General features: G+C 36.9%; 4 protein-coding genes across 21 annotated transcripts; all 4 read right to left on the reverse strand.

The window, feature by feature from the left end:
* Positions 1–9,924: 9,924 nt before the first annotated feature.
* Positions 9,925–26,780, reverse strand: fam49ba (family with sequence similarity 49 member Ba). 2 transcript variants are annotated; one of them, XM_079876156.1, is made up of 11 exons: positions 26,644–26,780; positions 17,409–17,498; positions 16,086–16,207; positions 15,836–15,941; positions 14,314–14,450; positions 12,160–12,237; positions 11,262–11,378; positions 10,928–11,007; positions 10,696–10,822; positions 10,230–10,300; positions 9,925–10,079 (listed from the first exon to the last, which is right to left on the reverse strand). In XM_079876156.1, exons 2-11 carry the CDS (start codon positions 17,479–17,481, stop codon positions 10,013–10,015), a joined length of 978 nt encoding a protein of 325 aa, XP_079732282.1. In that variant the 5' UTR covers positions 17,482–17,498; positions 26,644–26,780; the 3' UTR covers positions 9,925–10,012. The 2 variants fall into 2 exon arrangements, with proteins under 2 accessions (XP_079732282.1, XP_079732283.1); XM_079876157.1 differs by having other exon boundaries at positions 26,556–26,780.
* Positions 26,781–27,791: 1,011 nt separating this feature from the next.
* Positions 27,792–74,485, reverse strand: asap1a (ArfGAP with SH3 domain, ankyrin repeat and PH domain 1a). Of its 3 annotated transcripts, XM_079876587.1 has the most exons (30): positions 74,369–74,485; positions 73,862–73,946; positions 72,178–72,304; positions 55,531–55,603; positions 50,797–50,942; positions 49,863–49,937; positions 47,422–47,471; positions 47,086–47,215; positions 46,053–46,138; positions 43,893–43,968; positions 43,403–43,489; positions 42,351–42,451; positions 41,053–41,122; positions 39,584–39,671; positions 39,338–39,386; positions 37,982–38,145; positions 37,655–37,788; positions 36,837–36,928; positions 36,508–36,694; positions 36,201–36,286; positions 35,988–36,103; positions 35,149–35,216; positions 34,842–34,949; positions 33,099–33,324; positions 32,483–32,644; positions 30,893–30,968; positions 30,618–30,682; positions 29,970–30,526; positions 29,568–29,690; positions 27,792–29,476 (listed from the first exon to the last, which is right to left on the reverse strand). In XM_079876587.1, the coding sequence occupies exons 2-30, from the start codon at positions 73,918–73,920 to the stop codon at positions 29,402–29,404; spliced, it is 3,456 nt and encodes a 1,151-aa protein (XP_079732713.1). In that variant the 5' UTR covers positions 73,921–73,946; positions 74,369–74,485; the 3' UTR covers positions 27,792–29,401. The 3 variants fall into 3 exon arrangements, with proteins under 3 accessions (XP_079732713.1, XP_079732715.1, XP_079732714.1); XM_079876589.1 differs by lacking the exon at positions 32,483–32,644; XM_079876588.1 differs by lacking the exon at positions 74,369–74,485 and having other exon boundaries at positions 73,862–73,980.
* Positions 74,486–75,338: 853 nt separating this feature from the next.
* Positions 75,339–87,117, reverse strand: ubtfl (upstream binding transcription factor, like). Of its 14 annotated transcripts, none has more exons than XM_079876594.1 (20): positions 86,977–87,117; positions 83,701–83,807; positions 83,392–83,573; positions 83,102–83,185; positions 82,817–82,972; positions 81,999–82,063; positions 81,784–81,904; positions 81,451–81,561; positions 81,221–81,348; positions 80,880–81,021; positions 80,074–80,115; positions 79,852–79,962; positions 79,586–79,744; positions 79,238–79,348; positions 78,670–78,755; positions 78,184–78,373; positions 76,964–77,011; positions 76,486–76,551; positions 76,104–76,217; positions 75,339–76,009 (listed from the first exon to the last, which is right to left on the reverse strand). In XM_079876594.1, the coding sequence occupies exons 2-20, from the start codon at positions 83,756–83,758 to the stop codon at positions 75,920–75,922; spliced, it is 2,064 nt and encodes a 687-aa protein (XP_079732720.1). In that variant the 5' UTR covers positions 83,759–83,807; positions 86,977–87,117; the 3' UTR covers positions 75,339–75,919. The 14 variants fall into 14 exon arrangements, with proteins under 14 accessions (XP_079732720.1, XP_079732719.1, XP_079732728.1 ...); XM_079876593.1 differs by having other exon boundaries at positions 76,104–76,220; XM_079876602.1 differs by having other exon boundaries at positions 76,420–76,551.
* A 1,499-nt stretch (positions 87,118–88,616) lies between these two features.
* Positions 88,617–121,508, reverse strand: slc4a2a (solute carrier family 4 member 2a). Of its 2 annotated transcripts, XM_079876606.1 has the most exons (24): positions 121,249–121,508; positions 114,229–114,387; positions 105,408–105,564; positions 104,690–104,946; positions 104,479–104,615; positions 104,170–104,402; positions 102,656–102,795; positions 101,689–101,745; positions 100,089–100,269; positions 98,978–99,113; positions 98,638–98,827; positions 98,438–98,543; positions 98,151–98,335; positions 97,062–97,278; positions 96,734–96,937; positions 96,485–96,633; positions 95,271–95,465; positions 94,772–94,984; positions 94,573–94,662; positions 92,931–93,097; positions 92,590–92,843; positions 91,022–91,191; positions 90,718–90,891; positions 88,617–90,292 (listed from the first exon to the last, which is right to left on the reverse strand). In XM_079876606.1, the coding sequence occupies exons 2-24, from the start codon at positions 114,286–114,288 to the stop codon at positions 90,212–90,214; spliced, it is 3,753 nt and encodes a 1,250-aa protein (XP_079732732.1). In that variant the 5' UTR covers positions 114,289–114,387; positions 121,249–121,508; the 3' UTR covers positions 88,617–90,211. The 2 variants fall into 2 exon arrangements, with proteins under 2 accessions (XP_079732732.1, XP_079732733.1); XM_079876607.1 differs by lacking the exon at positions 101,689–101,745.
* Positions 121,509–121,896: the final 388 nt, after the last annotated feature.

The following is a 121,896-nucleotide window of genomic DNA, read 5'->3' on the forward strand; positions in this document are numbered from 1 at the left end:
CCAGTCTGCACACACGTCACACACCAGGATGCGCGAGCGCCCTCAGATCACTTGGACGTGGCTGTGTATAAGAGGTAAAAACGAAATACTGTTCGTTTTCTCACACAAACCGCTCGTTTCGTGTCTTAGGCCATCAATGTGTACTTACGATGGGGAATTGTTTTAATTTGGACTCTGTGCATGCTTTTTGAGACAGTGACCACAGACCTGCATTATAGGACTGACAGACAAGAACGGTTTGACCTAAAACTATCAAAATTGAAACTACTGCGGAAAAAAAGACACCTACATCTTGGATGCCCTTGAGGTAAGCTAAAACATACCAAAATTTAATTTCAAAGTGAACTATCCCTTTAAGGCAGAAGATGAAGAAACACAAAGAGTCCAAACAAACGTGATTGTGACAGAACGCCCCCTCCTGGTAGGCACGACCTCACATGGGCATGTGGGCGACAGGGTCGAGGCAGAGCGTAGCACACCGAGGCTGGAGGCGGAGCCTCGGGCTCCTCATGCCCAGGAAGAGGTGGCTCCCGACAGGTGGTCCCACGCTACTGAGAGGAGGCAGAGGTGGTACAGAGGGACTGAAGGGAGACAGTGATAACTGGGTGGCACACACCTGGTCAGGCGCGCACTGCTCAGGCTCCGTGTCGATGTTAACCTACATTTGTTGCGTCAATGGGTGGTGACAAATGTCTGTCATCCACCCAACTGATTCATTCACAAACACAGATTCATGATGAAGGAGGAAAGTGAATCTTTATGAGTGAGTCATTGATTCATTCACTCAACCAATTTGTTCAAAAACAATGATTCACTCGGGGACGCTACAACTGTGTGTGTTGCTTGTTGACACGCTGATGTCACTGTCAAAATGATTTGTGTTGGCATAGGAAAAATAGACAATGTAACTACATGTAGGCCTACAGTATGCTACTGTTGTATCATGCTGTTATTGTGTTTAACATTAATTACTGTTGTATTGAGAATACATAAAAAGATGGAGGCAAAACAGGAGAAGTAGAAATATGACTGTTTTAATAATTCTAATCTAAGCACATAGAAAGTGCTGTGCAATCATAATCTCATGCTTTATGATAACATTTTGTCATTCGTATTTTAACAGGTTTTCCATCAATTTTTAGTGCCTTCTTACGGATAACTGGGAAGAAAATCCTAGTCTAGGTTAGGTAATGTGTAATTATTAGAGATAATTAGGGTTGGAATGACGCATTGATGGAAAGATGATCATTATAGATCATACTTATATGAGAATGACAGACCTGATCGTAGTTTAACCACATATAATCATGGAAGAAACTGTGATGGAGGATCTTAGTAATGCTTCATTATGAATTAACTGAATCACCAAAGTGGAACTAAATTCAAGTGCAGATGTTTGCACCAGAATGTTTCTCCACATATCGTGAGCTTAGAATTATAAGGTTCTATCTCCACTTTTGGTCGAAATTGAGTTTTTGACATAATCTGATCCATTAGGTGTTTATTAATGCCTGTGTGATGTTATTTTTGTAAAAAAAATATTTTGTTAGTAGTTATTAATCAAATAAAAAGGTTCCATCTCTCCATTGCCAGCTGGGATGTAAAAACTTTGATGCTCAATATCTCAGAACTACCCTAAATGGAGATAGAACCTTATAATTCTAACCTCACGATATGAATAAGAAGGCACTATTGTGAAAGAGTAAGCCCAGCATGTTCCCAGGGTTACTGAGATCTCCCGAGACAGTGGGCACAGGTCCAGCATTGCGCGCTATTTGTCGTGTAATGACCGATTGAGAGTTTGATGTTATGGAAACCCCATAAAAGCCTCTGTTGTGTTTGAACTCACCTCACTCAGAGGTGAAGAATGACCCCCGCTCGGCCTCTAACACATCCTGGGAAGTTGAAATTCAGTGCACGTGCCCCCATGGCACTATTTTCATTTCCAGTCATCTGGATAAAGACAGAAAGAGAAGGAAACAGAGCCACAGGTCTCTCTGAGCATCTGACTACCCCTTTATCTATGACTGTAGCCCTCTGTGATCCTCTCAACATAATACTGCCTTTGTTGCCAAAGCCGTCTGCGCAGTTCCTTGTTGCGCAAGAGTAACTTCAACTGTCACCGACTACAACTGGCTCCAGAAGGAGTGAGTGTCTGTTTATATATCAGCAGGCAAGTGTTGTTTATTTACCCTTGTGTAAAATCGGCAGCCCACTGAAGTCATGGACCGTAGCAGTGGGAGATCCCTGAGGACTCACTGTGGTACCTACAAGCTGTGCAAAAACTTTCCACCTAAACACATCTGATTTATGGCTCATATACTCACAAAGCAGACCTCTTACTGCCATGCAAAGGCAAAACGCACTAACTACTCTTTATTTTTCTGTGAAATTAAGTTCTGTGACATTTTATTAGTTTTAGTGATGGCTAATTTTCTGTGTTTTGTGTTTCTAAGGCATAGTGTTGTTAGATGCTGGAATTTCCAACTTTGAAATGACCTTGAAATATATCGATATTCGATACCATTTTCAATACCACAGGGGAAACTGCCATATATACCACCATACAGATAATGGTTGTTGTTATTATCTCATGATTTTTTTTACATTTGGGTCATTTTGTTGCAATAGCTTTCACACAGAACAGGGAGACTTTATTTGAATCGTTGCACTAAATTTACAAAAAAAAAAAAAAAAAAGACAGGCTGCTGCTTTATTAGGCTGCTGTCACTTTAAGAGCTGTACAGATCCAATATACTGTTACACAACATGTGTTTTCTCTCAACTATTTACATTCCAAAACTGACTGTATTTACATGAAAACTTGGCAAGATGGCATTTTGACACGGTTTTCTATGTATTTCCCCATTTAAGCACAATAAGTCCCGAAAAATTATTGAATTTGATAGTTTTGGAACCGATTCAGATATTTCAGTATCAATACATATCGTTAACGTTAAGTTAAATAAAGAGTCCTTTCACAGCAATGCCACAGAAGAACCATCTTTGGGTTCCCCAAATAACCATTCACTGAAGAGTTCTTAAAAGAACAATTTTTTTCTTAGTATGAAGAACATTTTTAAAAAAGAACCTTTTGTGGAATTTAAAGGTTCCATGGATGTTCATGGAACCATGGAAAGAACCTTTATTTTAAAGAGTGAACTGTTGAAAGGAAGAAGAAACACTCTTGCAGAAAAGCCCACCTAATCTCAAATTTATCAGCAAAGTTAATTAATCAAAGACTCAGGTTAATATTTAAAGGCAGTTTGGGTTGGAGTTGGGCATGAATTGGAATTGGGCTTGGTTGAAAATAAATTACTGTTAAGAAAACTATGAGCTTAATCATTTCTATAACATACCAGAAATAATGAGTCATTCCGACACAGCACTTGGTAATGTTGTGAAAATAACATCAAGAATCAAGGCTGTCTGATTTGATATGAGATTAAGGGCATGTGTGAGGAACCCGCATTTTATTTCCCACCTTTGTTGTAAAAATATAAACAGTTTGAGTATGCTGGTTCATCTTAATGGGATATAGTACCCAATATACCCAATGTAAATTCTGTTACTCACCCTCATGTTATTTTAAACCTGTATGACTTCTTCCATGGAGCACAAAAGAAGATATTTAGAAGAATGTCTAAGCATATAATGAGAGTGGATAAAGATCAGGGATAACTGGATGAAAAAGAACTTCAGGTTTTGAGCAACATGAGGATGAGATACTCACACATCTCAGCAGTCGTTTTAGTTTGTTGGACTGATGCTGAGGCCTGCGTGAAGGTGGAGAACAGAAAGTAAGAAAGAGCTGTTTGCACCTCTGAGACAGCAAGAGTTGATCACACATTCAGTCACATTTACCTCCTTATAGGGTTGAGAAGGGCGTAAGGGTTGAGAAGGGGTTGTGTGTGGGCATAATACTGTATGTTGTGATCATAGTGTGTGTGTGTGTGTGTGTGTGTGTGTGTGTGTGTGTGTGTGTGTGTGTGTGTGTGTGTGTGTGTGTGTGTGTGTGTGTGTGTGTGTGCCAGTGAGGGGCACTTCATGTGTGAAAGTATATGTTATATGCTCTGGAACAATGTCTGACGCTTTATGTTTGATATGTCATATATTCTTCAATAATGTTGATATTTTAATCTGTGCTGTATTTATTTGTACTTGGGGACTGCAGATGCAAATTAGCCTAAGGCTAACTCTGGTGTAATGCATCAAATGTTTACATTTATGTTTTTAATTACACATGGTCCCTTTTAAATAAAAAATCAATCAATCAATCCAGAGAGCAGGGTCATGGAGCCAGGCCAGTCACTGACAACAATGACAACCTCCAGGATTGAACTGTAATCGCTAGTCTCCAAATGTCTTTTGCACTTTGCCCCCCCCCCCCCCCCCCCCCCCATCTTTGAGTGAGCAAATAAAGGAAAGAAAGAGAGAAATACCAGAGGAAATCATATTAGAGGTAATGAGGCTGTTTGTTGACACAAGGGCTACCCACATGGCAGAGCGTTGCTCAGAGGGGAACTATTGTTTGTATTGTTATTCAAAGTTAAATCATTCATAGCAGACTGTTGCTGAATACATAAAGTGAAATGAAGATATTTCACCACACACGTTTTGTTTGTTTGTTTTTTACAACACAATATCTTAGCGGCTTTTACAAGAAATGAAATACAGAAAAAACAGGATTGTTGTGAATATTACATTTTAAAATAACTGTTTTCTCTTTAAATATATTTTATAATATACTGCTCAGAAATCATTTTAATATGCTGATTTGAAGCTCAAGAAACATTTATCATTATCATGTTGTTATATTATCATCGATGTTAAAAACAGTTGTGCTGCTTAATATTTTTCACAGTGGAAACTGATATTCTTTTTCAGGATTACATTGTAACATCATGTATTTACTGTCACTTTTGATCAGTTTAATGCATCCTTGCTAAAAAAAGTATTCATTTAATTTAAAAAACAAACAAACTTACATATTTAATTATATTTTTAGTAATATACACAACATAAAAGTGAACATTACTTCAGGCATTTTTATTGACAAAAGATACGAAGATGCAAATCAGGTTAGATTTGATGGACAGATGAGATAAAGATAAATGGCTCACATTTATTTTGATCTATAAGCAAAAATAGAAATTGCCGTGCAATCAAACTCGGCATCGGTTTTATCCAACCCCCTTCTTGAAGACAAGTGAAAAAAGAATTTCCGACTAGGTCATTTAATGTGAAATCATTGGAGATGATTGATCATTACTGATCATGACAGAGACTTGATATAAGATGAGACACCCAGTGATTTGACCACATCTTCCGTCACAAGGGCAGAGTTTGTCCTTTAGCTTCTTTGGCTGATTGAGTTTGCCTCTCTGAGAATCCATTATCACAAAAAACCAAGCCATACATTCATAGTGTCTGACATCTATAGGCTTTACCTATAGATAATGCTTAAGCTAGTGCTGCTGCTCCACCTGCAGGCCTCACACATAAACTCTAACCTCAGGGAACTTTGACACACCTATAGACATTCAGTCAAATACCCACCGATTGCATAGAAAAGGCAAGGATTTGATTTATTTGTGTTTCCTCCTTTTAATTTGTCTATTATTCAACCCACATAGTTTATGTATCACCCAGTCAAACTATTGGAAATACATCCACAGCTTCTACAATATTCATGGAGTCACATTAGCTGTCGTATGCTTATATGTACAACCAAAGAGTCATTTAAATTGGCAGACGCAAATAGCGTGGTACATGCACCTAAACTTTGAATTAACCCTTAGATGAATCCACAAACACAGCATTCATGAACTAGAGCTGCTGCAGAAGAGAATCTGCCTGTCTGTTGGTAATTGATGACTGTAAGACGCGAGTCAGACACAGGCCAGTGTTTTGACTGAAGTGGATTAGGGAGTACACTAGCTAATTACAGTAATACGATTACACAACGACAGCTGGACCTCTGCCATTGTCTTGCAGTCCGATCCCACCCACGGTGCAGTTCAGGGGGATCTCTGAACAGCTCCCTTAAAGAGACAGCTGACCCAAAAATGAAAAATCTGACCTTATCATTTTTTAACACCCAGTTTAATTTGATTATGCTTTCAGGTGTTGATTTCCAAATACAGAAAAAAGAGGGCTAAATCAAAAGGTTGTGGGATCAGATTAGCTGACTTCATACAGGGTCTAGTACTTTCATCCCCACTTTTATTGAACCATTTTAAATCTATTTTGTATTTTTGTTCCTGATTTTGCCTCAAAATCAGAGAGGAAATTGCAGAAAAATATAGATTTCATCTACCTGATCACAACCACAACTTTCACATTTTCCTTACCACTTCTGTTTTTTCTCTTTTCTTGTGTGGCCCTTTTTTCTTGCTGCTGAAATGTCTTTGAGTGGACCTCAGAGACATAAGAGCGGACGTCCCATCAGGAAGTGCTCCTTGTAAGCGGTCTTAACATGCTAAGGGGGCCTTCTGTTAACATTGATAGCATCTGCTGCGCTCAACAGTTCATTAAAACTGACGGACCTGTTGAATCAGATGATACATGAGTGTGACATTGAGTCCAAGATCAGATCTGTAAGCTTAAGATAGGAATGGTTTTGTTTTAATCTGGTGTATTCCAAGAGAATTCTTATGGGGTTCTTCCGCTGTCATCATCTGTATATTGGGTCACAATATGGATTTACACTGTTTCACAAGTTACTGCTGCCATCTGCAGATTCAAGGCTGCACTTATTAATGTCATCTGTTCCCCAATGAGAATCAGTACAGGCACAAATACACATACACACCACAGGAAAATAATAGAACATGTCAGAATGTGCGATACAGCCGCAGGGTCACAGCAGCAGAGGTAGACTCAACTTCCTTACTTGAGTGAAAGTACAAATATACTGGTCAAATATTACTCTGTTACAAGTAAAAGTTGTAAAGACCGATTTTTACTTAAGTAAAAGTACAGAAGTACTTAAGTATCAAAAGTAAAAAGTAAATGTCAATGCATCGTTTTATTATTAATACTTACAGTTAGTTTGGCAATCTCCAGACCAAGCTCAATCTGCAGGGCGAAATCAAATCGCAGGCAGATCGGGCTGGGTTTACCCAGTCTAACTTACAGTACCTTATGCCTCTGAATCTATGCCTGCCTACCCTCATATTAATATCAAATTTATTCCTAGAACACAGTTCCAGTAGTGGGATTGAATGTGAGATTGAATAAGTGCGCTCAATATCGCCCACAATGGTTTCGGACACCCAAAATGGCTGTTCCCTCAAATAGTGCCCTATTTAAAGTTGTTTGGCTTTTAGTATGAATATGTTAGCCTTACTGTTATCTATAAGCTAGTGTGCTACAAAACAATGACAAAATTCACATTTAGAAGACCAAACCCAGCGATGAAAATGAGAATCAGGTTGATGTCAGAATCCAACGTCACATTTGCGTTAATCTCCAGCGTTGGACAGACGTTGTATTGTGGTTGAAAATGACAAACGGGTTGACGTCAGAAACCAACATCAGTCGGGTTCTGACGTCAACCCGACTTTCATTTCCAAACAAAATCCAACGTCTGTCCGACGTCGGGTTCTGACGTCAGAACGACGTCAAAAATCTGACTTTCATTTCCAACCAAAATGCAACCCCTGCAACAAAAATCATCCCCTGACTGATCTTACAACTTACAACCTTGACAGAAATGTAGTGGAGTGAAAAGTATGTATTTGTCTTTCAAATGTTGTGAAGTTAAAGTAAAAAGTTTCCAGAAAACATAATACTCAAGTAAAGTACAGATACTCAAAAAGTGTACTTAAGTACAGTACTCAAGTAATGTACTTTGTTACTGTCTCTGCACAGCAGAGATAAGTCCAAAAAGAATGCTTCCGATAACAGGATGTAGGAGTGTATACACCAAATCCAGCAGTTCTTGTGTTCTTCAATCCGACGACTCACTCAGTCCAAACATTACAGCGGCATTAGTTTCCAGCATCATTTTTCCATTTCAGTTCCAACATTAGAATGTTTCACTTCTATGTAATACGATTCAGAATGAATCTCAGAGGTCAAACATTCCTCAGTTTCACCCTCTTTCGCCCATTTAAGGCCAGAAACCTTAGACATTAGAAATGTTTAATGGGAAATAATCTTAATACTTATTATTATTCATTTTTAATATAAACTTTTTGTTGTATTATATTGTTAAAATATGTATTACTAAATTATTAGATTGATTTACTTGTAGTATATTTATTGTATTATTATTTTAGAAAATAAAATAATGGATTACATTTTTTTTAATTGTTTTACTGTATATTACTTTTTTTTTTACAACTTTACTACTTTTACATGCACTTGATTATTAATATAACAGTTCATTTCCTTATACTGAAAAAAAAAAAGGTGTCGACAAGCTATCTTCATTATTATCAGTGTCATTTAAGTTCTGATTCAGTTCAGTTTTTTGTTAATGGAATAATTTAAATGGATATGCACTAATATTTAAGTGTTGACAGATAAGTGGGTGCAAGTTAGCAGGTTAAGCACAAGGTCCAGAAGTTGGATAAATCCTACGGATGTGCATTTATCAAAACCATCATATCATGTGACCTCTTAAACTAGCATTTACAGTACCATTCTTTGTCTTTTTGTGCTTGTCTTTAGTTACTTTACTTGTTGTGAAGACAGACTTTAGGCTGCAGTGGGAAATCTAATGAACATATGGTGTTTTCTCTACATTACAGCGCCCATGCGGTGAGGTAGTGCTCTGGAATTATGGGTCGCACACGCAGTGTTATTGGCAGGAAGTCATCAGACGTTGCCCTTCTCACAGAACACACAGAAGCAGGAGTGAATAGACAAGGATTTGGCCCCACACCAGCCTCCAGGGAAAAGTGTCCAAGCTCATCAGGAAAGCCATTTAAAAAAACAGTGTGTTTCCGACTAGGAGAGAGGACAGCGGGGGCAAGAATCACACACTCCGCAGTTGGGAAATGATGAGCCTGTTGATGACACACGCTGAGCAGCCAGACAAACAGGAGGAAACCATGTGCGCAAGTACATGAGTGAGAGAAAAACACGGCAGAGGTCAGATAGGATAGTAATACAAACTGGGAGGGGTATCCCGTGCAGATGGAGCGCGTTCCCAGAGGGGGCAATATCAAATACTCCGCAGAGTGTTAGAGCAGGGAATGTATTACTCATACTTCTGTTAAACAAACTCCCACTTCCTGGGCTGGATGATGTGGGAATCTCATTCTCCTTCCTCATTCTGATTAATCCAGCTGAGTCAGCTGACCATTAAATGGACAGCCTGGAATTTCAGAACATTCTGGTTTTGGTTTTTGGGAGAAAGTAAGAGATGCTTACTCATAACAAGGGCTGAATGTTAACCACATTTTCTCAAACGATCAAGAAAAAACAAAACAGGAATAAAGTCTGGACTGGATGTTATTAATATATAATGACGTGCTGGAGTAGACACTGTCAGGGGAGATGAATAATCCTGAACTCTGTTGGACAAAAGGATGTGGGTTTAGAGCTACTTATTTTGTACCTTGTAAAGTGGTGAGAGTACAGTGTGATTTCAATGTGCCGTTTCAAAGGAGCCCTGCTGTCAGGCATTCAAAGTTCATTTGGTTAAAATAGCTTTATTCAGTTCAAAAGAGTCATGTTAATAAAAATCACAGTAAATTATGTCGTTAAAAAAAGCAAAATGTCTGGGCACTCAGTCAACCGGAGGAAATATGGGAAGGGATTGAACTAAGCTCATCTTTGTTGGACGGGCACTCAACAAAGAAGCGTGTTTGAAATCTAAAGGCCACGCATGACTTTAAGTCTAACAGTAAAAGTAAACAAACAACAAAAAACTACAACAGTAAAATTAGACTGATAACAGTAGCTGCCACAAGATACATGGCTATTCTCATCGTATTACTCAAACTGCTGAAGCGTCTCATCCAATGTATTTGAGAGGTTATACTTTTGCCAGACACAGTCAAGCTTGTAACATGTTTTTGATTTGCTTGGAGGTAGTCTCATCGTTCAAATGTTTTGTTGTATACCTGTGGGAGTCAAGAGAGAACATTTAAATGCACTTAAAATCTTATCACATCACAATGTTTTCAGCAGAATCAAAGACTTCTATGGATGTCCATCAACACTTATGTAATGTTATAATGTTGTTGTTTTTTTAAAGAGTGAAGCTCACAGACCTGAGGGCATTGAGAAGCCCCTCCACACTGTTGGGCGGCTGATATCGCAGAACCTTAATGCATCCTTTCATCTGTATCATAAAAAAAAATAGACAATAACATTATGTACTTGCTTTTTTTTTTAAATCAGGTTTTGTATTTGTATATAGTTTATACTTTTAATTAGGGTGCTCTATTTAGCACGTTCATTTATTTGGTAACAATTTACAATAAGGTTTGTCCAAGTTAAATATAAGAATAAACAATACTTCTACAGCATTTATTAATCTTAGTTAATGTGCATTTCAACATTTACTAATACATTATTAAAATCAAAAGTTGTATATGTTAATATTAGTTAATGCACTGTGAACTAACATGAACAAATTTTGCATTTAATGAGAAAGTGAAAAAATTGGACTTAATAAATTAATCAGTATAATTAAATTAATATATTTAAATGAAACAAATTTGACTAAAATCATACATCGATTTTGGAGGACTTTACGAAAGCTCCAGCTGGATGGACATAGTCGTATAGGATGATCACCCCCACCATCACGCGCAGACAGAATAACACTGTGTCCTCACTGGCAAAACGAGTGCGGTACTCCCTGATCATTACACACACACACACACACAGAGGATGAATTACAAAGTTACAGCCTGCTACAGAAGAAACAAAAGCACAATGATTAAACAGAATTGTTTTAACTTACGGTGTCTCTAACATGACTTTACACACACTTGCCATCGTACTCAGGCAATCTGTTGTGTTCTCTACGGGTAGTTCTGCATGCTGATCAGATAGAGAGAGCAAAATGTGTTGGTTATGCTGGTTTGTATTGAGAAAACATTGATTTGTAAGTGAAAGTGAATGAGAAACATTCTTGTATAGATGTGTTACTGAAGTATATTATGCATTTTCTGAGACTAATCAAGTAGAATTTATTCATGAGCATCTGGACTTGTTTGTCTATTTGGTTTACATCCATTTGAGTGGTTGTGTAAGGCATGTTAAAATCAAACTTCAACAGTTTTACAACCACCTACCTTTGATACAAATTTAGTTGTGGCATCGCTTAACGTTTTCAGCATGGGCGTGGCATTGGCGTAGAAGAGAGACATGCGATTGGCCAGTTCATTGTCAACCTCATTATGCTCTTCTGCCTGCAGAAAGAACACACATGGTTTTTTTTTCAGCATCTAAATGTGAAAAATCCATACTTTTGAAGATTTAAACTAAAGGGGTCAGTTAAGGCAATGGGCTTTTTGGAGGTTATGGATGCGCTTTTCCTTGCTCAGCTTTACTTAAGTAGTTAATCATGGAAATGGTTGTGGAAATTGGGCATTCTGGTTTGCTGAAAAAGCATTTTAGCTGACTTGAAACATTTCATTCATTACTGTATGCTAAAAACTGAATGTAAATCCTGCTTAAATCCACAGACTGCAGACATGTCCAGAATTCCTAATACGTGCTCTTCCATAGCCGAGCTCATGTTTCATGAGATGAAAGCGGCTGTCGTAATTATTCCTCACAGAGAGTGCTTTTAATTGGCGAGGCAAGGTCAACGATCCTCTGTGTCAAACCCTGCTGAGCCGCTCCCTGATGATACAGCACACGCTAATGAGACTCAAGTCGTTAGCGCACGTTACCATCTCAACGTCAACCAAACGCACTGAAGCCTTGTGTCAGCTAAAAGATAAAAGCGGGCATACGGGAGGAAGACGGACAAAATAAAAACCAGGAAAAGATGGAAAGAACGAGATGAATGCGATATCTCATGTTCCCCTGAGTCAGGATCTTGTGCCGCTCTGCCATCTAATGATCCAGACCATTAGAGAACAGAAGAGCTCCCATTAACCCCTGGGACACGGGGGAACTGGGTATTACTAAAACATAAGTCGCCTGATAATGAGGCATATTTCCATACAGAGCAGGTTTACTCACTGTTTGGTTGATGATACGCATGCGGCTTAAGGTCCTTCTGTAGTAGCTGAAGTCATTCTGGATGGCGGGGTTGGTCATCTGGTGAGAGAGCAGATGAGCATTTAAATGCAGAACTGGCAGCTGAAAATTGTATTTCTGCTGAATATGGGAATGGGAAACATGTAAACATCGCATTCATGCATTTTTCATTTTACTGTGAATGTATGAATTCAAGTGAACAATTTCAAAATCCAATAAGCATATGGCCATTTCATTCACCGCTGGGTCTGGTGACAGACTTCATCAGTTCAATAATCTAGAATAACAGATTCTCTATGGCACCTTTGAAAGCAACTGCACATTGGTTTTTATTAATATGAGTCATTGGTTGCAACTGGACTTTCTGTTCCAATAGTTAAACTAATTAGCTGAATCACTTACGTGTAAATTAAGTTAACTAATTGGATACAAAATTCAGTGGCTTGCAAATCAATTCTGTCATACACGTTCTCTATAGCAATCGGATTATGTGTGATATAGTAGAAAACTGAGGGGATTTTTGTGGTTCAAAAAATAAAGCAGCTTTACGGTATGATACTTTAACATAACAGATGGCATGAAATGAAAATTCACCCAAAATGCACGTTATAGATTTTGCGAATGGTCATCCATGCATGTTTCATTTTTGTGAAAAACAATTAAAAATTGGCCGTGTCATCAAAATGTCATAACTCGATCTTCCGGAGAAACCGACAGACTTCACTCTGCTGACGTATGTCAGATTCTACAATCATTTAGTCCACTTAAACCCTGGCCTTGAAAGCATGTATTCATTCATGCCAATCAACAGCCGATGCATAGAACCAAGTCTCTACACCCTTTTTCTTAATAAATAATGGACCCTTTTCAAAGACTCTTAAGATGCGTTTCCATAGTTATCAACATTGTAAATCTAGTAAAGTTTTTCATATTTTCATTTTTAAAAAGGTAATATAATTTTTATTACACTATACTTTGTGTTATTTATTTGTACAAAAAAACAAATTTACACTTCTCCAAGGTGTTTCTAATACTATGGCAGACGGAGTGAGGAAAAATTTGACATTTTTCTCTCTTTTGAATGTTGTAATCAATCTTTCTATTTTTCCCCCTCATTTGAAAAGTGGTGGAAATTGATTATTTTTCTTTTGCTATTGGAGCAAATGGGAATACAAAAATTGTATTTGCTGTTGTCTCCCGTTCACCACTATAGAAGTTTACCCAACTATGAAGACTTCCGCTTCTGAGAACCATCGTATGTATTTCACAGTACCGAAGAAAACATTTGTCGTTACTTCCGTTTCATCTTTACTTTAAAGTCAGCGTGAAATTAAAATATTCAAAAAATGTTACATTTTTAAATACACATTGAGCTTAATGTGAACAATCATCTGTGCGTTTCATTTTTTTTTTAAATTTACCTCGTAATTCTTAATCAAAATGCCATAACACCATCTTCCAATGAAATGTCAGATTTCTCTATAATAACATGTGCCAGACTTCTCCAATCAACGTGTGAACATTTCGGATAAGAATTTCGGAGCCCGGAGTGTGCAAGGACCTTAACTCCGGAAGTAGTCGAAAGTGGACAAGCTCAAAACGTTTTAGACCCAGTTTACACCTGTATTCAGTGTTGTTCACTTGTGATCTGATTGACAAAAACATACCGGGTGTAAACAGGGCCACACAGTCGACTGTAAGCTCACATTTAGATCTGACTCCATCCAATGAACAACCGATATGTAGAACCAAGACCGCACCCTACATTTTTTGCTTTTCGATAATCCGTTGCATTTGGATGTACGTCATAATATGGAAGAAAACATTTGTTACTATTTCTGTTTGATCCGTTTTAAATGCTGCAGTTTGAAGAGAGATGGCATAATCACTGCTTTAAATATAATTTAAAGATTTCTAATGGTCAGCTAATTGCAGATTTTAGGGGGCTGAGAAGAGGCAGGATGCTGGGGTTTCAATAAAGAGGGTCTTTGCTCCACATCCTCTTATTATACCTACTTGTTGTGATTTCGCAGTCGTTTTCCGAACCAGGTTAGTAAGATAATTCGAGATAATTCCATGAAGGATTAGATTGGAAGAAAAGTGCAGAGTGGTTGTGACCAGAGGTTGCCTGGTTACCTTCAGCTCATCGAAGCGCAGGGTGAAATGCAAAATCTCAGCGAACTGCCGTGCGAGCGCCTGCTCCTGCTCCAGATGCTGAGTTGGGCTACAGCGTGAGCTCGTGAGGAACTCCAGCAGGCCCTGAAGAGAGTCTTCTACAAGAGACACAGAAGAAACAGAACTGCTAGTTCTTCATGCTGAATATAGGTATGCATACTGGGTTATGGTCTCCAAGATTTGAACAAGACCAGTCTGCCCTTTGATGTTTCACCAGAGCCTCTCCTCCAGAGAGCACTGCCATTGGCTGGTGTTAATGTTTGATTAAGGGCTATGTCAGGTTTAATTAGGTCATGACCTATTTCTAAACAACAGACCCTCCATCTGAATCACTCAAACCCACAGACAGACAGCTCAAAAAGTGAAAGCAATCACATTTATTCAAGGAGCATGGCAGATGCTTTGAGACATACAAGATTATAAATCAAAATATTTCTGTATAATACATCAGTGGCGTGTAATACTCAAAATTTCCAGATGAGTTGCGTTCACTTGCGAAACATTTGTGCCATCTCGCTAAAGCATTGAAATATTAGTTTTCTTCTCATCTAATCTTTTACTCTCCTTTTTCACCATCTCTTTAAGGACTCAATAGAAAATAGCAATTTTAAATTGTAATAGTATTTCACAATATTACCGTTTTTACTGCATTTCTGATCAAATAAAGTCTTGGTGAGCATAAGAGAAATCTCATCAACCCCAAACTTTTGAAGAGAATGTATTTCTTTCCAGGATAATGAATATGTCACTGATACAGTAGATGTGGGGTGTATACTGTCAGAGATGAGGAGAGCTGAGTTTTTGCTAGATGTGGTGAAAGAAACTGGCCTTGACCAAAGAGCATGATAATCCAATTGTGACGCACTGCTGCTCTGTTTACGGCTCGTTCCCTGGGAACATGCGTTGAGTCGGAACAGAAATCTCACAAGACTATTAAAATCTTTTAGAACTCAAAAACATATTCAGCAGTTAATGTAGCTGTGATTCAGCTGTGGGTACGAGTCCACAGACTGCTCATATTCTGTACAACATCAGTCTTGCTCACGTGACATTGCTTAATTATATCACACAATCCACATTTTTATTTTATTACTTATGTATAGCTATATGGCAGTAGGTGATTTTCTCTAATTAAGAAAGGCTTGTGAAGGAGCATATGAGCTGATGTAACAGTAAGGACAGTTTAATGCCTGGGCTTATATAATCTCACTATTGTCGGCTGCTGACGTGTGCACTGGTACATGTTTGATCATACTGATGAATCAAGTCTCACTGAAAATCGAAACACTCCAAAGCAGATGCAAATCTTACAGTACATGGTAAATGGGTCAGTGGACCATACACCTGTGAGGAATTGTGGCACATTAAAAATGACCTCTCATTTATCACCTGTGCCTCTAGGTAAACATAGCTGTACGTGTTATTATTATATATAGTTTTGTGTGCGGTGCACATTAAAGAAAAGAGAAAAAAAATGACATACCCAGTTTAAGTGAGAACTCATAAAACTTCTTTAGTTTGCCAACCAGCGGGACAACGGCGGCCCACGCTCCCTCCTGCACACGCTCATCACTTGGATGCTGTATGGCCTGAGGAGACAACACGCGCACACTTAAACACAGCTGGGGACGACATTGCTGACAACAGAAACAAAAGGAGTTTGTGTCATGAAAAGCAACACAGAGCACAGGCCGATGTCAGAAGGATCTGCAGTGCACTCTAGATGTACTCGCCTGTCTGATGGCTTCACCTGCTCCGCTGTATGACTGCAGTTCCTGTAGTACAATCACAGCCTCTGTTAGCACCCCGTTGACCTCCTCCCATACTCTCCTCTCGGCTTCTGTGGGCTTGGCATCTACAGAGGAGAGATCAGCTCAGAATCGCGGCTGGAACTGCAATCGTCATTATTATCATATTAATTCGTTATAGTAATTATTTTAAAATATATTTTATTTTTAATATAAATAATTATGTACAGCTATGGTAATAAGCAAATAGCAATAGTTAATAGTAACTAGAAATATTAATAATTATGAATAATCCATTATTACTATTAATCATTATAATAATTAAATAATAATTAATTATAATAAATATAATATTAATTATTTATAATAAATAATATATATATACACACACATATATAAACATATATAAATCATTATATATTAATAACATTATATATTAATACTGTTATTTATAATAGCAATTATTGTTATTACAATATTGACAGTTTGTTTAATTTTATACCAGCAAAATCACTGTGAATATATTGTCAGTGTATGATTTATCGCCCAGCCCTTGACTTCAGGTAATATAGAGGTTGTAACTTGTGACTATGGCTGCACGATATTTTACATTACGATATTTTGTCTTTCTGCGATATATATTGCAATATGATAACAGTTAAACCAGATGTCTCGAATAGCTCTATTTGGAAAGAATGAATCATTCTAGAATGATTGGGGTGATTTTGTAGGGAGTGAATCTGCTGAGCAAATAATAAACAATTTACAAGCATACTGTAAATAAATACAATAGAACAAAGATTCAAATTTAACAAACAATGCTGTTAGACTTGCCTGAAAAACATATAAGCACTAAGGTACAGAAACTGAATAATCAAATGTAAAATAATACTGCTTATTCATCACTGTATAAATTAAATATAATTCATCTTTGTTAATGCTACAAAAGTGATTTTCTTTTTGTATTTTGATGTTTGATTAACATTAATGAAGAACATAGAAAACAGTGCGCGAGTTCTCTTTCACGCCTTCTTGTGCTCATATGGTTTAAAATAGCTTTAATATTTAAACTGACAGGACCTAAAACACCTGTAAATTATAAACTTACGCTCTATGATAGTTAAACTTTGCAATTAATCCCAAAATCATGTGCATTTCGAACCGTGGTGCCTGGTCCGTGCGTATCAAACACAATCCCTATCATTGACATCACACATCCTGGGATGTGACAACAGCTGATGCACACAGAGACATCGATGCTAAAACGATATATGGTGCAGCCCTACTTGTGACGGTATATTCACTTACTTTCAAAGTCCAGGAAAAAGTTCCCTGTATTGTTCTCAATATCCCGCGTGAGAACCTTGATCAGATTCCCCATCCCGACCTGTCAGACACCTAAAAGACAAGGAGAAAAGGAAAAGTGACGCAAAACTACTTTCTGCATGACAATTTTTGCTCGTGGCACTTTGAATGCCAGTCAAGGTGTATACACCATTTTATTTGCCTTCAAATACAAGAACACATTCAGGTTGACTCAATTCGCATCAAGAACTGTGACACCTGTGCTTTCGACAGCAACATCTGGCCACACACATGTGAGCGTGACAGGGAACATCTGCTCGGGGCAGTGCAGAAATCAGGGGAGACCCAAATGCTGCTGCATTCCCCTCCTGAACACACACCCCAGTTCCTGCAGGTGAAAGGACACAAGCTGTTGAGAATGCAGTCAGACTGCAGCATGCATGGGTGGATCCTACTGCAGGATCATGTCGCCCTCTAGCAGTCAAAGGGTCTCTATAGTCCAAAATTGACACTCCGAAGTACCCCTCCCTTTGAGCTCAGGACTAAATCATTGTAAGAATCATATGTTCCCTGAAAAGAGCGCACTCTCATCCTTATTCATCCGCTCTGAGCTCAGCGCAGGAGTCAGCGCTCCCACAGCGAGTCACTGAGCATAACAGATTAAATAACATCACGAAAAACCAACAGAGGATCCTCAAGAGGAGCGGATAGACCTCAGAGTAAAACGGCATGTCAACACATTCAAAGCCCAAGGACAGACTTTTGTTTTCAAACCGAAAGGAAACTTTGTTTATTTCTTTGAAGGACTTTTCTTTCCCTCTAAACGAACTGCCTTGAAAATAGGTAAATGGGTTTCTAGAGTGTCTCACTGACCTACAGCGCATGCTGCAGTGTGAGCGGGGGTGTGCTGTCTTTATATCTTGGCATACCCGTGTTCACATGCCATTTCGGATTTAAGCAACCAAAGGGACTAAATAAGCACTGGTGTCTTGAACCTCCTAAGCCCGCCTGTCAGCTTTACACCCCTCAGATTGGGGAGGGATGGTACCATCTAAACTGAGGTTACTCATTTGACTACAACATACACAACCTGCAATCCTATTGGCTAAGGAGGGAGAGACCGAACATTCTGCTGTTTCCATGGAGCCTAAAATATTTTTCAACACAAAATGTGCCGACAGCCAATAGGAGCGGAGCACAGGAGTACTCGACAGGACTTAAAAACAACTTGAATGAATTAATCATGAGTGCGGCACTAGGAAAAGAGACACGTGACTCAAAAACTAATTTGGACACAAAAGTGGAACAGTTTGATAAAGTAAACCTCGCAAGCTTTCTTAAATGTTTACAAATGTCATTTAATTAAGTTCTAAGATACATTCAAGTTCAACAAACTATTAAAGCAAAACCTTTTTACTAAGAAGGGTAGGGTGTTCTAGGAAAGCTTTTAAAAACTGCTAGATGAAATGAATTGATGATCATATCATTATGTATAATAATTCATGGTTACATATTCATTTATAAATCATGAATGAAATTAGTTCATTACCAACATTACCAAAACTATTTACAAAATTAATTTGAACAGCATTAATAAGAGCAAAAAAAATTTTTTTTATTGTGACTACAAAACTTAAGAGGTATGTAAATAGTAAATTAGTAGGCCTACATCTGAAGTGGGGCGAAATACAATCATATACTTCCAAATTTAAATTAGGTGATGATCTGAGTGAGGAGGAGTAAAATCCCAAATCCTATTAGAAGAATGTGTAGCTATCTCAGTTTTTGCTGGTCTGAGAGAGAGAGAGAGAGAGAGAGAGAGAGAGAGAGAGAGAGAGAGAGAGAGAGAGAGAGAGAGAGAGAGAGAGAGAGATTTCGATTATAGGTGTGCTCACTGCATTAATGGGCTGCTTCCTCCCACTGCAGCATTCGCCTCCACGTGCTTTTGCCTCTACTACTACTACTACTATCACCCAACCAGAGAAGAATATGACCCCGCCCGTTTCCTCCCCTCTCCCTCTTTATACGACAGAGAGCGGGGAGGAAGTCACGTGTGTGAGGGGAGGCTCTGCAGTCTGAGGCGGTCTGCTGCGGCAGTGCAGAGAGCACAGATAGCGCTCCTCTTGACCCAGATTCCAGCCGTGCCACGTCACACTGGGTTAACATTAACCCTGGCATAGAAAGACACGGGCAGATACGCTGCGGGTTGCCCTCGGCAGACACGGCTAACACTCATACACACGCACGCCTTTGGCCACACAGAGTCTGTCCCTTTCATTATAAGCTTAATTACCTTACATTATATCAACTTAATTAATTAATAACACTTATTGTGATAATAATAAATGTAATATAATGTTATATATAATAAAATTCAATATTCTGTCAATTATTTATAATTTTCTAATTTAATTATATATTATATTAATATAAATAGCACATGAAATTTATAACACTAACACTATCTTTATTACCGTCACTAATTATAATGATAATAAATAAATAGGTAATTATAATAAATATATATTTGTGATATATTGTATATGAATTATATAGAAAAAAACATATAGAAAATATAATCATTATATTTATGATTAAATATATTGAATTTCTCACACACACACAAATACAAATTTCAAATGAAATTATTTACACTAACAGTCGTCATTACTGTCACTTATTAGGATGATAATAAATACATCATTCTATTTTTGTAATGAATTAAATTAAAAATGTTATATAGATGTATATATATATGTGTGAGCGTATTGAAATTATAAATTATATATTTTATTGTAAATAATAATACAATATTATTAATATATAAATGATAATATTATATAATATTACTAATACTATATCAATAGACTATATCCATTATTTGTTCAGAAAGGCACTGTTCTCTGATTAGGTGTCAGCCCACCGCCAGAGCTTGATTTCCTACCCTCACGAGGGAAAGAGAGACACAGGCGCGTGTGCTGGACAGACAGACAGACAGACAGATAGTCTACTACACATGGACACAAGCATGCATGGCTGGCCAGCTGTAACGGGGCTGGGGAGCGTCAGGCATGAGTCAGTGAGAAATAGCGATCACTCCTTCCGCCGCATGACGGAAATTCGGACATCTGCACTCTTCATTTAGACCCTCGAAATACCACAGGACACCCAGATTTGAACAAATAAACGTTTGGTATATTAGCTATGACACATTTCTTAAGAATCTGTCTGCTATGAAACAATATTTCTGACAATATTTTTTGGTGATTTTTCTGTTATTGCCCCATATTGCTGTAGAGCAGATGATGTTATTTAGATCTACAGCTGTACAAAATCTCTGATTAACTTGTGTTGGCAGCACAGCTGAACTTTACATGAACCTAAAAATGAAACCCACGTTGCCCGTGAATCTCCTCTTCCCCATCATTCTGAAACACACAGAGGTGTCAATGAACCGACAGAGAGAATTTTCACATCCACTACACTCATGACAACCTTTAAATGTAAAGCTAATATGACCCAACACATGATATTGTTTTCACTTTAAAAATGGGATTAAGATATGTGTCAAGCTGATTTGACCTTGAAAAAGCTACAGAAATTCTTTCCTTTCATATCTACTTCATAATAGGTAGGTTACAGTATCTGTGTACAGACACTAGAAATTGAAGGGTTTTATTGCCTCCTGGTGGACATTCGTAGCTATGACAGGTTTTGTCACCTTGCTAGCTTTAATTCAGGGTTATGCACCATTTTCAATTGAGAACGCACTGTAAATTCTAAATTAATTCAAATACACTGTAATTTTCAATTTCAAAAGGAACATTTGTCAAAACTTTAAATGCTGACTTAAATCCTCGTACAAAAGTTTTGGAAAAAGTTTAAAACGCCTTGAATTTTAAATGTTTATAGACTTCATACTTGTATTAGATTACCTTGTTTAGCCACTACTGTAAAAATTACTGGTGCAATTAGCTATCATCACAACTTAAAATGTTGATTTAACTTGAGACGAGTTAAATATTAAGTTGTCTCTTAATACAACTTCACAATTCATGTTGTCTAAACCTACAATTTTTCCTTTTTAGCAGGATCAAGAAATGACTGTTTGTGCCATTTTATTGACGGTATAAACAAATGTTAACATTATTTTTTAATCAAATATGTTATATATAAAATTGCTAAGCCACTAAGCCAAGGCTCTGACCAGACCAAGCATTTTATGAACATCCCTTTTTTTTTTTTTTAAATTCAATTTAAACGAGTGCCTTCCTCCTCTTTAGGGGTGATAATAAGATGCAGAAATTATGGTTTGACACCTCTGGTTTAAAAAACAACACCAAAGCAGCATTAAGTGACACTGATGCAGAAACAATGAATTCTCAACTGCCAGCCATTGACCATGAATTTTTGCACTTATACTGAGTTTTCAGCTTCAGGCTATTTTGCACCTTTACTATTTAGATTTACAGATTACATTTAGCATTAAATCTCACAGGGGAAGGCAGTTGCAATCCCTTGTCAACTCCAGGATGAGTCCCACCTGATCTCATGAGAAAACTTAACTATTTACGAGGTGGCAAGTTTGTGAGCCAGACAAAAATGTATGAAGAAAAAAGTAAGCATAAAGTCCCACCTCTCACCCCAACCTGAAATAGTAATGAATTGCTATGAGATTATGTTGGTGAATCAGAAGATTCATGTAGGGAATAATGTTTGAAACCGATATGTATCGAAACTCTGTGTATCATTTGCTTGTTATGTATATGTTCCTCCTGAACTAAGAGGGACAGTTTGCTGCATAATGTTGATTGCACAACATCATTCTCACATGCAAGACCGACTATTCACTGTTAGGATGTCATGATTGGGTCAGTTTAGTTTAAAGGGTTGGTATAATGCCCCTTTTTACAAGATGTAAAATAAGTCTCTGATGTCCTCAGAGTGTGTATGTGAAGTTTAAGCTCAAAATACCCCACAGATAAGTTTTTATATGTTAAAATTGTCCCTTTTGAGGGTGAGCAAAAACACGTCGTTTTGTGCTTGTCCCTTTAAATACAAATGAGCTGCTGCTCCCGGCCCCCTTTCAAGAAGAGGGCGGAGCTACAACAGCTCATGTCCTTAGCAGCTTGCAGACACGCACTAAAATGTCAGATACTGTTCTGTCTTTTATGTTCAGACAGGAGTCGGACAATGACGACAAACTAAAGAAGAAGTGACAACATGTAGAATGCAACAGGACGTTTCTGAATGGTTAGTTGATGAATTTATTTTAAGTCTTTGGCATATTCTGTCATGATAATCTATAAATCGCTTGTGTGGGAACTGTTGTAAGATGCCTACAGAGTGACATGCTATTGCATTTGTGTTACGTACTGTATTGTAATAAATGTGAAAAGACGGATGCGACAGCTTGAGCAGACTCACAAATGTGCTCTACTACAACAACTCTTCCTCTTCTCGTGGACTCACCCCCTTTGTTGAGTATTCCCGGGGTGGGTTATGTCAATTTTAGGGTTCATGATGTCAGTAACCCGGAAGGAAGCTTGTGTAGTCCCTATCAGTCGTTTGTTGTAGTCCTTAAAAAGCGATTTCTGTAAAATAAAATATCTCCCTTTGCTTTGAACTTTGAGCGTTGTAACTTTGCAGATGTTGTTTATGCTCAAACAGCAACATTACACACCAACTAAAGTTAAAAAAGTGAAATCATAATCAATCAACCACCCCTTTAACAATATAGAAGGGACAATTTCAAATTGAATCCAAGATTCATGAAATTGACACTATGGAAAGACAAATCTGAAACAAACCATTAAAAAAACATTCAAAAATAAATCCATAAATCCATAGTTAAGAAGGTCAAACATGCCATCATGAACAACTTCTTGCTCTCTCAAATGCTTTCTTGCGCTCACTAACATAACTTCTGCATGCTACTGAAATGCTGGATTCACTTCTCTATACCTCTTCCAAAAAAAAAAAAAAAAAAGAAAAAACAAGCAGCATGGAAAAATGCCACAGGCAGGAACACGAGAAACCTAATGTGAGCCGCAGCTATCGGGCCTGTAAGAACACGCTTCCTTAGGCATGACAGCACAGGTGTTTCTGTTCTCTCCTGTGCTTTTTGATTTTTTGCGCATGTACTGCTGAAAAATACGCATGCTGTTGTTCTCAGACAGTGTCTAAAGATCATTTTTGCACTTTTACCACAGCACGACCTGAGGGAACGGATACTATTTCAAATGTGATCCTGTGAGAAATAAAGTTGAAATTCCAAATAATACTTGAAACTGAAAAGAACAAGATCTATTTACTTCTAGCTTTTTTTCATCTTAGGACAGCAATGGAAATAAGCTGGCCATGTGAATGTATTTGCTGCAGCCATTACAGTACAGTGCAAAAATATGCTGAAGCATTTTTAAAGAGAGTTCGACCACAAAAAGGTGTCAACTTGCTGTTGATTTGTTTGACTGTGAAGACAGATAAAACGAGCCTGTCCTACCACAAAGCATAACCAGGAAATTGAACCAACATTCAAAAAGGGCAACCTCCTTCACAATAGGCTACATCTCAAACTGAAAGCTAGTTAGTATAAGCTCACAAGATAGTATAAGCTCACTGTAAACATGGAGCACATTATTTAACATACAGCTTCTGCATGTACTGCTTCAGTTAGTCACACATGCCTTAAGGGCATGTAAAGTGCCACTGCACAAACCCTGCAGTACAGGAATGCTCCGCTAATCCCCGAAAACCAATCACAGCGCGACATCTCACAGCACAATAGCATCACAAAGTAGCTGTTTGCAGAGAGCAGATGCGATTGGTCAGCATCTTACAGTGATTAGAGATGTGCAGGTGGCAACACTGCTATTTAAGCAGTCCATCAGTATTAGCCTTTAGTTAATAATTACAATGAACAAACACGTTTTTGATCTTTTCCCCTTTTACATAACACATAATGGCTCGGTTTCACAGATAGTGCTTAGACTAAGCCAGGGTTAGGCGGGCCTTGGTTCAATTAGGGCATTTAAGTAGCTTTTATAAACGTGCCTTACAAAAAAAAAAACATTACTGGTGTGCATCTTGAGACAAAACAATGGGCAGTGACATATTTTAAGATTTGCCAGTGCAAATTGCTTTCAGTTAAGACAGCTCAAACATGCATTTAAGTCTGAGACTAGCTTAAGCCTTGACTGTCGAATCGGGGGAATACATGCCAAGTTTAAATATTCACTTAAAACATGTAACAATATAGTTTATATTAAGCTTTTATAAATGATGTTATCTGCCATAACCTAGTCTGGACATCTGCACGTCTTGGTGTCTGGAATCTGAACCATTGCTGCTGTGTCAGTATTTATAGTTCATGTTCTTAATTAAAACCTGTGGCCTTTGCACATCACAAACACTTCCCGTGGAGGAGGACAATGACATTGAACAAATGAGCTAATGGATTCACACATGAACAACAAACAAACAAAAAAGAATTTGCTTATATGTAAAAAGTAGTTTCTGTGGATTTATTAAGGGTCCCTATGATACATTTTTATAGTTAATATATAATGTTTCTAGTAATGCTCTGCTCTAAAATAAAGTGAACGTCCACTATTGTTTTTTTTGTTTTTTTTAATTACGCTAATTTAGGGATGCACGATATATCGGCCACCATGTCGGTATTGGCCGATGGTACAGTATGTCCTTTTTAATGTTATTGTTATCGGCCCGATAAGAAAATTTGGCCGATATATTAAAGCTGATAAATAATGGATTATTTCCTTCAGCTGAGACACATCAATGCGCACTGTCCGCCATGATGGTTTTGACCTGCTTAAAATATGATTAGAATCACTTCAAAAAAGTAAAATACAGTTAAGTGCAACATGAGCAGAGCAAGTCTGTCATAGGCTACATAAAGTTTAAATGAGAACATTATAATTGTGTGCTTGGGACATGGCTTTTAATAGTAAACCGTTTGTTTTTGTAATCAGGCTCTCAACAATTTTTTAAAATTTGGATTTTGATTTATCAGCCATTATATTGGTTATCTGCTTTCAAATATAACAAATTATCGGTTATCGTATCGACATTTTTTTTTTATATCGGTGCATCCCTTCACTGATTATTATGTTTAATGTCTGATGACCAATATCCAGAAATGTCTTTTAATAATCTTTGCTTGTGACACAATAATAACGAGTAATGAATAAAAATAAATGTAGCCTATGCTTAACCTCTATCTAAATAGTGGTTAAGCATAAATTACATAAATTACATTAAACAAAACATTAAATAGATAAGTTACCTATGTGAACTTGTAGCCTACCTGTAAAAGAGAAAGGGGGGTTAAAACAATTATTGGCTTATCTACTAAATTATTACATCAGCTAGATATTTTTTTTCTGTAGCCTATAGCTTGCTTAGTAAAACGTGTAAAGTCACAAATATCTAAAACGGTCAATCACAAATATCTAGAAAGGTCATGTAAAGTTATGGGAATTTATTGGCCTAAAAGAGTGGGAACCCTTTTTATTGGTTATACTTTGAATGAACCGCGCAATTGTCATATTAACATTTTTATTATTGAACGTTACAAGGACTAACAATTGTTTCAATAAACAGCCATAAGCAATTGCAAAATAAATGGTTATCCGTAGGCTACATCGAATAATCTAGATTTGGACCTGTAGCTCTATGACAGTGAAAATGTAGGAACTTACTGTGCGTTGAAATGCGTGTTTTGAATAAACAAAATCAGGAAGTGGCATGATCTATTTGAACACAGAGGAAGTCTGAAAACTCGCACCATTGCTTTTGTTCACAAGAATAGTCTCGGTTTTTGTCATAAAATCCACTATTTTTTCTGCTCAGCAGCAGACAAATACGCACAATACACGTAAAACACAATACAGGCACAAAATTCAAAGCCATATCTGTAATCATCGTCCATTACAAAGAATACGTCAAGTCAAGTGAAATTAAAAGTGGTCAAACGCTTTGTTTCCCAACATACTTAGTAAAGTAATGTAAAAGCTTGATATGATTCATTTAAAATCTTTAAACTTGAATTTAAAGTATGATTGATCTTTCTTTGAGCTTAGTTTGAGTGATTTGTACACTCAGGTTGTCTTTAGTAGCCTCTCATCTCACCTGAGCGCTGAAGGAAACAAACGTTCTCTCGCGACTGGTGTCAGGTTGCATAGTGGAAAGGTAATGCATCTTAATCCATGATTCTTACCTCAATTTCCAGTCAATTCAGTGAAAAGTAAATATAGGGAAACGCTGAAGAACACCCTGCTCAGCGGATCATTGTGAAGATGTGGCGTGTGTCTACATTTTCCGGATTGGCCAATCAGAAGTGTTGGGTTTGACGCGCAGGTTGAGCTCGAGTAGACTATGGGAGCGCTGAAGAGGCTCAGCCTACATCTATAAAAGGAATTGATTTCGAGAGAGGAAGGAAGCAGACTAGTTTTGCTATGCCTGTTGCGTTCTCAATGTATTTGGACGATTTTGCTTTCACTTATAGGCTACGTTTTATTATTTTATACACTGAGGCACTCAGACATCTACAAGCGCGAGCAAAACGACAAATGAAGCAGCGAACGTTGATTGTAATGAAAATGCTCTAGTTCTTTTGCACTGTATTGTCACAAATTGGGTAAAGTTGTGTGTTAACACACAAATTGAGTAAAAACAATTAATACATTATTAGACCTTAGCCCGATCCACAACAGGCTGATTTTCCGCATGGAAAGAGGTAAATGAATAATATCAAAAATGAATACCACTTCCAAGCAAAGTTCAGAGGAAAAATAGGCTTTTCAAATGTTCAGTGTTTTCTACCACATTAAAAGTTGTTAATTAATACCATGAGCTTTTATCAGAGAGAAAATCAGTCAGAAAGTCAGCACTTTTCAAGACTGACCCTTAAGCATATAAAATAACCCAGTTTTAATAATAATAAAAAATTACATCGAGACTACATGGTTTCAACTTAAAGACTTTATTTGAAGACTTGATAGCCAAGTTTGATTTTCTTTCTGACTGAACTTACAGTGCAGCAAACAGACACAAAAAAAAGGAAGAGAGTGGCAAAAATTCATCCTAAATGTAACATTAGGACTGAATCCAGTTTAATCACGTAGATGTGACGTTGTCCTTTGGACTGTTTCCAGACTTCAGTGTGCTACAGTATTAGCAAACACAAGAATCCATCATATGGAGTTGTGCTGGATTGAACATCTAAACAGACAGACATTGTCCAACAGTGGGCTCATCATAGGGGTCTAAACAAAACAGTCCGGGAACGGTGCATCGGCAACTTTATACCACAATCTCGGAGTCGTTTTGTCTTGTTCGTTGAGCAGAGATGTTCTTTGTGCTGAATTCTTGTTTTTTTATCCTTTAGTTAAAATTATTTTAATGTAACATGACCTAAAACAGAGGAACAAAACCCATAATAAACTACACTTGAAGGGTCCATTCCTCTCCATGCTGAAACACTTTAGCCCTATAAATGTCAAATACTATCATCATCAAATATAGTACAGGTGGCATTCATTAATACATCGTCTATCATTAATACAACAACAGTTAAAAACCAAGAGTGAATGCTGGTCTCCCTGATAGGGTAACGAGAAAGAGGCAGCTTTAGTTCATTCTGAGTCATACCGAGTCAGTCACTCACTGCCGGGTCCCCTTGCAGTTTAATTCAACTTAAATGAACAAAACAAACCAAAACAAACCACATTCCACAGTCACTGTAAGCAAACAATAAAACTCACTCTAAGCAACCTTTAACAGATTGTGTTCTGCTCAACATATGTCCATTTTTATACAAAGCCAACAATGTTTGACCAGTCGTATCCATGTATGAGAGAAGCTTTATAATTTATGCATGAGACCAGATGGATAAGGTAGGTTATTGTATGATCTAATAAACAATATCGACAAGGACACTTTCCCAGAGCTGAGGCATTAGTTTTGTCAGATTTGGCGTTAAACAACAATGGGGAAGAAATGAAGCATTCCCACAGATGCGACCAAGGCCGTAACCACCATAGACACTGAAATATTTGATCGATATGAGCTTTTCAGCGATTTATTCTTAAATTATAACTGGTTATATGTAGTGACGTTCTTGGCTACAGCCACCATATGAACATACTGGCATGGAGAGAATATGGGTACAAAGTGGTAACATTACACCAGCAATTTTCAAGGGCTGTAAATTGGTCTCCTACTCATTGAAGCGTTCAGAATAAAGATTTCTGGCTTCTTTTTTGTGTGAGTAATGCAAACGGAATGAATGGCAATTTTGATCGTCTATGTATAGCAGATGAGATGTTTAAACCTTTACATTTTGGTTTTGATCCCTGACCAGCATGCCACTATGCTGGGACTTTAAACACTGGTATGTTATTGTATTCTCACTTATCACTTATGCCATCCAAAAATTTAAGAGATGATCTTTTTTTTTTCTTTTAAAACAGTACACTAAAATGTCTAGAGTCACTCTGGCTCCATAAGCAAGCAGGGTTAACATACATTTGCACACTTGTACATTATACATACGTACATAAATATACACTTACATCTGTGCATATGTATGTACAAAGACACACTTTAAATGGACTTACATAATTTCTATATGTGTACACATACACAAAGTTACAGCATACATGTTAAGTGCTAGATTTCCAAGTATAGCTACTGCAAACCCAGTATGGCATGCTGGGTCTGCCATGGCTACGATAATACTGGTAGGCAGGATAACACAGTTTATGAACAACACATAGTTTACACATTTCACCCTTGAGGATTAAGGGAGCATGGGTTTGATTCTTCATGTTACGTTTGTTTGGAGACCGTTTGGGTTTCAGCAGCTATGTACAGAGGCAATGCCCACAGTCCAGTGTGAGGCTAGAGAGAATGAGAGAGAGAGAGAGCGGAGCTTGTGCTAGTTAGAAAGCCTCTCGGCCACCGCTTATACGCTGTCAGTCTGAAAGAATGTGCACAAAGGACATTGGGAAGGCCCCTTTCCTTTCAGGCTGCCCCTCTATGTGCCCGATCTGTAAAAAAGGCAGGTTGATGAATGTGACAATATGCCCTAAAACTGTATTAACAATACTAGTAGCAAGCACACGGCACAGATTTACTCACCCACCACTCCTGGTCTTCCTCTCCTGTAACAATTATAACCTCCCCCTCCACAAAAGTCAACTCATCATCATTATCTGCTTGGCAATCATAGATGGTTTTCACACGCCTAATTTTGCTCTTTGCCTGCAGAGAGATGATCCTCAGTTATTTTAGTGTTACACCTATTGATATTTTCTAATGAGTGTTATAATTATAAATAAGTGTATTTTTTTTATTAATAATAAAATAATAAATAAACCAAGTGCACTTTTTAAGCTTAATATTTTCCCCAATTTTTTTTTTTGTTAGGTTTAAAATGATAAAACAATAGATATAGGTCATGAAATGAGGGGGAAAAATTATTTGTGCACTTTTGGGGTCCACTGTACATATATAACACTCTCTAAAATATCTTTCACTCACTACTGTGTTTATTTTCCGTGGCATCGGGACAGGCATCTCCACAGCTCCCGCAGGCGCACCATTAGTGTCCTCACTGGCCTGTCTGGGAGAGAGCTCCTCCTGCTGACTGGATGACTGCACCTCCGTCAGCTGGGGCTTCGGGCTGGTTTCCTCCTGTGTCGTTTGCCTCTGTGCGGTCTCAGCTGCTGGAGACATCGTAGGCTTGGATGGGAGGTCAGAGAGCTGCGGCTTAGGGGGAAGATCCTTAAGCTGTGGTTTCGGGGGCAGGTCAGAAAGCTGAGGTTTTGGGGGTAAATCCGACAATTGTGGTTTCGGGGGAAGATCAGACAGTTGCGGTTTAGGGGGAAGGTCTGAGATGTGAGGTTTCTGTGGCACCTCCAGGGGCTGGGAGCGTTCTGCAGGTTGTGGGATTTTAGGTGGAGGCTCAGTGGGTCTGGTTATTGTATCTGAAGCTCTGGTGTGAGGCGTGTCCTGGGCATGTGGGGGTTTCTGCAGCACATCAGGACCAGACTTGTCCATTGAGGGGAGGTGGATTGTGTCAATCTTTCGTAGTGCCACTGAAAGAGTAAGACATGGGGCAGGTCAACGTAAAGGTAAAAATTAGAAATTGAAGTAAATCCGTTGTATTTAATGCCATGTTAAAAGCACCTTTTTGAGGTAGTTTGGGAAGAACTCGTGGGCCAAATGCTGCTTTTGTGTTCATAGAAGTAGTGCTGAAATCAAAAAGGTCCTGTGATTAATTTCTCTATAACAGACTAGAAAAAAAAACTTCATGATGGATTTATGAAGATAACATGAACATTTTAACGGTATAAATGTTTTGTTTTCAGTTAAGATCTATTACACACACTGTAAAATGCACAAATGTTTTTTTTGTGCAATACAGGACTTTTCAATGTCTAAATGTCAGTGTGGTGCAACACCTTTGCTGCTGCTGAATTCCCTCAAACTTATTGGCCGGGGATGTCCGATTCGCAGAAGGAGGTGTAGACTCACTTCCTATGAGGTTCAAAATAAAAAGGGGGAAGAGGTTTAAAGCAGTTTTGAATTCCCCATATTTCATTAAGAGCTTTGGCTATGTCTTACACTCTTTGTTTTTATGTCCCAGGGACCTTCATTGATGTCACCAAGACATTTTTTTTATGTTAAAATATTTTCTCAAATCGCAGCTTAGTTCACCCAAAAATGTAAATTCTGTAATTTACTCACTCTCATGTCATTACAAACCTGTAAGACTTTTGTTCATCTTCAAAACACAAATGAAGAGATTTTAAATTAAATCTGAGAGATTCCGGGTCCCTCCATTGACAGTCCACGCAACCACCACTTTGACACTTCAAAATGTTCATGAAGAGAAAGTTCTGTTCATCATATAAAGCGATCGTGTCTCTTCATAAAATTTGGACTAAACCGCTCAATTCTTATGGATTAGATTTATGATCTCTTTATGGACTTTTTAAAGTGTCAAAGTGGTTGTTGCATGGGCTGTTAATGGATGGACCAATATCTCTCAGATTTCATTTAAAATATCTTCATTTGTACTTAAAAGATGAACGAAAGTCTTATGGGTTTGGAATGACATGAGGGTGAGTAAATGAAGACAATGTTTTTTTTTTTGCAATTTATTAAACTTTAATATGCCAAGGCAACTAAAAGAAGGTTGATTTCTCTGAAAAAATAATTCAAATAAAACTGTGGCTCTGTGGCACTATTAGATCTTCACCAGCCCAATTATCTCAACCAATGGCATGAGTTTGGGGCCAACTATTTGTTTATCCTACCAATGAAATAGTGTTTGGGGAAACCAGTTTGAAAATGGTCACTTTTTATAAATACAGTAGACTTTTGGTGTCCAGAGATTTAAAAAAAAAAAAGAATTAATGTTGATAAAACACTGTTATAATTTTGAACAATTCTTAAATTTATATTTTGTCTAATCGTAATAATTAACTAATTTTAATCACCATTTTTATTTGAGTTGTTCTGTTAGGTGAAGCTAATAGAACACATTACACATTTTACCTTTAACAATTTAATAGGATATTTTAATTTAAAACAATGCAACAACACAAACAAAATACATGATAATTATTAAATCGCAAAGCTCAGCTCACAAAAAGAAAGCTGCCATAAGCTAATTACTAAGAAAAAACGCTTTAACTCTCATTGGGGGGTGAGGAAAGAGAAGAATGCTGAAGAAAATGTAACATTAAGTGCTAGTTGTATTAATATTTTTGGGTGTTTGATATGTCAGGCATCCTCTCAGCAAGCTCTCGGTCTTTGATTATTAACACACTCAAGAACAAGATCTCTAAATCAATTATTCAGAATATCATTTTATTATGTAATGGCCATTTGAGGTCAGGCTGAGAATTCCTACCCACCCATTTCACACCAACACCACCACCACTATGAGCAACAAGACAAGAAAATTACAAGAATTTTTCAGAGGTGCTGGCAAAAAACTTTTGTTTCTGCAATCACAAAACAGAGGTGTTGCCACCTGGACGCACCTTTGCTCTGCGGGCCCTGCAGTACGGGGCTGGGGGGGTCTGAGTGGGTGCGCTTGTGTCCGGGAGGTGGAGGAGGCGCTCTCTTCTTAGACAGAGTGGAGCTGCCTCCTGCACTCGATTGCGATCCCAGCGGCAGGGAGGTGGGCGGTCCAGAGGACGGAGCTGAAAGAGTGACGAGATGACGTGATTGGTCGAGAAGCAAGTGAGGCCCGAACGCACCGGAGCACAAGGGCAAAGACAACACTCCCATCATGTCAGGAGTGATGAGTGTAAAGTGATTTCCAAAAGCACAACCAAAATAATCAAGAAAACGACAGCTAACATGGTCGCAGAATGCAGGTGCGGGCCGGCTGATAACTGATTAGATAAAACGACAGCCAAAGGTTCCACATTCCAGTTCAGTTTGCAAGCAAACAGTGGTTGTGGTGTGAGAGGATGTTTTACAATCACTAAGGGTCAGCCTCAACCGATTGCACATTATACCTCCCCCCGCAATTAGAGTTAATGTAAAGAACAGTACATGCAAACGATTCAATCTATCATCATGTTTTACCTTTCCTGCTACATGGGCTGCTCTTTTTTTTATCTGCAGCGTCATGCATAAAGGCATGTATACCTTTCCCAGTGGTCTTGCTGGCTATTGTGGGCCCCTCTGATACCGGAGATGCAGGTGTTTCGGTGGAGGTGCTGTAGACAGGGTTGGCAAAGGCTCCGTAGGAGAGTCTCTGTTTGTCCCTGTGTCCTAAATACCCCGGCAGAGACAGCTTCTCCTGAGGGGACACGCTTGAGGAATGACAGAAGCTCTGAGGTCGGGGAGAACGCTCCTTCTTTACCGGACTGGGCTGGAGATGGAAAAATATTACACATCACTTGATTTTGAGACTAGTCCACAGCCTCTCCAAAACCTTGCAATTACAAGTGAATGCATTAGGTGGCACTGTGTAAACGTGGCGTTGAGGTGGTGTGTGCTTTCAGGCACATCCAAGTGTGGTAATATTTTGATTTCGGTTCTCATTTCACGAGTCATGTATCTTTGCAGATAAGGGTTCCACTTTTATGATGGCATAAAATGCGCTATTTAAAGCGCTACAAGGAACTTGGTCACTTATCAAATCGTTTTGCTTCTGAGCGGCAAGAGAGTTTTGTTCGCACAGTGGACTAAGAGCATTTTCCTAATGTGACAACCATTATATAGATTCTTATATAGACTTCAGTTATCACAATTTTTATTTGTGCATTACCCTAATGGCAGTAATATACTTTTTGTTTTCTATGTAAACTCTGGGTAAGATTGGCTTTTTTTTAAATAGCATATTGTTTTTTTTAAGAAACCTGTACATTAGCTTAGTTTGATACAATTACAAAATATATAACTTTTGTGAATAAAACATAATACAATTTAGCAAATTTGTTCATCCCAAAATTAAAATTCTGTCATCATTTACTCACTCTCATATTGTTCCAAACCTGTAAGACTTCTATATTCGGAACACAAATTATGATCTTTTTGATGAAATCTGAGACCTTCTATCCTTCCGTTGACAGCTACACAACTTTGACACTTCAAAAAGTTCATAAAGAGTTCATAAAAATAATCCATTTGAATTGAGCAGTTTAGTAGTTTAGTTCAGTTTAGGTGTTGTTTAGTTTAGTTTAGAGACACGATCGCTTTATATGATGAACAGATTGAATTTAGGCTTGTATTCACATATAAACATTCATCAACTCACACATAAGTTGTGGTAAACGGAAGCTCAAGCATGTTCGCTTCACGTGTGAGAACCAATGAGGTTTGTTCTCGTGTTACACAGCACGTTTGAGCTTCCACAAGAACCAATGAGGTTTGTTCTCGCACGTCAAGCAGTTACGGGTGAGCTTCTGTTTATATTTAAATGTGAATAAAAGCCTAAAATAAATCTGTTAATCATATGAAGAGACTGAGTCTCTTCAGAAAATTTTATCTACACAGCTCAATTCATATGGATTAGTTTTACGATCTCTTTATGAACTTTTTGAAGCATCAAAGTGGTAGTTGCATAACTGTCAATTGAGAGAGCAGAAAACTCTCAGATTTCATCAAAAAGATCTTCATTTGTGTTCTGAAGATGAAAGAAAGTCTTACAGGTTTGGAACAACATGAGGATGAGTAAATGATGACAAGATTTACATTTTTGGGTGAACTAACCCTTTAAGTGTTGCACCATGTTCTAACCAGGTGTGAAGTTTCCAGCAACAAGTAATCAGTTACCTACAAAATTACTCATAATACATAAGCTTATTACAGGTGCATGAAGAGGGAGAGTTAGTGGATCTCTAGTATAGGGAGATTTTGGACAAAGCAAAAGGTGGGCGCACAAACCTTGTCATCTAGGTCATCGTCACTCTCGTCAATCTCCTCCAGCCGCAGATTCCACTCATACTCCACATGCACGTGAGGATTAAACCTCCCAGCTGCTGCCTCCATCAGCTGCACAACCAATCACAAAGCCATTAACATAATACACGTCTCCTCTCTGACATTAATGCCAGAAAATAAAGGTCATGTTTTGAACAATTACATGACTGTATAGTGAAATTGCAGGTGGTTGAATGGCAAAATTCTTCTGTAATTACCAAAGTGTCAGCAACACAGAAATTAAGCATCGAATATAAAGTATCACACTCACTAGCTCTTCACACTGTGCATTTTTCATTCGTCTGGCAATGTCCAAAGCTGTCTCCCCATTTTGATTAACTGAAATAAAACACATAAAGCACATAGGTACAGCCTTGCTACTACTATGGAAAAATGACATATTTTAAAACTAAGCAAGACGCAAAAATAAAAGCCTCCAGGTTAGGTGTGGTGACACCTGTGTATTATTCAGTAGAAATGAAAAGAATTTGAGGAATGAAACTCGTTGGAAGATGAGCCTCTAAGCATTCAGACCGGCATGTGGGTTCCAGAGGCCTGTATTTACAGAGGTTTTTAAACCTCTGTAAAATATCCAATAATCTCTTGCAATCATGTTATGACTTTATATGAAATGTTAGAGTGATTATACATAGGTTTGGTGTCAGTAAGATTTTTTTTTTTTTAAGAAACTAATACTTTCATTTAATTGCCATTACAGGATTTTTTTTTTTTTGTTAAATATTTTTAATAATTTACTGTATTTTTTTTTTATTAAATGAATACGGTCATGTGTCTTTATATATATTATGAATACTGCATTTAATCAACTTAATCTTAAAACTTAATCAACAAATTAATATAGAATCTAAATAAAGGAAGTATATGTTAATAAATTCACATAGCCATGCATTAAGGTTTAAACAACAAAGTATTATATTACAAATTATCAGACTTCTATCATTTATTAAAATGTTTATTTACAGCAATGTAATTGCTATTGTAGAATTTGAACTTTAGATAAATGTCAACAATCATCTGCCTTTATTTATTTTGAAATAACTCCAGATGTTGTCTCTGTTGAAACACCATTGCCACAGATAACCCACTTACCCAGGTCAATAGATGGTTTTCCCCTGAGCAGCAGTTTGAGACACTCTGACTTCTCATATGTGCAGCAGTAATGGAGCGCAGTGTTTCCACTCTCCGTCTGTCTGTCTGGAGTTCCACTGCACACACAGATCCATATTTAACATCTTGCAGCTTAATTCTCTCCTAATGAGCATCAGTGGACTAATACACACTACAGAATGTTCTGTCCGTTACCTGTTTTGGACAAGAAAGTCCACCAGGTGCAGCGAGGTCTGGTCTGACATCCGCACAGCAAAGTGCAGCGCTGTCTCTCCCGGGTCCTGTCGACAGTAATTCAGTACCAGAATCAGGACAACATTACTAAGAAATATTTGCATTCATTTAAATATTAATGAGTACTGACAAACCCTTGGGGACCACACTTCTCATCTGACCTGAGGTCAGTTCATATACACTCTGAGAAATAAATGACTATACTTCTCTAAAAAAGCAGCATATAAATCAGTTAATCTATGACAAACTATTAGTCAAAGATCAATACCCGTCCTGCTTCTGGAAATGGATCCATTAGCTCCACTCCATCTGCATAGAGCTGAATCAGAGCCATCAGGTCTCGAGTTCTCACGGCCTCGTACAAGTCGCCCTGTCTGGCTGTGGCTGTAGTGGCTGTCCGCCGAGCAAACCTGTGCTCCACGTACTTTGTGTTTATGTACTCCTTCCTCTCGGTCCTAAAATAGTTCATTTCAAAAAGCACATACTGCTTAACATATGAATTAGTGTATTAACTACTAAAGAAAGGGTCATTCCAATAGTTAAAGTCTGTAGTACTATCTACAGTTGTTAATGTATGCTAGGTAAGCCGGTACTCACATGTCACTTGATGGTGTTGGCTTTGGTGAAGGGCTCGGCAGATTCCCTTCTAAAATTTCATTAAAACTACTGTTACCCACATTCTTAGCCAGCTGTGGAAAGATTGCAATCGGCTGTGAGTAACTAGCATGTTAACAGATCATAGCATACCTATAATTTAGTAATACACTCACCAAAGAGATTATGTTAAAAAGTCAACACTTTTTAATTTATATATAACACAAACTACCGTGCAAAAATGTGGGGTCCGCAATAATAATAAAAAAAAAAGTCTTATCCTCACCAAGGCTGAATTTATCTGATCAAAAATACAGTAAAACCAGTAATATGCTGATTAAAAATACAGTAAAAACTGTAATATTGTGAAATATTAACTTTTGTATTTTAATATATTTAATTTGTTATTGTGATGGCAAAGCTGAATTTTCAGTATCATACTCCAGTCTTCAGTGTCACAAGATCCTTTAGAAATCATTCTAATATGCTGATTTGGTGCTCAAGAAACATTTATTATTATCAATGTTGAAAACAGTTGTGTTGCTTACTTTTTTGTGGAAACTGATAATTTTTTGTTAGAAAGTTGAATGGAAAGTAGAAAAAAAAAAAAACATTTTTATTATTGAATTAGATTTGAATTAGAAATGTTTTGTAACAGTTTACAATTACAGTTCTTTTTTCTAGAATTTTTAATCAATTTAATGCATCTTAGCTGAAAAAAAGTATAAATTTATTTAAAAATTATTATTTATTTTTTTTTAAATCGGACCCTTAAACTTCTAAAACGGTAGTGTAAATTACAAGATTTACATTCACATTACCAAGAGTTCAGAGGTGCCGAGTTTGTCTAGTTCCATGGACTGGATGCGTGAAATATGGACACCCATTTCCCTGTGGATCCCTGAACACTCGATGCATGTCAGGATGCCGAGGTTAGTGGATAACCATTTAGGCTCTAGAGCAGATAAAATGGGAGAAAATTGGGTTTATATTGTAGTCGATGAGCGCTGTGTCCTGCCACTCACCTCTATGCCACAAGGTGGCGCATGAATCTATGAAACTCTGTTTTGAAACCTCACTGCATTGATAAAATGGGGACTGTGTCAGATGCCACTGCTACAAAACTTTCACACACAAACTTGGCTAACCTGGTGCTCCACAGTCGCAGCAGACTTCATTTCCAGGCATGCGCAGCACATCCTCGATGATGGCTTTGGTCAAGTCTTCCAAACTGTCATCTCCAGCACTCTGCTCCCCACGAAACGCCATGTTCAGAGCCTCTTCCTTGCTGTTAGTCAGCACTGAAATCCATCTGCTCATCACACATGAACATATATATATGCATTAATCGTTTGCACACCACCACAGATGGGCATGCGCATGTGATAATGTGAAACAAGTTATGTGAAATACCACACACACACACACACACATAAAGACAGATTTGCACGCAAACACATATTTATGCATCAATATATGTGCTATACAGATATTTAAATATCAACAGACATACACAAGCTTATTAATCCACAGCAAAATATATAATATAATATAATATAATATAATATAATATAATATAATATAATATAATATAATATAATATAATATAATATAATATATAAGCAACATGAATCTCACAATGATTTACATGAGCTTTTTTTTTTTTTAGCTATTAAGCATACTAAAGACCAGAATTTAAACTTCAATAACAAAAACAGCATTAGAGTAATTAATTTCTGGGAATCAGCTCAACTATTTAAAAAAAAAAAAATCAACGATTAGTAGCAGCATCACTCAAAAATGTTCACAGAAGTTTCTGCATGTTTTTTTCTATATTAAAATGTTTTAGTAAAAATATATGAATACATAGGTTATGAAAAGTGTTACTTTTTTTGTTACCTTATTCATGTAGTGCAAAAACTGGTAATTAATTATTTTTTTTTACAGTTATTTCTTATTTTTTTGGAAGTCTCTTATGCTCACCAAGACTTCATTTATTTACTATTACAATTTAAAATAACCGATTTCTAATTTAATATATTTTAAAATGTAATTTATTCCTGTCATGGGGCAAAGCTGAATTTTCAGCATCATTACTCCAGTCTTCAGTGTCACATGATCCTTCAGAAATCATTCTAATATGATGATTTGGTGCTCAAGAAACATTTCTTAATGTTGACAACAGTTGTGCTGCTGAATATTTTGTGAAAACTGTGATGTATTGTTTTTAGGGTTCTTTAAGGAATAGACAGTTCAATAGAACAGGATTTATTTGAAATAGAAATAATTTGTAATATCATAAATGTCTTTATTGTGACTTTTGTGATGAATCCTTGATGGTAGTATATGTTTTCTGTCTTATATTTTTTGTTATATGTAGCACAGCCCTAGAATATTCTTCTCATTAACACAAAGAGGCACTGATACACTCACATCTTGTTCTCACTCATGAGCAGAGAAATAACAGATGGTATCAACTCTCGAACTAACACATTCACACTTACATCACAAACTCCTGTTCATCCTCTGCCTGGAAATGATATGTTCGATTATCTGCACAGGGAAAGAGGGAGAGAGATTATTAGGGGAAGAAGTGCATTATGTTAACTGCTCTTCAGCCTCTGAACACTGCACTTAGTAGTCTCTGCCTGTGTAATGGAGTTAGACTTCTGGAGGCCTTGCTGGCACTTGGCACGGATGGAAGTACTCTGAAGTTTGGCAGAGGACATAGGTTTTGTGTAGTTACTCACGGGAGATGAGGTCAAAGCACTTCTTATCCTCTCCGCTGGGTTTAACCTGACAGGTCAGCAGATTCAGTCTCACCGGTTGCCTGTTGGACTGGACAGAGTAATTACAGTCAGTTTTGGGGCCAGTTTATGGACTTCACTTGCCCTGTGAGGTCAAATATGTCACCAAGGTAAAGGCAATAACCTGGCTAACGTAGATGAGACTTTGTGAAAATTGGAAGAGTGACTTGGAAAATCATCAAATGACATGGTTTACCAGTTGTTTATGAATTTATAGTTTCCATTAAGTTAAGGATGTATTATTTTATTATTATATTATAATTTTAGTTTATCTATTATTTATTTATATAAAATATAAACAGATTTCTTGCTCACACATACAAATATGTTGCTAAAATAACATTTATATATATTTGTGTAGTGGGGTCAGTGAAAATTGCTAGGGCAGGTTAAAAAATAAGAGAGATAAGAGAAATAAGAAAACAAAATAATAATAGGGGCGGCTGGACTCAACTTGATTTATATATTAATTGATGCATGTAACTAAACACATGTCAGTATGAGAAGTCATAACAATATTTAATTATACAAATATTTTAGAAACACTTGTATAAATAATGTGTTTTTGCATACATTACTGTCTAACTCAAATCCCAGAGAGAATGTTTTGCTGAGAAAATAAAAAATAGAAAATCTACAAAAAAAACCTCTAGGGACAAAAGCCTTTGCTGGAAGTAATGTGGTAAAACAGATTGCTATAGCTCCATATTGGTAACAGTAACAGCCTTGATGAAATGCAGGACTGCCAACACAGTTCATGCGTGACATCTGGGCAGTATTGTAGAAATCATACTTCAGAAACATGTGAAAATATTTTTACAATAAAATTTAATTAGTTGCAATGGAGTATCCAACACAGGATCAATGGTTTCAGACTTAAGACAAACCTATGAGGTATGCAGACTGTTAGGTTAGGGTTTGGAGCATATTAAAATGCTATCAGACAGGAATATGAGCACATTGCCACAGAGACGAGAGAGCAAAATGCATTCGCTCCACACGGAGCGTCCTTACAGAAGATTACACCAGGAAACTCATCGACCACCTGGGGCCCAGAGCATGCTGGGTCTCGTTCGTGCTAATATCATTAGTGTATGAGTCAGATCGCACCGGGTGCATGTTTCTATGGTAACTGGGCAGCACTATCCCCCATGTTCACCTTTACACGGTGAGAGATAGTTTTGAATGAGTGCTAAAAAGATTTTTAAATTGTGGCAGCTGTGTTGCTTCACCGTTTATATACAACAGTTTAAAAGCTACAGCTATAATTAATAAAAAAAAAATCGAACTCAAAAATATTACATTCGATAGGTAAGTAGTAATTAAATGAGACCAAACATCCTTTTAGAGCAAATATCAGCATATTCTGTGAGTATATCTCGTAGTATTACTCTGGTTAGTAAAGTACTCACTGTGGCATGGGAGATGGTGAGGATGCCATTTTTCACTGAGCACTTCCTCCTCTGCCACACCTTACGGATCCTGTGAATGAAAATCATTACATCCGTCCTTAGAATCTCTAAGATGGCTTGATAATTGGAACAAAGGAGGAAAATGTTTGATTTATTTAATTTAAGAAGAATACCAATTCTGTTCTGTCACATTCTTTCAAAGTCAGAAGGTAGTTTTCCATGAGTAAGGTACTAAATAAGGTTTGAAATCAGTGCAACTCTGTTCACAATGTGTGAACTGAACAAAATTCATAAAATTTAAAAAAGGGTTGCAAATATAGCCTAAATTAAGATGTTCCTAAGTGGAAGTGATGCTTGTTCCTTAACAGGTGTTGGTTTATAGTTATTGATAAACTTATATTTCCCATAAACTACACAAAATATATTTATTTGATATCTTTTTCATACAATACATTTTTATTACAGGTTTAATTGGTTCAACACAGCCAGCACTACAATTTATGTAAAAAAAAACAAAAAAACGACCTAGTGTATACATTTAAAAAATATATACACAACCATTAAAAATTTGGAGGTTAGTAAGACCTTTTTTCTTCCAAGTCTCGCATACCAAGGCTGCATTTACATTAAAAAAAAAATACAATAAAAACAGTAATATTGTGAAATATTATTACAATTTAAAATAACCGATTTATATTTTAATATATTTTAAAATGTCATTTATTCCTGTGATAGCTATTAGCTAAGGTGAATTTTCAGCATCATTACTCCAGTTTTCAGTGTCAATGTCAAGAAACATTATTATTATCAGTGTTAAAAGACGTTTATTGTTTTTTTATTAAACAGTGTTTATTTGAAATTGAATTTTTTTTAACATTATAAAAATCTGTCACTTTTGCTCAATTCACTGCATCTTTGCTAAATAAATGTTTTTCTTTCTCTTTGAAAAACCTTACTATGCCCAACTTTTGGTACTGCATATGTTAGATAAACTCTTTTCTAAAAATAAATAAAAAAACACTAAACCATGGGATTTGTGCCATTAATGCTTTTAAAAGAGCTTTTTCAAGGGGAATGCCTAATGATACATCTTCTATGGTAAAGCATCGTGATGCCTGATGTTTATACTGTATATATTTAAGTGACTTGACACTTTAGAGCTGGAAGAAGCAGTGATCAGAAGCAATGTGGTGTTGAACCAATCAATTACAGTGTAGCCAATTCCATTAGACACAATCAAGAGACAATTAAGTCACATAACTCGTCTGACTACATTTCACATCAGTGTGTGAGCTCACCCATCACTCTTCTTGAAGAGATAGCCCTTCTTCTCACAGCCAAACTCCTTATTGCCCTGCAGCTGGTGCATACTGTAACCGCTCTGCTTGCTCTGAGAATCCTGCACATCACAACAAAAACATTCAAAATCTAACGAATAAACCGTACCGAGCAAATTACCATGCCATTATACGATCAGAAATTTAGTAAATGAAACCTTATCATAAAGGGGGGAAAAAAGTGTGATCAAAAGTCTGAGACTACATTGAAAATCTGTGATTTTTATGTTTCATTAAACAAAACTGAATAGAAACAAAACAAACAAAGAAACAATATGATGTAAAATGAAGAAGAAATATTCAGTATTTTATTCTAGTACCAAATGTAACCACAATATGAAAGTTTTTCGGTAGACATTTGCGCACACAGTATATATAATAAAATCAGACAAAAGAAAAAAGTCTGGCAAACACTAAACGTTACTTTTATGAACTTACTCTCCTAGACTTCAGTTGGAAGGCAGTGAAAGAGAAAGGAGGAAAGGAGTCAGAAATGCAGATGTCAGATTATTATTATTGCAGTGTGCGTTGAATAAAAATGAGAGCAAACCTAGCGTTGCAATGTTCACAGCAGTATCCGAGGATAATACAACGCAGGGCACTGTTATTCAATCGAGACCAGAAACGTCCGGTTCAAATGGACATCAACTCCAAACAAAACACATAAAAGATCAAACGCTGGGCTCTACAACAGAGCTTGTGTTGTCACTGTCTGACCCTCATGTCCATGTTTCCTCTCTCTCATGAGAACATGTACGCTCGCACACAAACACTGAAAACCTACTTCACAGTCTCTCAGAGGCAGTAAATGTCAGGACAAACTGGACATGAAAAGCATATTCACATCTGGACTCATTCATATCTTTAATGCTGAATACAGCATGTAAACCCATTGTTGCATGATATATATGGAAGTGATTGCACTAGTATAGATTACCCTCAGTGATCATTCAAAGACAAAAGGGTCATTGCAGATTAAAGGCAGAGCACACATCCTCTGCTGATCTACCTACCTCTTTCTGGTCCAGTTGTAAGGACGACTTGATGAGGTCTCTGAGAGCTGTAAGTTGTTTTTTCTCTTCGTCCTGGGTCTGTTTGATCTGACAGTAAAGATTTACAGTGTTACAATATGGGGAGAAATAAACAATATAAAACAAACAGTTTCCTCATTTCAAGATGTCTGCATAAGAGTAAACACTTTCTTGAGGAGGCACTGCTAGTTAACCTTTATTACTTTTTCAAAGAAACAGTTGGTTTGAGCTTTAATTTTTCCTGTCTGAATATGAGATAATATTTCACTCATAGACTCACATATTAATAATGCTTATGTTTTATGATATCATATTTAGATACAACCTATGTTGTGAAAAGCGCTATATAAATAAATTTAATTAAATCATAATGTTCTCATAAGCAGAGCTGCATGCATAGTAAAAGAACTAACAACATAACAGAAAACTATAAAACAGACCTAAAGAAGCACAAATGTAAAGGGTTACTAACATTATAGAGATCAGCTGCTAATTTCTCGATATACTGCTTCAACTTGTCAGCGGTTTTCAAGCCGTCCTGGAAAAAACTGAGAGAAAATACAAGCACAAATGAAAGGTTGTTATGCATTTGTTTAACACTACGTATACTGCTGTTTAAAAGTTTGGGGTCGTTAAGATTTTTTATGTTTTTGAAATAAGTCATTTACACTCATGGCTCATCAAGGCTGCATTATTTGATCAAAAATACAGTAAAACAGTAATATCATGAAATATTATTACATTGTAAAATAAGTGTTCATACATTTTAAAATGTACTTATGTGATGGCAAAACTTAATTTTCACTTCAGTGTCACATGATCCTTCAAGAAATCAATGTATATGTTGATTTGGTGCTCAAGAAACATCTCTTAATATTATCACAGCTAAAAACAGTTGAGCTGCTTAATATTTTTTTGTAAACTGTAAAATGTAATACATTTGTTTCAGGATTCTGATGCATGTATTTGAAATAGTTTTTTTTATACGTCTTTAAGGCTGGAATACTACACAAATTTTGCTCAGATTTTTGCCACGATTTACTGTCTGGATGAGTCGACAATAGTTGCCAAAAGTCTGCAGAATTTGGGCAGTCAGAGTTGGCAGATTTCACAGAATATCGCATAGTGTATGATAGGCACAGACTCCGATTTTTTAGCTTCAGACAATGATTCTATAGAGCCAGAGGATATCAAAACATGTTTGATATTTTGAGCTGATTTTAGAATACATATCGTAGTGTATGATGCGTCAATACTGAAACCAAAACTTCTCTTTAAAAATTTGACAGATAAAACAACCACCTCTGAAGCCCAAAGTATACTTCTTTTTTTACACATTCGCTAGCATAAGCGTACAGTCGAACCCGACGTCATTCAAAGTTTACTCCATTTGATAGTGTTATGTTGAGATATGTTGTGTATGGTGTGTGTCTCTGTCACTCCCGCAGGTTGCACCGCCCTAATTGAACGTGTTGGTAACGTGCCCCGTGGTTGGTCAAGATGGGACTGCACGTCTTTTAAAAAAAGGAAGAGACGTGGATCTGGAGGGGAGGGGAATGTTGTTCATAACGCTGTCGTTGAAACTGTTGTTGTTGTTGGAAAGAGAATTAACTCTGTGTATTAGTGACTTTTATAAATAGAAATACGGTGTTATTTATTTTCCTCTCACCTTACCCCCCTGGTTTGTTGTTCTTTTCTCATTTCTTTTTTAATGTTTTCTGTAAACGGTTTACTTTTAACACTCAACGTGGCTGAGTGTTTCACTTGTTATTGTAATTATTGTAAATGTCACTGCACTTCAGCACGGAAGCCGTAGGGGTTGGGGTGCCATTTTTTCTTTGTTGTGAACATTACGTTTTCTCTTGTTTTTGGTTAGTAAGGGAGTCAGTTTAGTATCTGTATTTTGTTTAAACGTCTTTTTCTTTGATAGGATAATACGTTTTCTCTGAAAAAAAGGTAGATTCAATTTTGTTTGTTATTTTGGCTTTGACCCAATCCTGAAATTAATTTGCTTCTTTTTGATGCCTTGTGCTGACTGTATTTACCAATTTGAACAACTTGTTTCAAAATAATAAAAAGAAAGAAAGATAAAGATAGAGGCGGTTGAAACATGCACTCTAGAAAGTTTCATCTTTGTCCAGTGTCTGCGCTGTTTTTCTCCAGACGTTATGACCGATAAAAATGTCTAAAATCTGTTCAGATTTTAAAAGTCGTGTAGTGTATTCCAGCCTTTAACTGTCACTTTTGATGAATTGAATGCATTCCCAGCTGAATAAATGTCAAGTCAAGTCAATTCACCTTCATTTATATAGCACTATTAACAATACAGATTGTTTCAAAGCAGCTTTACAGTGATAATAGGACATTAAAGTAACAGAGATTGTTTTGGCTTTACAGCAGCTCTAGAATAATTAAGTACTAATTAAGAAAGTACTAATTTCTTCTTCTTTTTTTAAATCTTACCAACGGTAGTGTACATTTAATAACTGTGTGCAATTACAAACTCTTTGAAGATAATATATCTCAATTTAATATCAAAATACTAAAATCTTAACTAATCTAGGAGACATTTCTTAGGAATTACAATAACAGACCTTACATCAGTAAGAAAACAGGATTCTGGGACACTCACTTGCACTGTGCATGATAATACTTGATGAGATTCTGGAGGAGATCCACTCCTTTCTTGGTCTTAATCTCATTCACTTTGATCAGGTACTGTTGGGAACCACAGATAATAAAGCACATAGAGACACTGGTGTGTTAATAGGAAAGAACATCTGAGATGCTGCTCCCTTCTAAACACACACAAACACACACACACACTTGCTTTGAAGTGGTTAAAATGGCTCAACTATAAGAATTGTGCTTAAATGCTCCACCCTAACACATCTGGTTTAAACAGAAATATGGACGGGGCCACTCCAGCCTGCATCAATTGTTATTATACACTTAATTATATATATTTAATGACTTGTATTTTAAGTTTCTTTGTATATTGTTTAGATTATGAAATCCAATTCCAATAAAAGCAGTTTTGATTTGATTGAAGTGAGCCTTGAAACCTATTGGTTATGATTAAATGGTTTGTACTATGTAATTCAATATTAAATTGTTGATATAATCATTTTTGTTTGCATCTCAAAGACGACCAAATACTCTTAACACAGACCTGATATTCATATCAATACATCCTGGAAATATACGTGTGCAATATTTATAAAAACAGTAAAATATTATGTAAAACGTGATCAAACATAAAGCTGGTCTGATATCTTGGTATGTCTTTACTCAAGCATATTCTGCACCAGATTATACAAAGCCCACTGTTGCAAAGGCTTGACTCATGAATATTAATCAGGTTGTGTGAATGGATGGTTCAGTAATGTTACCTAGCAACGTCACAACAGCCTAATTAATATTCATGAGCTAAGACACTGCTGTGCAATAATGTCTCAAACAGCCACTTCAAAACTTGGGTGAAAAATATCAGAAACATATCAGAAAATCTCCTGGCCTTTCACATCACCTCAAGTTAGAGCAGACATCATGGCAGAAAAGAACAAGGAGACAAACTAAAGTTGCTGAACAATCAAAACTACCGTCAAGCTAACGTTTCTCGGAAGAACGAGACCAAAAGTTTAAATCCTCACAAGCCCACACACCTCACACATCTGCAGCTGAAAGATCCTCCGCTCCTTCTCCATCTCTTCTGCGATCTCTGCACCGGTGATCTCCGTACGGATCATGCCGTGCTGCTTGGCATGTTCCCTCTTCTCCTTCTCAATCTTCGTGCTATGGTGAAAAAGACAAGAAACAGAAGATGACAGAGAAACAATAAGCAGAAGTTCAGACAGAGGCCGCAAGTGGCTCTTTCACTATGATGATGATGATGATGATATTGTTGTGTTTGACAATAAAACTGCTGTACATCACCACATTACATTAAACAACATTTTGTATACATGACCAAAAAATAAACACACGGTAATGATACTTACAACTTGGTCTCATAGTCTTTCCAGGCCTTGTCGAAAGGCTTTTTAAGATCCTGTGTTGAGGGAAATAAAATAAATAGTGCAAGGAGCAATTAGGTTTACTGTGCAGGGTTATAGACCATTTTCTACAGTTGTTAAACTGAACACATTATTATACAATATAAAACACCACAAAGAAATCATCTACATTTAAAGAGGTTTGATCAGAACACTACTATAAAACTCAGACTGCTGATGTACAGTAGTGACTGATATGGACAGTGGTAATGCAATTTCTTTATTATCAGATTTTCCCACTCTCAGGAACCTATTCTCTGGACTTAATGATGTTATTCACTTTCCAACTACCCAAATGTTCATCTACTCAAATAATAATTGATCATGAAACACACAGATGTTTTGGCTGAGTCCTTTTGGAGTGTGTTACTTTATCTGAAGTGTATCAGTTTGCTGGATTCTTAGCAAGCGTATAAGCACAAATTTGTTCACAGCATGAATAAACTGTATTCCTACTACTGAAGCAAAATCCAGAAACCTACAGCATTTTATGCTTCTGAATACATTTAAGTCAGAGCGAAAAAAGACATGCCAATGCAATCTTAAATGCAATATTAAATATTACACTGCAATATTACACTAGTGTACAGTGAAGTGGTGTACATGCAGTGAAGACTGTAAAGTGCTTGATAACTTAATTCAATTTCAGTATCCTACTACCTGTTAGACCTACCTGAAAATCTCAAAGCACTGTTTACAAGGTTACATGGTTCATAAACAACAAAAACAATAACTTTTTGTTCATTTTGACAGGGCAAGTAAAAAGCTGAACTGGTTGAGCCCAGAAAAAATTGAGCCCTGATATACTGAAGGGCACAGGTGAATGCGACATTTATTAAAATGGCTTTATGTGGAGATTGTTTTAAGTTCACTTAAATTTAAAGTTTTTCTATTTTTTAAAGCCTAATACATGTTAAAGGGGTGGTATAATGCCCTTTTCACAAGATGTAAAATAAGTCTTTGATGTCCCCAGATTGTGAATGTGAAGTTTTAGCTCAAAATACCCCACAGATATTTTATATACCATGTAAAAGTTGTCACTTTTTGAGGGTGAGCAAAAACAAACCATTTTTGTGTCTGTCTCTTTAAATGCAAATGAGCTGCTGCTCCCAGCACAGGGGGGTGGAGCTTCAACAGCTTGCACTCACATACACATGCACTGAAAATTTCAAAAACTTTTAGCCTTTAATGTTCAAACTGAAGTCAGAAAGATGGAGACACTCAAGAAGAAGTGACAACATGTAGACGACATTTCTGAATGGTTAGTTGGTGAATTTATATGAAGCTAGAATTTTACTTCGTAACGTGTTAAATAAGAATATTTTTCTTATACACAAACGCATCGCTTCGCTTCAGAAGGCCTCCATGTGGAGCACTTTTATGATGGATAGATGCACTTTTATGGACTTCAAAACAGAAACAACCATTCGCTGCCATTATAAAGCTTGGAAGAGCCAGGACATTTTTTTATATAACACAGATTGTTTTCGTCTGAAAGAAGAATGCCATATACGCTAGGATGACTTGAGGGTGAGTAAATCATGGGCTAGTTTTCATTTTTGGGTGAACTATCCCTTTAAGAGTCTGAGTGAGTCCTGGTTAAACATACAGGAGCATTGGTGTAGGTGCTCGTTAATGGGTTATGAGGCATCTGTTCCAGTGCAGAAAAGATTTTAGAGAGAGCTGATAATGTCCTCCAGGGACTGCACTTATACCCTTCAACTGCCCCTGCCTCTGTCAATAAGGGCTTTAGAGAATGGTTTTGTTTCCGCTGAGTAAGAGGGTGAAAGAAAGAGAGAGACAAAGTATGAGTGAGATAAGAGAGTGAGAGAGAAAGAGTGGGGGCTGGTAGGTATGTAACCTCTGTCTACTGAGCAAAAAAGTGAAGCCTCATCACTTCCACTCAGAAATTCAGCTGATGCTGCTGAAGCTCTTAGCCTGGGTCATGCTAATGTGAAAACAATCAGACAGCCCTTCCAAAACAGCTCAGTGTGAGACGGCCCTACACTTAGTCTAAGTAATTTTCACAATCACTACATGTTTGCCTTCAAGCCTGAGACATCAAGCCTGCTGACAAGAGTGGTCAGTTTGACGCCTGAGCTCTTTCCTCCAGTCAACCAGTAAACACTTCAAACCGACTGAGTCAAAGGGCGTTAAACACTCCCACACTGTTTACTAGCACTAACAGTGGCCATTCCTTCAGCACTGTGTTTCATAGACGACAGTGGTGTTACGAACCCTGCAATTTAACTCCAATGTGATTTACAGTGTGCATTTTTTGGTCCAAAGGGACTCATTTAAGACCAATATGGGGCAGTAAATCAGGGTGTTCCTCAGAGGGGGACTTTCCAATTAGTTCAGTCCAGAGACAGGGAATTAAATCTTACCCCCTTCACTCCCTTCAGATCTCCTTTGAGCAGAGAGTCCAGGGTGAAAATGACATTGTGGCTGAGACTCTGGAGCTGAGGAGAAGAGTCAGAGGAGAATCAGAACAATTATCATACAGCTTATGATCAGAGAACACACTACATGTACTGTACAAGAATAGTAATAATCAAATTATCAGCTTTAAAGGATTTTTTTGGGATATTTATAAAAGCATGAAATGTGTGGGAATATCAAAATTACTGTTACTTTAGTACATGTATTAGTTTAAACATTAAAACATCTAAATAATCGTGATAAACAATTAAAATGCTCTTAGTCCAATTCTTCTCAACTTTTCTTTACTAAAGCTGCAGTCCGTAGTTTTTCCTCTTTGTCGCCATCTCTGTTCGAAATCTGCAATTGCAGTTATTCGAGGAATTATCAACTTTACGTGGGTTGTGCCTCGGCACGGCACAGCGCGTATGAATCCAATGTTTTAAGGAGAATGTGCAAAGACATGCTCGAATTTCCCACGGAAATACACCAGTACCACTGGAATTAAAAACATTATTACAAGCTTACCGTTTTGAATCGAGCTAAGGCAAGCAGATAGTTTTGAACACTGGCTGGTTATGTACTTGCTCAAAAATATATTTTGGATAATTTTTAACCCAAAGAAGTTATGGACTAGTTAGTTTCTAAGTTGTTCAAATAATCCTCATTAAAAAAAATATATATATATTTAAAAATAAATTAAATAAAAAAATTAGGTAACACTTTATTTTAAAGTGTTCATGTTACAGTGTAATTATACATTTAAGTATTGAGTAATAATAATAAAGTACATGTACTTACTATAGGGTTAGGATTATGGTTAGTTGCACATAATTATGCATAATTTATAGTTATTATATTATAATATTAAAATACATAAAACAGTACACATTCCCTCACCAGGTTCTTGAGGAGAGCGGCCAGCTCCTTAATAAGGCCAGAGAACTTGATGAAGGCTGTTCCCAAATCAGAGTTATCTCGGCTGATGAAGTTGCTGCCAAACTTGTCGAGTGCCTGCCCATAATTCTCTTCATTCTGCACATGATCTGTAAAGAAAAACAGGCCATGCATTTTATGAAAGAATTGGAATATACTTTATTCAAAGGTGAAGTGTGTAATTTCTGCGCCACTTTCATCACCAGTGGAATTGCAAAAATAATGACTTCAATACTGTTTTGAAACATGTGACGTTCCTGGCCATTTTCAATCTTTTTGCTTAATAAACCTATGAATAAATATAACATAAAAACTATACAACTAATAAAAAATGACCCTAGAGGATGGAGTTATGTCATATAACAAAAACAAAAAAAAGACATTTTAAATAGCATACCATGTGGAGGAAGAAAACAATTCCTCAATTCCCTGCACATTTGTCAACTAGGGCAGCTTCCTGTGTGAATCCCAGCCCACAGGATGTCAAGTGAACCAATAATAGCCCTTTCAATACACATATGTGCTAAAGCTGCTCCTCACTGGGCACAGGTCAAGGTCAAGGTCATCATTGCCCACAGAAAAATAATGCAGGTGCCCATTCACAATTTGTCCATTAAAAAAAAACACAACACAACAGTCTCTTGTGTAATAAGAATAATTAGGAGAATTTCTAATATGACCATCTTTAGTGCTGTACAAGTTTAGGGTCTCCATACTAATCTTTACTTTGAAAACACAGTATGGACACCACATCATCAGGTATTGCTTCATCATCTTCCCATAGCTCCATAGTGGGACCCCAGCCCATGGCACAGTGGCGTTATTAGGTCATGTGTCTTGTTGAGTGGAGTTAAGAGATCTGATACCCTGAAATAGGGGACTGTCACCTTCTCTAAATGACCAGATGGGAAGTTTTACTGCAGCCGTTATGGACTCAACAATCTGAGGGAATCAGTATTGTGAAAACAACCCATGAACCAAAAAAATAAATAGATGAGATCATTTCTGACTGTTTATGTCAGCTAATTATGAGCATATGAATCTTTCCTAAACCCATATATCTCAGATAAAAAGATTGGACAGACATAATTATTCTTTTTTTTATACTATTTCCCACATTTTAGAATAATAGTGAAGTCATCAAAACTATGAAATAACACAAAAAGTCTAAGTGTAAAAAAAACTTTTCTAAAGAGGTTTTATAACACTGACTTTGAGCTGATTTTTATGATAGGAGCTATATAAATAAATGTATTAGTAGTATTTTTTATTTATTTGTATAGAGCTGTTCATTTGTTTTAGAAATACATTATAAATATAAAAATGAATACTAATACTACTACTAATAATCATTTATTTTGCTTTCAGTTGAATTATTAACAATAATAACAATAATTTGATTTGTATATTCTTTGTATATTGTATTCATAAATTATATACATAAATATCACTACTAATACTAAAAATAATTAGTTAAAGTTAATTTGAGTTGCATAGCATATTTTATTAAGTGTATGCATTAAATGCACTATAAATATAAAATAAACACTAATACTAATACTTTTACTAACACTAATACTAATAGAACCCATTATATAAAAAATGTAAGATCATGATAAATGGTAAACTAGATGACAAAAAAAGACTATCGCCACATGGAGTCCCAGTCATATCATAATATATAAAAAAAAATTAAGGTCATGATAAACAAACTCTTACTCTAGACTTTTAGGGTAAACACAGGTGAACACGGTCCACTGATGTCAGCAGAGAAGATAAGTAGATCATACCATGTCACAAATGGATTAAAAGGTTGCAGACAGATCTAAACAAGACTGTGAGCAACGTGACATGAGCAGACCTCTGAAATTCAACAGAGAACAAACGCCCCATGCCAAGTGTCAAGAGCTCAGGTATTAATCATCTGGAGCTGATTAGAGTGCTTACTATACAGTCACATCTGATTAAACAGGATCATGACACTGAGGCCACCTGCAACACACACAGCAGAGAGTGGATAACACAGCGGGAGCCGGTTTACATCCTCTGCCTGCTGCACACAGTAAGATACACTGCACACTTCAGGAAGACAGCACCAGCGAGCACAGTGATGTGCAACATGAGCGGCTGCTTTCGTTCACAAACTGAAAAGGTGACATTTCTGCTGCCATTTGCTGAATCATGATGGAGATGCTCTCTGAGGAATACTGAGGTCAGATAGAGGTCAGCCAATCAATCTGATCAAGCACTGCAGGTCACAAGAGGAAGTCTTACATATTGTATCACATCACTTAAATCGCCACATCACAGCCATGTCCTATTATTAGTATAACAATCAGAGGCTACGTTCATATAATGGCAATGTGAGCAAAAGGTACATTTGACTTGTTGAGTGGAACTAAGTGAGCTGGTAACCTGAAATAAGGGAACTGTCACCTTCTCTAAACAAACAGATGGGAAGGTTTACTGTAGCCGTTATGGACTCAGAGGAACAATCTGTGGGAATCTCAGTGTGTTAAAAGTGCTCATTCAGGGTATTGTGTAAACAGCCCATAGAACAAAAAAATGTAGTTTCTCATTTCTGACTGTTGATGTCTTTGTTATGAGCTTATGAATCTCTCCCAAATGCATAAACTTCCACTCAAAAGATTGGACAGACATGTTCATTTTTTAGTACTTGAAATAACACAAAAGTGATAAAAAAAAACTGAAGTGTTTTTTTTTTTGTTTCGAATTATATTGTGAAGCACTTTGAGACTTTGGCCATCTTCACACAGCAACAGAATATGGTTTTTAGTCCTGTATTTAAGGAACTTGGTATGGTACTGACGCTATGGTTACTGGTAAAAGAATACAGGCTTGAATTCCATTGCATGTTCATACAGTACAGACAATATTCTCAATAGAACACTTTCAACACCACAAGTGGAACCAAAGTGCTGTACAGAAAAAGATCAAATAAAAAATAAACCATAAAAACAATGCAAACATATGACATACACTGCTTACAAAGCATTTTCAAATGCTAAAGCAAACAGATAAGTTTTAAGCGCAGTCTGAAATCCACCCAATGTAGAAGAAGATTTAACAGACAGAGGAAGGTCATTCCAGAGCCTAGGCGCTGCAACAGAGAATGCCCGATCACCTTTACATTTTAAACGAGATCGCGGAACCATGATGAGCAATTGATCATTTGAGCGCAGAGATCAACTGGATTGAGAATGACTGATTAAATTAGTAACATACTCTGGTCCTAAGCCATGCAGAGCCTTAAAAACATACAACAACACTTTGTAATGAATTCTGTATCGTATAGGTAACCAATGCAGTTTGATTAACACAGGAGTAATATGTTCTAATATGTTCTAATACTTATATTATACTAATGTAAGTGATATATTCGAGACGCTACTGTAAGTTGCTGTTTGAACGGGACATTGAGACTCACACCTGTAGGTAAATGTGGTTGTCAATCCCAAAAACTGACAGCGTGAAAGTAGTCTTTGTAGTCTTGTAAAAGACAAAAAGTAGTCTTGCTGCATTTTAAGCATGAAAGGTATTATACAAATAAAATTATTATTTATAATGCAACTGTAAAACTATTATTAGTTACGCATATACAGTATATTAGAATTCTCTCTCTCTCTCTCTCTCTCTCTATATATATATATATATAATAAACTGATGAATAAAATAAACATATAAACTGATGAATAAAATATACAAATAAAATTGTTAATAATCATTATCATTATTTCTGGAATTTCTAATTCATTTCTTCTTTTCTGAAATGGAAGCCCTGTATAATTATTCTGGTTTTGCATTTTGCATAAATGCATTTCTTAAGATTCATTCATGCGTTAAAAGTTTGACCGTTTGTATAAAAAAATAAAATAAAATCATAGCATGTTGCTGATAAAACAGCACAAGATGTGACAACTGCCAAAGACATCCATCTGGATGTGTCTAGCTGTAGATGTGCTTTAAAATCTTTCATCATCTTATTTAGTCTTTTTGACTTTGCTTTTATCATCTAGTCGACCATTGTGACCCATCTCTAGGTCACACAGCAGCAAAACACAGATGTCTGCCCTGTTTTAACACTGTCCTAAACACTGTTCGTTTCTCAGTCTCCAGCCCTGATCCCAACATGCCTATGTCTTTGTCTATTTCAGGTCCACAAGAGAGGCTAGAGTGTAAACATTAGGCATTATGAAGCCCTGATCAAACAGCCATTGATATTTGCCATCTGGACTGTGAGCTTGGCCAATAGGAGCGGTAAACATTGAACACTTACAAGCTGATAATGCGACTGCATGAGCCAGAAACCACTGTCACACTCATGAGATGTTAGTTACATGGTCTGGAGGATTTCCTGACCTTTCATGCTGATTTACCCTAGAGAGCAAGTAAGCATTAGAGCTTGCCAAGACAGAATGGGGGAAGAGACGATAGGAAGGAGCCTGCAAACAGTAAGAGCTATGGCAATTCCCGTTTCCATGGTAACAGTGACTTCTCACTTCAGGATTGTGGGTTAGATCGGTACTTCACCATGAATGTGCCAATTAAACCCATTTCTTTCAATTATGAAATGGAAAATGACTTTATTACAGCCACACATTTTATCCAAATCTTAGGCCATATTTTAATATTCCCAGAACTTTACTGTTGAAGACCCTCAGCTGGGTCAAAACTAACCTTGACCCGAGTTGTAGATTGCTTTGACGGATTTCTTGACCTTTTGTAAAGCTGTTCGGTCCTGGTCCAAAGCCTGCAGAGACAGAGATAAAGAGAAGAGAATAGGGTGATTATTAAACACGGCTAAAAAAATGTCTGTGATTCATTTATGATTCATGATCTTAGAATTCCAAAGGAATCACATCACTGGCCACACCAATTCGAGGAGCATAACCACACATTGGGAATCCCATAATCACACTGTAACCATGACAACACAGGAGCTGCAAAGACTTGAAGGAATTTCCAATGCTCAGATGGGCCGACAGGTGGGGAAAATGTCAGAGATATTCCTTGTAACACCAAATTTAGTAACAGAAAAGCAACTTATACGCTTGTGGACATATTTAAACATTAAAATTATATTGATTAAAAGTAATTCAACTAACTAATAAACTTAATGAACATTAGACAAAATCTCCTCAGACATGACAGCATGGGGTGGCTAAATGAGAGGGTTAATGGGTACACAACTTAACATACCACGACAGACCCTTGACATGCAGTTTCCTAGAAACCGCAGCACAGGATGGGGAGAACCCCTCGACCGCACTTCATTGTCATCTTGTGGATATCATTTCAAAAATCAAAACCACTGTGAAACACAGCAGAGAGCAGGACATGCCCCTGAGGGTTTCTCCGCTCCTGGAAATCTCTTAAAATATTTTGATGCATGACAGTAAACAACAGGGTGTCAACGAATCCTGTTTCCTTTCCTTTCCTCTATCTAGCCTATTTGTTTCTGATTTTAAAAGATGGAAACCAAATCTGAACTCCAGGGAAACATGCATTTCCTGTATGTGAACTCTTTGCTTTACTCTAGACACTTTGAACTTGTGTCCTGGCTGATGCCCTCCTCCCTCCCTGATTATCAAACGTGTGTCTCTCTGGATGAAAAGGAAATTATGCAAGTGAATGGAATACAGGCAGGCTGACTCAAGAGCAATTAACTTGTTATCGTGGGAAAAAAGCAAATATATATAAATATATTGTATTTTACTAATTTAATTTGTTAGTCACGGAAAGCGGATTCAGTGCATTCATTGAACATGACCAACAGGCTTTGCCATTCATACTGCATTCATGTGCTCTGTTTCAGCTGGTGACTAACAGATGTGTGTCCTAACAGTCACAGCGACCAATACAAACACACCCCTCCCAAACAAACACACCCAAATGTAACCAAAAATAATCTGTGAAGTTTTTAAAGAAGCCCTTCAATTGTGATTAATGAGAAAGACAGAGCTTAAGGCCACAATTTAAAACAAACCCTTCAACATTCATGACAGCACTCTGAAAATAAAATGTTTTCTCAAAAGATAGGTGGATATTGATGCATACTGTAGAAGTATCATAGTACCTTAATAATGTATTTACATTCTTTATTATGAATTGTGAAGTTATTTAAATAACCATTATTTATACACTACTGTTTGGTGACAGTAAAACAGTATAGACATTTTATAGATTTATATTTCAAATAAATGCTTTTGTTACTTCTATTCATCAAAAAAACCTTTAAAAATTGATTATGGTACTCAAAATATGTTTTAATGTTTTATAAATGTAATGTTATAATGTTTTTATAATAAATTATCTTAAAATATATTCAAATAGGACACTGTAAAACGACTGTTACGTCATATATACAGTGTGAGTGTATATTACTATTTTTACTGTTTTTGATTAAATAAATGCAACCTTGATGAGCATAAGATAATTCTTTCAAAAACATTTTAAAAATAATACCAACCTCAAAATTTTGAAGGTTAGTGTATTCACTGAATACATTTTAATACATTTTAATACTTTAGCTTTGGTGTAAGTTAACTTTGTTTGTTTTGCCCATATTAATTTTTTTCCCAAAAATGACGAATATCAAACAATAGTTAGCAGACCATAGCGGACCCCATGTTGAAGACCCATCATTTCTCTTGTTTGCTCTACCATTGAGATATAATGTTAGCTCAATTTAACCAGATGCAAATCCTGCCATTTTAAATATGAAAAAGGAACACAAAATGTGAATTACAAAAACAGCCATTTCTATACTGATTATGTGGCTGAGTGGCCAGGGAAAACCTGACAGGAAACATGTCATTTCTAATCCAGTCTGTAGACTGATGTCCTGCTATACATTTAGAGATGAGTTGTGTTTCTATAAACCACTCATTGTGTTCATGTACCTCCTCCTACAGTGAACACAAGGCATGCTGAGGCAGAGAAATAATGAGCATTTGGGCAGCTGCGGCACACTGATCAAGAACCTGTGGTGGTGAAAGTAGTGGTTATGTGCCGCTCATGTGATAAATGATTTCCCTCTGCGGCCATTCTCTCATTTTCTGCAGCTATGTTTGGACATTGGTACACCAAAGTTGGACTGCCCACTGCGGTCCAGGGACAGACAGACTCGCCAGGTCGAGAGCTTTTTTTGTTTTGTTTTTTTGTTCATTTCCCTTGTTATTTCATTGTTATGTGGAACAACATCCTTTAGCTATATACCAGGATTTAAAGGAACATTTCTAGTGGAAAGAGTAACTTTCTAATGGAAAACAAGGGTTTACAAAATTGTTTGTAAAAGCAAAAAGTAATGCACTTATGATGGAAGTTTAGCAGGCAAGCAAGTCACAACACAAACCAATTGGAAATGTTTTTGAAAGAAGTCTCTTTTGCTCACTAAAGCTGCATTTATTTTGATCAAAAAACAGTAAAAACGGTAATATTATGAAATATTAGTACAATTTAAAATAACTGTTTTCTATATTAATATATTTTAAAATGTAATTTATTTTTATGATGGCAAAGCTGAATTTTCAGCATCATTACTCCAGTCTTCAGTGTCACACGATCCTTCAGAAATCATTCCAATATGCCGATTTGGTGCTCAAGAAACATTTCTTATTATTAGCAATGTTGAAAACAGCTGTGCTGCTTAATATGTTTGTGGAAACAGTGAAATAGTTTCTTCATGGTTATTGGTGAATCGAAAGAACAGCATTTCAAAAGAACATAATAAATAGAAATCTTTTTAACATTATAAATGACTTTACTGTCATTTACATGATCAATTTAATGCATTCTGCTGACTACAATTTCTTTATACTTATTCTTTATATTATTAATTATACTGACCACAAACATTTGAATGGTACTGTGACTCTGTGTGTGAGTGTGTGTGTGTGTGTGTGTGTGTGTGTGTGTGTGTATATATATATATATATATATATATATATATATATATATATATATATATATATATAAAATTGTCTCCAGCTAATTCAGTTACCCTGTAAGTGTGAACTATCAGTCTTCTGATGTATGACCAAGAAAGTAATTTCATTACACAACTAATTACAACAATCTAACCATATCCTCAAATGGTCTTGTAGGCTATTAAGCGTGACCACAGTGAACAGAACAGTAAATCTGAGCACTGCAGAGAAGATAAAGCTCAGCAGGTGACATCTCCATTATGATCTGGATAATCTCTCAACCTTATGAGTTTGATCCACCTTAAAGGGGTCATATAATGGTACATGCACTTTTACAAGTTGATTGTACTGAAATGTGTGTTGGCAGTGCCTGTACACAACCATCATAAAATGATAAAAATCCATCCAGTGTTTTTTTTTTTTAATCTTCTTATATGTTTTCCCCCATCTCAAATCAAGCTGTTCGATTTTGTGACGTCACAAAATCGACGCTCCTCCCACGATGGTTGATTGACAGCAGCGTTTCAACACAGACCCGCCCTCGTGAGCGATCTGTCAATCATAGCCCGCGCCGACCGGCGCGTTCATTGTTGATAGCTGGAGCACTGTCTATGAGCAGAATGTCGTCTAAGCGATTGTGGTGTTCTGTTCTTGGGTGTAATAACGAACACAGCAGTAATTTTGATGTTCCTAAATCCGTACAGCTGAAGACGCAGTGGCTGAGTTTGTTTTCGAAGGGAATATTCCCCACGATCAACGTCAATGCTTTCATGTTTGCACGAATCATTTCACTGCTTTACAAACGAGGTCAGTAAAAAGCTGGTTATTTGCTAAGAAGCTGCTCTTGAAAAAAGGATCGGTACCAATCTTTGCAAATCGCTTGCTGCACGCTTCACTATGAATGCGGCTATTTTTACACTCAGGGTACATTACGGCATGTTTTCTATGTATGACGTTCTCAATATAATTCATAATCCCATGTTTATAATGAACAACGCATTATGGTTATTGTGTTACAAACGTGTACGCACAGAACAGAGGGGTGGGGTGAGCAAAGCTCATTATCATTTAAAGACACATGCACTTAAACGGCGTGCTGAAAACAGAGCTGTTTTTGACCAGGTAAAATGAGTGTTTTCTTACAATACTAATGAGAATTTTTAATTAAAGTATATTACAAACTTTTAATTTAGACTCTAAAGAATCATATTAGCTTGTACAAAAATGACATTATATGACCCCTTTAAAAAGCATTTAGCTGCTTTATACATTTGAAGTTATCCTTAAAATAATAAATTACAAGTACAGCCTGTCTTATATTTTATAGAAAAGAGCGGACAAGATATTCTTAAAACATTCACCTTCTGTGTTCCATCGAGGAAAGAAAAAAGTCATACAGAACAGCATGAAGGTAGATACTCCACCCTGCAATAACTCATTAGTGGTTTTATAGATAATTTGCGGGCATCAGGGAGATGCTATCAATATGCAAGAGACTCCGGGAACTTCTGGGAGAGGCGGGATGTCTATGCAGGTGAGTAAGGGTTTGTTCACACTTGTAGTTCAGTTCTCTTGGTTCTTTTAGTCCAGACCAAAATGATAAATTTAGTCCTCCTGGTTCACTTAGTGTTCAGACTGTCCTTTTTAAGACCGAACGGTCCGAACCTATATACAAAAAACAATGCTGTGTGTACTACGTACATATGATGGTATTTTTACCTGCTGAGAACTCGAGAAGAGCTTATAAAATGTGTAAAGGAGTCAAAACAGTGCAAGGAATCCGCACACAAAGAAAGGTTAGCTGCAAGGAGACAGAGTTTCCAACGCCTGTTACGAACTGTAATGGGCAATGTAGCTCCTGTGACAGGAAAAAACAGGTATTGCTTGTGACAGGTAGAGTCATCTTGTGACATCACGTCCTGTTTTTGCTTCATTTAGATGTCTTTGGTCCGTGTTGCGTTTAAATTTCAGTCAAACTGCACTAGAGTTCTGGTTTGGTACACACCAGGGTTCGGATGGCAGCGTTCACACTTATTCAAATGAACCGCACTAACAAAGCAATCACACCAAAGTTCATTTTTATTGAACCCAACATGCCAAGTGTGAACACACCCTAATATGTGCCAGAAATTTCTTTTTGTGTGAACTATTTCCTTTATGGTCAGTCAGCTACGTTTTTTCAGACCACCATCTGGAACCTGAAGAGAGACCAAAAATTAAATGCAGCACTACAGTTATTATACAGACAGAGAAAGTTAAGTGCTCTATTGAGAACAAATGTAACATTACACTCACTGGCACCAGAATAATATGACACTCTCAATAAAGGGTTACTTTGTCCTTCCGTGACTAAGCATTTGCCTCTTTATGACTGGATAGACTGCAGTAACACACACTAATACTCTCACTCACAACAAACCTTGACCCTCTGTTCACCTACTCAACCGATGGGCATCACTGAGCCCTTGGCTCTCTTCCTGGAGCGCTCAGTAATCCCAGCCTAAATTGAAAGCACCTTTCTTGACAATATCTCAAAACCGGTCAAATAATGTTTTTCACTGGGTCAAAAAAAGAAGCAAACAATAAACAAAAAAACGACCCAACCTAGCAAAGCATTAATCTGGACAAATCTCAAAGCTGTAGATCCCTCAGAAACAAGATACTGGTGGAAAACCAGAGCTATAATACACTTTTACTGCCACTCAAAGCAACCACAATCCATTAGATTCACACTACAAACAACCAGATCGATTATTGGACTTTATCAAGACAGCCAATCGAGAAGACTAACATAGGCCTGCCAAGCAAGAAAAGACTCTCTATGGCCTGCCAAAAGGGCCTTTTACTAGAAAACTTTTCCAAGACTTGAACACACTGCCATGTGAACATTTAGGTCAGGAGAGACCTGCACCAGCTATCAGCCACAAGAAACATGAACTCCTTAAGGAATTACTTCTCTCTGCCAAGCCAAAGCCAGCAAACTTGACTGAGGCTGTGGAGAGGCTGGGGTGTACAGCACAAGGGAAAAAGCTCAGACCAAAGTTTCATGGGGTTTATGAGTCAGAACTGCAGGCCAAGGGTGATCCAACTTTCTACTGTCTGTTTTAATTACAATAACTGTGGAAGAAAAAGATACAAATGTCCGAGAGAAACGCAATGGAAACATTGCATGAAGTCAACACCCCGATCGCTGAGCCACTGAACACCCACAGGCCTGGCAAGCACCACTCCAGCACTGGCACTGATTGAATCTGTGGCTCTAGATATGAGAAGAACAGGTCATTGTGTAAATTATGGTCTGTTTGGTTCGTATCCATAGCAACGGGGCCTCTGATACTCACGCAGAATGCTAGGTATGCCTTTGGTTCTGAGGATTCCATGTTCTGTCCAAGTCTGATTAATAAAACACAGACACACACACATAAACACACACACAGAGGCAGGTGGAAACTTTTGTGGGACTCTAAAAGAAACACTGGGTTCAATCCTTTTAAAAAACATTTTTCAGTTATCGGCCATAGCCAGAAAAATTATTGGTAGAGATGCACCGATCGACCGACCAGGACCGGAATCTGCCGATTTTCCACATGATCAGCCGAAAATGAGTGGCTTACTGTGCTTAAACAGTCAAATACACACAAAACTATGCCAAAATGCCTGTTTTGGCGAGTATTCAGTTAAGCACAGTCAGTTTTGGAACCTAATTAGTTGAGAAAGTTAACGCAAGTTATGTACGGTAACAGTATATTGGATCCGTGCATAAACTCTTAAAATAGCAGCAGCCTAATATTCCCACTGCTAACTGGACAAAACAGAACAAAAGACAGAGAAAATACCCCTCTGCCCTTGACTGAATAACTTTCGTAACTTTAAATCATTAATCTGTATTTAATTTAAAAAATGAAGACTATCCAGTGTAATTTTACATTTGATTACTTTAATTTCTGTAGAATTTCTTACCTGAATACACTGCATACCCACCTAATAAACTTAACGCTGTGTTTATTTCATATCTCTCTTTATTCTATTGCATCTATTTGTGCTGTTGTTTGATTTGTGCTTATTTGTTTATTTGGTACTTATTACTTGTTTTTTTATGAAAATAAAATTTTCCATTGAAGAAAAGTAGATTTTTGTTTGTATATGCTGTCAATTATAGTTCTTTGAAAGAAAATCGGAATTGGCAAAAATCGGCCAAGAAAATTGCAACCAGTGCATCTCTAATTATCGGCTTACTGGTTTTGGCCAGAATATTTATATCAGTGTCAGGCAGAGTAGCACATTAACTTGAGCAGGGTGGCCATTGTTGACAGAGGGCATGGTCAGCCCTGAAGGCCGGTGAAGAAGACAATTTGTCCATGCCTGAGAGTGCGTCTGGTGACCTCAACGCAAGGACACGAGACGCGGCACACTGTCTCTCCCTCAGTTGCTGCATGCGCTTGTATAACCATCCAGCTGAGCTCGGCCTGGACAATTCTCCAATGACAGACACACAGCACAATCACACAGCAGCAGAGCCAGAGCCAACAGCAGCAGCACTATTATTCTGCTGACTAACACTAAGCAGCCACTGTTCAGTAATCACAGACTGCTACAGAGAGCGCTACTTCTGACTGATAATGACATAACCACCAGTCGACTGCTCACGTTTAAGATGAACGAGCAAAGTGGAGTTCCTCTTTATGTGTTTTGCAAGCTGCAGCAACGCTAAAGGACCATTTACACCAAGGACGAGAACTACAAAGATAAAGTCCACATATAAAAAAAGTCCACGACACAAAAATGTTATTTTGCTTAAAATAAACAATGTTATTGAGCGCTAGTATGGATGCTAATATAGTTATCATTATGGTTATCGTTCTTGGTGGGAACAGGCCTTAATGGTCGTTCCGAATTAAAGTGAGCAACTGAATCCACAGAATTAACCAATCAGAAGTATTCCAGAGAGCCACATAACTTGATTTCCTTGTATCACTAAACAAATTTATCAGTGTTATAAAAAGGAAGCTATACTTTATCACCACTCAAGTTGTTTTATTGATTTGTATAAGGTAATTATTATAATTATTACCTTTAATTTCGAGGCAAAATTCAAATTAAATTACCAGGATAGGATAATCAAATGGCTTTGGAAATTCTGTCAATTGAACTTCGATTTGCATAAAAGCTTCTGATAAATGAATAAATGTAAATGTACATTAAAAGAAGTAGATTTAACGGTTCAATCTGCTCCTGCTAAATTAAAACATAATGTTGTGAAAAATGAAAATCTGGTCAGCACTGAAACATCAAACCATACTATCTCTCTCTCTCTGGCGTATGCCCTTAGACCTTCAGTTCTGTTGAGGCGAGCCAGTCCAGCGTCCTATGATCAAGGTCAATTAAACCACGTTTGCCGTTCGGTGGCCGATATATGGGGCAGCTAGTTAAAATGTGTTCTACAGTTTGTAGTGGGTCTCCCCACTTGCATTGAGGACTATCTGCAATGCCCCACTTCATCATTGCTGCCCCGAAGCATCCCACACCTGCCCTCAGGCGGTTGAGGATTATACACTGCTTTCTGGGCAGGAACGTCCGTGGGGTCTTCAACGTAGAGGTGTAGCCGAGATGGTTCCGCAAACTTCCACTGGTCCCTCCATTTCGCCTTGACCCAGGCAGCCTTGCAGATGTCGGCTGGTGTAGTGCGGAGCAGTTCTTGGGCGTGTGTGGCAAAAGGTCTCCGGGACGGGACCACTGAATTGAGACGCGCCAGGATAAGAGGTTCGAGGAGCTTGTATGGAACGCAGAGCAGTGAGATGGGCCGGAATCCCTTGGGGTCGTCGCATGGCTTACCATCAAACCATACAATCCCATACTGCCGTGCAAAGGCAAAAGACCGTAACTTCGTTTTTGGTCGAAAATGAGTTATTTATATTTTTGGCACATTCAAGACCTTCTTTATCATGTGGATAAGTATCTTGAATCAATTCCGTTTTTTTTTCGAGAAAATAATGATTTGTCTTAACAGTAACTTCCAAAAGCCCATGAGAAACCAAGGCAGAACACCGTAACATCAGTTACCGCTCTTTGGCTTTGTTTTGGAACGCTCAAATTACGAGTTACGGTGCTCTGCCTTTGTTTAGCCGCGCGTCAATATGAAGTTACGGTGCCGGTGTTTAATCAAATAATGCTACCTACCAGATTGTACGGTTATCTGCCTTTGTTTTAATGTCCATTAAAATTTAAATTACGGTGTAGCCTGTGTACTTTGTACAGCTGCCATCAGTCGCTCTAACTTCTGATGTTCTCAGAGCGGTCAGAACATTTAGTATGGTCTGCTCCATCGACAAACGTGCGATATCGATCGCGAAGGATTATGCAGAGTTGACAGAAAAACGTTACACATTGCCGTATCAGATGAATACAACCAAGAATTAAAGCTTGGCAAACTAGCTGGCAGAGTGCCAAAACTTCGCCTTCAGCCCCGCCCTAAACGCGGTCGATCGAGTCAACGCTGGACTAATAGGTATTTTGTCATGTCAAATGTATTAATAATGCCATCAGAATGCAACCAAAGCACAGGATAGCAATAAGTAGATGGCTATAAATAATTGTAAATCATACAAAATAAATGCCATGATCACTAGATTTTATACAGGTGTTACTATAATGATTTTGTTAATGGTGATCAGCAACTAAATATTGATAATGTGGAAGTTACTGCCTTTTGCCTTGGCATGACTTCTCACTTTTTGCTGACAATACAAAGGCAGAGTACAGTAACTTTAAAATAGTGGTCAAAAGTCAAGTTTGAGCTCAAGATTTTTTTATGTATATAATTTCCATTACTAAAACATCTATTTGCCAGATTTCCAGTGTCCTACCTATAATTAATTTGGCGGGACAACTAAAAATCTTTAAAGTCATTTTTCTCAGTTCCACACTCTAGCGACTTAAGGTCTTTTGCCTTTGTAGGGCAGCATAGATCTCATGCACCAGGAATTTCAAGGCAACCAAATGTGGTGTAAATCCTCTGATTTCCCATCTGGCTACAAATCAATGGCTGCAGATCAGGTCTGCCATAAAATAGGTCACTAGTGCATTTTATCGTTGTTCCCATGACTACTCTGCAGGCACTATAACGCATGAATGAATGCACAGAAAATAAATGTGTAAACTAAAAAAAAAAAAAAAAAAAAAACAGCTGCCAAGCAGGCAGGTGTCAACAACATAAATTTGTTTTGTTTTTTAAACTTAAAAATGGCTTGGGGAAAAAACAATATAGTTTTAAAATCAGAATCACATTTGTATGGTGAACTGTCAGCATGTGGACTTTTGCGTTGGCAAATATAATCATTGTTTCCAGAGCCATCAATAAAAAACAATGATGAGATTCCTCAATTCTGTCGTAATCTCTGCTTGGACTTCAAACTACACAAAATTACAATACCAAAAAATGCAAATAATTAAAAATAAAAAGTCAAGAATTAAAAAGAAAACTATTGTACTCAATAATACAGTGCTGTTGTACCTCCTTGTTTAATTCACTGGAGCAAACAATGCAGCATATTATGAGCAAATGGTAAAGGGTGGACATCTTTTATTCATTTTTCTTGTCTTTTTTTTTTTGCTAGAGACAGGGATGACTAGGCAGTGGTTGTATATGAGCGTCATTGTTGTCAAGTAAAGGAGGTATTTCACTGACCCGTTTAACCCACAGAGTCAGACTACTGAAGAGGAGTTTGATCATTGTGTTCACATCCTAAACACATTACATTAGACCATAAAATACCCAAGTGTCTGTCCTGTTTTGTCTATGGTTCCCTTTAATGCTTTAAGCTCCACCTCAGGCATAAAATGAGTGAATCCGGTCTATAGTTGGATGGGTTTTGCTGCAGTGCAGAATATAACTGCGTGTCTCTGTGCAAGGGATTTATTCTATGCCCATGTAAATGAAGCGCTAACTGCAGTATCAGTCACTGGGGACTTCTCCCTTAAGCACTCAGGGACATTTTTACTTTTTTTTCTGAGAGGATTATGAGGGCAGGCATTGCTCCATACTGGACTAAAACAGAGAATCTCTTACGCCCTTCACTCGATTGTGCTGTATAAAATACGACACAAGCAATAAACAGGAAGCAAGTTTCTATGTAAGCCCTCAAGACAAAGCTGATCATTCTGACATTTCCACAAATACTATTTGAAATGGAAATTATGAACAGAAATTGAGTAAAAAATAAATAAATACTGTCTTTGAGTATGCATGCCAGCAGCTTGTTGATAAGCAGTCTATACATCTACCTTCATTACCTTGCCATCTGGTCCTCATGAGAATATACGAGCACAGTGCCATGGAAACCATTATCAAGATGGAGAGGCCTTGTATGGAATGCAGGATTAGGGCAAAGGTGTTGTGGACAAAATGGAGTGAAGGACGGTGCAAATGTTGAGGTGTGTTATTTTATATCCTGAGCTACAAACTACTGTTTGAGTCCTAGCAATGCCAAGGTCATGGTTCGATTCCAAGGGAATCCATGAACTGATAAAATGTATACCTTAGTTGCTTTAGATAAAAGCATCTGCCAAACGCATAAAACGAGACTCAAGGCCTCAACCATTTTCATGCACACATATAATCCATTTATAATCAGATTGATGGCTCAATCGGACTGAATGAAATTTCTATCTAACTGAAAGGGCTGGTGAAATAATGCGATCAACAGGAAAAATTAAGCATGTTAACACAATCTAGCCTAACTATTTTCTCAATCTGAATGAATAATACCTTCAGTCTCATGATGACTTACAAGCTCATCATGGGATGAGACTATTTACTAAATATTCTGACATTAATATCAGCTTTCTTTTTAAATATGTCATCAAGGCAAAAATAACAATTAAACTTACATAGCTCCGATGACATTAGCACAGTGGCTTTCTCCATTTCTGAACACGGCGATTGGGCACTGTGAATGCACTGAAGTTTTGTGTGGAATGTAATTAGGGCTGTAACGATACACCAGACCCACGATTCGAAACCTCGATTCTTTTCGGCAAAAGTAGCCTAATGATTTTGAATATGTCAAATATAGCAAGGATACATTTTAATTGTTTATTAATAAACAAGTGTTTTCCGTGTCAGTGTCTGCAAAGATGAAATTGACGATGCTGACTCGCGATCTTCGCAGAAGGCTACTGAACGTGCCAGAAAGAAATGCACATTTCATACGGATTACATAAGAGAGCAGTCTGTTTTCTTTCGTTTTGAATTGTTCTGTTTAAAAATAGACATTTCAAGCCTACTATAGATATATTTTTCAGGTCTGTGAGGCAAGTAAGGCTACCTTATACGCTGAGTTTCGGTTAATTTATGAGAGGAGCTCCAGTTCACGCGCCGGCGCCTCCGTGTCGTGATTATCTATTGTCTGCTATATTTACTTCTTATTTATTCAATTCAGGCAATTGGTTGATTTAACAATGATTAAAATTAAGATACAATTAATACAAAACGAAATTCACTTCAAAGAAAGGCTTTGTGCTTTCTGTTTGAGGTCTCTGTGAAAGTTTTGAAGCAGTCTTTTAGTGCCGCTTTCAGAGCGGCCACGTCCATAACGGAGAACTGTCACGTCCGTAACATTGTTTTTTTCCTCATAAATGCGAACTGAATATAAAATGAATATGTTATGTTCTGTGGAGAGCCAACCCTTCTTCATCCGGTGGGTAGTATTACTTTTGGTTTGCACAGTGTAATTCACAGTATTCCAAAAAATATATTTTGCCACCTAAAAGTTAAAGATTTTTTGTGTCACTTCCGTAATGACTGTGTATTTCCCTCATATTAAATATAAAACGCGTATACTGATATTTTTTGTATACCTTTATTAAGAGAGTATGGATATAAACAGACGTTTCAATATATTGGTATTAAATGCATTCTCTGAGAATTTATATTTCAGGTTTTGACTGCAAATGTCACGTCCATAACGCTGGAATTGCCCAATTTTAAAGAATTTATCCTCAACTAGTTTTGTGGTGTAGGTCTACGTATTTTAAAATGTTAACGTCAAATAATACTAACAGTAATTTAAAGATGTAGTAGCATTGGATCTGGACGGGAAGGATAACTCTGGGAATTGGAAGGGGTGTGTCGCGATTCTGCCTTCTCACACCGTGACACAGGTTCGTGGATCTGAGTGTCGCGATTTCGGTTTCATATCGCATATCGTTACAGCCCTACATGTAATGCACATGTAAATGAATATGTGAATTGGATTGCAATGTTTAGGGTTAGGGCTGGAACGAAGTGTTGACGTAATTCCATCGATTACAAAAATCTGTCAATTTGTGTGGACTGCGTCAACGTTTCACACTGTTTACGCTCATCCCTGTCATGTTTCATCAAGCATTAAACCACAGAAAATTAGGTTGATCTTTAAAATAATCATTAGAATATTCGACTAATCATCAATAAAATTATAAATAAAATCGATAGATTAATTGACTAATTGTAAAAAAAAAACAAAAAAAAACGATAATCGATCATCAAAATAATCGTTAGTAACAGTCCTAAATAAAAACAGTTCATTTAAACTTTCAGAATCTGATATTAGATTAGATTAATTCTGACTGATGAAAATTAGTGCATGTAAACATAGGCTACCTAGTGTGGAGACTAAATAAAATGATAAATCTTTTGGTCTGAAACATGATGGCGATCATATAGGGCAAAGCAAATTCATGTCATCTGTCATCTCATGCCCCTTCTTTTCCCTAAAATTCCTGTGTCCTCTAGTTCTGAATCAAGTGTGCCGCACAAATCCTGAAAAGTGAAGCCAAAGCGTTTCGATCGCCCCCTGGTGGCTGGCTGCAGTATAAGTCATAAACCCCGCCCTCTCCATGTGATCAAAATGGATGCAATTAATTCAAAGCAATACAAAAAAAATCCAATTTAATTTTAAAAAAGGATCCATTGTCCACTGCTTTTTGTCATTTTAGGTAGTTAGTTCTTGTCACGCATACGTATATTCAAGTGTTCGTTTTTCCCAATAAGTTTGGTTTTTGTTTGTTATTTGATGCTATTAAAACTAGGTGTAATGCCATGATTGATAGATGTGCTTTGGATTGACGTAATCGGCAACGCCCGTTTCTGGGATATTTTGGCTTAATTTTTCTGGAGTCGAGATGCGTCATCCATCTTTTTTTACAGTCTATGTTCTGAATAAAATAAGAGAGAAGAAATCCTTTGGATTCCAGATGATGTATTCAAAAGAGGTCAAAAGAACATGTGGAGCTGCCAAAATGAGACACCACGGAGGAGTCTCTCCAGATCACCAGAAACATCATTAGCTAAAACCACTAATGGGCTCTTTACGCAACCCAGCCTGAGCATTCTGTTCGTCTCCTTAACACCCTCGCTATAAAAAAAAAATACGGTCAGCCTACCCATGTGTATTATTCAGAGCGCTGTTCATTCACCTCCCATTCATTCTGACTCACAATACCTCCTATCACTGCCCTGGACATTGCTAATTCATGGTGGTGACATTCATGTCTCTCAGAGTCATTCAGGGATCACCGTGTCTGTCTTGGCCATTAAAACCGTGTGTCAATAGAGAGTGGGCTCTGTGGCAGAGCAAGAGGAAGCCCCTTTATCCGCCTGCAGAGCTCTCTGTTGTCTTGGCAAGTCAGGTGTTCACTGGCCCATGTGTAAGTAGGTTAATCCCTTCTCTCTATCTCACTCTTTCTGCTCCTGGAACCACTGCTCAGGAGAATAACCTCTCCTTGTTACATGAACTATTCTTAGAACATCACAAATCTCAGATCCACAGAGGATGAGAGATGCTGGCTTGACTTGTGGGATTTCTTGCCTTTTGAGAATTAGGGAAGCACAACTGGCTGTTCCTGAGTCTTACGTTTCCTTCTCCAAAACATCAAAGCGTGCAAATAATCTAAACTAATGCATTTTTACGTCTATGGATGAACTAAAAGAGCTTGATTCATTATGATAAATTATTGAATAGTTTCACATAGTGAAATGAAAAAGTTGATGATGGCTTTGGTAAATTATTCCAAATGACATACATAAACATTACAAAAATTTAAAAAACCCTTTCAAGTAAAGGTTATGCAGATTTGACTCTACCATTCTGCAAGTCCATGCTCATCTATGAACATAATAACATACAGGCATCTAGGTCATGCGGACCATTAGCCCATCTGTCTCCGCTTATGTTCCAGTGCATTTGTTGCCTTTTACTAATTAACTGAGGTTGATCTAATCGCAGTTTGACTTATATGAGGTTGTTTACAATCTCTGGATATCCCTGAATATAGTCAGGGTGTCAGATATATAATGCAATTTATTGTTGATTTAAAAAAAGATTTATTAATGCATATTTGCATGATAATTATGCACAAACATGCTCACTCCAAACCTGTAAATAAGACTTGAACAAAATATTATATGTATTTTATGGCTTGTTTTGTTTAAACTTGTTTGCTTTGTAAAGCACTATATGAAGTAGTAAACATTATAATAGTTAATATTATTAATAATAACAACTATGCCAATTGCATGACATGGCTGGTCATGTGATGTCAATATGGCAGCTATAGCTACCATTAAGGGGCAACCGGCTCCATGTAGAAGAGAACAGCTAAAACCGATCCTTTCTCAAAAGTGCTGTTATTATTATCTTTATAGCAAAAAATATATTGAAGGCTGTAACGTTAATTTCATGACAAATAAAATTTGATCAAATTCCTATTGACTCATATCAAGCACCCAATTCACTGCACATCCACGGCTTCAATGACATCAGAGTTATTCAAGAGAATTGCGCCAACACTCCAAATTATTAAGTTTTCTCTCGTGTGCACATTAAAAATTTATATTAAATCCAACGGACCTCTTCAAGCTTACATGAAATTCTAGAAGAACAAAATTAATTTTTATAAACGCATTACAATAGGCACCAATTGATGAAACCAAGAGAACACAGATTTTCGTTGAAAAATAATATCGTTAACATACGCACAAAACAATAAAATAGCCTTAAAACAGCAGAAATTACGACTGAAAAGCAGAAACAGATACATACTGTTGTCGAATAATTTAAAGTGTTACTGTTAACAATGGATTTATTCATAGCCTATATGACTGTTCATCAGCGCCGCATTCTGTGTATTGTAAATCCTTATCTACCGAACCACATGCAACCCAACGGGGACGAACCGGTGCTTCAAACGAGAAAGAGAGTGTCAAGGAGAATTTAGAGGTTGCAGGACAGAAATGAGCGTTAAGTGTGTTTAAAGTGGATCCTCCATTGGATTGGGCTCGTTCAAGGACCGTTATTTGTGTCTTGCACAATAGTGCGAGTTGAGCCTCCCTCATTTAACAGTGAAAGAGCGGCCTTACCTCTTCCAGAACATTGACCGTGTTCCGACAGCTCTGCAAACGGGTGGTGAAGCTTGATGTCGTGGGGGAATTGTAATCCTCCGTCGTCTCCGAGAGAAACTCGGACACGGAGATTTGATCCGGCATCCTTGCAAACACAGTCGCCCAATAAAAATGGAGGGGAGAAAAATCACAATAGCACCATGAATTAGACAGGGGTGGTCAAGAACGGAGCGATGTCTCAGTTTGGGTAAGGTTGAATGGCAAGGCAATGCGTAAAATGAAAAGAAACGTTGCCAAATGTGTGGCAGACAGTGCCTTTTTCTTCACTGTGCAATTCCCGTCCCTAGAGAGGGTCGCTGTGTGTGTAATTTCCACGTCTTTCCTCTTCCCCTGTCTTAATTATCCACTTGCATCTACATAAAACGGCTCAGGCTCCTCTCCTTGTTCTCCCAATGTAAGATACAAGATGCTGGTTTAAAATGTCCTCATTCCACAATTTAGCTTTAAAATAGTATGATAATTTGAGTATTTCCTTAAATTATTGTTGTTCCGGTTTCGGAAGCGGTTTCATTCTGTTTTCCCTTTCTCTTTCCTCCGTTTTCCCCCCCGTCCTGACGGTCTGAGCTCCCTGACACCAGCGCGTGCACGCACGCTCATCTCCTCCCACCATTGATGACGGGATAAACAAGAGGAGAAACCGCGCATGCGTCAGAAGGCTTAACATTAGCAGCTTTATAAAATATATATATATATTTTAATCAAGAATTCAAATCAAATGAATAAATAAATTAATATGGTTCAAATAATAATCATAATAATAAAGAATTAAATAAACGCAATAATAAAACTTGTAGTTTTAGACTGGTATTAGTACTAATACAGCAGTATTAGTAAAAAAAAAAATATCCAGAACTAAATTGTGCAAAAATAAAAAAGGGTCCAGGTGGGTCATATATTTATGCATTAGGTTATATTTCTTATTATTCCATTCATAGAATATAAATACAGTGATTTCTTTTTTTGCCCTAATGCTGATATCTTGGGTCATTTATTTATGCATTAGGTTATATTTCTTATTATTCCATTCATAGATCATAAATGTAATGTAGTCTATAAAGTGATTTTTTTTTTTTTTTTTGCCCTAATACTGATATATACAGAACACATCCAGAATTTACGGTTTCATGCACTGAAGCAAGAAATGTTTAAGATGCAGTCAAGGTCAAGTTAAATAGCCTACAGTTATGACAGTCAGTCATTTGTTTATTATGCTGTTATAATACAGCACAATCATGTAATGGTTTGTCTCAAATGTACACATTTTTACTTTGTAGGAACTTCAGCTCAGCACATAGGCACAAAGCTTTTTTTGATAGTATATATCTCACAGTTTCATGCACTGCAATATTATTACACACCATTTGTGACGAAAGGGGGCATCCAAAGAGGCTGGTGCCCAGGGCCTCACAGGACCACAATCTGTCCATGGGGGCATGAACCAGTTTAAGAGTTCAGGTAGTTCTTTGATTAAACTTAAAAATAGTTTGACTACTCTGCTGTAAATTGAGGAGTGTTAGTAGCCTAAAGATTGATGTGCAAATCTGGAGGCAGAAAAAACTTACTTAGAAGCACATATGATGTGCAGATGGAATACTTAGTGGTATAACATAAAAAAGCGATGAGCAGTGCATTTTCTACTCACCGACTCCATAAAGAATCCCTGGAGGAAAAACTTGATAAACGCGAGGATGAGGACCTCATCTTTGTAGTCACCTCAATAAAACAGCCTCAAATTGAGACAATAAAAATGCATTAATATCAGTGTGAGGAGAAAATGTCAACTACATTTGATTTTCCCAATTGGAAAATCCAGCTTAAGCTAGTAGCTGGTTTCTGGTCCGGGCTGTTAGACCAATTTTGGGACATCAACAAAACCAGTGTATTGAACTGGTCAATCTGTTTGTTTTTTAACATGCTAGTTGGTCAACCAGCTGCATGTTGCAAGACACAACTTCCCCAGTTTAAGCTGGATTTTCCAGAGAAGTAAATATTTGAATAGTTAAGTGCGATTCTCATCTTTCCAAGGAAAAATACAATCCCTAAAAATAAGCCTCTCCTGAAGTTTCTGTTTGCTGCCGAGTGCTGACATCACATTTGTCTAAACAAATTTTGCCACTCAGGGAAAAAAAAGCCACGCCTTATAACTTACCGAGGCAACTGCGGTTTCACTCCGTATTAATAGATTAAAAAGTACTTGCAAAACCGATTGTGCGTAGAGCTCCGTGTTTCCAAGTGGCACCATATTCACTGCATTGTGCTCAATCCAGCGCGCGGACATTACGGGCTGAAATCACATGCCGCTACAGTTACAATGAGCTGGAATGCGCGCATTGATCTGCCCCATCTGGAGCTGCTGGACAGGAAGCGAAAATCAAGCATGTGGGCTGGAGGGGGCCGAAGGAGGGAATCCTGCACAGGACCACAACTAATGGCAGGAACTGGGAACGCTTAACTTTTAAATGGAAATCTGATACCGCTGGCGAAATGAACGCGTTATGCAGTATTAAATTCAGCCTCACTGACAGAAATGACAAACTCGTTCTCTGAGAATGCTGATCAGCAATGGTACTCACTCAGAGTAATAATCTAAGTATATTAAGGTCATCAGACACAAGAATTTAAAGTAAATTAATAAAGAAATCAAGTTAAATTACTTTAAACGTATTTGGAAAACAAAATTAAGTCAAATGTTTTTGTTTTTTTTTGCAAATGTTTTAAATCAGGCAAAGATCAAATCAGCATCCTCCATCTCCTTGAAGTTCAATATATATTATTTAATTCATATATTATTATATTAATATACATATTTATTATATATGAAGTCCTTCACGGAATATATAATATAGAATTATTTTTTGAAGTATTATTTTTAAGTTTATTATTATTATTAAAAAAAAATTGAAGTATGAAATCTAGCATTTCTATATTGAGGGTCTCTGGGTTGGTTAAAAGTCTGGATGCTCTTAAATGCATCGGTCATGTTTTTACAACACTGGATTGAATCATTTGGCACATTGGTACACACTCTCATCCACATACTAAAAGTCTCCTAGTAAAACAGTAATAAATATCACTATATTGCGATTACATTTTGATGTATCTGAAAATGGCCAATTAAGTACAAGAGGGGAAAAAGTGCATTTATTATGGAGGATCTGCAACAGAACGTTCTAAACAAGACTTGAGCAGCTCGTTACAGTCCTCAGAGCTCCAGCAACTAGCTGAGGCAAACAAATATAAACAGGAGAACAGGGGATTTCATCTCCATTCCAAAGTCTTTCAACCCTAACATCCACCTCCAAGCAACCCTGATACTTTCCAAACTTATAAAAGCTCAACTGGCTTTGAACAAATTATTTTCAAGTTAAAATAAAAAGAACAAAAAACAGCCAACACAGATTTTAATAACACACCTATATAAAGGCAATAAAAATTGATGATGCGATTACCACACATGTAACATAGCTCCGTTAAAAGAAAAAACAACAAAGAAAGTTGTCTGATTGACTAAGTCTGTTGCATGGACGTGGTGATGGGGAGAGCTGTTGGCCCCCATATTGTCTCTTGCCCTGTAAAGATAGGGAGCAAGATTACTGCATGCTGTGAGCTCACAGCTACTGAACCCCCTCCCTGTTTTATGGGAAGGGTATTACAAGGGGGCGTGTCCGGCACAGCCCCCTCTAAGAGGGGGTGGGACAGGTTAGTCTGAATCAGAGTCACTGCTATCTTCTGATGATGAGCTGCTGGAGCCATCTGACCGGTCATCATCATCATCGTCGTCATCTTCATTCTGTGTATCATGTGTCAATGTTAGAAAAAAATGAATACCGACAATAATAATAATAGAGCAGATTTTCGAAAAATTTAACACAAGGAAAATTAACCTCGTCATCTTCATCATCATCATCACTATCAGTGCTGCCAGATGACTCATCATCTTCATCCTCCGAGTCTGAGGTGTCTGTTTTGTCATCATCGTCATCGGAGTCCGACGTGTCCTGCTGGAAACCAAGAGTCACATATCTTTCAAATAAGCAGCTATGCATGTGTATCACTGTATTTGCTTGTGTACACACCAACAAACACACACACCATCAGCACTCATCAATTAGCAAACTTTAAGATGATTAACACCCTAAGACACTTCATACTGAGTCCACAGCCTGTGTGGGTGAGTTGCCCAGAGAGAGCGGGCGTTACCTTGGCCCGGTACGCCATGGAACGCTTGCCCCCCCCAAGACCCACCGTCGCGGCTCTGGCACCTACCGCCTTCGCCTTGGTGACTCGGACTTTCGCCCCAGGACCTCGTGCTTTTGTCGTGCTTCGCCGTTTCTATGAGGGCAAAGAGAAGGTGGGGTAGGGGGGTGCAAGGACAGAGCAGCACAGGAAAAAAAACACGTTCAAGCTTAAGCAATGATTATTAGGCCCACAGTACAGCCCTAAGAACATTATCCATTCAAGTCATGTTAGTTTGAGCCGAGAGACGTATGTGATTCTGAATAGACAGAAAGGAAAAAATAAAGCCACATGTGGTGGCAGGGACAGAAATAGCCTCTGTAAGCAAAATCAATCAACTAAATTAACCAGAGTGCCTCATCTTGCCATGCAGTGCAGAGGGTTACGGCATAGAGAAGAGTAAATCACAACCTCAGCTATATGAATGTTGTGTGAGAAGTAACTCTAATATACAGAGCTTTGCATTATAAAGCGCAGAATACAGCTGCAAAAATGTGCAATTACTTACCGTAGTGGAGAACTCTTTATAAACCGCACGCTCCTGAGGGGACAGTGACTAGGAAAAAAAAGCAAAAACGAGAGGGAAATACGTCACTACAAATCTCCAAACTCACATTGTTCACACATTTATTTTTGTAATAAGGTAAAAGACACACAAAAGTGTCCATGTTATAGAAAAGGAAAATCTTTTAAAAATCTAGGTTAAATGCCAATTTCTTAAAGGGTCAAAAACCCTAAACTAAATTTCCTGAGATTTTAGTATTATTTAACAGTGTGTTGAACATGATAGAAGGCAATGTTACCATTCGTTAGTTTTAATTGTAGGAGAAAACTAGTTAATTTTAGTCTTTTTTGCACTATTTTCAACTTCCGGGTTTAAATTAATCTTCATGTCAACGTCATAGGATGTGAAGTTTTCTTGTACTATTGTACAGTGATGACTCATCAGTCTCATAATTATTCATGAGACAGTGTGTCCTTATCCTATGAGAAGAGGCATCGTATTAATTATTCACCAGGGCACGCATTGATTTCCCATGACAGGCGCTTCAAACAGTGAGATTGCATACGGTAAGTGAAAGATGCACTTACTTCTCACAAAACCATGTATATTGTGTTGCGTGTAATGGTAATGGTAAATTGCAGTGTGCGTTTGTGGGAAGCTTTGAAGCTTTTAACTCAATGAGAGCGAAATAAAGTCTGAATCTAAGCCGTTGCTGTGTTTTTAGTCTCCCCTCTTCCCCCTCCACTCCAGAGCTTACATTGGTCAACGCACTTTTGTAGCATTTTTCAAAACTGACTGGTGCTGAAACAGGGGGTTTCATGGCCCTTTAAAAGTGTACTCTGTATTTATATTTATTCATAAATAACATCTATGTTTTTGCAGATTCACACTACATGATATTTTACCTGAACAATTTGCTTTGCTTTTCAAAAATTAAAAAGTAGGCAAGTCTTTGTTAAAATATAAAAAATATAATAAGAACAATAACAGATAAAACAAAAGATTATGCCAAACTACTTAAGACATCTTCTTTTAACATCATTCAAAATGAATTTTTATTTAGAAATTGAAAACATTCTCATAATGGTTGAGGTGTAATTCATTTTTAATGTATTTCTGAACTACTTAATATGTAGGACAATAAATTAGCATCATGCCATTGACCCATTAATAAACAAAGTGTATTTGATCTGCAGAACTGGATGATACAACAAACTTCTTACCTTTACCCAAGCCTCAAGCTCAGCTTTGTACTCTAGCTGTTGTTCCTCCACCTGTTTTTTATATTTGTCTTTCTGGCTCTGACTAAGCTTGTGCCATCGCTTGCCGATCTCCACCATGCGCTCCTTCAGGCTGAAGTGATTCAGCTCACCGTTAGTTAGGAGTTCCTGAGAGAACATTTGATACCCGCTCCTGAGGTTGGAAAGGAAAAGAAGAAAAGTTTTGGTAACACCTTATTTTACACTGTCCTTGTTACATGTACTTACTGTAGTAATAACAGTAAATTATATAAGGTAATTAATCACATGCAACTAACCCTCCCTAACCCTAATTATATTGTAAGTGCATGTTGTTAATTAATATTACTCAGTAGTTAAATGTATAGTTACACTGTAACAAGGACACCTTTAAACAAATGTAACCAAAACGTTTTTTTTAAAAGAAGGAAAGTCTCTCTGGAAGCAACAAGCTAAAAACGTGACACTTACACCGGGGGCTTCTTAGGCTCGCCATCAAATTTTGGTTTTCTTTGTCCCTGTCCTGACAGAACGGTCCTCATCTCTAAAAGCTCCCTCTGCAGAATAAAAAAAACAAGAAGAAACATGAGCGAACAGACTTTTTCTATTGATCCTAAACGCAAAGACAAGACATAAGACAAGTCTATGTTAAAATGCTCATGAAAACAGATTAGCAGGCTGATAAACCACTGCAAAATATATCTATATACACACAAAAGTTAACATATCAAGATGCCAGGTTCATGAGAATATGATAGAATGAGTGACACTAAAACAAAGACATTTAAACATCACTGCAATGATGTTGAGTCACACAGATAAAACAAAAGTGCAAGTTCCACCAACTTCAGCTGGAAACAGCACAAACTAAGCATATGCATATACACACTGAGATACAAGTGCATCCATTGCAGACTCCTCCACCTCTATACTGGGGAGGAGGAAAGTTAGGGGTGACCAACATTTTGACATTTCTTCAGCACAGGTGAGAAGACAGTGGTCAAAACGTCTGGTCACTGACCACGGTCCGGTACTGAACCTCGTATCGCTTCTGGTCCTCTGCAGCCTTCTTGATCCAAGGAATCTTCTCCTTCTTTTCCATGGCCTTCCAAGCAGCATCCATTGCATTCTGCGCTTTCTTCCGGTCATTCTGTGAAGAGCAGCAGTTTAAGTTTATGGTTTCTAAAAAAGAATGTAGTGGTAGCTCAAGTACTTTGGAAAAGCTGTGCAAAGCAAGCCAATCAGTACAAATATGCTTAACGTGAAGCGTTTTAGACCAATGAGATTTTGCACTATGTCACATAAATGTTTAATACAAATGTAGCATTCTGTGATTCAGTAAGAGGTCTCTTCCTAACTTCCTAAAAATCATTCATGTTGCTCTTACTCTGTATTTAGCCAGATAGTCTCCTATCACGCTCTGCTGCCACATCTCCTCTGGAGTCTTCGGTGTTTCAGGAAGCCGTGTTTTCTTATTCTTATTGTCTCGCTTCTCTTTTGAAAGGCCATGCCCCCATTGATCCAGCTCAGGGTCACGACACCGTTCCTACGGCACAACAAGAAGAAACTACTGCTCATTCTGATCCAGACAGCATACCACAAGAGCATAACAGCATGCACGTATATAAACAAGGACATCTTGCACATGCCCACCTTCACACATGGGGATTTGGCCCTCAGGGGGCTGCCTGCACCCCCTATGCTCATCTTGCCTCCCAGCTTCTCCTCTCCACACACACGCTCCCTCTCCTCTTCTGGGAGACTCTGGAGAGAGACGGTGTTTAAGACAAAGTGTCAAATAAGCAGAGCCTCCCTTGATCAAGAATTCAGCGGTATCTGTTTTAATAGCATGAATTTGTGGTGCCTTGTACTTACCTCAATAAACCTCTGAAGGTCAATCTCATACTGTTTCTTTTTCTGTTGAGACAGATAAACACAGATAAACATTGTAATTTTTAGTTATAGCTGAGCCAGTGTTAATGTAACAACTGTGTTATTAAGAATTGATATTTATTATTAACCATGCCTGCTTTGCCAATTAACCTGAGTGTTTACCTTCCCCCATTGTTAGTTCCAAAATAGTTGTCAATGAAGAATATTTTTTTAAGTTAATTTTCAGTTAACAGTTTTTTTTTAAAAGAAATTATACTTTTATTCAGCAAGAATGTATTAAATTGATCAAATGTTACAGTAAAGAAATGTATCATGATACAAAAGATTTATATTTCAAATAAATGCTAAAACTTTCTGTTCAAACAATATTGAAAAAGTTGCATCACTATTTCCACAAAAATATTAAGCAGCACAAAATGAAAAATAAATGTTTCTTGAGCACCCAAACATCATATTAGATTCGACTTAAGAAGGATCATGTGACACTGAAGACTAAATATTCAGCTTTGCCATCACAGGAATAAATTACATTTTATATTAAATATATTAAAATAGAAAACAGTTCTTTTAAATTGTAATAATATTTAACTATATTACTATATTGTATTTTTGATCAAATACATGTAGCCTTGATGAGCATAAGTCTACCATTTTGGCCATCAGCCACCCCAAAAGGGGTCAGCCAATGGTCAACCACAGAAACCTTTTTGGATAACTATTATTTGATACTGACTTTTAATATTTTCTCTTTTGCTTTAAACAACCGAGAGTAGATGGGTCTACAAGACCTGTTCACATCGTTTCTGGAACATGTCCTTCTCTTTCTGGGTCATCATCTTCCACTGCTTACTGCATAGCACCATTCGCTCCGTGCTTGGCACGTCCTTCATGTTTACCATTAGTTCAGCACAGTACAGCGAGTAGCCATTTCTGCAGAACAAAACCATAAAAATATACTTTAAAAAACTGCATATATATATATGACAAATACTGCAAATATATAGACAAGAACCACATTATTTCTAAGAGCAGCATATCTTGGTAAGATAAGTCAGCATAAGCCATGCAAAACATCTAAATTAAGAGATTCCTGAGAAAACCAAATGTTACTTAGCGGTTTAAAACATACGGTGGTGGTTTGGTTGGCCGGCCATCAAACTTGTCCTTGAGCTGCCGTTCAGCCTTGGTTAAAACAGACTTGACGTGCTCATCAGAGTTTGCATCTGGGTGAGCTTCAAAATATACTCTCATGCTTTCCTGAATGAGGAAGTAATATTTCACAAAGTTTACAATGTAATTTATCCCTCTAATCAACAAAGACTGTATCACCTTAGCCTCAGTGAGAACACAAAGCCATACCTCGTAGTGTTTCTGCAGCTCTAGAGCTTTGCTTATCCATTTCAGCCTCTTTTTGTCTGGTAATTGGGACCACTGTCTACGTAATACTTCCTTCAGCTCCTTCTGGCTTACCTACAAGTATCAAACATGGAAAAGTGAGTGTAGGTCCATCCATAAACAGTTGAATATGATGAAATGCGCTCAAAAAGAAGTAAAAACACATAGACTGAATTTTATATAAATAAGTCATAAGCTGGACTTTGTTTCAGTAACTCAGTTCTAACTCTTTGTACTTGAGTTGCTATACCAAGACTATATGACCACTAGGGCCTTTTTCCTGCCAAATTTTGTTACCTCTGGGTGAATTTTCATGTAGGCTTTCTTCTCATGGTTGTACCATAGCTGCTGAGGGGTCTTGGGCTTCTCTGGGAGGTCTGACTTCTTTCTCTCCTCTATTAAATCTGGGTGGTCCTCCCTAAAAACAATAGAAGCTTCACACTGAATCACCAGTACAAAAAACTGACATACTTGTGTTAGGTATTTATGTGCAGAGGAACGTGGACACTAACTTGAATCGTGCCATGTTCTTCTCAAAAGATTCTTTCTCTCTCTGGAATTCTTGAATGTACTTGAGCTGACAAAAGTTATAGTGCAAATGTAAAAGCAAAACAGATGACCCTCAAAAGTAATATTTACAAGAACTTTATGAGAAAAACAGCTCAGATCTTTGAAAATAATGAAATTCTACAAACACCAGCACTTCACATACTGTATAGTAGAACAGTAAATACCAAAGCACTGGCCTTTTTTTAATGAACAACAACAATTTAGGTTAAAATTTATGGGAATGTACAAAATAATGTTTATATTACCATTAGGTTACCATTTCTGTTACATTTTTCACTAGTGTTAATTATTTTTTTGCCATTTAAAATGTTCTGCAGTGTGAAATGTTTTTTAAGTAAAAATATCCTCAATTGATGTGAAATTAATTAAGTGTTCTTTTAGTATTATTTATATAATATTTTAGTATTTATTCATATTTAGAATTAGCTTTTATTTTGTATCTTTTTTATTTTTTCCTCTATAGCTTTAATTAATTTTATTTCAGTTTTAGCTAAAAAAAAACTTTTTTTTAAATTAAATTTAAGCTATTCATCCAATATATTTATACTTGAATATAGTTAATCTTTACTGCAATTACCAAAACTGATTTTTAGTTTTATATAACATCTTTATATAACATAGCATGCATAATAATAAGAAAAGAATGAAGAAAATACATTCTTCAAATGCAATAGTCAGAAGTTTCAAGTAAAGCATGTCACACTGAAGGACAACTAAACTTCCCAAAAGTATTTCATGTCAACTACCCACAAAAACTAACCTTTTTCTTTTCAGGAAGCTCTTTGTATTTTTTGGACAGAATCTTGGTGAGATCCAAGTTGCTCATCTCGGGGTGGATTTTTGCATACTTGGCTCGCTTCTCCATAAAGAAGCGAAAGTAGGGAGTAAGGGGTTTCTTTGGGAAGTCTGGATGTGTCTAAACAGAGTTAAATGCATAAACACTATGAAAACGCTCTATTAGTTGACACAACACATCAGGGTAAAACATGAAATTTGATTAGGATAAAAGAGATATTAAGAACTTTTGATATCTTCACATTCTCACCTTCAATTTTTTCCCCTTATAAGGGTTCTTCACATATTCAATAGCATCAACAATGAGCTCTGTCATCGTTCTGTATTTACGTACCTAGGGTGGGAAAATTATTAAATCAACACCGTTTGATTTAAGGCAAATAATTATTTTAATGTTCTGCTATTATTGTGCCAGCAAAGTTCAAAGTAAAATAATCTTTACATGAACAATCTAAACAGAATGTCTTTCACATAAACGCCTATCAGTGTTATTCGGAAAACAGGCACATTATTGCTTTAGCTCACTGGAATTTGGCTCACCTCTGTGGAAACTTTCTGCCATTTCTGCTTACACATGTCTCCAGTGAAAGCCCCAAACCCCACCTTCTCCCAGTCAAAATGAGACTCTGTGGTTTTATACTTCATTGTGTCTCCATCAGGTAACAGACTGCGTATCCTCTCCAGCAGTGTCATGCAGTCCTCTTTGCTCCATGTATCTGCATCTAACAAAAACCAACACCAAAACGTTGAATGATCAAAAACAAAGGGTGTTTTTTAATGCTGACAAAAGCAGTGTAATTGTTGTATGTCTGTGTGAATATGTCCTTTATTGACAGCGTGCGAGCGTACTTGACTCAATTTTGATTCGTCCTGTCTGGGTGCCAGACACACTGGTGCTGCCATTCATGATGACAGAATTCACCAATCTCCACCTTGACACTTCACTGGCCAAGTGGCTGCATAGAGAGAGAGCGAGAGAGAGAGATTATTTATTATATAGTATTATATTGTATATTAGTACATTTTTATGAGATATTAATACATATCCCTTGAACTGTTACTAGTAGCATTTTCTTTCTTGATTAGCAACAACTGCTTTTTAACTTTTCATATCTAATAACTAGTCAAAATTAGTTTAATTAAAAATTTAAGATTTCAAATGTTACTAGCAACAATTGGAATACACATTCTAATAAACAGGTACCAGTGTTTATTCAATTAGTGTTAGGAGAACTGGTAGAGATACTGATAATCTGAACTGTTACAAGTAATATTACAAGTAACTAAAGAATAAGCACTAGAACCACATGAATAGTAAATTATAATATACAAATACTAGTCGGAAGAGAATAGCAGATATCTATGGAAGCTTGTTTCCGCCACAGAATAAAAAAAAAAAAAAAAGGTAATTGCGACTTTTTTTCTCAGAATTGTGTGATATAAAGTAACAATTGCAAGTTGTAAAGTCAGAATTGCGTGATATAAAGTTGCAATTGTGTGTTATAAAGTCAGAAATGCGTGATATAAAGTCGCAATACAATTGTGTGTTATAAAGTCAAAATAGCGAGATATAAACCTCGCAATTGCGAGAAAAAAGTCAGAATTGCCAGTTTGATTGCAATTCTGACTTTATTTCTCAGAAATGCAAGATAAAAAGTCGAAATTGCGAGAATTGTAAACTCGCAATTGTGACATAAAAAGTCACAATTATACTTTAAAAAATGTTTATTCTGTGGCTGAAACAAGCTTCCATAAATATCTGTACCCCGGATCCTTATACAATTCAAAAGTAAAATATGTAATATGTTACCAGTAACTATGGAATAGTTACTTGTCATTATTGAGCGTCTAATAACAAAGAAATAGGCTAAGTACCAGAATTTAATAACACACTTATGACTAATTGAATAAATACTAGTCACAACTGGAGTAAGTACATAAATACTAGTATCTAAAGAACAGGTTCTAGTGAAAATGAAAATGAATGATACTAGTCACTACTATATTAATAGCAATTAAGTACAGTAAACATAAAAGTAACAGATGCTAGTTAGTTAAGAAATAAATGTTAAAAAAAGCTTGCCATATTAATGGAAATAAGCAAAATTAGTTCTCATAAACTCATCATAAAATGAAAATCAATAAAACAGTCTGTACAGAGCAGTGTTACTTTAGTATTATTTGTATTGTATTAGTATTAATATTTTTAAGTAGCTTTTATTTTTATTTTTGAATAGTTTTAGTTAACAAGAACAACACTGGGACATAGGAACGTAATGAAAGGGAATGTACAATTAATGTATTAAACAACTGATTCGATTTTATTATTATTTCTAATTGTGAACGATTACTGAAATGCACTGGATGTCATCACTGCCACCCAGAGGAACATAATGTGCCCATGCCCCGCCTCTGGAGCACCTCGACACTGACGCGTCATCACGCCGTGGCCATACCAGTGCACCAGCGGTGGCGAGCGGCGAGAAACCTTGACGGGATGCTATGATCGCATATTTCCAACGCCTATACATTACCAAGCCGCGATTTTCATCTTGGTTCACTTAGAGCGACCGGCTAAACCAGAAAGGACCGACAACTATCCAGGATTGCTTCACGATTCATGCCACGGTTTGAGGATGCGAGAGAAACGCACGTACATGGTGTCGGGGGTCATCTTGGCAAGGAACGGCAGGAAAGACTTTCCTTTGGGATTATGTAACCACGAGCAGCGAGACGCGAGGACAAACACGACCCTTGCTCGAGCGCATCAGTGTCCGCGGAAGTCTCGGTCTCTCCTCCCGTTCTCCGCGAGCGCTCACTGTTTACATTCTGCCAGTGCAGCACATTCATAGGCGAGTACTTCAATAAACGCATAAAGATAGTACAGACATTTTATTTTCTGATCCGTAAGAGATATGACATACAATTCAACACATAGTATGGTTTGCTTCAGCATCTATTTAAACGTTTTACTGATTTTATAATGTCTTCTCGTGTAATTCGTGTTTATTTCAAATTTAATAACAACGAACAAACTTTAAGTCCAGTGTTTCACTGGCATGCTTACTTGCATGTTTATATCTTGCGTGATATTACAAGTCTAAATGTCGAGGAAAGGCTTGCATGTATACTTTTACTTTACCGGTATCACAATATTTACTGTCTTGTATCATATGATATGTTATGGCATGTATCGCAAAATCACCGAGAAGTGTCACTGGTGCACCTCGCACGTGCCCGCGTTCCTCTCGAGCTGTGTCTCTCGCTGCGCGCCCGCACGAGGCGCCGGTTTCCCGGTTACAGTGTCATCCCCGCCCGCGCGCAAGGTCAACTGAGCCAAAAAGGCTAAAAACGCAAAAAATGTTATTCTTTCTGCAATGTTCGAGTCTTTCTATGAACAATAACCCTCAATAGTCGTGTTATGTTCAAGAAGTATTGCACTAATCACTTCGACCAAAAGTATGACAAAACTGTCCAAAAATACATTGAGTTATATTAAAAGTACGGTCAATAACAAAGTTTCCGCCTACTTACTTTAATAATTCGTGTGAAGCTCACTATAACTGATTAAATGAATGAGTGTAAAATACGTTTCCTTTAGTGCACCGACCGTTAGTCTGTTTGCAACCCCGGTAATGGCGTCTTTATTCCGGCAGGAGTCACCACGCAGCTTCCGCTGGCACGAACGCCTCAGCTAGCGCGCGAGCTACTGGGGAAAGTACGACGAATAGCGCTTACGCCGATTAAAAATGCGAATCGATGTCTTTATATACGCATACCAGTTGCATCCTTGCTGAAAATTCAGGTGTATTTGCATGCAGATTTTTTTTTGTTTGTTTTTTTGCAGGGATTGTGACAATATCATAAAATGCATTATTTCACTATAAAATCAATTTTGTCATGAATAAAATACTTAAATGTTTAATTCTGGTGACATATTAAATATCAGTTGAATAATACAATGTTTCGGCGAATCAGAATTAAAAATAGAGGTATGAGCGGGCGCTTGTGCCTTCTCTCGCCCCAGAGCTCTCACTGCAGAGCCGCCATGAATGTTACAAAGACTCGGGGACGAGCAAATTGAAAACCGTTCCAAACGGCCTCAAAAATTATCAAATCTCTTACCTTTTTCAATATTCCGGCACGGATGTGCTTATTAATTAGCGATGTGTTCGTGTTAAACGATTTTATTGTATTTAAGTATCTGTTTTTTAGCCGTAAACCCCGGGGAGTCAAGTCGAAACGAATCCGACAAAAGGAGCGTCTGGTTCGGTATGAAACTCCGCCCAGCGCCGCAGGGGGAGGAACTCCGGGGGAAAACATGCGAGAAAAAAAGGCGGAGGCTAAAACTTAAAAAATAATATTTATTTTTAACATTGATACATTTCTCAATTATATTAATACAATTGTTTATGCATTTTTCAACATTTTAAAGCTCGACTTTCTCAAGCTTTAAACTCGCAAAACCAAAGTAGGCTAGTAATCTACCGTACATGCATCTAACAACCATAAACTACGTTAATATTAGTTCACAATTGCTATATAGCTCTCTTTTTATGGCTGGCCATTTAACAGGACAAAATATCTTCTGGTTGCCATGTAAAAGAGGACTCTATGCCAACCCTGCAACTACTTCAAGTGCGAAACCGATTGGTTTGGGTGCCCACATTCATTCTGCTGCCGCGGAGACTCGCACGGCCTCCGCGCTCCAGAAATCTCGTCTCTGCAGCCCAAAAACAGTCGGTTCCAATTAGTGTGTTGAGTTTATCTTCATATGTTTGCAGAGACGCTGGTGCCTGCTTGTGAATCACTGTCACAGTCGGACACCGATTTCCCTCAGCCTTCGTAAAAGTGCCATTGACTGTATCTCGCTCTCTCACGCTCTCTGATTGTACACACAATCGTCACGATATTTCTTTATGTGAAACTGACCAATGGCACGAGGAAAGGAGGAGACAGCTGTGACTGACTCAACCCCTTCAGTTTGACCAAGCCTGAAAGAGATGCTTCACACAGATCCCTGAAGTGACTGAGAAAACAAGTCTATCATCATTTATGGATTATTATAGTATGTATGCAGCATTTTGTCACATGTCAGTGTGATAGGTACTGAGCTGAACAGGCATGAACTGAGTTATCCAAGATTATTAGTGTACTTGGTCATTTCTAAATGTTCTCAGGATTCCCACAGTCATGGTTTTTCAGATATTAAAAGAAAAATCTTAATTTATTTTTAAAATTAAAATGAATGAAAAAGTAATGGAATAATGTTTGCAAGAAAATTATGCAAAGTGACTATAATATTTGAGGCTCACCTCAATGTTTATGTAAACTGTTTAAGTCATTGTATTTGAGAATTGCAGTGTTTTCCATCTATTATGAAAAAGATCCCCGAAAATGTTATTATTAAATGTTAATTAATGCTGCAGAAGTGTGTGAGTCAACGTGTAGTATGTTTGGGCCATGTACTCTTCTCTGCATGTTTCTGTGCTTACAGACATCTTGTTGCTACCAGCATTGAGTGGCCATGAGATGGCAGCAGAGGTGCATTAATAGAGTGAACAGCCTTTCATCTTCACTACCACTACAACACATGGATTGCAAAGTTTTTACATTGAGTTGTAAAATAGCATTCTAGCATAGAGAGAGAACATAAATGTTGCACTCGAGAGAGGATATATGGAGAGTTTAGTGTCGTCAGTGGCTGATATATTCGGTTGTTTTTAAAATTTGAGGATTAATTGAGACAATATTGTAATGGTATTACCATTTGAAATGCACTAATTTTATTCAATATGACAGAAAACACTTTAGCATTTCAGCAAGATATAACAACACAATCTCATGATTAATGTGCTTGATATGTGTAAAATAATAAATAAAAAAATAAGACAAAAAGTCTTATGTAAAATCAGTTCCATTATTTTATTTTGTTGGGCCTGCATCTAAATATTTACAGAGCATTGACATTCCACAGTAATATATTAATTAATAATCACAAAAATCTGTTATTGAACACCCCTTTCTCAATCACACCTGCTGTGTTCTCTTGCTAAGGTCACTTCAGCTTTTTAAAAGCAATATCTGTATCTGAAAGGAACAATCGAGTGAAAAAAGGCACTACTACAGGGTGTGGGATAGTTATGAAAACGGTAGAGAACTGTTTTAGAAGGGGAAAATACACAATTTGACATTTTTTAAACCATACACAACAGACTAAACAACATCTTAGATGTAGTCCCTTCTTTATAAAATTAATTATTCGCAAGATCATCTTGGTGACTGGAATGTACATGATACACATGATACATAATTATACCAAATCTACACTTGCTTCTTAATTGTTTACATTCTAAATCAGTACCTCAAACAACAAATATTCACCTATGGAACCTGTTAATAAAACTAAACAGTAGTGCAGCGAACAATCAAACCATTTCACAAGTGTGCTTGGTGATATTTAAATCATAACAACATTATTCAACATAGCAGAGATAGTGTAAAACGCAACCCTTTGCACAGTCATTTTCTCTCATACAAACTGGGTAAATAATAATCAACCATAATCAAATTACTCTTTTTGTGTCTTCATGTATTATTTTAACTTTTAAGACTACTTAAAAGATTCCCTTAGTGTTCGTGTGATATAAACACGGTCCTCTTTGGTGCTCTGGTGAGAAAACTGGTTTCAAAATAGCTATGCAACCATTTTCAAAAGACAACATATTTACAGTTGTGAAAAACATATATTTTCTTCTTCCAATTAAACTTGTGACTGCAACCAGTGTTTCGTCACTAGTGGCAATGCTTATAGATATATATTTCTGTTTAGCTACAAAAATATTGAACACACAGACATACATGCATACAGTATATGTATATATACATACACAATTTGCATTAATGTTATTCTGTACAGTTGTTCATTTTTAGCAGTACACTATATGCAATCTTCCAATGAAATAAAACAAACTGATAAGCAGTAAAAACGGCTTCATTTTAAATTTACCTTTAAGTGCTTCCTGTACCATTTTGAGCTGACTGGAGATCATAAATTCATTTAACGCTCCACAACACACACATAACACAATAACATTTCAACTCTGATAAATAAACAGATAAAATATTAATAGTACAGGCGACAAACATTTCTTCACGCAACAGATACAAGTGACACTGAGCAACTATTCAATACTTTTACATATGTATAAATATAACGTCTCCATGAATTAAGCAAAAACAAAATGAGACAAACATTGATTAAAGAAAGGGGGGGAAAAAAAGACAGGCAGTACATTTGGGCATCTCTGCCTGAAAAGAAAGTCAGGCCAGCCCAGGTAGTGACAGAAGAGGAATGAGGTCATACTGGCATTTGCATCTCTGTATATTCATCTTGGCCTTCTCTGTCATCAAATGACGGCTCTGCATCATCTGCGTCAAGCTGTCGCACAGACAAAATGAACAGTGTTAAAGGCAATGGGCAAATTAAGATTTCACATTTTATTATTAGTCTTATTTAACAAAAAAAAAAAAAAAAAAAAATTATATATATATATATATATATATATATATATATATATATATATATATATATATATATATATATATATACTTTATAGCTGTAATACAAGTAAAATAGAAATATAATGAGGTAAAAAAAAAAGTAAGATTTTATATAAGTTTACATAAGATATAATTAGACACATTTTTAGAGAATGTATCTTAAAAGTTTATTTGTCTTACCCCATTGCCAAATTTAGGTGTAAAACTAAAACAGGTTTATATTTTAGTATTGAACGCACTATATTAAACACCATATCTACAAATATCATTTTGCCTTTAAACTGAAAGAAAAGAAACGCTTACACATTGTATCTCACGTTGAGTAAATATTCGGGACAACAGGAACCTCCTGAATGGCACAGTGAGTACAAGGACAAACGGGAAGGCTAAAGAGGCCGTGGTTGACATTACAATCCACAGCACAACCAGGCACACCAGCTGCAAACAAGTGAACAGGTGCATGCGGAGAGTACGCACCTGAAATAGACGAGTCAAAAGGTTAAAGCACAGCTAAATAGGAAGAGAACGGCATTCCAGACCTAATGTCATCAGAATATTGATTTAAGAATGGTGAATACTGTGATTAGCTGAAATCTCTGAAACGAACCTTGCGGACATAGGTGTGGTCAGGGTGGTACTTCGGTGGCATGAATAGCAGCATCATGCGTTCTGTTAGCTGGATCCCATTGAGAGACATCACTCCCATATAGAGGAATATACCAAACAACACAGCGATAGGAACCCGCCGCAAAAGATCTCCAATCACAATCGAGAGACCTTTGGAAGGAAGAGGGTTTATACACTGTCAGTTCTGAACAACAAATATAAAGAAAATACAACCAGTAATGGCAACAACTGGCCATTCACTACTAATTTATCTAGAGATGCACTGATTCTGATCAAATTCTGGCTGATACCAATAGAGAGCAACTGTCGGGTTCCGGAAGTAAAGACTAAAAAATTCAATTTCTCCATTGGTAAATTGACTTTCAATGATAACTTATAAACCTTTAAAGACAGCCTTACTGTGAACTACGAGGTTGTTAATTAAAAGTATTTGCTTCTGTTGAAGCTTTTAGTCAGCATTCTTTCAACTTAATTTTAAAATAATCGTGTTTAACAGCAGATTTCATGATTAAAAAAAACTACATTACCCATGTTGCTGTACAGAAAATTCCACCAATCAGAGAGCCAAAACAAGCAAAAAAAATGCACCAAAAGATTGTATTAGCTCCGCCACTCCCATGAAGCACTGCAAATTATGTAATCTAGTTGTTCTCTCTACACTCTCAAAATACTTAAATATTTGAATATGCATGCATATTTTGCAATGAACTTTTATATATAATCAACATTTTTAAATGAGTAGTTTTATATTTCTGGAATATTTTAATCTGATTATGCTGTTTACAATGCTTCATGGGATTGTAGTTCTTTCTATCACTAAAGCCGTTAACAGTCTTGTACCTTTGTATTTTTGTCTGATTTTTAAATAATTTTTTTGCTTCGAATCAAAGTTTGTAATGTTATGATTCTCCTTGTAGCTGGTTGGCTTGGTTCATGGCTTATAATGCTTTAACAAAGACTTTTTTGAAATCCCTATAGGAAAAATGAATGGAAAAAAAATACTTGCAGGAAAAAGTGGGCGGGCACTGTTGCACTCTATAAACCAATAATTATTTTCATGAAATGGCCTATAAGTAATTAATGGCAGTATTAAAATGATATAATATTTTGAATACTATTTTGAATTTTAAACAATAAGCATTTTAAATTAGGCATCACAACATTATAATGTACAGTATGGAAAAAATGAATAATCATTGTGAGATTTGCTATAAATTTAATTTAATTGTATTAAATTATTAAAGTATTATTATTATAAAGTATTATTGAGTAAATTTTTTTTTTTTAAGTATTAAATGTTATTAAAGTGTTAAATAATTCGTATTTTAAAGATTCATTTGAGTATTGGATTGAAATTAGATTGAGTGTTAGATAATGGCAATTTAATCAAAATGTAAAATAGGAGAAATAGGCATGTAACAAATAAAAATCTTATACCAGCCAATTTATACAGTACATCCAATATAAACAGATAGCGATAAACTAAATTGGCGGCTAACCAATATAGTGCAGATATATATTTATCATCCTTAAAATTAAGCCACTCACCAACAAGAAAAGCCACCAGAAATCCTGTTACTCTCTGCTCTTTTACTTCCTGAATTCGAGGTTTGTCACCAGGAGCAACGGCTTTGCTCATCACCGTCAGACTATTCGCATGAGTGACAGAACGAACAGTAGCACCAGTCAACCATGGCAGCCCAAAGAGCGCTGAAATCCCACCCGCGGCCACGATGATTAGCAGGTCCAAGTGAAACCCTGACCCCTTAACCAGCATCCTGTCCTTCTTACTCACAATAAGACTGTAAAGGAAAATAAAATAGAGGAATAATATAATGGAGGTTTTAGTAGGCATGGTCAGATCAGATTAGTGAATGCCTGTGACTCACGTAGTGATCTGAGTCTCCATGAAAATGAGTATGTAGACGAGCAGAGCCGGTAGAATGCTGGCAACCATCATCCAGATGGGGAACTGGCCATCAGAGCCCAGTGGGTGTATAAACCAACCGCGCTTGTCCGGGCTGGTCACAGAGAAGCCATCAGGCACACTTAGTTTCTATATGGGGAGGAAAGAAAGACCATAAAGACATGCAGAGATATTGTAGTCTCTAATCAAATAACAAGCATGGGGTAACTTAGAACTCTTAAAGCACAGTCACATCAGCGAAGTTGGCAAAAAATATTGATTGTGCAGCAATATATGAAGCACAGCTCACAAAGAAGCTCATTTTAAACCAAGCAGGTTTCTGTTGGTCAACATAGAGATTCTGTGTGGGGAAATCTTACACCCTCATGCAAAATTGCAGATAATGTGGATTCCTACAAAAAAATATCTGAACATCGCCTGTGAAAAAAATTCACTGAACAATAGTAAATGTGACTGCCTCTTTACAAACAAGTACTGAGATGATCGTCTCAGATAGCAATATCATGGGACTTTAAAGGGGTGGTTGATTATGATTTCACTTTTCTAACTTTAGTTAGTGTGTAATGTTGCTGTTTGAGCATAAACAACATCTGCAAAGTTACAACGCACAAAGTTCAAAGCAAAGGGAGATATTTGCTTTTAAAGAAATCGCTTTTTAAGGACTACAACAAACGGCTGGTAGAGACTACACAACATTCTTCCAGGGTTAGTGACATCACCAACCCTAGAATTTACATAAACCCCGCCCCCGGAACACGATTTATAGATTATCAAGACAGAATATGCTAATCAATGACTAGAAGATAACTACACATAAGCTACATAAATTCATCAACTAACCATTCAGAAATGTCCTGATGCTTCTACATGTTGTCACTTCTTCTTGAGTCTCTCCATCTTTGTCTGACTCCGGTTTGAACATAAAAGGCTAAAAGTTGTAGAAATTTCCAGTGCATGTCTGTGTGAGTGCAGCTCTTGAAGCTCCGCCCCCTGTGCCGGGGCAGCAGCTCATTTGCATTTAAAGGGCCAGACACAAAACGGTGTGTTTTTGCTCACCCTCAAAAAGTAACAATTTTAACATGCTATATAAAAATATCTGTGGGGTATTTTGAGCTAAAACACACTCTGGGGACATCAGAGACTTATTCTACATCTTGTGAAAAGGGCATTATACCACCCCTTTAATTAATGGTGGGTAGATGGTTAAAAAGTATTAAAATGTAACTGAAACAAAAACCTGTATGAATTTCTTTGTTCTGCTGAACACAAAAGATGATATTTTGAAGAATATGTAACCAAGTTGATGGGCCCATCAAGTATTTGGTTACCCATATTCTTCCAAATATCTTCTTTTGTGTTCAGCAGAACAAAGAAATTCATACAGGTTTGGAATAACATGAGGTGTTTAAATGATGATGACAGAATTTACATTTTTGGGTGAACTATCCCTTTAATATCATGCTGGTCTTTAGTCATTTTGAAATGTGTAATTTAAAATCTTGCTTAATGTGCAATGAATTTGAATGTTTGTGTGGACAATGCTAAGACTAAACTAATTACATTATACATAAATCAAATTATATAAACATTTCTTCTTGTTTCACCTGTGTGTAAGTGTCCTTAATGCTGTAGTCCAACAGAACCATGGTGGAGATTGCAATAGGAACTCCAAAATCCCCAATAGCCCTTCGGAGCTGTGTGAAAAATAAGATTCAATATCACTAAGGTCAATAACACTTCATCACACACAGAATCAAGTAAATGCCACCCCATGTTAGAATGAACATTGGGATACTAGCTTACACTGCCAGGGAAAAAAGCGCTGTTCTTGAATTTACGCAGATAAAAGGCAATGAAGAAGGTGCCTGACGTGAGCACCAAGGAGAGGAGAGCTGTGTTTGGCTGGTTCAGGGTTTGAGAGGTATCTGCAGGTCCGCCGTCACTGCTGGGTGTTGGTAAAGCAGTGTCATTTTCTTCTCGCATATAGCAGCTCTTGAGAGGATGATCCATAAAGATCTGCACAGTAGACAAAGACTGTCTGAATATCTGCTAATTGCATTTAAATCTCTCTCATAAACATACATTACTGTTCAAAGGTTTTTTTTTTAAATCAATGAATACTTTTATTTAGCAAAGATGCATTCAGTTGACCCAAACAGTTGTACAAATGTTACTGTATTTTTGATCAAATAAATGCAGCCTAGGTGAACCTAAACATTAAAACATTTCAAAAACAGTTTAAAAATCGTATCAACCCCACACTTTTGAACGTTAGTTTAAACAACAAATAGCATCTCAATACTTTGCCCAGCTTGAAGAAGGTCTCGTAGATGAAGATGAGAGAGATGAGGATGGAGAAGATCTCTTGGGTGAAGCGAGTTACAAATCGCACCAGGAAGCTCCCTTCAAAGGCCACCGTGAGAACTACAATGATGACCAACCAAATTCCAATCCATGCACGTCCTGTCAGAAACTCGATTTCATTGGACTTGCAGAACTGCAAACACATTGATTCATGGTCACATTCAGATTTTCCTGCTATATCATTCCAGTGAAACATTTTACAATTGAGTTTGTTTGTGGGGCAAATTCACTAAACAGTTGCACCACTTTTTCATGCAGCAATTCAGCATAAAACTGTTTTATTCAAGTTACACTATGTAACTTTTTTTCCAAAATGTACAAACTTTTAATATTGAGTCAATACATAATTAATCCTACTTCCAAAAAGTGTTTTGGTCTTACCCTGATTCACTATGGTAAACCTATTATAAGCGTTTATATTTTAGACCTGTCAGAATGGTTTTCGCAGGAAATTGCATACATGCATCACTCGCCTGTCTTTAATGTGTTTAATGTTTAATGTGTTTATGGTGTGGGTGTGCCATAGATTAGTTGTCACAATGAGCAAGAAAGTTGGACATGAACCAGCTAAATATCGAACCTCCAGGGAATAAAAAAAAACACTGAACAGAGGCGAGTTTGCTGACAAAAAGAGAACGCGACAAAGCTCGTAATAAAACAAAAATCAACATTGGCTTGGCTTTTCGGAGATGGCGAGAACTGAGGGATCTGAAATGTTGTAAAAGCAACGCAGAGATGGCGTTTCCATAACTCAACAGGTGATTAAGGTAATTTATTGAATAGATAACTTGCCATTTGTAGCTCACTAACAGATTTCATTGAAGAGTTTCAATTGTAAATTGTCACAGAGACATTGTTCTTCCGCAAAATGCATAGTTTTTTTTAAATGCTAGAGGGCCATAAGTTACATAGAGTACCCTTTACTAAACCAAGTACTAAATGCATTGCAATAGCACAGCGAGTATTTCAATTTAATCACTGTCATTTTCAGTCTAAAAACACCATTGTAATCAAATTAGGCTAAATATAAACTTTATTCATAATTCAGTGCTATTTGAGTGCAATTTGTTCATAATAAAAAAGCACTATCGGTGGGTGCAATTTGATCTTAGTGAATTGTAGAATTTGTATTTAGTTATTATAAATACTAACTGAATAGTAGGCCTCTTCAAATACTAGAAGGGGTCCAGAGAAGCCCACCACCAGCAGAGGTTGAGCCCCAAGCAAGCAGAACAACATTCCCTGCATGGCAGTGGCAATAATCAGCTCTGACACACCGATTAAACCATCTGTCTTTTCACCTGGGGAAGAGAGAAATTATTTGATCAGGCAATGGTATCTTGTTTTAGTTGCATCAGAAAAACAGTGCTTTAAATAATAAAAAGCACAGCTTTAACTAACCCAATAGTCCTCCAAAGGTGATAGCAGGTGAAAGGGCAGCAAAGTAAATGAATATGACTGTGGCCATGCATTGAGGACTTAGGGCATCCTTAAAATCACTGATGTATTTAGGGTAGCGGCGCTGTGCATCTCTGATAACCCCGCCAAACAGCCGACCCGTCCTCTGAAGAGGATCGTCTATAGGTTTCAAAGGTGGATGAAGAGCTGAAAAAATACATTTAGAATGAATAAAAGGGAGATAAAATGCTCATTCAGTACATTTATTTTGGATAAACAGGAAACTGATCTGTTCAATTATGTATTCTGCATATGAGCAAGAGCCTTGTACCCATGTCCTCAGGGCTTTTAAGTTCCTTGGCCTGTAGTTTGACCTCTAGTTCATGTCTCTTGTGCAGAATCTCTTTCTGGAAGCGAGCGATAGAATGCAACAGCTCATCTCCTCCAACCTCAGATGGAGGAAGCACAATACTGCAGTCCAGGAAGCTGTTGATTGCTGTCAGCAGGTCCTGGCGCTCATCTGCCAAATATGCCGCCTCATGAAAGTGCTGGAAGGGACGTTTGAAATAGCATTTTTACTTAGTGGAAAAATTGACTCACAGAGCAGTTAGACAACACTACTGTTCAAAAGTAAGATTTTGTATTTTTTTATTTTGAAAAAAATGAATACTTTTATACAGCAAGCATGCATTACATTTATTAAAGGTGCTCTAAGCGATGTCACACGTTTTTTTAGGCCAAAACATTTTTTGTCACATCCAGCAAACATCTCCTCACCATCCGCTAGCTGACTGTCCCCTGAACACACTGTAAAAAAACAGGGTCTCTGTAGACACCCCAGGCTCCACAAACGGCAAGAAAAACAAACTGAGCTAACCCGCACCACGAAACATAACAAACTGCTCCAGCCAATAACCGACAAGAAGGATTTGGGGGTGGGATTTGGGGGGTTAGACAAGAAGTGACGTCACCCAACATCACTTAGAGCACCTTTAAATGTGACCGTCAAGATATTTACAATGTTACAAAAAAAATATTTCAAATAAATGCTGTTCTTTTGAACTTTCTATTCCTCAAAGAATCTGCATGAAAAAAATGCAGATGAAAAAATGCATCTCAGTATCCACAAAAATATGAATCATATTAATATTATTGTATATTGCTTTTACTGTATATTTGATCAAATAAATGCTGCCTTGGTGAGTATAAGAGACTAAGAGAAACATTTAAAAAATCTCACCAAACCTCAAACTTCAAAAGGGTCGAGTACATTCCCTGAAAGTCTTGTTTTAAGTATATATATATATATATATATATATATATATATATATATATATATATATATAGAATAAGCCAGAATATAAATTGTTGATGAACTATCAGTTATTTAATGAGACTTGATAGTGTCTTATGTGCTTACTTTATCTGACATAAGAGTTGATATGGAGCGGCCGATTTGGTGGTAGTCAACATTGGCACTGGGTGGGCCAAGGAGCACGAATATAAACCGTACTGGAATCGGCACTTCTAGAACTGACTCTAACAGAACTGCTTCCTGCAGTCTCACAAAGGCCATGGTGGGTTGGTCCAGGAAATCCACGCTACCTGTGAAAATCGAGATCATCTGCATCAAGGCTTTAACAGATGTAGTATGTCATATGCCTACTCATGTGATATCACAGAGCTGAGAACAGACAGTAAACTCACCCACAAGGACAACAGTCGCTTCTGCATCCTCGGGAATCTTCTCAAGCAACTTCAGCTCATGTTTAGATTTGGCCTTGTGCAAACCAAAAAACTGGGGTGCGTCTTTCTGTGGAAACAATGAGGAAAAGGTCTATTGTTTGTCTATTTTACCTTTCTTTGACTCTCAAAAACACACATACAGACTGTAATAAATACAGTACCTCATTCTTATCTAAGTCCACACTACCGCGCGACTCAAAGTTACGTAGTCCTCCAATGAGCGGGTCTGTGGCAGGGGGCTCAGGTGCGGCGATATGGTTATTGCTATGGTAATGAGATATGAGAGAGCCAAGGCTGGTTGCAGAGATGTTCCTTTTAAACAAGCTGTGCTCCTTGCCATCACTCGGGTGACTGACAAACAGAAGAACAAAAAGAAGAAGATTCAGCTGCATAATCCAAATGAGTAAGATGTTCCTGAATAGGTGAGTCTCTTAAAGGGGATATTATTTATGGCTTTTTGAGATATGCTATGTAATGTTAACATAACCTATGTAAACTAACCTGTGTTTGAGGAGCAGAGCTCGGAGCACGTTGGCTCTGTCCTGTGCTCTGATCTGATCTGTGATAATCATCTGCTCCACAACCTGATGAGCAATACCAGGAAGGGTCTTCTGGTCCAGGTCCAACAACACTGCACCTGCAAAATGATATCATCAATACATCAGACACACCAAAAGACATTGCTTCCAAAACACACCACAAAACATAATTACAGAGAAAGCATTTTAGTTACAAGCTGGCTGTAATATAGTGCTCAGAATATATTTTAAAGAGGCCATATTATGCCCTTTTACAAAGTCTTGATTGGTTTTGTCTTTAGGGTCTACTAGAATAGGTTTTCATGCTTGAATGTTTAAAAAAACACATTATTTTTCACTTATACTAAGGGGCAGTTGAATGCTTGAATCTGATTGGTTGACGAACGTTCTTAGGTGTGCAATTATTTTCAGGGAAACTCATGGCTGAAGTAGTTTCCAGGCAGGTCTTGACCACATTACGTGTCCATTTCACTTCGCCAAATGATTTCAGTTATTTCACTCTACAACAGCAAAAAAAAAACTAAAAAAAAATAAAATAAAAAAACTACGACACTGACCAAGTAAATAAATATATTAAACAATAGGATGAAAATTATTTCCATGTTTTTTATTTCCACAAAATTACGTTTTATTATGTATGGAGAGCACATACTCTCTTTCTCCAGCTTTATTTAAATGATTTAAATGAGGATTATTGTGACTCAAGGCTACAATTGAAGCGTTTCAGGGAATTCAGAATCAGTGCTTACTGATATAGAGAATAACTCCTTTTGGAGTGAACTGTGTTTTTAACATTGTAGAACTTTTTCATGCTCAAAAACTAAAAATTGTTAAAAATGTAAAAAAGCATAATAGGTCCTCTTTAAATATATATGGAATAAAAAGTATATAGGCAAGCAATCAATTCACCTATTTTTATAAAATAATTAAAAAACATTTTAATAAAATAATACAAATATTTAGTATTATATTATATTATTATACAAGTTAAAATGCTGTTATATTTGATTCAATAATAAAATAATTGTATTTCAGTCATTTCTGTCTCCTCTGGTCTCTGTCCCCTCTCTCACCATGTGAAATGGTCCTGCGGAGCTCCAGCAAGCTGCGGAATGAGAGAGAAGCTACATGAGGTTTTCCCCAGCGTTCGGTCTCCTCCTCCACATCCTCCTCAAACTTTATCCAACGAGCCGTTTCCCTCCACTGCATCTCCTGGTTCTTATCCATCACTAACTCATTCAGCTCAACAAACACCTGAGAGAGCACATACACTTATAATTTATATGAACTTTCTTACACAGCTTTCGAATACAGCCATTTTGATGAAAAGTCATCTGATTAAGTTATAAGAAATTACGTGTTAATTGAGTCAGGTTTGAAATGCAAATCGTTTAAAGCAAAAAGTTTACAACACATCACAACCTTAAGCAATAAATGTACTTATATAGTTCATGCATCATGGCAGGTAATGCTATAACATTTGTTAGAGGAAGCAGACTGTCTCTGCAGTTCTTTTAGACGAGAGCAATCTTTTCAGGCAAGCCAGCCAAAAATGCCTGCATATTTCAACTGTTGTTGTGTTGACAGTAGAGCTGTTCAATTTGCTGTCCTAAAACTAATTTCAAGCATTTGAAGTTCCCTGAGGAATTTCTAATGGGTTTTTAGAATAGAGGTTTAAATTTATGGGTAAAATACAGTATGTGGTTAACACTACTTGAAGAGACTTTAAACTACACACCTCAAATGTGAATCCTGAATATGTTGTGTGCTTTGAAAATAGCAATATAAGATAAGATCCACTACCATTCAAAAGTTTGGGTTTGGTAAGATTTATTGTTTTTGATGTATTATACTCATCAAGGCTGCATTTATTTGAAGTCATATTATATAGTAATATTGTAAAATATTGATACAATAAAAAAAAACTGTTTTCTATTTAAATATATCCCAATCCCAACAAATTGATTTATTCTTGTGGTGGCAAACAGCAGCCGTTACTCAAGTCTTCTGTGTCACATGATCCTTCAGAAATCATTGTTTATTTGGTGCTCAAGAAACATTTTTTTATTATCAATTTTGAAAATGGTTTTGCTGCTTAATCTTTTTGTGAAAGGCATTTTTTCTGGATTCTTTGATGAATAGAAAGTTGAAAAGAACAGCATTTATGTGAAATAGATATCTTTTGTAACAATGTTTAAGTCCCTTTTGACCAATTAATTGCATCCTTTGCCAAAGTATTATTAATTTATTTTAGAAAAAAATCTGTCCCCAAACTTTTGAATGGTTGTGTATAATAAGGACTACAATGGCCGCCTGATTGGAAAACTACATAAACTCACATCTTTGTGAAATCTGTAAAAGTTTTTAATCCACATAATGGCTGCATGTAATTTATGTTGTAGAACAAAACATTAAAGTCTCTTTAAGTACTTTAAGAACTTATTTTACTCATAAATCAAAAAAGTACCATTATTTAATAACTGAACAGCTCTATACTAGTACAGTTTTGCCAGTATGAGCTTGGTTATACACAGTTCTGATATTGTGACCATTCTCTGCCCTCCACAACACCAGAGGTACAGATGTGGTGTCAGCAAACAAGTGGTAGTTAAACACCACACGCAAGCTTCAGCTGTTCCACAAACCAATCATACCAGCTCTCTGCCGCCCTACCTTCAGCTGTTTGGCATGACGAACCCTGTGGTCCATGTAGCAGGGCCATGATCTCCTCTAATAAACAACAGCAGGCTCAGTGAGCCAATAGTAGAGATACTGCAGCTTTATTTGTACAGCATGCAATCTAAAACTATTCTTTACAGTATTTCCTCCCCAGTATAAGAAAACATTAAAGCTAAAGAGTGCAATTTGCTCGAGATTTAAACTATTACTGGGTTGATTTCCTAAAAATTGTCAAAACATTTCGTTTGAGCATTTTGACCAGGCAAACACAGAAATATTGACTCAACCAGTCGTGTGAGTTTGTGACAGATGGGGAAGTGTTTGGGAAATACTCTTTTAAAGTCCCCCTGTAGTCAATAATTGTCTCCCTTTAAACTCATCTTTGATCACTAAAATTACATATTTAAACCTTTTTTTCTTGAATTTTTTTTTCTTCATGCCTTAAAATAGCTTAAACGTACACCCTTGCCTCAATTAGTTTACGCGGTTCTATGAAAATGCAAATTAGCCCTGCCTCCATTCATTCACACCAGCTCAGAGATTCACTTATTGACGATCACATGTTGACGTGATTGGTTGCAATGTAGTTTGTGACGTCAGAAACAACAGCGATTTCAAATTGCGATTTTGAAACTGTCTTTGGTTCACTGCAGTTTTAAGGAGAACATATTCAGCAGTGGTGTTGACTTATAAATTGGCACATGGTTTGTCTTAAAGCATATTAAAAACACCACATAGACATATAAACGATTGATTTTCACCACAGGGGGACTTTACTGTAAATACTAATCATATTTTTACAATTCCATTTAGTGACACTATAGAAACTACACACTTCAGCTTTAAGGTGATACTGATGACATAATATGCAAATATTTGTATTTACTACATCAAACACGCAACACCTAGATACAGCTCCAAGTGGACAGGAGAAAGATTATCTAGTTGGCTGCGGTCTCACCTCATGTGGGGTTCGATCCAGCTTAGTACGGATGCGACTGCTGGGTTCTTTGTGGTCCTTGCCGATGTGAACCACCTGACCTTTAGCGCTCTTCTTAACCAGGTGCCGCCGCACACCAGGAACATCTTCAAACCTGTGACCTGCGAGAAAGACAGCAAGACGATGTTTAAATACTAAACCAAGAGTTGAAAACAACAAACAACTCAGTACAAAACTGAATCCATTGTAACACACCAGAAGGTCTGTGAGTATCAGTAACTTAGTGCTTACCTTTCCTTGACAATACTGGCTACATTACACACAATACTCAGGATCCAAACACAGAAACACAAACTGAAAAACTCCACTGAGCGGTCACTAGAACATGACTCAATTTTATGTCTCAAAATGATCTATTGTTTGGTCAAATTGTCTGTATATTCAGCACACACACACACACACACACACGGATACAAAAGAGACGTCAAAGGCACAGTTGTAGTGGGAAGCTCTGTACCCTTTGAGAATGTCCACATTCCTGAATCACAGCCATAGATGGTTAGATGTACAGACTGAAAACATGATTTATTCTCAGAAGAATGAGAACAGAAAGGTAAATAAAGAAGTCCTTTGTAACCTTAGAAAAAAACAGAAAAGAAGCAGGGGAAACAAAAACATTTTCCTGCACTCAAAACACGTCATTGATGATCTATGATCTACTAAAATGCATAATGCATACTACTTAATACTGAAAAACAATCTAACTAACAACCAATATAATATATAATATTATACTAGAAGGCATTTAAACAGGTTTCAGGGGTATTTCGGAAATATTTTATAGGTTGTATTTTATTATAAATTGTACAAATTCTTTTTTAGAAACATTATATCATTTTGTATTTATTAATAATAATAATAATAATAATCATTATCATCAACATTCTTCTTCTTCTCATTATTGTTATTACAGTATCTGTGCTCACACTGCTGTACTAAAGCCCACACAAATGGCTGTGCATTTTCATATAGACATAAAAAAAAAAAAAAAAAAAAAAAAATTATATATATATATATATATATATATATATATATATATATATATATTTATAATTTATATATATTATATATATATTTCATAAAAATATTCAACATTGATTTTAAGAAATCAATGGAATGTCAAATCAGCGTATTAGAATGATTGTGCATATTAGGATCGTGTGACACTGAAGACTGGAGTAATGATGCTGAAAATTTAGCTTTGCCATCACAGAAAAAAAAAAAAAAAAACATTTTAAAATATATTAAACCAAAAACAAATATGTCACACTATTACTGTTGTTACTGTATTGTTTTATCGAATGAAGCCTTGGTGATCATAAGAGAATTCTTGCAGACCCCAAACCTTTGAGTTTTTTATTTTTATTTGAATAAAATAAAATATAATACATATTTAAATATAAATAAATGTTAAAACTCTCCAGTGGTCTTACATTGTCAAGTTAATATCAGATTTTACACAACCACATACTCACTCTTAATGCCATCCAGGTCAACCGTGGCGAGCGTCTGTGCCTCGCTCTCGTCAGTGGGCATGTGCTGGTAGTGTGCTAGCACAGTGCCCGTCATGTTGCCCGTGCGGCGGCGCTCCTGCAGATCATAGCTGCGGCCGGGCTTAGAGCTGCCGTCTGGAGAACTCAAACTTGGAAACAAACATGGTGCGGAAACTCGTCTGCCATTGGGTAGATTACGAACCCAATTTCTGCCCCTGCAAAGTTAACAGAACAAGGTTAGGGTGAGCACATACATGTAGGTAATCTATGTGTGCGTGCGTGTTCACTTACGCGGTTGTTGCAACATCTTCTGGGATGCTGATACTGGTGTGAAGTATTGAATGGGGTATGATTGACAGTTTTCGATGAGGCAAGGCTTTACCGTTCTTTTTTACAGTGGAGTTGGGGTCATCTTGTGATACAAAAAACTGCAGGCCGAAGAGAGAAAGGTTAGCAAGGTCATAACATGTTGTGTGTGTATGTGTATGTGAGCCTTGATTACCTCTGCCCGCTCTGCCACCTCTGTGTCTGTGTCCGGTGTAGGTGTGGTGGTGACATTGCCCTCTCTTTCCTGCTGGCTGCAGGAATCTTCATCCACCTCTTCATCCTCATCATCCTCATCTATCGGGGGAGCTGCTCCCATGGATGAACTCCTCCTCCGTCCTGAGTCCTTCCGTTTCCTCCCGGGCTTTTTCCTCCGGTCCTCTGGGAGATGTTTAGACAGAGGGTGGTGAACGTGTAGAGAGGTGTGACGGTGATCTACAAATACCACAAACATCACAGACTTAGAAGAGCCACACTATGGAGCCCCTTAAGGGACATGGTGATGGTAAAAAATAAAATGAGATGGGAGGAAATATTGTGTTCTCTCCCAAAATTTCTCCGTTCCCTCAGAAAACTTTTGTGATGGAAATAATATGAGGTAGGATGAAAAACTATATTTCAGTACTTTGCGAGTGAATGCAAAGATTCTCTGGAAACAAAGTTTTGGGAGAGAATGCAAATGTTTTGCCAGAGACTGCAAAGTTTCTCAGGGGAACACAATTCTTATTATACTTGAAATACATTTTTTCCCTCACATTTCTATCACTATGTCTTTAAAGTTCACATTTGGAGATAAATAGCAAAATTTTAGAAATAGAAACAGCATAAACACCGTGAACAGTCACATAAATATGCATTCTCATTTAATATAATGGTTTATGTTAACAAGCTCTCACACTCAAAGTCCTCCTCATTAAATGTGCGGTGTTGTTCGATGGGCACGCGTGGGGCGGGAGTGAGGATCTGCTGGAAGCGCTGCACTCCCAGTGTCTTGTTCAAGTCCCCTTCGTCATCATCATCACATTGCTGGGGGGGAGAATGCACTGCAACAGGCTACACATAACCAGAGAGAAAAATATTAGCAGACATGCATTCTCAGGTTCTTCAGTTTATTTTTATATTATAGCCAGGTTTAACACACCATGGTAATTCAATTATCATCTAATAATCATGACAGATGCTTAAGAAAACAAAACAAAAAGTTATTTAAAAAGTATTAAACACAAATAAGGAGAAAAGAGAAGAAAATATATACTGCCGTTCAAAAGTTTGGGATCGGTAAGACGTCTTATGCTCACCAAGGCTGCATTTATTTGATCCAAAATACAGTAAAAACAGTAATATTGTAAAATATTATTATAATTTAAAATAACTGTTTTCTATTTGGATATATTTTAAAATTTAATTTATTCCTGTGATGGCAAGCTGAATTTATTATCGATTATTATCGATGTTGAAAACAGTTGTGTAAAAAAATAATTCCAGGATGCTTTGATGAATAGAAAGTTCAAAAGAGCAGCATTTATCTGAAATAGATAGGTTTTTGTAATATTGTAATAACTAGTGCAAAATGCCCGTGCAATATCAGTTTTTGAGTGTGTATTTAGTAATTGTTGGTTTGGTGTGTTTGAGTGCTCATTGTTACAATTACACAGCAAAAGTTCAGTGAAATTATTTTTATTTGTGCATGGTAGCACACAGTGAACTGAAAAAGCTATGCTTGAGCAAACAGTTTGTGAAAAGGCAACTACAAATGATGCCCGTGAAAGAGACTGTGAACGCATTGAATAGGATATGTTTAGTTGGTGAATAGCATAGGCTACTATTACACAGTAGCGTTAACGTTAAGCGCACCAGAATGAAATATAATATCCAGAAGTAAACAGCATAGCTGACTTATAGATTCAGTTAACATCCACAAATGAATAAGTGCGTCGATTCAGGGAGCAGTGCAAAGTGCCCGTGCAAAATCAGTTTTTGTGAGCTGATCGGCGTCAAAAAAGTTTAGGAGATATTTCTTAGCGATGGCTGATTTCAACAGTTTCAATATGATAAAAAATAACATAAAATCATAAATCAAAATCTGGATTTGAATTGTTTATGTTATTATAACCTAAAGATGCTATGTGAAAGTTTGAAACAGAAAATATGGTTTTCATCGTGTTTATATCAGAATGTTTATTTTTAAACCACAACCTTCTTGGGGCTTCTTTGAATGATACAACTCTCTAATGTCAGAATGTTTATTTTTAAACCACAACCTTCTAAGTTCTTCTTTTACTGATATTTTTAACGATATCTTTAGCATTTCTCATCCAAACAACGTCAAACTTGGCACTGCACTTACTCGTGCCCGTAGCGAGACACCTATCGAGTTTGAAATCAATCGGACTAACGGTTCGAGAGATATGCGAATAACAGACACACACACACAGACACACAGACAGACAGACAGACAGACAGACGTTTCTGTAATTTATAGATAGACTAGTGCAAAATACCCGTGCAAAATCATTTTTTGTGTGTGTTTTTAGTAATTGTTGGTTTGGTCTCTCTACGGCTCTGCTTTGACCGATACAACTCTCTAATGTCAGAATGTTTATTTTTAAACCACAACCTTTTAAAAATGATATATTTAACGATATCTTTAGCATTTCTCATCCAAACAACGTCAAACTTGGCACTGCACTTACTCGTGCCCGTAGCGAGACACCTGTCAAGTTTGAAATCCATCGGACTAACGGTTCGAGAGATATGCAGTTAACAGTCACACAGACAGACATACAGACACACAGACAGACAGACAGACGTTCCTGTAATTTATAGATAGATATTTCACAATATTACTGTTTTTACTGTATTTTGGATCAAATAAATGTAGCCAAGGTAAGAAGTAAGAGACTTCTTTTAAAACATTAAAACATAATAAAATATTACTGATCCCAAAATTTTGAATGGCAGTGTACACAAGATGATACTTTGTATAAATATTATAGAAATAAGATTATACAAAAGACATTCTAAGGAAAGACCAAAAAAATGAAATTCCATCTCATAAATGAATTCTCCCAATTAAACTATGATAAACAAACAAACAAATACAATTTATCACTGCTTGTTGTAATATTCAATAAACAAGCTATGTGGTCCATACTTATCAATACTGTAATGTATTCACGCACGCAAAAGCTCAGTACAAGGCACAAAAATAACATGGTAAAACAAGGTTTGCCAGGATAGCCCCTGCTAGTATATTCTGGAACTACACAATCTGGCTCCAAAATGCACTGACTGCCAGACCAGTCATAATTACCTGTGCATTCTGATGAAATACATTATTTTGCAAGCAACACATGATTTGCAAATATATTGTTATATTATAGTAGGTAATTTACCAAGTTTTCTTTTTCTTTTCTTAAAGGGGTCATCGGATGCAAAATTCACTTTTATGTGGTGTTTGCATATAAGTGTGTCTTTGCAGTGTGTGGACACAACCACCATACAATGAAAAAAATCCATTCACTCCTTTTTTTTTATCCTCAAAAAGCCTAAACACTCCCAATAATCAAGCCATTTGGATTTTCTGAGAAATATGATGTCATATTGCTCATGCTCCGCCCCCGACTGCTGACGGACTGTCCTGTATTAGCATATTTCTGCTCTCAGCCATTTGTATACTGTCCACCAAGGCAGCACTTTATGTGTCTTGTGTCGACACGCCCCACGGAAGAGAGGGGTGGGGTGAGCAGTTGCTCATTATCATTTAAAGAGACCTGCACCGAAACGGTTTTTGAGGAGGAAAAAAGGGTGTTGTTTTACACAACCATTGAGGAATTTTAACCAAAGTATGTTACTAACTTTACATGAAGACCCTAAAGAATCATACCAACTTGTGGAAAATGGGCATCCGACGACCCCTTTAAGAAAGAATGAAATGTACTTTTGCCTTCAGTGAATCAGTGTTGTCATCAGCCAAATAATCAGTCACAGATGACAGGTCAAAAAAAAAACTTGGATGCAGAACTGAGTGCTCATAAAGAAGTCAGATTTCAAATCACACACTTCCAGGGGTCTTGCGCCACCAACTTAACTGCCAATGACATAAAAGTGAATGCAAATGGATTGCTTTCTTTGGGTTTACACAGTAAATTACATATCTGTATGTTTGTGGCCATCCACTCTCTTTTGCTCACTCTACACTCATTCTCTCATTCCGTGTCTTCTCCCCCACTGTCTGTGGTATGCTATCCTGAGGATAAACTGAGGCTTGTGATCTTGTGCTCAATTTAATTCAGTGTTTTGACAGGGGGGGCCCTGTCCGGGTAAAACTAACATGCCCACAGATACCAGGCTCTGGCAACATCATGTAGTTCACCCCCCCTATGCCACAGAGAGTGAGTCAGCACTCCTACAGCCACTCACAGAGGCTGTTGCTCAAGTAGATCATGAAGTCAAGTTCGGGATGCTAAACGTGTCGAGGACACAAATGAAGCATTGTCTTACTTATAAAGCTGTTGGTTAGCCTTGTTAAGAAGCCTGGTAAGACATCAGAATACCAAATACCCAATGCTGTGGACTAGAAAACACAATACACAGTAGTGACCAGCTGACAGTCAGGACACCGAAAGGTATCTGCAGTGTATAACCATGGCAACCACATACTAGGTAGCTGTCAAATAAAGGAAGCAGCATGAAGTAATCAGACACTTATCTACACCCCCAGCCTATGACATCATCGGCCATATCTATAGTCAAATCCTGATCCCTTACACGCGTCATCTTCTTCCTATTTGAAGAACTACCAGTTCTTAAGAAAAAATACTGTGACCGAAACCACCCATTCACGTCTAAATTTGGTCCGTCCAATGACATTTCACCTTCCACAAGTAATTTGCATAATATTTTGGAACATAAAAGAAGTCAAAATATCAAATCTGCTTTTATCAGAGAAATTTTAGTTCTCAACTAAAGTTCACTGTCTATCAAGTAAAGTTGGTTTCATAGGCTAACAAAACCCCATACATAGATTGGGATTTGAACCCTGATCCCCTTTGATCCTATTCCACCAGATAAGGGCTGTTCACACAGAAAGTTTTTGCTCTGATTTTCAATTGTTTTTCTTTTCTATGTTTACATGTGCAAGATGGACGTTTTTAACACACAAAAAAAAAAACATTTGGTGTTAATGGCCCCCTATACAGTATGTCTTGCACCATATCCTAATCAGTCGCAACCCAAAAAAGCTAAAGGCAATAAAAGGTATATGTTAACTGGAGTTTTCATCCTAACCATGACCGCACAAGTGACACTAGATTTTGTCATGGAGCTCCGTCTACACCAAAATCTTATTAGACCAAAATAACGCTCCTCATTTATATTAAATATCAAACATCCCTTACGAAAAAAAAGTATACTTCAAGTTCATTTTATGGAGTATACTTGAGTAATGTTCAAGTATATTTTTAAGTATACTTTATGTAGTAAGTATACTAATGTCAATATGTACTAGTAGTAAACTTGTAAGTGTACTATTTTAATACCGCTTGGGACTAAATTGGCCCACTTGAAGTATATAAAAGTATATGTTTAAGTGTTCTATAAGTGTAACAGTAGTAAACTTTAAGTGCACAACTAGTTCATAATTATGTTTCTCATTTGTACTGCAAGTGAACTTATGAGTATACTAGTAGTTTACTATTTTAATACTTGTAGCAACTTTGAAGTATACTCTCAGTAAACTACTAGTTTAGTAGTTTTATACTACAAGTTTTCTTTTAATGTACTCTCAGTAAACTACTAGTTTAGTAGTTTTATACAAGTTTTCTTTAAGTGAACTTAACATCATGCTTATAGTTTACCATTTATATATTATTTTTACTCTTTTAGTGTACTCTCAGTAAACTTGTAGTATAAAACTACTAAACTAGTAGTTTACTGAGAGTACACTAAAAGAGTAAAAATAATATATAAATGGTAAACTATAAGCATGATGTTAAGTTCACTTAAAGAAAACTTGTAACTAGTAGTTTTCTTTAAATGAACTTAACATTATACTTATAGTTTACTATTTATATACAATTTTTGCAGTTGCAGTAGGCCTACAGTATACTACGATGTTCAAATGTTATTTTTTATACTTGAAAAATACCTTTAACTCTACTTTAATTTTAAAAAACATTTTATTAGCTTCATGCATCCTTTTTTATCAACACTTGAATGTCGGTAAGTTTCATAAAGAAAGGCAACATTTTAAACAAAATAGTTGAGAAAATCACATTTTTGTCAAAGACTACGCCTTGATCAGATCCAGAACGCTGATCAAAACACAGGTGGAGTAGCTGCTAGATCGAGTCCAACACCCCCAAAGCTTCACAGTCGTTTTCTCTTCATGGGTTAGGCCTACGCTTCATTTCATTTGGAAACATTAAGCAGTTTTGATTTACAAGCTGTTTAATGTTTGATGATCACATTATTTTACATTTGAGTGAGCAATCTTCTATCACATGGTTCAGCTTCTTCTTCTCCTGTGTTTTGATCCAGAGATTCTGTACTAGAAGATGTGTCATAGAGCCCCCTACCGTATACCAGTGAAAACATGGGTAGCTGTAAAATTCAGTCAATGGTGGGGAAAAGTTGGACTTGGACTTTTTCTCTCAGTATAAGTCAAGTACACTTAAGTGTAATTAAGTATATTTTTGAGAATATAAAATGTAGACTTGTTCTTTTTAGATGAAAAGAAGTATACTAATAAAACACTTGAATAAACTTATTTTCCATGCTTATTTTATTTACTCTATAAGCTATTCCACCCGAAAGTTTGTTACTATATAAAGCTGAACATGTTAGGCTATAGTTTATAAGACGGTATGTAATATTATGTTTTTTAAAAAAGTATTTAATAAGCTACTCAATCAAAATAGTAAACACAAGTACAAGCCAAGAATACTTAGAATACTTAATTATACTTTTAAGTATATCAAAAAGTATAGGCCAAATATACTTAGACTTTTCTGTCAGTATAAGTCAAGTATACTTAAGTGCAATTTGAAGTATATTTCTGAGAAGTACATAAAGTATATTTCTGAGAAGTATATAAAAAGTAGACTGAAAGTATACTTTTTATTTTTAGTTTAAAAGAAGTATATTAATAGCACACTTGAATAAACTTCTTTTTCGTAAGGGATGGATAAGACTGATTGTGTACGCTTAGAATCGTATATTATCCCAAATCCCTAAATTCCTAAAGTTATATGAAAATACGTCCCTGGAATCTTGTTGTGACGACCTCATGCACCTGGGGAACCAGTAGCAGTCCTAACTTGGTGCCTTCAGTGAGGGAAAGAGTATGTGTACTTACTTCTTACTGCTACTGGTTCCCCAGGTGCATGAGGCATAAGACACTCACATTCCACCTCTCTGATTTGGCTCTATCATGGTCACCTGGCTCAAATATTTCTGATATAAGTCAAAGTATTGTCTTCCTGAATACCGAATTCTCTACACAGGGTTTCTCTTTTTTCTTTACAAAGGATGAAATGCGATGCTCCTATCACTTCACTTTCGTCCTTCCATCTACACAGTGAGAGACTCATATTGACTTACATTTTCCCACAGAAGTGAAATTGCCTCTGTGAGATCTGAGCACCGTTTAAATATCTGGAACAATGAATGAATGAGCTGCGATCCTGCAGAATTACATGATCGTTTTACCAGAAAGAAAATGACTTCACACAGAATCCGCTGATTGACATTTGTTTAGCTCTTTTATCTCATCAGTCTTCACACACACAAAAAAAACTAATCTTCTGCATAACCTTCAAACACCATTATCTAATCAGGTATTAAAATTACATTTCAGGATGTTCCGTTCCACCCACTCTGAAGAGATCTTTATTTTAAGTGCCATTTCCTGTGACAATTTCCACTTTATGTATGAAATGATATAATAAACTGACATGATCCCATCATCTTTTGAAGAATGTTAATCAACTGCACTGAATTTTTTCATTATTTAGGAATTTTGTCTGGTTTTACATTAAGTAAATAATTGAAATTAAGGAAATATGTATTTTACAATAATAATATAGTTTTATGAATGAATTACATATTTTTAAAATAAATTATTTAGCTTTATGCCTAGAAAAATTTCAATGGGGTAAGAAAAGTATAATCAATTCAGGGTTTTCTGAAAATAAGTCTTAATCGTCCGGTTTCACAGACAAGGCTTATGTCTAGTCTCAGACTAAAATGCATGTTTGAGCTGTTTTAACTGAAAGTAACCTGAACTGACATATCTTAAAATATGTCAGTGCCATTGTTGTGTCTCAAGATGCACACCAAGTAATGTTTTTTTCTAAGGCACGTTTATAAAAGCTACTTAAATGTCCTAATTGAACTAAGGCCTAATCCTGGCTTAATCTAAGCCCTGTCTGTGAGACCAGGCCAATATGTTACAAAATGTAGCTTCTGATGCAAATGTATCTTGTTTAAAGCTATTTTTACTATTAAATCATGTATCTTGTTTGCAACCTTTGTTTCTCTGTATCTTAATGCAATTTTCACTGCAACACTGATATATAACCTAAATTAGAAGACATTTAGGCCTGGTTTCACAGACAAGGATTAGCCATGACTAGGCCTTAGTTCAATTAGGACATTTAAGTAGCTTTTAAAACGTGCCTTCAAAAACAAAAAAACATTACTGTTGTGCACCTTGAGACAAAACAATGGCACTGACATATTTTAAGATGCCAGTGCAAGTTGCTTTCAGTTAAAACAGCTCAAACATGCATTTGGTCTGGGACTAGACTTAAGCCTTGTCTGTGAAACGGGAGTTAAAGTAATTACAGTCTTATTCCAGTTGAGATTTTTATTTAAGGAGCTATTATGCAACATTATTCACACTCAAAAGTCATCAATATGAGCCTTGATCAACAACAGTTTTGTTTATAGTAGGTTTAAATTCTCGATTGTCACTGCTGAGAGCCCCTGTACCCACCTTGAAGCGTAAGGAGGGAGTCCATTAAGCCATGAGGAGCAGAAAACCACCCAGATAAAGGCTAATTAAAACACTACAGTTTCTCAGGGACATATTATATAAAAATATTTAAAAACCAAGCACATCTTCATCACAGCAGTATAATAGCACAACATGTTCCTCAGATGTAAATTGATTTCTGGGTATGGCACATTAGGTGGCTCTGTCTCCATGGTTACACTGATTGTTTTTAAATCTTATTCTAGTGAATCAGACCCCAGGAGGATAAATGGCAATCTGACCACTGCTAGTCTCTACAAATCAGCAGAACAGGTACTTGATGTTCCTAAACATCACTATGCATTCAATTGTCCGTAAAATTACTGGATAATGTCCTGGCAGAAAATTATCAATTCATTTTCCAATTTGTAAAAATTTTTTTTTTTTTTTTTTTTTTTTTTTTACAGTGGTTACAAAACTTTACAAGTACAAAATGTCTTTCTATTGAGCTGTGCTTGAGGGCTGCATGCCAAAAACTCATACAACGGACCAGTGTAATTAGATTCACAAGCAAAGGACTCTTATGAGTCTTTTACAGCAGGAATATGCCATAAAAAAGTAATCAGGGTCATTGTAAACTCGCCAGATTTACTAACATTTAGTGTGTAATATGGATGAACTTCTTATTGATCATCATAGTCTAAAAATTAAAACTTAAAAAATACTTAAAAATTACTTACCGAAGGTCTTGTCAAGCCTGCGGCAGAAGTGACGTCACTGGCGTCCTGAGGGTCACTCATTGCTTATGGTCAGGTTTGTGGGTGATGCTGTAAAGTGCACTGGCTTTAGCCCTTTTCTCTTTCACTCAGACTCAACTGGGAACTTTCGGGCAGCATAACCTGATGTGACACACAGAAAAAGAAAATATGCTTGGTTAAAAGTTCCATGACACATTAATTTAAATAATATCAACAATGACATGCAGCAATGTCTTAGAGACGACCTTTATTTTTTTCCTCACTGAGCTTGTTTTTTGTAGTTTATTTAAAAATGCAGCACTGAGAAAGCTCTCAATTCTAAAGAGATTGCTTGGCTTTAATGGCCGTTAAAGCCTGTCCATTAATAGCTTTAAAGCAATAAAGTAAAGATCCATATAGTTAAATAGTAACATAAATGATACTTTCTGTGAATAGCTTTAAATGCATATTGCTGGAAGTCTTTTAAAGACCATTTCTCCAAGAGTCATTTCATTAGATTATGATGAGAGTAAACCACATAATAATTTGTACTCATATAAACGATTGCAACATCACATATGCACATTCTCAAGTTTAAAAATACATTCTCAATTGTGAAATATAAATCATATTTCCATGAAAGGCATTTCCCCATCCTTGAAATCTCAAGAAAACTGAAAGCTGGAAGATGTGCTTTTCAATGCTATATTTTATCTTCAACTTGATGTTTGTACGCTCCATTAGAGAGATATTCAGACACTGTAAATCTGTCTGAGCATCAGTCAACAACAAGGTCAAAGCTCATATACAATATCACAGTAACAGCATTTCATGTAAATTGGCCAGGTCACAGGAAATTCTGCAAAATTTCTGAATGGAAACCACCAAAAGTAGAAGCCACATCCTCATTCAAATCGATACAGATGTAGGTGTAAGGTCACATTACATAATGCATTTCTTCCTACAGAACCATCAGTACTTTTTTAAATATTCCACTTATAAAGAACAGGTTAACACCAAGCCATCACAAAAACAATATGGCAATCTAAAAAAAAAATAAAGAGAGAGAGAAAGAATATCATTGGAACACAAGGCCTAAATATGAGAAAACATTGCCACTGCAGTCTCAGCTTATCTACTTCCCCTGACTCTTTCTTAAAGTTTCCTGTGGCACCGTCCATTCAAAGGTCAAGTAATGTGTGTGACGTTGGTGAAGCATGCACTTGCCTAAACAGAGAACACTCTTTTCAAGGCTGAGTAGTTATAATAGCTGGAGTTCATGTGCACTGTTTCCTTTATTATTAGGACATAAAGTGTCTTCAAAGCTTTATCAAGGAAAAGTTTTACAAATGTTATTTGCATCAACGCACCATTTTAAACTGTGCAATGAAATTGTTCAGAGCCATGTGTTGATGATATGACTGCATTTTGGTGAAGGTGCCCTGTTCCTGTACTTATACTTCATTTCCTGGTTTCACAAACAATGCTTAATTCTTAAAATGTATGTTTGAGCTGTCTTAACTGAAAGCCACTTGCACTGACAAACCTTTATGTCAGTGCCATTGTTTTGTCTCAAGATTCACAGCAGTAATGTTTTTTAAGGCATGTTTATAAAAGCTACTTAAATGTCCTAATTTAACTAAGGCCTAGTCCTGGCTGAGTCTAAGCCATGTCTGTGAAACCAGGCTTTTTAAGATGGCCTTTTGCTTTAATGACAGCAGTACTCAAGCTGCATAAAAGGCAGGGTAGGTGATTTGTTCCAGAAACATTTTTTGTTATGCTGGTTGAAAGTCTCTTCACATCCTGATAGCAATCACTGAAGAGATGGAAACCTGTGTTGTTATACTTGGAGCGGTTTGTGACTCGAATAATGCGTTTCAATGGCAGCACTATCAACGACGATATGAATCTGCAGCAGTCAGGTGGTACAGGTCAGTGCTCTTTAAGTTCTTTATGTTCATTATTATTGTAATATTATCTGCTTTGACACAACGCCTTCTCTCGTTACGGTTTTGTTTGCTCCCTGCTGTATGCGTTCATGTGTTTTGGAGGAGGCGTGGCTTTGGAGACGCTATGATGTGAGGGTAGGATCTTATGCTTTCAAATTAGCTTGCTATGCTAGCCTCTCCGAAAATGACCTACCCTACCTTTAACTCCACATGTTTGTGTAAAACCTGATGATCATGTTGTCCAGCATGATTTGAGAATGATCCAACAAGAAAATCTGACCTTTTATACAAAGGATGGTCAACGTCAGAAATTTGCTAGACGAAGACCTAGAAATATTGTACAATCTCAAATATTTCACAGCATTTCTTTGCTTATTTTTGCTTTTTAATTCAAAATTTTTCTTTGTTTTATTTGTGTCAAATATTTTTGGGTTTAATATTATTGTCAAAAGTTTCTTTTCATTTAGATTTAAACAAAAAAGCCCAGATTTTCAATGTATCTGCAGACTTTTGGGTGCCACAGTGTGTTTGTACTCTAAAGGTGACTGAGGACAGTGATTCAGCAGAGATGCTCCCCAGAGACTATTTGAACATCCACGATGTGAGGCTTATTCTTATGCTGCTCAAATACCACTTTCATGTGAACGTTAAATACAGAAGTATGTGATCTAAATGATAGTTTCTAACAAAACAGTGCAATAGAGTTTCTTTACAGCATGCAATTATCACATAACATTGCCTATTGCTATGCTATTTGTGCTATTTGCCTGTCTGATGACACTGACTAGACAGTCAGAAATAGAAAAAAAGTCACAGCCATGTAGACACTCAACATTGCATTACACAGCACTATCTTTAGATTGATTTGCATTTACATGCATTCACTTGGCAAAGTGATTTATTATCCATTCAAGCTGAAGCTAATATATTTTATTAGTCAGTCCATGCATTCCCTGGAAATCAAAGCCAAAATCTTTATGTTGCTAGTTACTATTTGAGTTACAGGAGCATAAAATAGAGCAGATTTGTTAATGAGAAAAAGCAGCTGTTTGTCAGAGTAAATCCTTCAGTATTTCAGTCCATTATTAGAATCACTGAGTCATCCAATGATCTTAATCTGGGCCAAAGTCATTGTTGCTCTGATACCAAGAGTACACTGTTAATTATTTCACTGTAAATTTACAATAAATTGCAGGTTAATAATTGCATGACTTTCACAGTAAGTTACCGTATCATTTTTACAGTAAATAATTGTGAAATGACAGCTGTTTACTGTGACTTCACAATAACTATGCCGTCATATTACTGTGATTTAGCAGTAAGCTGCTGTATAATTACTGTATTTTACTGTGCAATTACAGTTAGTCTATCATATTACTGTAATTTAACAGTAAGCTGCTGTAGAATTACTGTATTTAACCATGTCTATACTGTGATTTAGCATAAATGATGGACCAAACAAAACTGATAAAAACAATGGTGTAACTTTTATTTTTTTTAGAAGAAAAATACATTTTAATAACAGGAATAAACACTGTGTAACATGAATGAACACTGGGTAACATGAATGAACACTGGGTAACATGAATGTCTGTCAATATGTGTGTGAATGTGTTTACTGTGTTTACCATTATGTGATAATGGTACTTGAAAAATACAATTTAATAACAGGAATAAACACTGGGTAACAGGAATGTGTGTCTGTGTGTGCACTGTGCATGTGTTTACTATGTGATAATGGTACTTCACAACGTAGGAGCTGAAAAGAGAAAGAAGGAGAGAGAGAAGAGAGAGTGAGAGAGGGAAGAAAAGACAAAAAGGTGGGAAAAGAGAGGGTTGCAGGTGTCTCGCTCCTTCCCTTGCAGCAGGCACCTCCATAGTATTGGTTCTGTCCACTATCTACAAAAGATAAGAAAGACAAAAAGTTTAAGTTACTCTGTGGTGCAAGTACCTGCAAGTATGGTACTCGCATTGTAAAACTAATCCTAAAATGTGCACAATTTAAGAAATTACAATTGTAAAACTCATGATAAATCAGATAAATCATGTGAATAGTACTATATCAATTAATATTAAATCAACAAACCAGAGGACTCTGAAAGTAACATGATTGAGGTTAAGCAAAAATTACATGACATGCGTACATAGTAATGCAACTCAGTAAGCCAGTAATGTGATGTAAATTTACACTTAAAACTATTGTAAAGTACGTCTGTAAATTTGACGTTTTTATTCTAACCTATCAATAACCTATAACATTGAAAAGGCATGTTTAATTCAAATAAACGTAAGAACAATGAATTTTAGACATTTTGCAGCCTGTCTAAACTCGTAGAACAGATTAAAGGGATAGTTTACCCAAAACCCCACCCTCATTCCAAACACGTTAGCCCTTCGTTCATCTTTGGAACACAAATTAAGATATTTTCTGACTCCTCCATGGACAGCAATTTTATTACCACTTTCAAGGCCCGGAAAGGTAGTGAAGATTGTTAAAATAGTCCATGTGACTACAGTGGTTCAACCTTAATGTTATGAAGCGATGCAAAAATACTTAATAGTGCGAAACGCACAAAAAGTATTCTTGTCGCATCATAGCAATAAGGTTGAACCACTGTAGTCACGTGGACTATTTTAACAATGTTTTTACTACCTTTCTGGGGCTTGAAAGCGGTTATAACATTGCAGTCTATAAGCGGGATCAGAAAGCTCTCGGACTTCTTAAAATTATCTTAATTTGTGTTGAACAAAATTCTTATGTGTTTGGAACATCATGAGGGAGTGTAATTAATGAGAGACTTTACATTTTTGAGTGAACTAACCCTTTAATAGCTTAAGTAAACATCTTACTGCTAACTAATTCTAGCTTAAAACAGAGACAGTGTTTCGTTAGTCTGTTCTGAAGTTGGAACACAACTTACATTAGACTGACATCCATTCAAAGTCAATGAGCTTCCTGATCAGTGTACAGACTTGCTGGTTTATGTGTCCTCTCTGCCTCTTTGATTTTGTACCTGTCTCTGGGTTGATGCCCAAGAAGCACATATAAACAAAAAGACAGAGAAGAAAGATGTTAGATTAATTCAAGTGGGATTAAAAAGGTTTCAGTTCCCAGTCATCACCTTCAGTGGGTCACTGCTGTTGCAGTACTGAGCAAAACTAAAGTTAGCTCAGTTTTAACAAGGTGACATTACTTGGATTCAATTAAACAGCAACCATTTAAATAACTTAACAGCAACTGAAAAAACATTTACATCACAAAAACACAGTCAAGAATAGTCCTGCAACAAAGTTAGATGTGTGTGATTTACCCAGGCAATGCATTTGCACACAACAATTTACATCATTTACACGTACTGTTTGCAGAGGATGGAGGAAGAGCCTGTTGCCAGTCCATCTCCATGTGGCTGTTTCTGCTTGCACTCTTCCTCCTAGAATTATTACCCGTTCACAGACAAAATGGCTCCTAATATCTCCAGATGTCGACCTGTTTTACTTTAGAATAGCACAGCTAACGAAGCTCCACTAATTCAGTGATAAACACATTTATTTTATCACCTATATCTTTTTTATAATAAAATGCACTTTATTTTTTCTGTTGACGAGACAGACAACGGCTGCTCCGTTTCACACACGGCAGAAAAATATGGACGACGCCCAGCTAGCTAACGTTACTAATTTGAGATTAATTTATTCCACCTTTGCACAAATCCACAACACTATAATGTATCTAGTTGATCATAACTGTCATAATACACACATTAAGGCCACAGCTTACCTTATAACTTTATTTCCCGGTGGTAGAAAAATGCTGTGGGAAAAGAGAGAACGCTGTTAGAGTAACGAACGTTAACTAAGAAAAGCATTAAGCAAAGCTAAAGTTCAATTTTGACGGTGTAGCTAACGTGAAGCCTCACAGTTAATAACTTAATACGGTACTACTAATACACTTATTAACACAACCAACGTCTGATCATTCAAATTTGCGCGCTCAAACCTAGACGCGAATCTGCTCCAGCTAAGTTACAAAAACATGAAACAGAACTTAACTAACGCTAATTTGGTTCATACTTTTAAATAACATGCAATTTCATATTAAAAACAGTCATCAAATTGACAAAGTTTGAAATTAAACACTTACCGCACTGAATCCGTCGAGTGAGACCATGGAGGAGATCAGGCCAGGGAGCTCCGGGGGAGCTCAGATGACGCAGTTGCAGCGCGAAAATTACGGAATTCACAGTAGTTTCTTGTAAAAGCCCCGCGCCTGCATTATTTTCACAGTAAAAGTCTAAATACGGTATTATATTGTGAAATATCACAGTTAAAGCCTGTGAAGTGGTAATAATGTAATTACCTGTGAAATATTACAGTTATATATTGTGAAATCCTGGAAATATTTTACAGTGTAACTCTAGATCCTCATCTTCACTAAGCTGGATACACAGAGGATGAGAGACCAGCGAGAAAACGAGAAAGAGCCAGATTCCAGACAATCACAGTCCAATCACAACAACAACAAAAACAGGCAAAAACATCACTACGATTCCTTCAAGCATATTTCCAAGCGTATCATTCCTCTCTCCCTGACAGTGTGAGGCGAAATTGAAAAATTCCAGCAGGAAACACTTTGTAAGACAGGAAGGGCTGCAGTTGCATATTCAGCAAAATACAACTGCAAACACTTTATGAGGCTGTTCTTCTACAAAAATATGAACGTACACTTTCTATAAAATGAATATCCAACAGAAAATCAAAGACATCAAACCAATGGCTAACTTTTTTCTGTGGAACATATAAGAAGATATTTTGGAGAGCATCTCAGTGTGTCTTTTTTTGTCCATACAATGAAAGTCAACAGTCACCTAAATGGTTTGGTTACCAACATTCTTCAAAGTATCTTCTTTTGTGTTTCCGCGTTGGGAAAAAAAGTCGTACAGGTTTAGAAGAACATGAGCAACGTGAGCATAAGGATAAAATAATTTTCATTTTGGGGTGAACTATCTCTTTAACTAGACCTTGTTACAGAGAAGAAAAGCTTTGCTAACAGAGAAACACAGAGAGACAGACTTACCTCAGAATGCTCACTGCAGGCAGACTACAGCTACAGCAGTCATTGTAGTGTGATGGCAAAGACCCACTGAAGCCAAACAGCCACCGAAAGGCAGATAAAGAAAAGGACACAGAGGAGGAGGAGGGACAGGAGGTGAAAAAAGGCAGTGATTGGAGAACAGAAAAGCTGTTCTGGAAGTAGAAGCACACTACACTTTTACCCTAACCTCTCTCTGTCCCTCTCTCTCTATCTGTCACACATACTACATGCCGTTCACTTCCAACCTTGAGGCACCCACTGATAGCTGTCCCTCCCCCCTCGATTAAGTTTCCTCCTTTAGCCCTCTGACAAACATGTGACCGACGGGACATGACTCAACAATACAGCTCTAAGGATCATTTGAAAAGATACACACATCCAAGTACATGCTTTCATTAAAGTGTGCACAAAAGTGACAGTTTGCAGTTGCATATGCCTTATACAAAGTTGATTTTTCTATTCACTGATTCATTTTGACTATATGAAAGAATTAGCAGTGTTGGATACAAAATCTGAAATGTGTCACCGTAATTTGTAACAGTAGACGAAATTAACACTTTAAAGAAATATTCTGGGTTCAGTACAAGCTAAGCTAACTTGAGAGCATTTGTGGCATAATGTTGATTATTA

The sequence above is a fragment of the Squalius cephalus genome (assembly GCF_949319135.1).
Source record: "Squalius cephalus genome assembly, chromosome: 7".
In the NCBI taxonomy this organism is placed as follows: domain Eukaryota; kingdom Metazoa; phylum Chordata; class Actinopteri; order Cypriniformes; family Leuciscidae; genus Squalius; species Squalius cephalus.

Bases quoted from the DNA above. Each gene is read 5' to 3' on its own strand.
- slc4a2a (XM_079876606.1), bottom strand. From the start codon at position 114,288: ATGAGTGACCCTCAGGACGCCAGTGACGTCACTTCTGCCGCAGGCTTG. The intron at 105,565-114,228 runs GTAAGTAATTTT...GGTTATGTGTAG, and splicing joins CAGGCTTGACAAGACCTTCG to CCTGTTGCAGTGCATTCTCC. The intron at 92,844-92,930 runs GTGAGTCACAGG...TTTCCTTTACAG, and splicing joins ATGGAGACTCAGATCACTAC to TCTTATTGTGAGTAAGAAGG.
- fam49ba (XM_079876156.1), bottom strand. From the start codon at position 17,481: ATGGGGAATCTGATCAAGGTTCTCACGCGGGATATTGAGAACAATACA. The intron at 11,008-11,261 runs GTAGGTGGTTGT...CTATCTGATCAG, and splicing joins CAACTAAATTTGTATCAAAG to CATGCAGAACTACCCGTAGA. The intron at 10,080-10,229 runs GTCTGTGAGCTT...TGACTCCCACAG, and splicing joins GGGCTTCTCAATGCCCTCAG to GTATACAACAAAACATTTGA.
- ubtfl (XM_079876590.1), bottom strand. From the start codon at position 83,758: ATGAATGGCAGCACCAGTGTGTCTGGCACCCAGACAGGACGAATCAAA. The intron at 79,745-79,851 runs GTGGGCATGTGC...GTTGTGCCGTAG, and splicing joins CCAAATCCCCATGTGTGAAG to GAACGGTGTCGTGACCCTGA. The intron at 76,552-76,963 runs GTAAGTAATTGC...TTGCCCTCATAG, and splicing joins ATAAAGAGTTCTCCACTACG to AAACGGCGAAGCACGACAAA.
- asap1a (XM_079876587.1), bottom strand. From the start codon at position 73,920: ATGAGGTCCTCATCCTCGCGTTTATCAAGTTTTTCCTCCAGGGATTCT. The intron at 50,943-55,530 runs GTTAGTTTTGAC...TTTTCTTTACAG, and splicing joins AATCTACAACTCGGGTCAAG to ATCATGTGCAGAATGAAGAG. The intron at 42,452-43,402 runs GTAGGTAGATCA...TGTGATGTGCAG, and splicing joins TACAACTGGACCAGAAAGAG to GATTCTCAGAGCAAGCAGAG.